Source organism: Eubalaena glacialis, chromosome 10 (genome assembly GCF_028564815.1).
Source record: "Eubalaena glacialis isolate mEubGla1 chromosome 10, mEubGla1.1.hap2.+ XY, whole genome shotgun sequence".
NCBI lineage: Eukaryota > Metazoa > Chordata > Mammalia > Artiodactyla > Balaenidae > Eubalaena > Eubalaena glacialis.
The window spans coordinates 108,932,785-109,041,380 of record NC_083725.1 but is presented as its reverse complement, the minus strand read 5'-3'; the positions used below and the strand labels follow the sequence as shown (position 1 = coordinate 109,041,380).

At 41.0% G+C, this 108,596-nt stretch overlaps 1 protein-coding gene and 2 pseudogenes across 1 annotated transcript; 1 reads left to right on the top strand and 2 right to left on the bottom strand.

Moving 5' to 3' along the window:
• Nucleotides 1–38,428: 38,428 nt before the first annotated feature.
• On the bottom strand, nt 38,429–40,630 carry LOC133099929 (glutathione peroxidase 1-like; annotated as a pseudogene).
• A 16,979-nt stretch (nt 40,631–57,609) lies between these two features.
• Nucleotides 57,610–108,323, top strand: NUP160 (nucleoporin 160). Its single transcript, XM_061203326.1, has 36 exons — nt 57,610–57,731; nt 58,002–58,113; nt 61,489–61,699; nt 62,323–62,545; nt 63,868–63,946; nt 64,817–64,931; nt 65,435–65,593; nt 70,741–70,818; nt 71,103–71,200; nt 73,142–73,226; nt 74,806–74,874; nt 77,287–77,370; nt 77,634–77,804; nt 78,568–78,667; nt 78,944–79,109; nt 79,912–80,039; nt 80,127–80,287; nt 82,431–82,564; nt 83,226–83,296; nt 83,964–84,123; nt 85,449–85,518; nt 86,103–86,201; nt 87,263–87,382; nt 96,763–96,858; nt 96,958–97,052; nt 97,150–97,246; nt 97,336–97,441; nt 100,966–101,126; nt 102,209–102,269; nt 103,040–103,150; nt 103,327–103,450; nt 104,450–104,551; nt 105,171–105,312; nt 106,498–106,623; nt 107,056–107,160; nt 107,624–108,323. The coding sequence occupies exons 1-36, from the start codon at nt 57,632–57,634 to the stop codon at nt 107,711–107,713; spliced, it is 4,209 nt and encodes a 1,402-aa protein (XP_061059309.1). The 5' UTR covers nt 57,610–57,631; the 3' UTR covers nt 107,714–108,323.
• Nucleotides 71,530–71,863, bottom strand: LOC133099578 (large ribosomal subunit protein eL30-like; annotated as a pseudogene).
• Nucleotides 108,324–108,596: the final 273 nt, after the last annotated feature.

The window sequence follows — 108,596 nt, the reverse complement described above, 5'->3', positions numbered from 1 at the left end:
TCACAGTGACTGAAAAATGAGATCAGGAGGGTGAATCTATTTTCCTTAAAGGAACCAAGAGAATCTCGGCACCTCAATCATCAAAATAGTTCATTACACCACTGTTTAGAATAACAAAAGACTGGAAGAACCTAAATGTCTACTTGGTTATACAATAAGGATACCACGCATACCTATGAAAGAACAAGGACGCTCTTTGTGAACTAATATAGAAAGATTTCCTAAATCTAATTTTTTTTTTTAATTATAGTTTGATTTACAATGTTGTGATAGTTTCAGGTGTACAGCAAAGTGATTCAGACATACATACATATATTCTTTTTCAGATTCTTTTCCATTATACGTTATTACAGGATATTGAATATCATTCCCCGTGCAATACAGTAGGTTCTTGTTGTTTATCTATTTTATATATAGTAGTGTGTATCTGTTAATCCCAAACTTCTAATTTATCCTTCCCCCTCCTTTACCCTTTGGTAACCATAAGTTGTTTTCTATGTCTGTGAGTCTATTTCTGTTTTGTAAATAAGTTCATTTGTATCTTTTTTTTTGTAGATTCCACATATACGCAATATCATATGAGATTTGTCTTTCTCTGTCTGATTTACTTTACTTAGTATGATAATCTCTAGGTCCATCCATGTTGCTGCAAATGGCATTGTTTCATTCCTCTTTATGGCTGAGTAATATTCAATTGTAAATATATACCACATCTTCTTTATCCATTCATCTCTCGATGGACATTTAGGTTGCTTCCACGTCTTGGCTATTGCAAATAGTGCTGCTATGAACATTGGGGTACATGTATCTTTTCGAATTAGAGTTTTCATCTTTTCCTGGATCTACTCTTTTTTTTTTTTTTTAATTATTTTTTATTTATTTATTTATTTATTTATAGCTGTGTTGGTTCTTCGTTTCTGTGCGAGGGCTTTCTCTAGTTGCGGCGAGCGGGGGCCACTCTTCATCGCGGTGCGCGGGCTTCTCACTATCACGGCCTCTCTTGTTGCGGAGCGCAGGCTTAGTAGTTGTGGCTCACGGGCCCAGTTGCTCCGCCCTGGGAAGATGTGGGATCTTCCCAGACCAGGGCTCGAACCCGTGTCCCCTGCATTGGTAGGCAGATTCTCAACCACTGCGCCACCAGGGAAGCCCCCTGGATCTACTCTTAAGTGAAAAAGCAAAGTACAGGGCAGTGTTAAAGTATGCTGTTAATGGTGGGAAAAAAAAAAAAAAAAGAGAGGCAATGTATTTGTATTTGCTTGTTTATACAAACAATATTTCTACCAGTTATCAAAAAACTATTCAATAGTTATAAGGACAATCTACAGGGAGGGGAACTGGATTACTTGGGAGCAGGGAAGTTTTTGTAACTTTTGAGTTTTGAACCATAAGAATGTGTTACCTTTTCAAAAATAAAATCCATTAAATCCACAACTATATTTATTTAAAATATATATTGATTGAATAAATTGATGAATGTAGTTCAGTTTCTCTTGGTGGCTTTCAGGAAATGTAAGCCAGTGTCCCTCCCATTTTCATTCACAGACACAACCCTGGGCCTACCCTCACTCTTCCCCTCCCTACCTCTCCCCTCCACTAAAATAAAGCCAAATTCCTGAAGGCTGGGCCCCTGCAGGAGCTGTCTCACTTGCTCACTCCAGGTGTGTGAAGGACAGGTAAACAGTGGCATGTGGTGACAACCGAAATTCCCTCCATACCAGTGTGTTCGTGTAAACAGAATAAAAGGATGTCATCATGTTTACCTTCTAGGGAGTTTTACAAAAACAACTTTCCTGCTTCCTTAAACTACTAGATAAGAGCAAATAAACGTGGCTCTGCTCTGAGTCAACTGGCTTAGTTGAAACCATGGAGTCTGGGGGAAATTTGGGGTAGAGAAGTGGCAGCAGCCTCTTGTATACCTGGTGTATCCTGCCTGCTGAGAGAGAGAGTCCTGTCTGGACTCAGTATCATTCTTGAGCTGATGGAAAAAGGGTCTCTTAGAAGCCACAGTATCCGGAAAGATCAGGGCCAGATCAGAGAATCCAAACTAATCTCCTGGCCTGCCTCTGAAGGCAGCAAGCAAGGCCAACTTCGTGGGTGTTCAGCCCACACTTAGAAGGAGCCCTGCACTTGGTTTAATGTTCTGCTGTCATCATCTTGAAATTCTTAATAATTTTTTAACAAGCAGCCCACCTTTTCATTTTGTACTGGACCCCCCAAATTATTTAGTCAGTCCTGCAGGAAGTGTCACAAAAATCCTTGTCATCTCAGGTGTTCTAGTTTATTGTTTGTTGTGAAATATATAGTGTCTGTTCTCATTTGCCAGTGTACCTGGGTTTATCAGATCCTTTCCTGAAAGCCATTTTAGGAGAGCTTGAGGGTCCAGGTACTTGCAAAGGTGGACATGCAGGAGGGGAAGGGCATGGTCAAGATCAGGGGACAGGGTAGGCCACTCCAACAACTTGAGTACAGCCAGACACTGCCAGGATTTCTTTTTATTCCTGGCTCTCACAGGGTACCTAGAATTACTGGTTCACAGTGTAGCTCATCTGAAGAAAATCTTCTGAAGAAGACACAGGGGCAAGGCCTCTAATTTTTGCATTTGTCCTTTCATTCCAGAAATATTTATTGAGCAAATAGGTGCTAGGCATACAATAGGAAGGCATTTTCCCTGCCCTCATGAGCTTACAGTGTAGTGGAGCTAGGCAATAAGCAACTAAATGAACACAGTGATAAATATGAATTGCAGTAAGTGCTACAGAGGAAACATAATGCCAAGAGAGAATAACTGGTGGGAAATGAGGAGGGGTAAAGGGACTAGGATAGGGTCATTAGAAGAGGCCTCTCTGAAAATGTGACCCTTTGGCTGAGACCTGAAGGATGAACAGAAGCAGCTATGTGTGAAGAAAGGAGAAATGGCAGACCAGGCAGGGGAACAGCCTGGGAAAGGACATTGGGATATTGGCACGTGCGGGAACCTGGCCTGTTCATGAACTGGACAAAGGCCAGAGAACAAGGGGGAGAGTTCAGCAAGAGGGGGCTGGGGCTGGAGAGGTGGGCACAGGTCTGTTCCTGCAGGACTTGATAGAATCCACTGGGGATCTTGGCTTTCATTCCAAATGCAACAGGTAGGCTTTGAAGACTTGTAAGAGAGATAGTAATGCCATCAGATTTGCATTTTGGCAAGTTTACTCTGGCCTGATATATGTCCCCCTTCACTGGAATGAGTGTCTCAGGAGTGTTAGTGGTGAGAATGGGGGGAAAATCAGTGTAAATGAAGTATACTTTAAAGGGGGAATAGACGAGATTTGATGATGGATTTGGGGAGGGGTGTAAAAGAGAAAGAGCGATGTCAAGGATCCTGACCCATAGGTATCTTGCATGGGAGACTCAATAGCTGCATGTGACATTTACAGAATTAGGAGAAAACAGATTTTGGAGGTGAGGACCAAGATTAAGAAACCGATTCTGAACATATGAGTTTGAGATGACTGTGAGATATCAGAGTGGAAATGGCTAACCCCTCCCCACTAGACACGTGGGAGGGAGGCTTCTGTCCAAAGGCCCGCTCAGAGGGACAGGAAGGTCAGACGAGAAGGGCGGAGCCGGGCTTCCTACTCCCTGTGAGCCACTGGGTCCTGGTCCCCACACTGAAACTCCAGGACAGACTCTCCCTGCAAGATTTGGAATCATCAGTGGCCTCTCCCTCCTACCCCCACTCCACCCTCCCAGTTGCCTCAGTTTACCACCTGATAATGGCACTCATGCGCAAAATAACAAGGTTTAGGACAAATGCTCTGTAAGCAGCAGACGTGTGCCTTGTGGAAGGGCTCATGCTCATTGAATGTGGGCACTAACTTTTTCTCAGAGCAGAGTCCCTGAATCACACTGGCCTGGGAGGCAGGAGCCCTGGGTGGGTAGGCCCTCCAACTACACAAGGTTTGAGGGCTTACAAAGCACTTTCACATCCACTGTCTTATTCTCTCAACAACCTTTGAGACCAGGTGGGGATTATCATTAACACCACCTTATATTAGGAGGTTCAGAGAGGTTAATCTAATTTGCCTAGGTCACACAGGTAATTGAGAAGTCAGTCTGTCTGATGCCAAGATTGAGGCTCTCTCTAGCAAGCTGTGTCATTTCATGGCAGGGACTGCCCATGTTTAGAGAAAGCTGCCTTCATTTCTGACATACTGAAAGGCACTGGGAGGGCCCCACTGCCTAAGACACTGCCCAGAACCACAGCCTATTAGAGTTGCAAGCACCCATAGGGATCCTATCCAGTCTCCTCATTTTACAGCTGACAGGAAAAGAGACTCAACAGAGGGAAGGAAGTTCGTGGCAGAAGAGGACTAAAACCCAAATCTCTAGCCTAGATCTCTTTCCACTTCACTCAAGGCTTCCAGGGTTTGGCACCCTTCCATCCACGGAAGAGTCAGCCCTTGTGCTAGGAGAACTTTGTGGGAAAGAAGAGTAACCAGAACTAAAAGGTAAAAGGTTGCTTGGCAACTAGAAATGTGGGCATGTGTGACACCTGGCATCCATTTACCCTTCTTTCTTGTGTCCTCATCCCCAGGCTTCCTCCAGGGGGACCACTCCCAACCCCTCTTCAGGTTCTGCACCTGGGTGGAATTCATTTCCAGGAGTCCATTTCACTTCCTGCTTTAGGAGTAGGCATGTGACTCAGGTCTGGCCAATCAGAGCATCACATTTCTCTGTCCACAGTGATTGGCTCAGGAATGAACATGTGGCCTAAGCTCAGCCACTCACACTCTCTCCCTCAGGACCCTCAGTCTTAAGAAGACTGCCTCATGGACAGAAGAAATGCCTGGAGTTATTTGTTTTTGCTGCTGCAGCCTGTGCTTTCTAACCTAAATCTTATTTTTTTTAATAAATAAATAAATTTATTTATTTATTTAATATTTGGCTGCGTTGGGTCTTCGTTGCTGCGCGTGGGCTTTCTCTAGTTGAGGCGAGCAGGGACTACTCTTCATTGCAGTGCGCGGGCTTCCCATTGCAGTGGCTTCTCGTTGCGGAGCACGGGCTCTAGGCACGCGGGCTTCAGTAGTTGTGGCGCACAGGCTCAGTAGTTGTGGCTTGCGGGCTCTAGAGTGCAGGCTCAGTAGTTGTGGCGCACGGGCTTAGTTGCTCTGTGGCATGTGGGATCTTCCCGGACCAGGGCTCAATCCTGTGTCCCCTGCACTGGCAGGCGGATTCTTAACCACTGCGCCACCAGGGAAGTCCCTAATCTAAATCTTTAACCTTCCTGACAATTCATCCCAACTGAAGACCTCTCAGCAACCCTTTTAAGAGGGTAGTTAGGAAATCAAGTGATAATATAATTTCTTGTATCTCCTGACAAGAATGCTTTACTGAGATGTAGCAGCTTTGTTCCTATTTACTTGGAAAATGAGACTTAGTGCAAGAAAATTCAGCTAACACAAAACCTTTTAATGATTCCTTTAAGTCAGTGACTCTCTATACGTGGTCCCCAGATCATCATCATCAGCGTCACCTGGAAACTTGCTAGAAATGCTGAGCCACAGGTCACACCCAGATTTACTAGATTAGGAACTCTGGGAGAGAGGGCAGCAGTCTGGGTTTTCAGAGGTTCTCTCTGATGCCCACTAGAGCTTGAGAACTACTGCTTTAAACCATTGAGCTCAGTCCCATATGGGTTTACTAAAACATTCAGGTATGAAGAAAAAAGATGCTTTAAAGTTGTGTCTCATTTCAGACCAAACCTTACAGGATCATTTTATGTTAATCTAAGGAGTTGGAGACATCAGACTTAAGTTCTAATCCTCTCTGAGCTATTTGCTGGTTGTGTGAATTTGGGCAAATGATGTCACCCCTGAAGCCTCAGTTTTCTCATCTGAAAAACTTGGAATAATAACATCTCCTTTATAGGTTACTGTGGACATTAAATAAGATAATGACTATAAAACTGCTAGCATATAACAAGCTCTGGATAAATTTCAGCTCATTGTTATCATGTTTATGGAATTAAGGCTACTAATTACTTATTTAATAGCACTGACTCCCTGAGAACACATTTCCCATGTGTCTGAAACTGATGTCTAGCACACAGAATGGAACCAGAAGACCTATGCCTTAGGCCTGGCACTGCCAGTAATTTACCATATGACGTGCAGTGAGCCAGCTTCTATCTCTGAACCTCAGTTTCCCCATGTGTTAAATAAGTTGGTTGGGACCGGATGGGCTGTAAGGTCCTTCTGGGCTCAGGCACTCTGAAATTCTAAGTCTCAAGCCTGGAACAGAGTTGTTTTATTTGGTCATAGGAAACATAATCTTCAGAGCCAAAATGCATCTGGAAGCAGCTATTTCTTAGGATATGTGAAAAGAGAACCACCCCCTAAAAGTGGGCATTAGAGGGAGGCAAATCTTCCCACACAGCAAACGTCTCTATAGATTTACCCACTTGTCTTGGGGACCACCCCATGCCCTGGGCTGTACCACCAAGGAGCTACCTCCTCACTCAGCCAGGAGAAAGAGTTTCCCTTTCTCTGTCTACTGGTGATTGCTTCATTGCTTGGCTTGAGTTGAGTACTCAGAAACTCTGGCCAAAGGCCCTCCCAAAACAGAAAACACAGTGACCACTAGCCCTTAAACCTGCCAACAAGAACAAGAAGTTCAATCTCTGCTGGGTTTTAAGCCAGGCTCCGGTACATCTCACAAAGTCTCTGCTCTGCTTAAGCCAAAACGGCAGGGCATCAAATCACCCCCATTTCATTTTCCTCTTTTTGCTTATCTACATTTTCTATGTTTGTCCCCCTAAGCTGGATGTTTATCATTTCTGTTTCATCCTCAAAGCAGTAACTTCAAATGGAGACTCTCATCAAGCCCAGTAATGGTTTTCCTTGGTGATAACAGTACAGTGCAAGGGGGGGGACCCCATTCTAATACCAGGGCAGTGGATGTCCTGGGAAAGTCACTTAGCATCCCAGGGTCTGCTTTTCACTGTTGTAAAAGTAAGGGGAAGTTGGACCAGTTCTTCACCTACACTACTTCCCAAGACTGTAACAAGCACCACTCAAGGTTTGGTAGCTGATGAAAATACCATGCAAAGTCCTGAGTCTGATTCTGCCCCCTCCACACCACAGGCCATTGCCTGGTTTGGGGCAGCTGTTTATGGATGTGAGTAAATAGGGAAAATGTGGATTGACTGATGCAAATCCATTAACAGTACAACCCTGATGTCCTGCTAAGGGATGGGGCGTGAATGGGGAGGTCTTGGAAGGCTTCACATACTTCCCCAGACTCCCAACTCATAAAGGACAAATTGGGAAGACAGTGGCAGAGCCCTGGATTCACCCATCTCCTCTATATTTCAGATAAGGAAACTGAGGTCCAAACTGGAGAAGCGAGCCCTTAAGGCCACACAGAGAGTAGGTGACCAAATACTGAGCCAGCAACAGCCTCTGACTCTGCTTTTATGTTATGAAAGCTAGTGGGTCCAGGGAAATTTTTTTACTACTAAATTGGTAGATTAGATGCACCCTTCAGCACTGCAGATTGGGATGCTCGTCAAAGCTGAAGAACACCCTCTGGCACCCCTACCCCCTCACAAGTAACAATAGAGGCCGTCCTGACCACGGCTGCATTTTTCCCAGGCTGTCTCAGACAAAGGGCTGGCCTGGCCTGGCCTTGTTATCTCTTGGTCTTAATCAGCTCCACTCCATTTTCTGTCATGGTTTATCCACAAAAGACTCTTTGGCTGCCCAACAGGAAAGCCAAGCCAAGGTCCCAGAGTTAGTATGAAGGCCAAGCTGGGACTGGTTTGATGAGAGAAAAATACAATGAGTGTGCTAGGCCTGCAGCCTGCAGAAACTTCAGAAATCCACATCTCTGCACAAAGAGGCAGCGTGGGGTCGTGACAAGAGCCGGCGGACGGGCCTGGGTTCAGATTCCAGCTACTTCCCAGCAGCATGACTTTGAATAAGATATTCAGCCTTCTGAGCCTCACTTTCCCCATCTGTAAAATAAGGATGATACCACTGGCCCCACAAGTTGTTGGACTGTGTATGTAACATCTCTAGCTCCGGGCCTGGAAGAAGGGGCTCTGAGTATGTTTGCTTTCCTGATGCTCAAATTATAGAGTTGTGCTAGTGAAGAATTAGAGGTTCAGCCCTGACCTGTGGGCAGGCATGGCGTGACTGGCAGAGCCCGTGCATTGGGTTTGAGGATCTCTGATGTTCACCAGCTGCGGCGAATCCCTCCTCTTCTCTAAGATTCAATTTCCTAGTCTCTAAGTGGGAAGCTTAATGCCTTTCCTGCACCCAAGCTTATGGTTATGAATGTGCTTCATATACTATAAAAAAGCCAGTGTTATCTCTTCTCATTAGCACATACCGGTATGTAATCAAATCCTCCTGAGACCTTGGGCAAGTCATTAAACCTCTCTGGGTATATCAGTCAGGGTCCCAGCAGGCAACAGATGGCACGTCCAAACTGGGTAATTTTATTAGAGCATAATAACGGGGCTATTTACAAAGACATGTGCACAAATGGATAGTGGGTATCTCAGGGCTAGTGACCTCAAGGAGCCCTTACTACCGCTAGGCCATGAAGGAGCAAAGGAGAAGCAGTCACTAGGACCAGAGAGGGCAGCTGTATTGAGAGGCCACCTGTTAGGATGCTGTGGCCATCAGAGGAGGGATGCAGCCCATCCAGAGTGTCCTAGCAGGGGAGGGAGTTAAGGAAATAATACCCTTACCTTGATCTCCTCCTGCCGTCCGATCTCCTGTGTGTACTTCCCTTTGGTCTAATCAAACTAGAGGCCAGAGAATAAGGGAACCCAGTGATACAGTACATCCAGGGTAGCCTCCCAGGATATAGCACAGAGTGGAAAAGGGTGAAGAGAAGGGCTGGAAGGGCATTTGGCAGGTATCCAGCACATTGGGCATCAATGTCTTTCACAGTTTTTTATTTTTATTTATTCATTTATTTTGGGCCACGCCGCGCAGCTTGTGGGATCTTAGTTCCCTGACCAGGGATCAAACCCGGGCCCTCATCAGTGAGAGCACAGAGCCCTAACCACTGGACTGCCAGGGAATTCCCTTCTTCCACAGTTAAAGGAAGGTATTGAAGGAGATGACCTCTCCTTCTATCTCACCCTCTGATAGACTCTCAGCACTTTTTCTAAGCTTCAGATCCAGATCTAGAAGGGTTAGACCCTAGGAGGGAATCCGAGCTCTCTCCTAGGGAGATCTTTAGTCTTCCCAATTAATCAAGAGCAACGACATCCTTTTCTGGCAGCCCCAAATTTAAATTATCGCCTTTGAGGCCCATACTCAAAGTAGAGGGCAAGCCAGCCACAGAGGGAGTCATTCTTTGGATTACTATGTTTTAATATTTATTTTTCTCTTTTAACCAAAGTGAGCCAGGTGCATGTCTCAAATACTAAACAGATGCCCTCTGCTTTCATTCATTGGAAAAAATATAATGCAGTAAGGTGTCTTTAGGCCTTATCTTTAGAAATAATAAATTGCATACAAGTGAACACACTGGAGCAATCTAATTTTTTTCCAGCACCTTCTAGCTGACAGTCAGTGTGGCTCCCAGGGGAGAAATCAAAGAGCTGAGTAATCTTGAAGCGACAACAGTTCCCAAATCCCCTTTCACTCCATCCCATTCCAGATGGGTGATATAAATCATGTGCCTATAAAAGAAAAGATAAGAGAGATCTTCCCAGGGAATCTCAGCACAAGCAATCTGGGGCAATAGTTAAACCCCTGGGCTCTAGAATCCTTAAAGCTCAGGTTCAAGTCCTTGCTCTGTCACTTACTACTTGTCTTTGTGACCTTGGACAAGTGACCTAAGCTTCAGTCTCCTCATCAGTCCATTTGACAGATTATGCTCATCTAGAACAATAATAATGCTTTATCTACCTCATAGGGTTATTTCAAGAATTGAACGAAATAATACAAACACTTAGCACACAGTAAGCATTCAATAAATAGTGGTGGAGGGGAAATGGGGAGCTGCTGACAGACCTATGACGCTGGATCCATAATAGTGGCTCTCCCCGGGCCATGGGACTTTGGCTATGCTTCTGCTATGGCCCTAATCACTTTCCCTTGCATTTTAGCCATCCATATTATCCCCCTGCTCTAGAGGTGTCAACCACAGTGCTTGCCACACCCATAGCCCCTTGCCATGGAGCGCCACGCTTCCCCCACTATTGTAAATCAGAGATAGTTTTTAGCTCCTTAAGCAAATCATCATAATAAAATACTGTATTTTATTTAGTCCACTGTTATAGAATACAGGGCAAAGAAAGGCCATCCCAATTCTGTAATGCAGATGGTACTAGAATCTACTGATTTAACCATAAAAGCTATAGGAAACCTATCAAACAAGCTGTGACAACACAAATAGTACCTGTGGAAGGGCAGCCTGTAAACGCAAAGCATACCTAGAACAAAAGAAAAGGAGGGAGCATTGAAACATATTTACCTTTTATTTGTTATTTTTAATAGTTTTATTTATTTTACCTTTTATTTGTTAGGAACTGGCAAGGAGTTTTCCTATGAGATCGTGAGGTAGGACTACCACCCCAGGAAGCAGCTTTACCCTTCTTTTTTTTTTTTTTTTTTTTTTTTTTTACAGTTAAGTAAACCTCGGACAGGGTGATTTACCAGGGTCACACAGCTAGTTAGAGAAAAATTTCAAATCTCAACAAACTGATTTGTATGTTTTATGCCACCCCTTTCAAAAATATTTTGCTAGCACTGTTTATAAATATCTCCTGAAGTATGCTGGTGACCCAACTCCACAATGCATTTTTCAATGTTGTAAAATTTTATCATGATCCATTTGCATTGTGACAAAAATCATACCTAAGAAGACCCTTGATCTAATCTGTTGTCTAATCTTTTACATCCATCTTTTATGGTGATAAACTACTGCCCTGGAGGAGCCATCCAAAAAGTTTAGGAATGGCGCTCTTCCAGCCTTGGCTTGTGTGTAGGCGCCCTCCTTCGCTCATGCAGCCTTTAGAAAGTGGCAAGATCTCACGCTGAACACTGGAATCTGTGTTCCTATTTTTCTGCACCTTTCTCCTCTTTCCAGCCCCACTGCACCTGCTCTAGTTCAACTCTTTAGATTATTACAATAAACTCTCAATGGTCTCCCCACCTGCAGCTCCTCTCCATTTCAATCTATTTTGCACACATTGCTGACTAATTTATCCACAACCCCACTCATATCACAGTAGCTTCCTATTGCCTATAGAAAAAAAGAAAAGCCTCTTATTCCCCATTCAAGACCTCAGTGATCTCTTTCCAATCTTAACATCCCTGCTCCAGCGCTCCCAGTGAATTGCATTTTTCACTATTGCCCTCTACTCTCCTTATGTTCCCAAAATGATGTGTCCAAGACCCAGTTCCTCTCTCTGTCTGTCTCTGTCTCTGTCTCTTTCTCACTCTCTCTCTTTCTATTTATCTATCTCTATCTCCCAGCTCTACTTCCTCAGTGAGTGTTCTGTTCTCAGAAGTCTCTCCCCTTGTTCCTGTAAGATAACTGCCAGTGGATTCGAAGACCGCGTGCTTCCACGTCAAATTCAGTGGAGAAGAGGAATGCCTGTTTCCTGGTAGATCTCATTGTCTGTGACTGGCCTGACCTTTGTCATACCCCCATCCTTTAATCAATGCTTGTGGCCAGACGGTGGGATAAGTTCATTGTAGGAACTCCCTGAAGTTCCTAGTCATGAGGTTTGGGTAGGACTGACCCCTGCCTTCAAGTCCAGGGATGAGCCCTGACTGACTTGGTTGTGGATAAATTAATCAGTAATGTGCGCAAAATAGATTGAATTGGAGAGGGGCTGCAGGTGGGGAGACCATTGAGAGTTTATTGTAATAATCTAAAAAGTTGAACTAGATGCTCTGGAGGTCTTTTCTTCCATGGAGCCTTTCCCCTACTCCTCTAGCTAGAAAGAAGCTTCCTTCTCCTCTGAACTTGCAAAGCTCTTTATCCGCATTTCTTTTATTGCAGTTACCACTGTCTACCTTGCATTCAAGCTCTCTGGCTTATCTCTGGGTCCTGGGCATCAATCACGGTGCATATCACACCCACAGTCTCCTATGAGGAATGGCCCTGTCTACAGTCCCTGGCTAAGCAGCCAGCCCTGAGTTACTTTATGTGACCATGTCCACCCTGTCTCCCTGTTGGCCATGCTGATTGGACCTGGGGTGGGCAACTGACCGACAGGCAGGCAACCATAGGCTAGCCAGCAGCTTCTGAGGGTCTGAAGTGAGCAGTTCTACCCAGACCTCAGTAATTAGCCTTACAGCCCTGAATGAACTACAGTGATGTGTGGGCAGAATCTCTGTGTAAGCAGAAGCCAGAAAGCAGGGAAAAAACACAGCGAGTAGAGAATGAAGACTATAATCCTCAGGAATAAGGAAGTGGAGACTCAGAGAAGCTAACTAATCTGCCCAGCAATTAGTCTAGTTCTAAAGCCTTCTCTCCCAACCAGTACACCACCCTCTCAAATTGCTACCCAAAGCAACTGCATCATATTCGATGCAGACAAACCCTTATTATACAAGCTAACAGATGGAAACGTTAAAAGGAAAAGAACAAAAGGGTCATTCGTGGTGGCTCTTTGCTCTGGGATGGTCACCCAGGGCCTCTTCCTGCGCGTTAGTCTTTTGGTCACTTCTTTTAAGATTGTCCAGGAACCTTTCCCCCACATCATACCCTGATCAGGAACGTTTTTCATCTTCATTGACCCTACCTATCATGGGCAGAAGGCAAAGCCCTGGAAGAAGTTCATTGTCATAGCTCCCTTCGGAGGAGGCTACCCAGCCGGCAAGAACCCCCAGTTCTCAGAATGTTTCTCCACTCCCACCCAAGACTGGATCCCAGCAGCACTGCATCAGGTACTTTTATTTACAATGATCCGTCTTATTCTCACAATAACCTTGAGATGTAAAACTGAGATTAAGTAAACCATTCAAGGCCACGAATCTCGAACATGCTATCATCGTGATCTTAACGCAAGTCTGGCGGGCTCCAAAGCTCGTGCTCTTTCCACTGTTCGCTGCTGCCTCCAAAATGGAAAGACAGTGGGGCTAGGATACAACCGTGACATACGAGCATAAGGTTTTCACTTCATTTTCTTTTTTTTTTTTTAAATACTAGAATCATTGGTTCATTTATGGATTCACTCAGCACATTTATGTGAGTGCCAGGTGTGTTAAGTTTTTATCCCTGGAAATACAAAGGTTTATCTCTTGATTTAAGACATTCACTAGGCACATATGTGAACATGTTAAAAGCAAACTGTGTCACATTTTCCTCAGGTTTACAATAGGAAGGAAAAACACACACGAACAAAATTGTTTCAACAGTTAAATTATGATCCTGATTCTTCCTATAAACCGGCTTTAGAAAGAACACTCTAATTCACTTGAAGTTGTTCACATTTCCCCTAACTTGATGAAACAGCTTTTCTCTTTAGTGTGATTATCTACAGCTGTAATGAATGAAGCCTCTCAATTTGACTGCTTGGTGGAAAAAGCAATGAAGGAAACATTGTTCATTTTCTTTTTATTGGCATCAGTAGTATTCATAACAGATTGTTATCTTGAGCCTTTATTTTGGCAATGACATATCTGTAAAACACCAAACAGACCCCTGACTTACTTAACAAGCTGGTATCATGAGTCTGAGGAGTTTGTGCACATGGTCATGTCCAGCCACGGGATACAAGTGTTGAAACTAGTGGCTGTCCCAGGGGTACTCAGTCGGGATTCTCTTATGATGAGGATATTACTGATGAGAAATTTTTAAAGGCCTGAGGGAAAACCATCCCTTGATTATGGAACACTTCCAATATATCTGAGTGCAGTTGGAAATGTGTATGTAATATCCTGATGGGAGCTCTTCTCTACGTGTCCAAAGTTGTTTAGGCAAGTTCGTCCAGAAATACTCCCCAAGTGTAGCTCAACTTCAAATTTTAAATGGCTCATGTCCTAGTTTCAAATTATTTCACTGTGGGCCTCTATTTGTCCAGTCTATTCAAATAATACCACACTGATTTGAAAGAAGGAAATATTTTATCTGTTTCATTTATAAAGTCAATAAATTTATTCTGAGTGCCAATATGTGGCAGGTACCAAAGATTCGATGATGGGTGAAAAAACACCACCTCCTCCACGAAGGAGCTTTAGTCTTTAAAGCAACAGGTGTTTCTGCAATTCTATACTAGTACTAATAAGAGCTTCTTTCCGCTGATTCATTACAGTCTGTTTGAGCATCCCAATAATCCTGGGGTAGGTGAAGCTGGTTTTACACTCTCCGTCTGACAAATGAGAAACGTGAAGATGAGAGAAGTTATGTGATTTTTCCCAAAGTCCCACAACTTATAAATAATAGATCTGAGATTCAAGCTCACTTAGTCTAGGGCTCCCTTTTATAGAGTCAAAAGTGCTCTTTGGTCATATTTTAGACTTGATATTTCTTGAAGACACACAATTTTCTGCTTGCGGTAGTCCAGAGTAAGGGTTAGCAAACTATGGTCCGTGGGCCAAAACTACCGCCACCTGTTTTCGGAAATAAAATTTCATTGGAACACAGCCACGCACATTCACTTGCTTTCATGCTACAACAGCAGAGCTGAGTAGTTGCAACAGAGGTTGTATAGCACAGGGGTCCCCAACGCCCGGGCCACGGACCAGTACAGAAGGAGGTGAGCGGCGGGCGAGCAAGCGAAGCTTCACCTGCCACTCCCCATCGCTCCCCACTGCTCGCATTACCGCCTGAACCATTGCTCGCATTACCGCCTGAACCATTGCTCGCATTACCGCCTGAACCATCCTCACCACCATCCTCCCGTCCGTGAAAAAATTGTCTTCCATGAAACCAGTCCCTGGTGCCAAAAAGTTTGGGGACCACTGGTATAGCACACAAAGACTAACATACTATTTCTGGTCTTTTATAGAAGAAGTTTGCTGACCCCTGTCTGCAATATTAACTTAACTTCTCTTCCCTTGATTTTTTAAAATTAATTAACTAACTAATTAATTTTTTAATTAATTAATTAATTAATTGTTCTTGGCCGCTCCACGCAGGCATGCGGGATCTTAATTCCCTGACCAAGGACTGAACCCTTGCCCCCTGCAGTGGAAGTGCGGAATCCTAACCACTGGACCGCCAGGGAAGTCCCCCTTCATGTTTATCTTTGGCCAGGGTCATGGGTCATTCTGACACCAGGATCAGGGTTCAGCCTAGGGCTATCCAAGATGACAGTTCCACAAATTCTACCATTCATAAGGGTTTTCTCCATCTACTTGTCCTCAAATTTTGCCTCGTGTCCCTACCTCTTCTGGTAGATTTAGGGCCCCAGAAGAGCATATGACTTCATATCCAAAGGAGGAAATATTGTGCATAAACAAGGATTTGATTTGCTGAAAAACTGCCCTCATTAACTCTATCCTATAGCCATGGCAGATCCTTTCTCTGTATGTAACGTCTAACTTGAGAAGAGGCTACCCAAGAATGCAGTTGGGTGCACTGGACTTGGTCCAAAAGTCACAATGACTCTCTAAGACCAATCCTGTGCTTTCCCAACTGTGCCTGAATTTGAAACAAGTTCTCCTTATTTTGCAGTTCCAGTGGAAGACCAAGCAAATGTGCGTAATTACTGGTCAGGGTTTCCATTCACACTGCCCATGCTTCTCCGCCCAATGCACCCTTTTTGATGCCCTCACAGCAATTTGAATCCATCAGTGAGAGTCTCTATGCCTGGCACCTTCAGTGCCCATTAATTCAATAAACAGGTCCTATAGTATGCCTTAAGCTCTCTCTTTGACACTAGGCAAGTTGGGGAAAGACATGAGAGCCAATTAATCCAGCTCCCTACACTGACAAAAACCTCAGATTCACTTTTGGCATCATCTGCAAAAGAACTTACACTTAGAGTCACTGTGCTACACCAGTGGAATTACACTTGATTCTGGACTATGGCACTTAGAGTCTACTTTGAATTAATATTGCTTTATATTTCTGCAATAACTTGTGAATAACATTATAAAATTACATTTTTTGTGGTAAAAATATTAATTTGTTAAATGTAAACATTTTAAATATACCGCAATATGTATCACACTGCTTTTTTTTAAATGAATTTATTTGTTTAAAAAATTTTTTTTATTTTTGGCTGTGTTGGGTCTTCATTGCTGCATACAGGCTTTCTCTAGTTGTGGTGAACGGGTGCTACTCTTCGTTGCAGTGCGCGGGCTTCTCATTGTGGTAGCTTCCCTTGTTGCGGAGCACGGGCTCTAGGCATGTGGGCTTCAGGAGTTGTGGCACGTGGGCTTCAGTAGTTGTGGCATGTGGTCTCAGTAGTTGTGGCTCGTGAGCTCTAGAGTGCAGGCTCAGTAGTTGTGGCACACGAGCTTAGATGCTCTGCAGCATGTGGGATCTTACCGGACCAAGGATCTAACCTGTGTCCCCTGCATTGGCAAGCGGATTCTTAACCACGGCGCCACCAGGGAAGTCCTGTATCACACTGCTTTAGACCTTCTTCATATTTTCATTTATCAGGAGCTACAAAAAATGGAAGAATCCTGAGCTTCCTTTGACTTCCAGAGGCCCATATGCCTCAGGTTAATCTAATAAATAAAGGTGTGCCGAAAGTAGACACTGAGCTTTCCTAACAACATCCCCGAGTTTGGCCATAATTGGGTATGTTTCACTTCCTACTATCATGTTCCACATTATTTGTACATCTCAGGATCCATGTAGATCAATGAGGAGGAACTCATGCAATTATGGAAGTCACCCCCCCTCTTCTGCACCTCCCTCCTGGAAAAAGGGAGAAAGATTAGCCCAGGGCAGGGCTTATTTTTAAATCTTGGACATGGGGCAACTCCAGAACTGTCTACTGCATCAATGAAACCAAAATGCAGACTTCCTGACACACAGCTATAACCTGATACATACACTCAAATATCATTAGAGCATGAGCAACCAGCAGAATTGTCTGCCAATCACCTCTTTAACTTGGCCCAGTGTTGCCCACAAAGCTGATGTTAATATACATGTGTATGTACACACATATACATTCATATATATAATATATATACATAGTCACACATATATATAATGAGATGAATTAACACTAATTTCTGAAATTTTGCTCCCAATTTCAGGTGATAGGGATGAAAGCTACTGTATCTTTACATGATGCAGTGAAACTCAGAGTCTAAAGGGCCACTTGGGGGTGGGGTTATTATTCATTCAATAAACCTTCATTATGATGTCCAGACACCCAGGATCTAGGAGCTGAACAAGGTAGCCCATGCCTATGAGGGGCTCACTGGGCGGTGGGATACACCAACTCCAATGTATGACCACAGAAAGTGCTGTTCTAGAGATATAAACCAGGTGCTGTTGTGTCTCCAAGGAGGAATGAATTGGGGCAATGAACTGAGGCTGGAGGAAGACTTCACCTAGAAGTGATATTCAGCAGGGCCTTGCAGAATGAGAAGATTATGAGAGCCAGACATGAGGAAGAAGATTTTAATTCAATTTAACAAACACGACTTAATCACCTACTCTCTACCCAAAATACTAAACTCTGTGCCTTTCTTGGAATAGATGCTCAGTAAACACTAGCTTTTGTGTTGCTAGGTGCAGACAGGGCCAGTAATAGCCAATAGAGCACCTTTATTCAATTAGAAAAGGCATCCCTCCTCTAGACATTCAGAGGTCAAAATTAGGGCTCATGCCTTGGTGAGTCAGGCTAGATTTCAGAACCACTTACAGCTCCGCTTACCCCTCACACTAAGCTCTTGTGCAGAGTGAACAACCTTCTCAACTATAAGTGGCAACCCTGGGAACAGGAAACACAAAGATGAATAAGGCATGATCTCTGCCTTGAGGAGCTCATCTGGTAAAGGGAAAAAAAAAAAAACACATATGATATCATATAAGTGACATAATAAAGGTATGTGCAAATATGGGAAGGAGCAGAGAAAGGGAGATGTGATCAAAGACTTTAAAACAGGAAACATGGGACCAAGGCTGAATGCTCTTAGGCAGGTAGATTTATTTCTCTACCCCAGTGGTTCTCTAGCCTAGAAGATCACCAGAATCACTTGAGGAACACTTAAGAAATGACAAACTCCTGCCCAGGGTAGGTCTCGGGTGGAGCCAGGAACCTTCATCGTCACAAGTTCCCCCAGGTGAGTGCTGGGTTAGGAACCACAGGTGTGAACCAAGCCCCCACTCAGCCTCTACTCTCCTAGCACCCAATTTCTCTTGGTGAAATAATAGTGTTCAGAACTTTCTCCCTATGATAAAAAGGAAATGAAAGTTCTGTGGTTGCTCAAGCTGACTGCCCAGGTGAAATTTCAGTTCTGCTTTAGAAAGAGAAAGGCCACCTGAGAAGTAAGATAACTGACACATCCAAGGGGTGGGCTATACAGGGTTGTATGAGCACTTTCGATCCACTAATACAGCTGCTACGAGGATGCAGGGAGAGGGAAGGGGCAGCCTGACCCCAGGAGAGTGACCCATGGGCAGGAGTCCTGATGATGAACCCTCAGAGGAAACTGTTCTGGTGTCTCTGAACCTGACTATGATGCCCACTCCCCCACTGTCAAGTCTTCCTTCCTGACGTCCTTGATTATGACCTTGAGCTGTGTACTTGGGGAATTCAGTGCTTGGGTTACCGAGTTGGAGGATGAAGCATGCTCCTGGGATACCAGCAAGGCAGGCTCACACACAAACACACATACACACACACGAAAAAAAAAAAAGAATTTGACATATTTTTTTAAAAAGCTCTGATGCCATCATAAGAAAAAATAATATTTCCCCTCAGGTTTATTATATGTTTTTTTGTGGGGTATTTTTTTGGCTGTGTTGGGTCTTTGTTGCTGTGCGCAGGCTTTCTCTAGTTTCGGTGAGCGGGGGCTACTCTTCCTTGCAGTGCGCGGGCTTCTCATTGCAGTGGCTTCTCTTGTTGCAGAGCACGGGCTCTAGGCGCGTGGGCTTCAGTAGTTGTGGCTCACGGACTCTAGAGCACAGGCTCAGTAGTTGTGGTGCACGGACTTAGTTGCTCCGCGGCATGTGGGATCTTCCCAGACCAGGGATCGAACCTGTGTCCCCTGCATTGGCAGGTGGATTCTTTTTGTTTTTGTTTTAATTAATTTATTTATTTATGGCTGTGTTGGGTCTTCATTTCTGTGCGAGGGCTTTCTCTAGTTGTGGCAAGTGGGGGCCACTCTTCATCGCGGTGCGCGGGCCTCTCACTATCGCGGCCTCTCTTGTTGCAGAGCACAGGCTCCAGACGCGCAGGCTCAGTAATTGTGGCTCACGGGCCCAGTTGCTCCGCGGCATGTGGGATCTTCCCAGGCCAAGGCTCGAACCCGTGTCCCCTGCATTGACAGGCAGATTCTCAACCACTGCACCACCAGGGAAGCCTGGCAGGTGGATTCTTAATCACTGCACCATCAGGGAAGCCCAGGTTTGTTTATTATATGTTGTTCTTAGCTCAAATTACTTGTAGGAGTGGAGGTGGACCACGATTCTTTTTTGCTTTTTTTTTAATTAATAAACTTTACTTTTTAGAGCAGTTTTAGATTCACAATTCAGTGGAAAGTACAGAGTTCCCATATGCCCCCTTGTCCTCATACAAACACAACCTCCCCACAATCAATATCCCCACCAGAGGGACTTCCCTGGTGGCGCAGTGGTTAAGAATCCGCCTGCCAATGCAGCGGACACGATCCCTGGTCTGGGAAGATCCCACATGTCGCGGAGCAACTAAGTCCGTGCACCACAACTACTGAGGCTGCGCTCTAGAGCCCGTGAGCTGCGACAACTGAAGCCCATGTGCCTAGAGCCCGTGCTCCGCAACAAGAGAAACCACCGCAGTGAGAAGCCCGCGCACCGCAACAAAGAGTAGCCCCCGGTCGCCGCAACTAGAGAGAAGCCTGCGTACGGCAACGGAGACCCAATGCAGCCATAAATAAATAATAAACATTTTTAAAACGTTAAAAAAAAAAAATATCCCCACCAGAGTGGTACATTTGTTACAATCAATGAACTTACATTGAATCAATGAACTTATATTGACACACCATTATCAAAGTCCATAGTTTACATTAGGGTTCACTCTTGATGTTGTATATTCTATGGGTTTGGACACACACATAATGACATGTATCCACCACTGCAGTATTGTACAGAATAGTTTCACTCCCTTAAAAATCCTCTGTGCTCTGCCTATTCACCCCTTTTCCTTCCCCCAACCCCTGGCAACCATTAATCCTTTTACTGTCTCCATAGTTTTGCCTTTTTCAGAATGTCATATAGTTGGAATCATAGTATGTAGCCTTTTCAGATTGGCTTCTTTCACTTAGTAATATGAATTTAAGGTTCCTCCATGTCTTTTCATGGTTTGATAGCTCATTTCTTTTTAGAGCTGAATAATATTCCATTGTCTAGATGTACCACAATATATCCATTCACATTCTGAAGGGTATCTTGGTTGCTTTCATGTTCTGACAATTATTTGAAAAGCTCCAAAGCTCTATTTACAATAGCCAGGACATGGAAGCAACTTGTGTCCATTGACAGATGAATGGATAAAGAAGATGTGGCACATATATACAATGGAATATTACTCAGCCATAAAAAGAAACGAAATTGAGTTATTTGTAGTGAGGTGGATGGACCCAGTCTGTCATACAGAGTGAAGTAAGTAAGAAAGAGAAAAACAAATACCGTATGCTAACACATATATATGGAATCTAAAAAAAAAAAAAAAAAAAAATGGTTCTGAAGAATCTAGGGGCAGGACAGGAATAAAGACGCAGACATAGAGAATGGACTTGAGGACACGGGGAGGGGGAAGGGTAAGCTGGGATGAAGTGAGAGAGTGGCATGGACTTATATATACTACCAAATGTAAAATAGATAGCTAGTGGGAATCAACCGCATAGTACAGGGATATCAGCTCGGTGCTTTGTGACCACCTAGAGGGGTGGGATAGGGAGGGTGGGAGGGAGATGCAAGAGGGAGGAGATATGGGGATACATGTATATGTATAGCTGATTCACTTTGTTATAAAGCAGAATCTAACACACCATTGTAAAGCAATTATACTCCAATAAAGATGTTTTTAAAAAAAAAGCTGCTATAAACATTCATGTGCAGTTTTTGTGTGGACATAAGTTTTCAATTCATTTGGGTAAATACTAAGGAGTATGACTGATGGATCATATATTAAGAGAATGTTTAGCTTTGTAAGAAAATGCCAAACTGTCTTTCAAAATGACTGTACCATGTTTCATTCCCACTAGCAACGAATGAGAGTTCCTGTTGCTCCACATCCTCGCCAGCATTTTTGTTGTCAGTGTTTTGAATTTTGGCCATTCTACTAGGTGTGTAGTTGTATCTCATTGTTGTCTTAATTTGCAATTTCCTTATAGCATATGTTACTGAACATCTTTTCATATGTTTACTTACTTACCATCTGTATATCTTCTTTGGTGAAGTGTCTATTCTGGTCTTTTGACCATTTTTTAATTGGGTTGTTGAGTTTTAAGAGTTCCTTGTATGTTTTGGAATAAAACCCTTTATAATATGTGTCTTTTGCAAATATTTTCTCCCAGGTTGTGGCTTGTTTTCTCATTCTCTTGACAGTGTCTTTCTCAGAGCAGAAGTTTTTAATTTAAATGAAGTTCAGCTGATAAATTATTTCTTTAATAAAGCATGTCTTCAGTGTTATATCTAAAAAGTCATTGCCATACCCGAGGTCACCTAGGTTTTCTCCTGTGTTATCTTCTAGGAGTTTTATAGTGTTGCATTTTACATTTAGTTCTATAATCCATTTTTTTGTCTTCTTATTTTCCTTCTGATGAATTTCTAGTTTTTTAAATTAAAATACTGAACTGAGGGAAAACTCCACATCCCAGACAGACTGACTCCTAACATATACAAAAAAATAATGCTCTTAAGTGTTACACGTCTGGCTATGGTGACGTTTTTATATTTCTTTTCTTTATGACCCATTTTGAGTTACTTTTTGTGAAGGGTGTAAGGTCTGTGTCTAGATTAATTTTATTGCCTGTGGGTGTCCAGTTGTTCCAGAACCAGTTTTTGAAAAGACTATCTTTGCTCCATTGTATTGAATTTGCTCATTTGTCAAAGATCAATTGACCATATTTATGTGGGTCTATATCTGGGCTCTCTCTTCTGTTCCACTGATCTATTTGTCTATTCTTTCACCAATACCACACTGTATTGATTACTGTAGCTTTATAGTAAGTCTTGAAATTGGGCAGTGTCAGTTCTCCAATTTTGTTCTTCTTCAATATCAAGTTAGCTGTTCTGGGTCTTTTGCCTTTCCATATAAACTTTGGGATCAGTTTGTCTTTATCCACAAATAACTCACTGGAATTTTGATTGGGCTTACATTGAATTGAGCTGGGAAGAACTGACATCTTGACAATATTGAGTCTTCCTATTCTTCCATGGAATATCTCTCCATTTATTTAGTTCCTCTGTGATCTCTTTCATCAGAGTTTCATTGTTTTCCTCATATAAATTTTGTACGTATTTTGCTAGGTTTATGCCTAAGTATTTCAGTTTGGGGGTGCTCTATAAGTGATATTATCTTTTTAATTTCAAATTCTATGTGTTTATTGCTGGTATAGAGGAAAGCAATTGACTTCTTTATATTTACCTAATGTCTTGCAATAATCAAGATATTCACTTACTATAATCACTAACTAGTTCCATGAGTTTTTTTGGTCAGTTCTTTTAGATTTTCTACATAGACAGTCATGTCATCTGCTTAAAAAGACAGTTTTATTTCTTCCTTCCCAATCTGTATACCTTTTATTTCACTTTTTTTTTTTTTTTTGGTCTTACTGCATTAACTCGGACTTCAGTATGATGTTGAAAAACAGTGGTGAGAGGGGACATCCCCGTCTTATTCCTGATCTTAGTGGAAATGCTTGTAGTTTCTAGCCATTAAGTATACTAGATGTAGGTTTTTGTAGATTTTCTTTATCAAGTTGAGGACATTCCCCTCTGTTCCTAGTTGCCAAGAGTTTTTATCATGAATGAATGTTGGATTTTGTCAAATGCTTTTTCTGCATCTATTCATATAATAATGTGATTTTTTCTTCTTTATTCTGTTGATGTAATGGATTACATTAGTTGATTTTCAAGCGTTGAACCAGCCTTGCATGCCTGGAATAAATCCCACTTGGTCATGGACTGTGAACTTCACCAGTGCTTTTAAAAGCCACCCGTCTGCCGTCTTAGTTGGGCCAGGATGACTGGAGGAGCTGGAGTTACGTATTTCCCTTTTCCCACACAGAAGGCTAGAGGGGGCTAGAGTTAGGTATTTCCCTTCCCCAAGGTAAATTAGGCTCTGATAAAACCCCAGTAGGTTAAGCTCTGGGGAAATAGTTTCTCCTGAGGGCAGGCCTTGTTAAGGACAGAATGCTCTAGCATATTCAAAGTGGTTCCTTTTTCCCCTCCACCTGCTGAACATATGAGTACTTTGCTTCCAATATTCACTGTGAGGAACACTGGTACAAAAGTGTGGGGGAGGACCCTTATGACTAGATCCCCCTGGAGTTTTTAACTCTCAGATTTGTCCACACTGTGCCTCCAGCAATTTGTCAATTACAGGTTTTCCCACTGTTGGTTCCCCTGGTGGTTTCTGCTCCCTTAAGTTGTGAATCTGGGTACCTACTGATCTGTCTAGTGGTTTGCCCTGTGACCTCATTTCTTTGACAGATCTAAGAAAAGTTGATTTTTTTTTCAGTTTGTTCAGCTTTTTACTTGTTGTTAGGACCAAGCAGCAATTTCTGAGCTCCTTACATGCCAGACAGGAAACTCGAAGTCCTCCACCATAATTTTTTCAATACTGAGGGGTCTCTAAAAGGTCTTACTCTGCCCTAGGAGAACTGAATTTCAGTTAACATTTGTCAAGCACCATCAATGAGCCAGATGTCTGGTAAATACTTTCACACTTGTTATCTCACTAAGTCCTCAGAACAGCCCTGAGAGGTAGTTATTATAATTATCCCCATTTTACAGATGAGGAAGCTGATACTCGAGAAATGTAAATGGCTTGGCAAGATCACATGAACAGAAAGTGATAGAGCTAAGATTAAAACCAGGTCTTCTTTTAACTCCAAGGCCGAGGAGACTTAACTTTAGGAAATTAAAAGTCTTGAGTGATAATTTTAGAAAATTAAAAATCTTGAGTGATTTCCTCTTCCCTTCCTCCTCTGGGACCTTCACTCGTGTTTGGGTTAGCAGGGAGGTGGGGACATTGGGGAAGCTGAGGTCCACCCACTGAATCAATGTTGTAGCAGAGGCTTGAGCAACTATATGGCCAATATAATTCAGGTTTATTCTGACTTCCCAAAATGTACTGCCAGAATTAGCAGGCAACTGTCACAGTTCAATTTCAAAAAGCAGTTCTTCCATTTTTTTTCTTGACTGTATAGACCAGAAGTTCATAACCAGGGTCTAAGATTCCTCAAGGGTCCTCAGGGGCATCAAGAGGTTTGTGAACCTCTTGAAACTGTGTTGCATTGTGTAGGTGTGAGAAAATGAATTTTTCTGAGGAGAGGGTTTATCTTTTTCATCAAATTTTCAAAGAGTTCTCCAATGCAAACAAGGTTAAAAAATAATTAATATAGGCTTTGTCCAACAAGAGTTTGTTTTTAAATTTTCTAACTCCCGCCTAGGGAGAGAACCAGATACTAGTAAAGAATGCAGCAGTTCATATCAGGAAATAATAATCACACTAATACTTCAGTAATTACTTTTTTCCTCTGTGCTGATGGAGACATAGATCTGGCTTTGGTGAAACCAGAAAAAAAAAAAAAAAGAAACCCCAGTGATTTGTGTGGAGACCAAGAGGATGCATCTGTTTCCTGAATCAACCAGATCAAATGAGCACTGAATCAAACGCTGCCTGTGCTGAGACTTTATTTTCTTGCAAAGAAAGATGAAGCAGTTGCACTCAAACAGGGGAAAGAAAAAGAAAAAAAAAAAGGAGAAGAAAGAAAGAGTAAGCCTAGGCAAAATAAGAATTATAATCTCTACTTGGGGGTAATGCCAATGGATTTCTTGATATGGTACCTTCTCCAAACTAAAGTTCACACCTAACAGGTATTATTTCTATAGTACCTGTAAAGTAACTCTAGTCTCTGAAATTTTTTTTTTTTTTTTTGACCACGATGCAGCAGCTTGTGGGATCTTAGTTCCCTGACCAGGGATTGAACCCAGCCCTGTCAGTGAGAGCACGGAGTCCTAACCGCTGGACCACCAGGGAATTCTCTGAAAGCTTTATACAATGGAGACTTTGGCTCAGTCTGCCTAGATTTATTTCAGCAAGTGCTTCATTGTGTCTTGGCTCCAACTCCTGCATCTTTCCCAGTCTTCCAGATACTTGTCACGATACAGTCATGCTTAATTCTTTGACATCCTCTCGGTTGCCTCTGCACTTTGTATTTGCTTTTCCCTCTGCATTTGCTGTTCCCTCTGCTTGAAACACCCTTCACTCCCTCATCCCCCTCACTATCTCCTCCTCAGCCCTCAGGACATCTCTTCTAGGGAGCTTTCTTCAAGCCCTTAGGAGGAATTTTCTGTCCTTGATATCTCGTAGGATCCTGTGTGGACCCTTATCCCATCACCCAGTGCACCATTCCACTCTAAGCTCCTTGAGGGCAGGAGCCATGTCTTTCACCTGAGATCTCTAAGTGTGTCTGACACATAACAAGCTTTTACCAAATATGTGTAAAATGAATGAGTGGTTAATTTCCCATCTGTACCTAATAAGGGGCATTAAGTAATAGACCCTTGTGCAAATATTCTGCAGTTGAAAGTAATCAAAATATTCTCTGTTCCCTTTTTTCCCCCTCTTGGAACCTGGGGATTTTAGAAATACTAACCTCTCAACATCAAAAAGCTCAATTTAACACCCCCATGCATATCAAAGGAGCTCTAAGAAAAAAAGATAATCTGATTTATTATACAGATTATGAAATACATTAAAACAAAAGAAAAGTTTTAAATTTTAGTCTCAAAAATAGGGTTCATTTTTCTGCAGACATTACCATGATGTTCAGGGTAAATGGCCATCATTGACCATTTTTTGAAATCTGCCGCATGTGACATATAAATTCCTTTAACTATCTGTTTTTCCAAGGGGCTGAATCAGAGCTGCTTATTTAGTCATAATGATACTCAACTCTAAGTTTGAGAAAGGCTGTTATAAAACAGAGAGACTATGTAAAGCTTTTAACTTCCTTCCTCTAAGAAAGGTAATATGTGGAGAGGAAAAAGGAAGACAGAGCAAAGATCAGTGACTTCAGTAATTACATCTGATTGGGAAGATCTGAGCCTGGTCTCTGACTGCTTAATGTACTTAAGGCAAATGAAATTAATTGAATCATATACAAGAAGAAATACTGATACTTTAATCCCAGAAATGGGACTTGAAATAAATCCAAATTCTTTTTTTTTTTTTTTAATTTATTTATTTTTGGCTGTGTTGGGTCTTCGTTGCTGCGTGCAGGCTTTCTCTAGTTGCAGCGAGCGGGAGCTACTCTTCGTTGTGGCGCACGGGCTTCTCATTGCGGTGGCTTCTCTTGTTGCGGAGCACCAGCTCTAGGCTCGTGGGCTCAGTAGCTGTCACTTGCGGGCTCAGCAGTTGTGGCGCACGGGCTCAGTTGCTCTGCGGCATGTGGGATCTTCCCAGACCAGGGCTCGAACCCGTGTCCCCTGCATTGGCAGGTGGATTCTTAACCACTGCGCCACCAGGGAAGCCCAAGATAAATCCACATTCTTAAAGAATAGAAGAGCTTCTCTCTTTCATGAAAGCAGGTAGCTGCATAAAATGACGAGCTGATGCTAGAATTCTCATTCTTTTTTTTTTTAACATACTTATTGGAGTATAATTGCTTTACAATGTTGTGTTAGTTTCTGCTGTATAACAAAGTGAATCAGCTATACGTATACATATATCCCCATATCCCCTCCCTCTTGTGTCTCCCTCCCACCCTCCCTATCCCACCCCTCTAGGTGGTCACAAAGCACCGAGCTGATCTCCCTGTGCTATGCAGCTGCTTCCCACTAGCTATCTATTTTACATTTGGTGGTGTATATATAAGTCAATGCTACTCTTTCACTCCGTCCCAGCTTACCCTTTAGAATTCTCATTCTTTTTTCATGTTGAAATGGTAGGTCATACGCTTTTAGATTTAAGAGGAACTTTGAAGATCAGTTACTACAAGCTCTCACTCTCACCCATCCTGATTTGACTCATATCTCCCTGTCATTATATTCCTGGGGAGCACAGGTGGAATCCAACCTAAAATAGGTTTTCTCAGAAGGATTTGGTCCTCTGAATATTTGCCCCAAGGATCATCTGGTCTAAACACCTTCATTTCTCTCACAAGGAAGGCGATGTCTAAATATAGGCTCCCGACAGATGTGCCCAGTGCCTTATGATATACAAAGCATGTTCTCATCACAGTATCTAATTCAATAAAGAATGATTCAGAGGCTCTCCAGGGTCACCCAGCTTGTTAATGGTGGAAACTGGACCAGGAGTCCTGGTGTAAATACCCATTCTCCTTCACCGTGGTACTTACTGAAAATTATTCCAAAGTGCTATTTGTATGGTTCTGAGCAGGAGGGTTTGGCCATATCCAGGGATAGTATGCAGTTAAAGATTCTGAGGTTTTATAGTGAAATTAACAAATCCCTTCATGAGGTGGGCACACCGCACACAGCCCTTGAGGAAATGTGAAAGAGACATCTCAAAGCTGAGGAGAAACTGGTGACCCCAAACCCAGGGGTGTTTTGCCTCATTTTAAAGCATTTCACAGGATTATAGGGGAGGATGTGTTGTTAGCAGTGCTCTCAAACGTTAATGTATATAGAGGCATCTCAGGATCGTGGCAAACACAGATTCTGATTCACAGAATCTTGGGTGGGGCCTGAGATAATGCATTTCTAACATTCTTCCCGGGTTTACCAATGCTGCTGGTCCCAGGAGCACACTGTGAGTAGCTAGTTGTAAGGAAGAACATCAGTCTAGGAACCAGAAGAATGGGATCCAAGTCTCAGCTGTACATTTTTGAACCACGTGAACTTGGGCAGGTCTCACTCTGTCTGTTTCCTCACCTGAAAAGTAGTGGTTATAATCACATCTCTAGGGACTTCCCTGGTGGTCCAGTGGTAAAGAATCTGCATTACAATGCAGTGGACGCCGGTTCGATCCCTGATCAGGGAACTAAGATCCCACGTGCCTCAGGGCAACTGAGCCTGTGCGCCACAGCTCCTAAGCTCGTGTACCTCAGCTAGAGCCTGCATGCCGCAACAAAGACTCGACGCAGCCAAAAATAAATTAATTAAATAAATAAATGATAAATAAATCTTTTAAAAAAAAATCACATCTCTGTATGCAACAAGAGCCTTGAGAATGACTGTTGTCTGCCATCCCTTTTCTGGGACTCTATCCTAAGCATGTGTGCATATGTGTGGGAGAATATTTTTCACCATCAGAGATGTTTCTCACAATACTTTTTATAATAGTGAAAAACAAGAAGAAACCTAAATAGCCAAAATTAGGGAAACATTTTAGACTAAGCTAGGAGAGATCCATTGAATTGAATATTAAGCAGCCATCTAAAATCATGTTTAGGGAGAAAATATAAGAATATGGGGGAAAAAAGTTCATGTAATAATGTAAAGTTTTTAATACAAAATACAAAATTGTATATACGGACTAAACTCTACACTATATAAAATCTCTGCCCTGTATGACTCACAGGGACACCGAGACTAAAATGAGACAGCAATTGATAACTCAGTATATAGCTATGAGGTATTATTATAATTATTTTCTAATGGCATTGAGAAAATCCAGGTCAGGGCTTATTCCCTGCTTTGGCAGCCTGCCCTAATTCTGCAACATAATGTTTCCTAGAAGGGCCAGCTTCTATCTGAACACTCCCTCTTAACAGGAAGAATTCATTCTGACTGTGATTGAAAATATGAACCCAAGAAGCAAAGAATGTGTATTTCCTGTTTCTGTTGTTACCCTTCAGAAAGAGGAAGAAGAGGACAATTTTTTAAAATGTTTCTGGGGCAAACTATTTTAAAGGTGAGGTTTAAAAGATAGAAGGTTATTTTAACATCAAACTTGAGTTTGAATCCCAGATTTGTCATGTATCGGTGGGGGACCTTGAACAAGTCAAAACCAATTTCGCTTAACTTCAATTTCCAAATATGTAAAACAGCTTTCATAGTATTCATCTCATAAGATAATTTGAGGATTAAATGAAATAATTAAGGAAAAGTGCCTGGTATAGTTCCTGGTACACAGCAGACTCGCAATTAGTCACATAGCTAATTGTGGAGGACATGCCCTGGGTGTAGGTGGGAACTTTGACTTGCTTGTAACCAAGAGAATGTGACAAATGTGATTAGAGTTACAATGATATACATAAGGTTCCGCCCTGCTAGCACACACTAGAGAGATTCACTCTCCGGTACTGGCTTGGAAAAAGGAAGCTGCCATGTTGTGAGAGGGTGGCTTGCGGGACCTTAGTTCCCGGACCAGAGATCGAACCCAGGCCCCGGCAGTGAAAACGCCAAGTCCTAACCACTGGACCACCAGGAATTCCCTGTGAGAGAGCTTATGCAGAAGGCCACATGGCAAGGAATTGAGCGCAGCCTCTAGTAAACAGTAGCCCCAGCTTACAGCCAACAAGAAAACAGAAACCTCAGTCACACAATCATAAGAAAATGAATTCTACCAACCACTTGAATGATCTTGGAAATTAATTCTTCCCTGGTGGAGCCTAGAGGTTAGACTATGGAGCCCAGCTTCCACCTTGATTACTGCTTGATGAGATCCTGAGTAGATGACCCAGCTAAGCCATGCCAGACTCCTGACACATAGGACTGTGAGATAATAAATGTATTGTTTTAAACCTCTACATTTGTGGCAATTCATTACACAGCAATACAAAGCCAATACATAATATAAAGTAGATAACTAACCCTCGTCTTTTGCCCATTGCTTGCAATGAACAAGCTCACCGTCATTTCACCAATGTTTATTGAGCACCCACTATTCTTTTGGGGCCAAATCAAAGAATAGGAGACAGAGCCTGCCTTTGAGGAGCTAAAGGTCAGTGGAGGAGACAGAGAGGAAAACAAAAAATTACAATAAAAAGCAATAAGTGCTATGATCGAGATAGTAGAGCTTCACATTTCAGCTAGATCATGAAGAATCTGGCTAGATTAGACATTAGCCAGACAGAGGAGAAGGAAAGGTATTCCAGGCTGATGCACTGGCACATGCAAAAGCATGGGGACGAGGGGGTACAAACTGTACCTCAGGAAACCCAAGTGGTTGACATAGGAAATTTTCTCTGGACAGAAGTATTCTAAGGGGATTTGAATATGACATCAGCAGGGTCAGTGAGTGTTTCTCTCAGAGACTGATGTATGAACAATGGAAGAAAGAGAATCTCTTTTGGATGGCATTAGGAAGCTGGAATGTTATAAGCCTGGAGCTTCCATCAGCCATCTTCCCATGGACACACAGAGGAAGACAGTTTGAGAGAGAATGAACTCTAAATATATCAAAAGGGAGCAGAGTCGAATTATGGAAACAGAGAGGGAGATGGAGAGAACATCATTTGATCTTTTTTTTTTTTAATTTATTTATTTTATTTTTGGCTGCGTTGGGTCTTCATTGCTGCCCACAGGCTTTCTCTAGTTGCGTCGAGCAGGGGCTACTCTTCGTTGTTGTGCGCAGGCTTCTCGTTGCAGTGGCTTCTCTTGTTGTGGACCACGGGCTCTAGGCAGGCGAGCTTCAGTAGTTGTGGCACGCGGGCTCAGTAGTTGTGGCTCGCAGGCTCTAGAGCGCAGGCTCAGTAGTTGTGGCGCACGGGCTTAGTTGCTCCGTGGCATGTGGGATCTTCCCTGACCAGGGCTCGAACCCATGTCCCCTGCATTGGCAGTGGCTTCTTAACCACTGTGCCACCAGGGAAGCCCCGCATCATTTGATCTTGATCAGTGCTGTTCAATAGAACTATAATGTAAGCCATAAGTGCAAGCTGCCATATGCAATTTAAGTTTCCAGTGTCCATGTTAGGAAAAGTAAAAGGAAGCAAATGAAATGAATTTTCATGCTATACTGTATTTAATCCAATATTTCCAAAATATTATTTCAACATGTAATCAACATAAAAGATCATTAATGAGATAGTTTTCTCTTTTTTATGCTACGTCTTTGAAAGCCAGCATGTATTTCACATCACATTTCAATTTGGCTAACCACATTAAAGTATTCAACAGTCACATGTGGCTAGTGTCTGCTTTGTATACAACACAGCTCTACATCCATTCCTGCTGAAGCCACTTCTTGTTCTGTGTTTGTTTAGATTCTGTATTTGTCTATTTGGCATCCATTAGTCACAGGGACAAATTAACAGCTGAAGTTGTTTACATCTCCTCTGAGATCCAGAGCTCATGCTCTGAAATCACCTCCTTTATCTAACTCTTACACATCAAGCCATTATTTCCCCTGCCTCAAATCAACCCAGGGCCAGATATCAGACAGCTAGGAACAGCTGCTATGCCCCAAAGCCCAGCAGAATTATTCAAACTAGCCAGTCCTAAGCTGTTTACCCTACCCTGCCTTGCTTTTCCTGTAGAAACCCCAATAAAGGCTGTGGTCTACACCTTCCCCTGGCTCTTTTCTGCCTTCTGGCCAAAACTGGTGCTTCCCTAGGTGACCCTGCATGGCATGACACACCCCTTGCTCTCTGGAAATGTAATAAATTCTTCTTTCAATGATATTGACCTCTCCATGTCATCACTCAATCGAAGTCCCCCATATATAATTGAGATAGTTTTATCCCCTGAATTTCCTAGGAAATAACGGATTCCTTTTTTGACCTAAGCCAGTTTGAAATGACTTTCTGTCGCTTACAATCTAAAGAATTCAAACTAACATATACAGATTCCCAGGTCCTATCCCAAACTCTAGAAACTACATCTTAAAATACGGCTATTCTTTTATAGCCAACCATGCACAGACCCATGCATAGGCTGGAGTTTGGGAACGCTTGCTGTGGGCCAAAAGGCCATGGCAAGTTCTTAAGTAGATGGAATGATCAGATTTCGGTTTTAGGACAATCACTATGACGGTTGGTTTGGAAGATGGACCAGAAGGGCGAGAGATGAGAGTAAGGCCACTTCCAGGCCTAAAGGGGCTACACACAGATTTGTGGTGTGGATTCCCCAAGCTCTTGTGCCATTCCCAGGCCACTGGGTGTAAAAGGAAAAGGAAGGGATGTGGGCATTTGCTGACGCTGAGAGCTGGGTCCGCTGCCTTTGTGCTGCTCACTCAGGAGGGCGTATTTTTGGGAAGGGGTGTGTTCTGAAAGTAGGGAGGAAGTCGCCACCCCATTGGAAAGAATCTGCCACCCTGCCTTCCAGCTGAAATATCAGATAGAGTCTGTTCTTCTCCATGGGCAGCGGGGAATGGAATGGCCAAAGGTTTTTTTTTTTTTTTAGGGATTGTATGAAAGAACATGATGTCTTAGGCTCACAAAGGGAAAAAAGATAAGGGAAAAGTGGCAAGTTAGAAAGTCCATTGTGCATGTTATCTCTGTTATTTTAGATTAAGAAAAAGTAAATATGGCAGACCAGGCTCACAGTTTATGCCAGTCTGGTCCAAAATCATTGCTTTTATTTTTTTCCTTGATTTTGCATTTTGGCAGTGGGTTTTCCCTGGGAGTTTTCTGGCGCTCAGCACCACATTACCTTGCTAAGGAAGAGAATAGGAGGCCCACCGAGTCAAGCAAGGGAGACGGGGGGGCGCGGGAAGGGGAAGATCTCCCCAAACTCTTGAAGCAGAAACCTTTGGTGTGTAGGCACCACTGTGCTTAAAAACACATTCTTTTCTGGTGGGAATATAAAAAGCAGGGGTGGCCCTAGAACGCAGGAATTTCAAATGGAGAAATAATGGAGAGGTTGGGGGTATCCAGAGAGGGCAGCAAGCTGGCTCCCAAGAAGCCTTATTCCTCCGGTGCACATACCCCAGGCCAAGGCTGTCCTCAGCCTTGTTGTTCAGAATCCAGAACTTGTCAGCTTCAGCTTTAGCTCTTAGGATCAGACACACATTAGCTAAGCTTGTAACACTGAGGGGTAAAACTAGAATGCCAATTTATTAAACAATAGACTTTAAACAGGAGCTTCAGGTAGCTGAGCTGGGGCTCAGACACTTAATGTAACCAAACTCTCCAGTACATAATCATACTAGTAAAAGTAATAAAAGCTAACGTTTACCGAACACCTACTACATGCTAGTCACTATGCAAAGTACTTTATCTAAATTTTTTCCCTTAATCTGAAATAGGTACTTTTTTTTTTTTTTTTTTGGCTGCACCGCGAGGCTTATGGGATCTCCGTTCCCTGACCAGGGATTGAATCTGGGCCACCGCAGTGAAAGCGCCAAGTCCTAACCACTAGACTGCCAGGGAATTCACTGAAATAGGTACTTTTATTATCTTCATATTGCAGATGAGGAAATTTAGGCACGAGGAGGTTAAGTAATTTGCCCAAGGTCATATGTCTACTTCCCATCTGGCCCTTGAACTGGAATTGAACAGGACAGAAAGTAGACAGAAAACTTGAATGAGAGACTTTATGAGCACGAGTATTGCTGTTTTGGGGTATGGGTAGAGCACATTGCACTTCAGTACCTCCACCCAGACCTAGCCCTGCTCCTCACCTGGAAGACAGGTGGTGTTAGAAGCCTGGGGAGAAGGCACTGGCACATACGTGGGTATTCTCACACTGAGACCCTCTAACCTCGGCCACAATGAGGCTCCATCAACTAGTCTCATGGGTAGGGGATTTGGACAAATAGAAGCCAGAGTCAAAGATGAAGAAGAGGGGGACGACAGGCTAGTTTGAGAGTGTGGGTGAAGTACTTCTCTGGCGTTATTTGGGACTACTTTATTGGGGGAGGCTAAGTTCCTCCTTGAGCATGTGGCCAGTATAATTTGAGCCCACATAAATGACTTCCATTTGCATATGCTGGTTCTAGAAGCCAGGTGATGGAAGTGACACACAACGATAAGGGATTCCATGGGGACCCAAATGCCCATGTCAGCAGGACCAGGGCATTCTCTCCCTGAAGATGGACCCACAGGGGATATCAAATTGTAATCCATTTCAGCATCATTTCCTCAGAAATGCCTCCTCCCTTCCCTTCCTCAGGTGCCATATTTATTGTAATATGCACACAGCACCCTCCACTTATGTTTTTAGCACTTATCAAATTGAAGTTGAATAAATTTGTTGACTGTCTCTCCTCTCTGCTGGACTGTCAGCCCCCTGAGGATAGAAACCACATCTGTTGGCTCTTCTGTTCCAACTTTGGCATCTTATATGATGTCAGAGCATAGTGAGCATTCAATAAATAATATTTCTCCACTCTTGAGCATAGCCAAGCTTCTCAAGTCATCTTTCTTCTTCACCACCCATTCACTCTTCTGCCTGCTCCCATCTGGTGACCCTAAATCATTCTGCTGGTGCTTCTGTGACCTCCACATTGCCAAATCCAATAGACACTCTCAGTCTTGATTTACTAGATCTTGGAGCACCTCTTGACATAGTTGACCACTCCCTTAGTCTTCAGATGCTTTCCTCTAATCACAATGCGATACCACTTCACACCCATTAGGATGGCTATTATGTTTAAAAAAATTTTTTTTGAACAGAAAATAATGTGTTGGTGAGGGTATGGAAAAATTGGAACCCTTGTGCATTGGTGCAACTTCTGTGGAAAACAACATGGTGGCTCCTCAAGCAATTAATCATAGAATTACCATATAATCCAGCAATTCCACTTCTGGGTATATACCCCCCAAATTTCAAAGCAGGGTCTCAAAGAGAGATTTGTACACCCATGTTCATAGTAGCAGCATTCACGATAATCAAAAGGTAGAAGTGACCCAAAGCGTCTGTTGACAGGTGAATGGATAAACAAAATGTGGTATATACATACAATAGAATATTCTTCAGTTTTAAAAAGGAAGGAAATTCTGGAAAATGCTATAACGTGGATGAACCTTGAGGACATTATGCTAAGTGAAATAAGCCAGTCACAAAAGGAAAAATGCTGTATAATTTTACTTATATGAGGTACCTAGGGTAGTCAAGGTCATAGAGAAAGAAAGTAGAATGGTGGTTGCCAGGAGCTGGGGGGAGAGGAGGGAATAAGGAGTTAGTTACTGTTTAGCGTGTACAGGGTTTCAGCTCTGATGAAAAAAGTTCTGAAGACGGATGGCGGTAATGATTGCGGAACAATAAGAATGTACTTAATTCTGTTAAGGTACTTAACGGAACTGTACACTTAAAAATGGTTAAAATGGTCAATTTTATGTTATGTATTTTTACCACAATTTTTTAAAATGCTTTCTCTCTAAGCTTCTAGTATACTTCCTGCTTCTGGTTTCTCTTTTCCTACCTCCATGGCCACGTCTCAGTCTCCTAGTCAATTCCTTCTCTACCTAAATGAGAAATGTTGGAGGCCTTCTTTTCTTGCTTCCTTCCTTCAGAAAATATTTGAGTTTCTACTCTGTGTTGGGAATCAACAGCGACAAAAGACACAAAGTTTCTCCTTATGGAGCATCTAATGGATAGAAGATGATCCAATGAACAAATAAACAAGTAAATATGTAGTACGTTAGATCAGGGTTCCCCAACCCCTGGGCCATGGACCAGTGGTCCGTGGCCTGTTAGGAACCGGGCCACACAGCAGGAGGTAAGCGGTGGGTGAGCGAGCGAAGCTTCATCTGTATTCACAGCCACTCCCCATCACTCGCGTCACAGCCTGAGCTCTGCCTCCTGTCAGATCAGCAGTGGCATTAGATTCTCATAGAAGCACGAACCCTACTGTGAACTGTGCATGCAAGGGATCTAGGTTACACGCTCCTTATGAGAATCTAATGCCTGATGACCTGAGGTGGAGCTGAGGCGGTGATGCTAGCGCTGGGGAGCGGCTGCAAATACAGATTATCATTAGCAGAGAGGTTTGACTGCACAGAGACCAAAATAAATCAACTGCTTGCAGACTCATATCAAAACCCTATCGGTGAGCGGCAAGTGAAAACAAGCTCAGGGCTCCCACTGACTCTGCATTATGGTGAGTTGTATAATTATTTCATTATATATTACAATGTAATAATAATAGACATAAAGTGCACAAAAAATGTAATGCACTTGAGTCATCCCGAAACCATTCCCCACCCTCCCCAGCCCTCGTCCCTAGAAAAATTGTCTTCCACGAAACCGGTTCCTGGTGCCAGAAAGGTTGGGGACCACTGCGTTAGATGGTCATAAGAGCTACAGAAAAAAATAAAGCAGGTCAAGGGAGATTGGAAGAGCCAAGGTGTGGTGGAGGGCTGCTGTTTTTTTAGGGCTGGTCTGATAAGGTTACATCTGAGCAGTGAACTGAAGGTAGTGGAAGAGAAAGCAATGCTATTATATGGAAGAGTTTTCTAAACAGATCACAAGGCCCTGAGGCAGAAGAGAGTCTACTGTGTTTGAAGAATAGCAATGAGGTCATGGCGACTGGAGCAGAATGAGATGGGGCAGCGTATATACTCTGAGAGGCAGTGAGGTGGAGATACAGGTCATAAAGAGCCTGGCAGACAGTTTTGTCGAGTGAGATGGGAAGCGAATAGAGTGGGGCAGAGGAGTGGCATAATGTGACCAATGCTGTAACAGGACCACCCTGGCTGCTGTGCTGAGAACAGACTGTAGGAGAGAAGAGTGGAAGTGGGAGGCTACTATCTAGGTGAGAGAAGAAGGCGGCTCAGACCAGAGAGGCAGTTGTGGACATAATAAAAAGTGGAAAATTGTCAGTATCTCCTGATGGGAGGGTCTGTCGACAGATTGGGTATGGGAGGTGAGAAAAAGGAGTGACCAGATGATTCAAAGTTTAGGGCCTGAGTGTCAAGAAAAATGGAATTGTCATTTATAGAGTTGGAAAAGACTGTTATGAGGAAATTTGAGGGTGAAAATCAGGGTTGGGTTTTGAACATTTGGTTTTAGATATCCAAGTGGAGATGTTGAATAGGCAATTGGAACATGCATCTGGAGTTCAGCATAGACACAGAATTTCAAGGTCAAGTCCTGGGTTTTCCTTCCTCATCCTTTTAAGTCTCTAAGTAATCTTATCCGTTTCCTTGGCTTTCAACACCCCCTATAGGCTTCATCAATTTTAACCTGTACGATCACACAGAACCCCATGTTACAGTTCCCTGAGCTTGGTTTTATGCTCTGCTGTCACCATCTTGAAATTCTTAATAATTTTTGGACAAAGGGACCTGCATTTTCACTTTGCACTAGGTTCTGCAGATTAAGGAACCTGTCCTGCTCCCAAATGTGTAACTTTATTTTGGATTTCTCTTTTGAGCACTTTGTCTCATATGCCCAACTGTCTACTTGACATCTCCACTTGGATAATGTAAAGAGACCTCAAAACTAACATATCCAAAACTAACCTTCTCTAATCTGCACTCATTCGTTCTTCCTCACCATTCCAATCAGAAACCAGAGAACCATACTTTCCTTTCTCTCCCCCATTCTCCCTCTCCCATTCTCCCTCCCCCATCCAACCCAAGTCATAAGGATTGTACTTCAAAAATATGTTTCAAATTAATCCACTTTTTTCCACTTCCACTGCTCCTAGCCTGGTCCAAGCAATGATCATTTATTATCTGGACTACTGTAGAAACTCCTGGCTGGTGTCTCTACCTCACAAGTTTTGCCCCTTCTCCAACATGAAAAAATGGTTTATTTTTCACATAGCAGCCTAAGGGGTCTTTTAAAATAAACCACAGTGTGATTACACCATGCCCCTGCTTCAACCTTCCAATGGCTCCCGTTGCGTTAGAACAAAACCCAAATCCTACAAGCCGCTGCGTGAACTGAGCTCTCACCCCCTCATCATCTCTCCTTTGCCCCATTCACCCCTCCCTCACCCCAGAAAATGGCACAGTGGCATTTCAGTTCCCAATGCTCTGACCTCGCCTCTGCCTTAGGATGTATGTTTTGTCTGCCTAGAAACCAACGACCCCCAACTCCCTCCAGCTTTTGCAGTGGGGTGGGGGGAGGGGGGGTTGTTTGTTTTGTGCTTGTTTGTTTGCCTTTGCCTAACTCTTTTTTTTTTTTTTTTCTGCTGATACTCATCGCTTTATTAGTGCAGAACTGTGGTCTGGGAAAGGGGAGCCTGGGATGAACAGGACCAGCACGCGTCTCGGGGGATTTTCCTGGACATCAGGGGTTCCTCCATGCACGTTTAGAGGTAACACCTTCATAGATGAAATCCCCAGAGGGCAGCGCTGTGACTGCCAAGCAGCAGGGGTAGGAGGGGTGCCCTGGGCACAGCTGGGCCCTGGGACAGCAGGGCTTCGATGTCAGGCTCCATGTGGATGGTCAGAATGCAGCGGCTATACCTGCGCCCAGGCACACGGCCCAGGCCACTTCTTTGCCACACACCAGAGACCAGGTGATGAACTTGGGGTCGGTCCTGAGGGCAGTGGCGGCGACACTGGGTGTGGGCAGAGCTCGCGAAGGAAGGCGAAGAGCGGGTACGCCTGCGAGCCATTCACCTCGCGCTTCTCCACTTCTCGAAGAGCATGAAGTTGGGCTCGAACCTGTTGCCTGGTCTGACGTACTTGAGGCAATTCAGGATCTCGTTTGGGGCATTTTCCTGATGCCCAAACCGGTTGCACGCGAAGCTGAGCACGACCAGGCCTCGGGGCCCGAGGCGCCGCCTCAGCTCCTTCACCTGGGTGTCGGTCGTCCTGGACCGCTGTGCCTCCGAGCGATGCCAAGTCCTCAATGAGCAGGGCCCTGCCCCGCAGGGCAGGTCCACGCGGCGTGGGTGTCGGAGAGGAGAGGAGAGGGGAGAGCTGCGAACTAGAAGCGCCTGTTTTTGCATCTTACTCATCTGACAGGTCTCAGCTCAAATATCACATTTTTAAAGAAGCTTCCGTGTTCGGCTAGGTTCCCCAGAAAATGAACCCCAAGGGCAAAAAGCTGCTGGGCTATTCTTTTAATAGGGAAAACAATCCCAGGGAGCAGGAAGGAAGAATTGGGAGAGAAGCAGGGAAGGAGGAAGAGCCAGTGTGTGGATATGCTGGCCATCTCCAAATGCAGCTGATCTCTTAATCTGCAGGACCACACCCCCAAGAAGTCTTGGGACCATCCTTCAGAGGCAGGCAAAGGGGAGATATTATCCTCTGGCTCCTACCTCCCAGCGCTCAAAGGTTCAGCCCTGGGATGTTAACTCCCCTGTATTTCTAGGCTGCATGTGGGCATGGGTGCTGAGAAGCCTCCTGGTGGTTCCAACAGGGTGACACCAGAGCGGGAGCAGTATGCTGTCAGGTCACACCTATGTGAAGTCGTCAGCACCACGCAGAGCTACAACAAGAGACAAGTGAGGACTTCCCTGGTGGCGCAGTGGTTAAGAATCCGCCTGCCAATGCAGGAGACACGGATTCGAGCCCTGGTCTGGGAAGATCCCACATGCCACGGAGCAACTAAGCCCATGCGCCACAACTACTGAGCCTGTGCTCTAGAGCCCGCGAGCCACAACTACTGAAGCCCGCGTGCCTAGAGCCCGTGCTCCGCAACAAGAGAAGCCACTGCAATGAGAAGCCTGCGCACCGCAACGAAGAGTAGCCCCCACTCGCCACAACTAGAGAAAGCCCGCACGCAGCAACAAAGACCCAACGCAGCCAAAATAAATAAATAAATAAAAAATAAATTTAAAAAAAGAGACAAGTGAAGCTGAGAAGATTCAAAGTGGAGGAAAAAAACTGAGACCTTTGCCCTGATCTACTCCAACCCCATCCAGGTCATCCTGTGCATTCATTCATTGGACAAATGATTTTCAAACACCTCCTAAGAGCCAAGAGTATGCTAGTGACAGTGACGCAAAGAAGTATAAATAGACACCACTGCTGCCTTGGAGGTGCTCACATTCTAACGAGGTTGATGGTTAAAAAAGAAGTATAGGAGAAAAAAAAAAGATAAAAATCACTGTAATTATAAACTGTGACAAGTGGAGATAAGAAACAAACAAGGGGGAGAGAGAGAGAGAGAGAGAAAACAGGACCAGTGGGCTGGAACTCACGGGATGAGGGGACAATGGCATGAGATGATACAGGAGAGGTTGACAGGAGTCAAATCATGTAGGTCTTGCTAGTTTCTTCAAAGAAGCCTGTTTTTTGTTTTCCTTCAGAGTATTTATTTGAGTCTTTAATTGCTTTCTGTCTGTCTACCTGACTAGACTAGAAGCCCCATGAAGTCAAGGACCAGACGCCCTTCTTGTTCTCCATGGTATACCTAGTGCCTAATCACAGTGCCTGAAGCCTGGCAGCCTTCAGTAAATAATAATTGTTGAGTAAATCTGTTGAATACAGGAATGAATGGATAGGAAAGCACTTGCTGTGGAGAGCAAGGACTTACAGCTCAATGGCGTCAGGCTCTCATAATCAGATTCATGCATCTCCACAACAAGGGACCAGAAATCCTACAAGGATGTTGACCTGAGTCTTCCTGGGCTGTGCTTGGGCGAGCAGGAAATGCTCCATTTTCTTATCTGATCAAGTCTTAATTTAATTAACACATCTTTATTTCTATTTAAAACTTTCAATCAGCTTACACTGAAGCCCTAGGAGCCATATTATTGTCTTAAGAGCGGCTCCATAGCCTGCCCCTGATCCATTACGTTTCACTAGTGTGATGTAAATTAGTATTATTATTATGCGCTGCCTTGACAGCTGGTAAAATGGGGAAGTCCTCAAATGGCCGAACCACATGGTCCCCTCACCACTCTGCCCCCCAAGCCAAATAGCCCTCCTTATCAAATGAACCAGGTGCAATTCATTTTTTATAAATTTATTTATTTATTTTTGGCTGCGTTGGGTCTTCATTGCTACGCGCGGGCTTTCTCTAGTTGCGGAGAGCGGGTCCTCTTCATTGCAGTGTGCCGCCTTCTCATTGCGGTGGCTTCTCTTGTTGCGGAGCACGGGCTCAAGGCCCGTGGGCTTCAGTAGTTGTGGTGCATGGGCTCAATAGTTGTGGCTCGAGGGCTCTAGAGAGCAGGCTCAGTAGTTGTGGCCCACAGCTTAGTTGCTCTGCAGCATGTGGGATCTTCCCGGACCAGGGCTGGGACCTGTGTCCCCTGCATTGGCAGTCACATTCTTAACCACTGCGCCACCTGCAATGCTTGCTTACTCCTGAGTAGCAGATTTCAATTCCCTGACAGCCCATGGAATTATTCAAACACGCCAATCACATCCTCCCTAAGGAACCAAGGGGCACCTCACTCTCTTGATACTACAAAACTTGCCTCCTGCAGCCCCCAGGGAATTCACTCTTTTCCCGAATGCAGCCCCCATGTGGTACTGCATGGAGCAGTGTCCCCTTCCTCCAGACTGCGAGCGTACGGACTAATAAACGGCTGTCCGTCTCATCCGTCCAGTGTCAGGTGTCATGTGTTTGGCTATCCCCATAACCCCAGGGCATCCCTCCTTCCTCCACAGGGAGGGACTTAAATGTAAAATATGCTGGGACTTAAATGTAAAATCTGACAATGTGACATTGACATTGAATAGGAGATGATCAAAATAAGCAGTTTAATCTTTAGAGGGTATATTAGTTTGGTCCATCTGCAGGTATCAGAGACCAAACAGCGTGGGGTTTTTTTTGTTGGTTTTGTTTTGTTTTGTTTTTATTGGAGTATAATTGCTTTACAATGTTGTGTTAGTTTCTGCTGTACAATGAAGTGAATCAGCTATATGTATACCTATATCCCCTCCCTCTTGGACCTGCCTCCCACCCCCCCCAAACAGCATGGTTTAAACAAGAGTTTCTTTCCCCACCCCAGTGTAGCAGCTCTCTTCCTCAAAGTCATCAGAGGCCCAGACCCTTCTATCTTGGGGCTTCTCCACCCCTAGGGCATGGCCCTCATCTGTATGTTTCTTATGGTGGAATCAGTGCATTTTCTTGTTAGGATGTTCCACAAAAATAGCTGCAGATGCCCCCAACTCCATGACTTAGGACCAGTCAGCTGAAAATCTGGAGGCTCCAACACACCTTAAACTTTTAAACCTGAAAGCAGTTGGGATACCCACCCCCTCAAATGGAGTCTAGCAGAGGGACAATACAGAATCTTGGTTAAGAACTAAAATTCTAAAGCGTAACAATTCTGGGATCAAATTCCAACTTTACCACTTGCTGGCTGTGTAATCTTCAGCAAGGCACTGACCGTACTTTTACCTTTCTGAATTCGTTCCTGCAAATGTAAAATGGAGTTAATAACAGAAAGCACCTCAAAGGGTTGTTTTAGGGATTCCATGATATAACATACGCCTAGCAAAGCGCAGGCACAGGGTAGGGATTCAATGAATCGGCCATCTGGTACGTCCTTACCCCACTTGCCCAAGGAATGAGCTCATAAATATTCAGGCTCAGAGGAAATTTTGACCTAGTGTATGGCAATGAGACGTACATACACACTTAGACATTCTGAACATGGGAAAGCTTATATAGGGCTATCTTACATGACTATCTTAAAGGGAAGTGTTATGAGGATTAAATTAAATGAGTTAATATGTATTAAATGCTTAGCACAGGGTCTAGTACATAGTAAGCACCATGTCGGTATGAGCTATTATAATTATTATGATCATCATATCTATAAGAGGTCGGTATTACTTATTTGTCCTTGTAAAAGGCTATGGGCACGTAAATGTAAAATATTACAATGTGACATTGTCTCCCTTCCCTGAGAGACTTTCTGTGTATGAGGTAACTAGCAGTTTCACTACCCCCATTTGTGCAGTTTTAGTGAAATTGGCAATTGCTAACATAGTAAAGGGGACATGTGCTACCACACAGCTGTACAAGGAAACAGAATCACATTTTTTGAGGGTTCCTGACGGCGCAGCACTTTTTTCAAAAGTTCTCTGTACAATTTTCAGTACAAAAATAGGTGTGAACTGTGTGCCCTTTGGAAGGGAATGAGTTGGCCACTGCAGCGCTAAGATTGGTATTGTTCAGAGAATGAAATTCCTGTTCACTGATGTTGTTTTGGGTTGGGCTGACCTTATGAACTGGATTTCTTTTCAGATGGGTGTATTTTTCCTTATTGCAAATTTCCTTCAATTCATCAGCAGAAATTCTAGCCACTTTGCTGGGAGCTTGTGACCCTGGTTTGGACGGCTTATGTACTCGCCTTTCGACAAATGTGGATTTATTTATTTTATTTTATTTTTTTGCAGTTCCTGCTTGGCACTTCCCGCTTTCCCTCTGGGACGCCATCTTTAGCCTTCTGTCACCACTCTCTGGTTTCATCCCCTATGAATCACTTCCTTTGGGTCACTTGAGTTTTTCTCCTGTAGGAGAGTCTAATCTTTTTCAACAACTAAGTTAAAAAAGAATTTCCGTTCCTAGACTCCTGCTTTACCATTCATTCACTGATTCCTGAGCTTCATGGCTTAGTTGCAATTCATACATCCATTGACATATTTATCCATACCATAGGTGTGGCCACGTTACTCAAAGGGGCATTGGCTTTTCTAACACAATCCATGCCATACTGTGGCAGTCCTAAGTCCTATCAAGGTTTGTTGCCTGAGAGAACTCATTTTCTCTGAATTTTCCTACCCACAAATGTTTATTTTACTTATTTATCTACAACTTATCTTCTTGCCAGAAGAATTTAAGGCTGCTTATAAAAATGCAAACACTAGAGGAAGATCAAATAAACTGGAAATAAGAAACATGAGGGAAAGCAAAGGTATAGAAGTAAGATGCAAGTTGTGGAGCCCTTGCGACAGATGGGACAAAAGTTGGCTCAGAGCCTACCGGTAATCAACGCAAGAGAGAAAAATGATGGATTACAAAATGCACAGGGTCCCTGAAGGATAAACACACCAGTTGCATAGGCAGAGCATAATTGTTCTAAATCGACAGTGTCTCCCATGGACCCTTCCAAAGAAGTTCAGTGAACAGTATCCTAGTAACATCTTTCTCAAAACACAGTGAAGGATTGCCTGGGCCCTCCTTAACAATACCAAAGCCCAAGATAGCAGAAGTATTTCTACCTGAGGCTACAAAACTGGGCTAACCTCCTCTGACAATACCCAGAGATGAAGGCTGGATGGAATGACCTCCAGGAGGGCCCCAGAGAAGAAAAATGAAAAAAGTGCCTGGTGACCACCCTCGGACTTCTGGGGCACTGTAAAATGCCAAAGACCACTCAGGAGCTAAGGATTTGATCAAATCTATTGTTTGGGGCTGTGATGACCACAGAACCTGTTTGTTTCATTAAACCCAGTGATCTGAATTCCACCGCCAACCCTTACCCCCGTCCTTGGCTTTGTTGGGCCCTTTTGTCCCCCGAGAAGAAAAACGGAAAAGGAGGAGGTCAGAGTCTTGAGAAAGGCTGGGGGGCAGCCCCGGGCAGGGATGCAAAAGAGGGCCTCGCCCACATAGGGCCAGAAGAACTTCAGTGGGTTCTTTGGCCCCACACTGACTTTCTTTATTGACTTTTAGTTTATATGAAATTCAGTTGAATCCACTGTGCATGCTGACACTGCCTAGCAAAGATGGCAGTATCAGCCATGAAATTTGCTTTATGTGCTATCAGAGTTTGCATAATATCTTTTTCACTAAAAATGAGGTAGCTCTTTCCTATCAGGGCCCTTCAGTTTAACTCTCATGATATAACCCAGGAGATGGACAAATTATTTCCAACTAGAGAAAAAAAATTTTGAATTTATGTCAATAAAACTCAGCTTTTGTGGTCATTTCTTCATTGTTGTTAGTGTGAAATTATAAAGTGTCTTCACTCTGAACCTCAAAGAAATCAGCATGTAATTTTCACATGAATTTTCATAATTGTCCTGTGGAGTGTACAAGGGGGATCCACATTAATCCAAGAAAGCAACGCCCATATGTTTCTGTACATTAGGAGAGGATGGAGAAGGGGAGAGGGTAGGGGTAAGAATGAAAACTTAGAAATAGTGACAAATAATCATCAAAATTGAAAATCCCTCAAAATGAAGGATAATAATAGCTTTCTCTGAATCACCATTCAATCTGCACAGAATATTATCACCAACAGTAATCCTGCATTTACCAAAAAAAGTAAAGAGAAAGTATTTTTTTCTAACTTCTTTTTTATAGATTAATGGCTAACTTAACCTCCAGTATGGTAATTCAACATAATCTAGAGTTGATACAAATGCTCCTGTATAGGCTAAGGTTCACTAGTAAATTTAATTTCTTTTTTTTTTTGATGAAAAGATTTTTTAAAGTGTTACCAAATTTAGAAATTGAAAATAAAATTTTAAGACTTTCAAAACTATATGTTACTAAAAATAACATTGACCCTTGATATTTGTCTGAGGAGTCTCTGGAGAGAACAAGATTTCATCCCTTGAAGATAAATGGAGCCAACTCATCTGCAGTCTTTGGTTTAATTAGCTAAACCCTTCCAGATGGAGAACATTCAAAGCAAAGGAGTATTTCTGAGCCCCCTGGAATTGTTAATAAGCATAACAATATGTTACATGTAAAAGAAAATATGTGTCTTTTATCTTTGCCTTTAAAAGGCAAACGAGGAAGTACTTGGTGGCATTATGATTTTCAATTTGATTATTGAAAACGAAATGTTCTAATTTTATTCAATGTTGAAGAAACAAACATTGTTTGCTTTTCTCCTGTGCTAAGCACTGGGGAGGGAGAAATAAGACAAGACTCCTGTCATTATGGAATCTATAATTTAACTAGAGGTTGCATTCTCAGTGCCCGGCACATAGTAGGGGCTGGATAACTCTTTGTTAAGTAAATGAGTGACTGATACGACACTTGAATAAGGAATTGCATTAATAAAAGTCTGAACAAATTACTGTGGTCGGAAGGGAGCATAGGGGCCTCAAGTTGTCAGAGAGGCTTCACAAAGAAATTTGTCAGGTAGGAGCACAAAAGACTTCCAGGCACAGAAAACAGCATGCGTAAAGGCATGCAGAAAAGACAGAGTAACGGGTACTTAGGCAACAGCCAGTGATTTGGTGTGCCTGGAGTGTAACGTGTATATAGAATGTGCCTGGAAGACAGTGAGACCAGTGAGATGGGTTGGGCCTCATTTGAAGAGGACTCTGAAAGCCTAAGTTTGGACTTGATCCTTTAGTATGTGTTGGCATTTTAGAAAGATGGCGAGAGACACAGTACAGAGCGTTCATGGAAGGGGAAAAGGAAGTAATAGATAACGAACGGTTAAGTGCCCTGTTTGCGACTAGCACTAGGATAGATCCTCTACATATTTACATTAAATCTCATCCAATCCTTGCAACACTCCCAGTGGGTATATAATACTGTCCTCCAGTATCCAAGGGGGGAAACTCAGAGAGGTTAAGCGACTTTCCCCAAATCACACAGCTAATAAAAGATGGGACTAGAATTTGAAACCAGGGTCCTAAAAATCTTGTTAGAGAATAAAAATACCATTGGACTCAAATTGGAAAAAATATACAGTGGAAGTTTGGAGAAAGTTAGTGAATATGAAGAAAGACACACATGCAAGATACAAGAAAAGCATGACTATACAAAAGGATATTTACAGTAAGGCAGATACAACACAGGAAGTGGGAAGATAATCATAGAAAAACCACAACATGTGTTTTTAAAATGCAAAGCCCCAGGGGGGAGAAAGCGAACGATACAATAATGCCATTCACTCTGGCATCCTGTGCATTTGGTTTTGCTCTTTACTTTTTTTTTTTTAACTTTAAACAATTTGTTATGAGAGTAACAAAGATACAGCTCATGATCTTGTAACTCTAATGCCCTAAATCAGAAACAGATGGTGCCTAGTGTACCCTGTTTCCTAGAAACTGCAGAATTTTGAGGACAACACCCTCTATGCACTGCACCACTGATTTCAGTTCCTTCACAGATACTAATACATGGCTAAATAATGTGGTTGCTGGGCATTGTATTGGAACATCTGTTTTCCTTGCTCCAGAATCTTTTTGAAGGTTAAAACTTCTCTCCATATTTATTGTATTTTTCTTTCTGATTTCCAAAGTAATTCATTTTTATTGTTAAAAGTTTTGAAAATATTGAACAAGGAAGAAAATTTAAATCCCCCGTCCTTCCACCCAGCAATAACCAATGACCCCTGTTAAAATTCTGACGATAGCTTTCTAGTCTTTTTCCTACACATGCACACACACACACTTTATAGAAAATAGGATGTATAGAAAATGTTTTTTAATATGTTTTGTGCACTGAATTTATCATTAGCATTTTTCCATATCACCAAATATTTATGATGACTGCTAGTATTCTATCATATTGCATACATTTATATAAATTGATCTCTTTTTCATTCAACAAATTCAATTCATTGAACACCTACTATGTGTCAGAACTGTTCTTGGCACTAGGTACATTGTGGTGAGTGAAACAGGCAAAGTCCCTGCCCTCATGCAGTCTACAGTCCTATTATTGACATCTAGCTTGAAAAGTTTTATTGTTAAAAAATAGCATGGTGAGGGAATTCCCTGGCAGTCCAGTGGTTAGGATTCCGTGCTTTCACTGCCGAGGGCCCGGGTTCAATCCCTGGTCGGAGAACTAAGATCCCGCAAGCCACGAGGGGTGGCCAAAAAAAAAAAATAGCATGATGAAACCCGGCAAACACTACCTCCGCTATGTGATTAACATCATTGGTGAAAATTATGTAGACAGCTGGTATCCCTGATATGATGTAATAAGAATGGCACCTTAACTCTGTGGTCTTCCTCCCAGGAACCAATAACAACAGTCTATTCATGATTTTTTAAAAAATCAAACCAACCCAAATCAAGAGACATTCTTCAAAACACCTGACCAGTGCTCCTCAAAACTATCAAGGTCATCAGAAATAAGGAAAATCTGAGAATCTCTCACCAGCTTAAAGAACCTAGGGAGACATGACAACTAAATGTAATGTGGTGTTCTGGATAGAATCCTGGAACAGAAAAAAGACATTAGGTAGAAGTAGGGAAATATGATTAAAGTATGGATTTTAGTTAATAATAATGTATCAATACCAGTTCATTAGTTATGATAAACGTATCCTACTAATATAAGTTGTTAAGAGTAAAGGAAATGGGGAGGGAGGGTAGATGGAGTATATGGGAACTCTTTGCACTATCTTTGGAACTTCTCTGTAAGTCTGAAACTATCCTAAAATTAATATTTAAAAAAAAAAAAAAACTTTGTGACAGTCATTCTTGTATCTTGAAGCACATCTCTGATTGTTTCCTTAGGATAAAGCCCTCAAAGTGAAATTGCCAAGTCAAAATGTATAGATATTTTTATTTACCAGAGATTATTCTTTTAAAATTATTCTTTTTATATGTAGATGTTTTGCTGACTTCTTGAACATGTTTTAGCCTTATGTCTTTATTTCAGCTTTTTCCTACGTGCAGACTTCTGAAGCTGGAAGAAAACCAAAGGGATCATCAAACCCAACTGCCCTGTTTTACAGATGAGTAAACTGAAGCCCAGAGAACTGATGTGAGTTGCCCAAGGTCAAGTGGCTAGTTAACAGTGGGAAGTAGAGGGACTTCCCTGGTGGTCCAGTGGTTAAGACTCCGCCCTTCCAATGCAGGGGGTGTGGATTCCATCCCTGGTTGGAGAACTAAGATCCCACATGCTGCACGGTGCAGCCAAAAAATGAGAGAAAAAAAAAACAACAGTGGGAAGTAGAACCCATATCCCTGTGGACTCTAATCTGTGCTAGGCTGTCCCTGGGTGTGTCTAAATGAAATAAAATTTTCTGACTCATGGTGGAATTAGCAATCAACACTCAGACCTGTGTCTATTTTCTGTAAGTAAATGTAAGTGTTTGCTTCCTTTGTCTTGGACGTGGTTGCTAGCAGCTAAAAGGAGTTTTAAATAAATTTAAAGAATGGATTCAGACACAACTAATAGAACTGCTTGACTAAATTCTTGGGTATATCAGTTTTCCTTTCTGAGCTATTGCTTCCCTATCAGAAAAATTAGAATTCCAACACCTACTTCTTAGCCTCTGACAGGGACCTTGTAGAAATTATGTAGCTAAACGCGGATATATCTGCAGAAGCCTTAGAAATGTCATTTAAGGAAAAGGCAGTTGAATGAGAACAAAGGGCACATTTTCTGTTAAGTGGTCTGTCATATCCCAAGAAAGTTCACTTCCTTGCCTGTATAGTCTCTAGACAAGGAAAAATCCCAGACTTGGCATTGGTAAGGAAGAAGAGGGCGATGGAAAGGAAGGGAGAGAATTGTTAGACTTCTTGGCTGGAGTTCAGAAACAAATAGTTCCCGAGCCTGGCATTGTCAGGGGCCAGCGTCAGGACCAGCCCAAGAAGGCAGACAAGGAACATTACTGTTCCTGACTTGGCTCTGCACACCGTTACTCAACAGAACTGATGCGTAAGCAGGATCCTAGAGGATGCAAGAGGAGTATAAACAATCACTGGGTGCGGACCTGTGGTTGCCTATAGAAGCTTTGCCAGGCCCAAGATTATAGTCGTACATTCTTATTTAATTTCCAGACATTTTTGCAGGATTTGGGCGATGACAAAAGCAAGCTAAAACAAAACTAAAGTCTGGGATTTAGAAAAGCATTGGCCTCTGACCTCAAATTGGAGCCTCTAATCAAAGTCCTAACACTTGCTCAAGTCAGTGAGCATCCTTGCTTTGCGATATGGAAATGACCTATTTGCCTATAAACATCTGTCAGCACCTGCACCAAATTGAAACTTGGCAGACAAAATGAGGAAGGGGTAATACTTCTTAAAACTCTATTTTTATGCTTTGAAGCTTTTTACTCTTTGAAGGAATAGAACAAGAGAAAGAGTTAGAGAACTCACAGGAGGAGATGAAAGGAGAAAAGAATTAAACAGATGGCAAAATCTCCCAATTGTTATTAATTGCCATCATTGTTTTGCTGAGGAAGATGCACAGACATTACCCATGACGAAAGAAGTGACAGCCCTGAGGTTTTAAGAAAGGACAGAATGAGAATGGAGCATTTGAAGTGGGTGTGACGTCACAAGAATCTAGATTCAAATGAGAATCTATACTTAAAAACCAGAATCGCTAGATTCTTAATTGTATTGTGTACTTTTACATGAAAAAGCAGCTCTGGGTTTTGTGTACATGCAAGTAAAACTGTTTACTGGATCAGCTTTGATCTTGGTCTTTAAGCTCAATATTAATTATATTTTATTGAGATGACTTAACTGTCCCTGTTAAGCCTGCCTACATGTCTGGTTCCTTGTTGATACCTCCAATTCCACCATTAGAGTTCCACTTCTTTGAATTAGATGGTAAATTGATTACTTATCACATGTTAATTCCAGTCAACTGATAGCAGCTGTCTGAATCACTGTGTTGAAAGGATATTGAGGTAGGAAAGGACTCCCACAACTGATTAGCAAGATGAGCAAGGGAGGAAAGAGTGACAATGCTCTGTGGGTTAAGGGAATGTGTGTTGCAGTACCCATACCTCTGGGAAGGGCAATTTATTAAGCTTTTCTATCACTGGCATCTCAGCGTGAATTCATCTCAGATCATTTCCAGTGCTGGTTGCAATAGGTATAGCACATATAGAAGCAAAATTCAGGATATATGGTTCAAGCAAGGACTTTCTTTTCTGATTTTGTGAATTAAGTACATGCAACCTCTTACAAAGACATAAAAATAACATTTACGTAAGCATGTAATGAATCACAACATATTGAAATTTATGGGAAATATTATAGGAAAGGTGAAAAAAATCCAAGGCATATGGTCCCCACGGATGAGTCCAAAGCACAGGAAAATCAGGTCTGGGTGGGAACCCTGGGCTTTCAGGGGCCATCAGAGGACCCTGCTTTCTGAAGTCATGGTGGTTTTCTAAGCCGGTAGAAAGAATCATGAAAAGGGAAGTGAAATGTCACCGACACACTTTGCTTATTCCACAATTTTGCTTTTTAAAGAAACTTCTCCTGATGGGCTCTGCTCTGGGGGTTTCCTGGGGAGAATTTCAAAATTCTAGACAGAATGTTGGGGCAATTATTAAGAACCTACAATGTCATCCTGGCTTCCCCATGAGTTACCAACCCTAAAGTGATGTCTTCTCTGTTTCAACAAGGCCCACGCATATTAAGGTTCTCTATACTGGGGTCGGATCAACCTTTCAAAAAAATTTTTTTAACTATTTACAAAGTTTGGTTTGAGATCCAATAAAATTCTTATAGCAAATCTACAACAAGAATGTCTAATAGAGTACTTTAAGCACTGAGTTGTAAGGAAAGACATTTAAGTAAATCTAAACTCTTCAGTAAGAAAGGGAAAGCTCTCGCAAAAGGTCCCCAGCCTTCTCAAAACCACTCCTCACCCCAGTTCTCTCCATGCTTCTAAGACTTTTTGCCTGGAATGCTCTTTCTCCTTTTGGTACATATCTCTTTTATATTAATTAACATATTTTACTGTTATCTGTATTTCTCCTTTGTCTCTCTGTTAAACTGGCAGAGTCCCAAAAGCAGAGAGTGTGAAAGTCTTATTCTGTCCACAAATACTACTTCATGAACACTGAGGAAGTGCTGGTCACAATGCTAGGCACCAGTGATACAACAGAAAACGAGGCAGATAAGACCCCTGACTGTACAGAGCCTATATCCTGAGGGATCTTTCTAACCCCAGTGACTAGCACGTGGTAGGCGTGCAATCAAGACTGCAAGAATAAATGAAGCTCCTGCCAGGAATCTGAATTTAATCGCTATGATTAATACAGCAACACATAGGCGAATGGCAATTAAAAAAAAAAAAAAAAGAACAGAAATAGAAAATCTCAAGTCATTTGCATTGTGGTTATATCCCAAGTCATTTCTGCTATCACTAACAGCTATTATTGAAAGTAACTGTCCAAACAGCAGGAAACCACATTCCTAGAACCCAAGTAGATTTCGTAAAAAATATTCAATGTGAAATAATGCTAATTTCAATTAAAGAAATTATTACCTAAAAATTAACTAAGATCCTTATAAATGTAAGGCATGACTATGACTTCTTACAATACTCCTTGAATTCACCATGTCTAGAACATGGACATGAAGGTCAAAGAAGGCTTTGTAGTCAGGAAAACACTAAGCAGTAATCGTTTTTTTTCAATTTTAGAATCTTTTATTAATAAAATGTAGTAAATTAATCTTAGTGAATTTTCCCATACCTTAGTAAACCCAAACATGCTTCTGTACAAACACGAAATCCCCATACTCGCCAAAACAAAATGAAAAATCTGGGTATTTTTAACATACGGGGAAAATGACAACAAAGCAGTGTTTCCCCAATTTTTTCCCATAGAACAATGGTCCAATGAGTTGTTCCTTGAAAAGAGCATAGAGTCTGGGAAACACATCACACATAAGGCCCAACTGGAGCTTTACAAAGCACACTATCATATTAATGTCTCTGAAAAGTTCTGCAGGAAAGAAATATGTTGAATTTCATTTATCATCATTTCCCATGCTTATTTCAACCACTGATTTCTTCTTTTAAGGAATAGCTATTCAGTTAGTTTAGGAAAATCTGCTTTAAAGTTCAATTTACAATACCCTTCACTTATACTTAGTGGTGATCTAGCAAACCAAGACACTCTCAAGGCAAACCAAGACAACAGTGTCAAGCAATAAAAATATTTTTCCTATGAAAGTATCTGTAAATAAAACTTGCTGCACAAACAATAATCTTGGTAACATTCTGCATTATGTTTCTAAATGAAGTCACCCCCTAACCACTAGATGGCAATATAATTCCACTTATGTTACAACCATACCATGCCAGTATATTAATAGTTCAAAGGGTAATTGAGTGTTCTAAGAATGTATATGCGCATTTATTCATCTTTAGTCACTCTTTCAAACACTTATTAGGAACTTTTAAGTTCTGAGAGCTCTGATGGATGTTGAAAATAAGAGAATGAGACAGCTAACTGTCAAAAACTGTAATTCCTGGATTCCTGGGAAACGAAGATGACCCATCAATTTACCAACCACTTTTTTTGTGGGCCCCTCCAATGTGCTGCAGCCTTTAAATCGGCAAAACTGCTCTGGGGTAATTTGCACGGGGAAGGGAAAGGAATGCTGGCTCTCTCCTTTTCGTGCACACTCCGTGAGAGCAGTTTCAGTGCAGCACTTGGGGGCCCTCAATGTTTCATAGAATTTGTAATGAACTTGGTCTCTTTTTCATTATAGTCCCTCATTCTGCCTCCACAGGCCTCAGAGTTAAGTCCAGTGGGAGTGGGGAGGAAGATAAATCATACTGTACTCAGAATGATCCCTCCACTACAGCTAAGTCCTATGGCATCAGACTGTAACAGGTTCCTTCTCCCCTAAAGCAAAATTGTTTCCCAAGACTCTTTTCAGTCCTCTTGCAAATAGGCTTGAAGACCAAGAAGTGAGAGAGCAAGAAGTGAAAAGGTGATAGGAACCGTGGATTGTAGGTGGAATGGAGGGATTGCATTGCGAGAGTTGGTGTCCTAGAAGGAGTGAGCTGGAAAAACAGTGGAGAGCAGTCAGAATACAGGAATGCAACAGAGAATGACAGTGAAGGGTTGTGGTCACCGGTAATAACAAGAAATAATAACAGAAGTGCTTAACAAATGTTGACTAGTAAGGAAAAAAACACCTTTCCCCCGGAAAATTACAATTTTCTCCCCAAATCGATCATCTACTCTGCCCTAAACACGGGTAAAGCCGCAATATCTTCCAAACATCCAGATCATAAATAGAAGAAAAGGCAAATGCCTTTCACATATGCAAGTGAGCAGCATTTAGGTAATGCCAGCAGGTAGCAGCATCAATGTTTAATTGAATACATTATGATTCATTATACAAGAATACATGAATCAGTAGATGCAGAAAACGCTTTTGACAAAATTCAACACCCATTTATGATAAAAACTCCCCCAGAAAATGGGCAGAGAAGGAACCTACCTCAACATAATAAAGGCCATATATGACAAATCCACAGGAAGCATCATACTCAATGGTAAAAAACTGAAAGCATTTCCACTAAGATCAGGAACAAGACAAGGATGCCCACTCTTGCCACTCTTATTCAACATAGTTTTAGAAGTCTGAGCCACGTCAATCAGAGAAGAAAAGGAAATAAAAGGAATACACATTAGAAAAGAAGAAGTAAAGCTGTCACTGTTTGCAGATGACATGATACTATACATAGAAAATCGTAAAGATGCCACCAGAAAACTACTAGAGGGCTTCCCTGGAGGCTCAGTGGTTGGGAATCCGCCTGCCAATGCAGGGGACACGGGTTCGAGCCCCGGTCCGGGGGGATCCCACATGCCACGGAGCAACTAAGCCTGTGCGCCACAACTACTGAAGTCCGCGTGCCTAGAGCCTGTGCTCCGCAACAAGAGAAGCCACCTAAGTGAGAAGCCACCTCAGTGAGAAGCCCGTGCACCACAGTGAAGACCCAACGCAGCCAAAAATAAACAAATTAAATAAATTAAAAAAAAAAAAGAAAACTACTAGAACTAACCAATGAATTTGGTACAGTTGCAGGATACAAAATTAATACACAGAAATCTCTTGCATTCCTATACACTAACAACGAAAGATCAGAAAGAGAAATTAAGGAAACACTCCCATTTACCATTGCAACAGAAAGAATAAAATACCCGGGAATAAACCTGCCTAAGGACAAAAAAGACTTGTACTCAGAAAACTATAAAACACTGATGAAAGAAATCAAAGATAACATAAACAGATGGAAAAATATACCATGTTCTTGGACTGGAAGAATCAATATTGTGAAAATGACTATACTACCCAAAGCAATCTACAGATTCAATACAATCCCTATCAAACTACCAATGGCATTCTTCACAGAATTAGAACAAAAAATTTTACAATTCATAAGGAAACACGAAAGACCCCAAATAGTCAAAGCAATCTTGAGAAAGAAAAACAGAGTTGGAGGAATCAGGCTCCCTGACTTCAGACTATACTACAAAGCTACAGTAATCAAGACAGTATGGTACTGGCACAAATACAGAAATAGAGATCAATGGTACAGGATAGAATGCCCAGAGATAAACTCACGCACATATGGTCACCTTATCTTTGACAAAGGAGGCAAGAATATACAATGGAGAAAAGACAGCCTCTTCAATAAGTGGTGATGGGAAAACTAGACAGCTACATGTAAAAGTATGAAATTAGAACACTCCCTAACACCATACACAAAAATAAACTCAAATGGATTAAAGATCTAAATGTAAGGTCAGACACTATAAAACTCTTAGAGGAAAACATGGAAAAACATCTTAGACATAAACCACAGCAAGATCTTTTTTGACCCACCTCCTAGAGTAATGGTAATAAAAACAAAAATAAACAAGTTGGACCTAATTAAACTTAAAAGTTTTTGCACAGCAAAGGAAACCATAAACAAGACAAAAAGACAACCCTCAGAATGGGAGAAAATATTTGCAAATGAAACAACAGACAAAGGATTAATCTCCAAAATACACAAACAGCTCATGGAGCTCAATATCAAAAAAAAACAAACAGTCAAATTAAAAAATGGGCGTAAGACCTAAACAGACATTTCACCAAGAAAGACATACAGATGGCCAAGAGGCACATGAAAAGATGCTCAACATCACTAATTATTAGAGAAATGCAAATCAAAACTACAATCAGGTTTCACCTCACACCAGTCAGACTGGCCATCATCAAAAAATCTAGAAACAATAAATGCTGGAAAGGGTGTGGTGAAAAGGGAACCCTCTTGCACTGTTGGTGGGAATGTAAATTGATACAACCACTATGGAAAACAGTATGGAAGGGACTTCCCTGCTTGGCGCAGTGGTTAAGAATCCGCCTGCCAATGCAGGGGACACGGGTTCGAGCCCTGCTCCGGGAAGATCCCACATGCCGCAGAGCAACTAAGCCCGTGTGCCACAACTACTGAGCCTGCACTCTAGAGCCTGCGTGCCGCAACTACTGAAGCCCGCGCACCTAGAGCCCGTGCTCTGCAACAAGAGAAGCCACTGCAATGAGAAGCCTGCGCACCACAACAAAGAGTAGACCCTGCTCGCCGCAACTAGAGAAAGCCCGCGCACAGCAACAAAGACCCAACGCAGCCAAAAATAAATTAAAAAAAAAAAATCAGTATGGAGTTTCCTTAAAAAACTAAAAATAGAACTACCACATGACCCAGCAATCCCACTACTGGGCATATACCCTGAGAAAACCATAATTCAAAAAAAGTCATGTACCACAATGTTCATTGCAGCACTATTTACAACAGCCAGGACATGGAAGCAACCTAAGTGTCCATCAACAGATGAATGGATAAAGAATATGTGGCACATATATACAATGGAATATTACTCAGCCATAAAAAGAAACGAAATGGAGTTATTTGTAGTGAGGTGGATGGACCTAGAGTCTGTCATACAGAGTGAAGTAAGTCAGAAAGAGAAAAACAAATACTGTATGCTAACGCACATATATGGAATCTAAAAAAAAAAAAAATGAACCTAGTTGCAGGGCAGGACTAAAGAAGTAGACATAGAGAATGGACTTGAGGACACCAGGTGTGAGGGGGAAGCTGGGGCAAAGTGAGAGTAGCATCAACATATATACAGTACCGAATGTAAAATAGTTGGCTAGTGGGAAGCAGCAGCATAGCACAGGGAGATCAGCTTGGTGCTTTGTGACCACCTAGAGGGGTGGGATAGGGAGGGTGGGAGGGAAGGGAGACGCAAGAGGCAGGGGATATGGGGACACATGTATGCATATGGCTGATTCACTTTGGTGTACAACAGAAACACAGTATTGTGAAGCAATTATACTCCAATAAAAATCTATTTAAAAAAACACGAATACAGTCTCTTGAAAAAATTCCAACACAAAAGGTCCCTCTGCCCTTCACTCCCTCTCCCCACCATCCCTACGGTCGCTGAAGAGTGAAGACAAGGAGACAGGGTGGAGATTCACTGACTGACACAGCGACGCAGGGAGAGGTGACCGCAAGCTAGGAATCCAGTAGAGGGCGCCCATCTGGCTGGGCCTCCCCGGACCTCGACCCTGGCGGGAGACTGCGCGCCGCTGCCCGGGCAGGCGTTTTTAAAATGGAAACAAACCCGGCCCCGCCCCCTGCCCTGAGGCCGCCGGGAAAATGGCGCCGCGCCTTGGGGCTTCCTAGCAGGCCACGCAAAGGTTCCCGCAGGTAGAGTCTGCAGGCTTCCCCTACCCGCTTCTCATCTGACTTCCTCCCTGCCCACCCTGTCTCCAACTAACTCGGTGGGAGCCTCACAACGCACGGTCGGACCCGCGCTTGACCTCTGCCGGCTTCCTCATCTGTCCGCATCTCCGCCCGCTCCGCCCCCGGAAGTGACGACGTCCGCCGCGTCCTGCTGGTGTCCCGTCGGGCCTCGCGGTGGCGCGGGAAGATGGCGGCGGCGGGAGCCATGGAACGGAGCTTCGTGGAGCTCAGCGGAGCTGAGCGCGAAAGGCCGAGGCACTTTCGGGAGTTCACAGTTTGCGGCATTGGTACGGCAGAATCCCAGAAGGGCGCGATCCGATCCTTCGCCTCTGGCTTCTCCCCTGGATCCCTAAATCTCTGACCCCCCCGTTCATCCTTCTGAGCCCACATGCCTATAGCCCCGGAATCAGAGCTTCTTTAGTGTCCTACTTCTTCGTCTTTTCTTCCCCTTCTTTTTGTATGGATTGTCAGTCCGTCACCCTCTGCTTTCTCAGCACCCTCAGTGCGTGTCATTCCCAGAAAATCACCTGTGCAGGCTGACCACTTTCATTTTGCAGGAACTGCAAATGCCGTGGCCGGAGCCGTGAAATACGGTGAGAGCGCGGGAGGCTTCTATTATGTGGAAAGTGGCAAGTTGTTCTCCGTCACCAGAAACAGGTTCATTCATTGGTAAGTGCTGTGTTTGTCAAACCCCCTGGAAGGTCGGGTTGTTCGGCGGCTGCATTTTCGCGGCTGTTCTCAAGGTGTCATTCATTCTCCGAAGTGGTTATCGACAGGAAAAGAGAAAGACTGTTTTCTATTCATATGTGAGTCAGTGGAAAATTAAGGAGACCCAGAGTTCTAGAAGAGGTACCCTCCCAGGCAGCACTAAAAGCAGAAGAAATGTAACTTAGGGGTTAAAGCCCAAAAGACCAGTTTTAAACATGACCCCATTATGTTTTTATAGTGCTTTACAGCTTCCTTCATTCTACAAATATGTTTGAGCCTTTATATGTCAGGCACTGCTAGGTGTGCTGGGGGTGAAGTGAGGAACAAAAACAATCACCATTTTCATCATGCAAGACGTAGCAGTGTAAGAATAGATGTGGACCCACCTTTCATGGGGCAGTTTTGAGAAGGGGGAAGACATTATGTAGCCAATGAACACATTTATAAATACAAATTTTTCATACTTGCCTCGGAGGAAAAGTATAAGGGCTTTGAGGGGCTAATGGGAGTACCAAATATTATTGGTGGTGCTGGGAAGCCCTAAAGCAAGTCACATTTAACCTGAGATCTGAAGGATGAAAGGTTAGCTAGGCACGGGGTTGAGGGAGAGAGCAGTTCAGCAAGTGGGATCACCGTGCACAAAATCCATGAGGTTGAAAGAACTTGACAGGTTTGAGGAACTGACTAAAGGTCTGTGTGTCTTAGGTGCAAATGGGCAAAATGGAAAATGATGTGAGAGATGCTAAGACTAGGGAGGTAGGCAGGACTCAGATCAGGAAGGACCCTTAGGTCCTTTTTAAGGATTTTGGATTTTATCCTGAGTACGTTGAGCAATCATTGATGGGTTTTAAAGGATTACTGAAATGATCAAAATCACATTTTAAAATAATCAGTCTACTTTGTGGAAAGTAGATTTAGGTTGGATGGGTACAATACAAAAGAACAACTTGCTTATATGATGGACCAAGTAAGATGTTAGTGACTCAGTTGTGGGAGTGGCTAGGAAAAGAGAAATACATGGATTCAAGATACACTTAGAAGTTAGCTTCATTTGGACCTGGAGATAGATTAAATTTGGGGTGAGGGGTGGTAAGGGAAAAGGAGGGAGCAAGGACAAGTCCCTGTTTTCTAGTGTGACTAACCAAATATTGGGTGGAGGGGTTGCCATCTAACGAGATACAGAAGATGGGTTTTGGAGAGGAGTAAATCATTCTTTTAGGGGTACTATTGAAGTATCTGTGCAGTAGCTCTTTGGCAATGTCAAGTAGGCGTTGAAATTTATAGGCTCAGAATGAAGACCTGTGTTAAAGATGCATATCTCATTTATAGAAGAAATATTTATGAGGGAGTTCCCTGGCGGTCCAGTGGCTAGGACTCGGCACTTTCACTGCCGTGGGCCCAGGTTCAATCCCTGGTCAGGGAACTAAGATCCCACAAGCTGCTCAGTGTGGCCAAAAAAAAAAGAAATATTTTTGAGTGCCTAATATGTTCCAGTCAACGTTTAGGGACTGAGGACATAGCAGGGAGAAAAGCAGGCAGTCCCTGCTCTTCTGGAGGGAGCAGATCAGCAACGATAACGAAAAATACCAAGTAAATATAATTCGTCAGGTAATAATTGGAAGAGAGAACAGGGAAGAGGGAAGGGGAATTATTATTTTTAATATTTCACACAAGGTAGTCCAGCAAGACCCAGTGATAAGTTGACACTTGAGCAGAGGAAGTAAGGATATCTGGGGGATGAGATTTCAGGTAGAGCCTTCCAAGAAAAAGGAACAAAAAGTGCAAAAACCCTGAGTCAGGAGCTTGTGTGTTGTTTTCAAAGAATGGCAAAGGGCTAGGAGTCTGCAGCTGAGTGAACAAAGGATAGAGGAATAAGGTAGCCAAGAGCCAGATTAAGGCTTTGTCGGTTATTTTAAGGCTTTGACTTTTACTCTGAGTGAGATCAGAGGTTTTTAAGTGAAGAAATGGCATGGTCTAAGTTGTGTTTTTAAAAGGTTGCTTGGCTGCTGTGTTGAGAACAGAGTGTAGTAGGAAAGGGTGGGAGCAGGGAGACCAGTTAGAGGTTGGTGCCACAATCCAGACAAAAAATGGTGGTGGCTTAGACTGGGGTTGGTATTGTTAGAGACAGTGAGAAATGTTCTGATTGTGGACATGTTTTTTTTTGGTGGGGGGTGTGCTGCGTTGGGTCTTCGTTGCTGTGCGCGGGCTTTCTCTAGTTGTAGCAAGCAGGGGCTACTCTTCGTTGCAGTGTGCGGGCTTCTCGTTGCGGTGGTTTCTCTTGTTGCAGAGCACGGGCTCTAGGCGTGCGGGCTTAGTTGCTCCGCGGCATGTGGGATCTTCCCAGACCAGGGCTCGAACCGATGTCCCCTGCGTTGGCAGGCAGATTCTTAACCACTGTGCCACCAGGGAGGTCCCTGTGGATATGTTTTAAAAGTGATTTTATTAGAATTTACTATTAGATCAGATGTAGGGTATTTAGAAAGAGGAGGTTCAAGGGTGACCCCCAGATTTTTGGCTTGAACTACTAGAAGTTATAGAGATGTCATTAATGAGTTGGAAAAGAGTGCAGGTGAAGCAGGTGTTTTTGTTTCTTTGTCTTTCAGGTTTGCTGTGTCCTGGAATTCTGTTTTGGACAGGTTTAGTTTGAGATCCCTGTTAGATATACAAGTAGAAGTGTTGAGGCAGTAGTCAGGAGGTCAGTGGAGAGTTTGGGCTGAATAAGATACAGATTTAGGAATTGTAGGCATTCAATGGCATTTAAAGCTGTTATATCAAAGGAGATCATCTAGAGAATGGATTCGGGTAGTGTGGTAGATGAGGTGATGGCAAGTTAGGGCATTCCCAGAATAGTGCTTTCTATGGTTCCAAAGCTACCACATGGCAGAGTTGTGCCTCAAGAAGAGTCTTCCCTGCATCCTAGGAGGAGGAAGCTATAGAAGGGGAAATACCCACATTTATAAGGTCACTGTAGTTTGACTCTGTAGTAACATATGTAGAGGCCACATTGCACTATAAGTAATGAGGGTGTGTGGTGTGAATTTTCATTATAGTGGAGTTTAATTGCTTTGAATATTGTTTTTAAAAAATGGACTATGAAGTTTGGAAATGCCTCCATTTAACAGAGAATCATATAATAAGATTTGCATCGTATATAGTGCTGTGTTTTGTAGACTATATAATGTGGTGGTTTGGAATGTCAAAATTGGTCTGAATTTGTTTATCCAAAATTTTCAAATTGGGAGAGTTCACCTGGAAATTATTGCCATACATTTCAATGCAACAATCAGAAAGAAAAGCATAAACTTTTTTTTAACAAATGTCTCTTCACTTTAATAGGAAGACCTCTGGAGATACATTGGAGCTGGTGGAAGAGTCACTGGACATAAATCTGTTAAATAATGCAGTTCGCCTCAAATTCCAAAATTGCATCCTCTTACCCGGAGGGGTTCATGTCTCTGAGACTCAGAATCATGTGATAATCTTGATATTAACCAATCAAACAGTGCACAGGTTACTTTTACCACACCCTTCCCGGATGTATAGGAGTGTAAGTTGGTTAAGTATAATATCCTTTAATTCCCAAGTTACTCTGACTGTCACAAATTTAGTAATAGAGCAATGTCCTTTGGAATTGAAGAATATTTGGATTCTTTGCTGGCCCTAACCAAGCATACTATCATAGTTACTATTTAAAATGATCACACACATTTTAAGCTGCAAAAATAGTTTCATTAAAAAGACTAGCTTTGGGGACTTCCCTGGCAGTCCAGTGGTTAAGATTCCATGCTTCCACTTCAGGGGGCACGGGTTCCATCCCTGGTCTGGGAACTAAGATCCTGCATGCCATGTGGTGTGGCCAAAAAAAAAAAAAAGAATAGCTTTCTGGGAATTCCCTGGTGGTCCAGTGGTTAGGACTCCACACTTTCATTGCCGAGGGTGCAGGTTCGATCCCTGCTCGGGGAACTAAGATCCTGCAAGCCCTGCGGCCCAGCCAAAAATAAAAATTAAAAAAAATAATAAAGTGGAGAGCCATGATTTAAAAAAAGAAAAAATAGCTTTCTTTTTAAGCTCAACAATTTTTTACTTTAAAAACTGATAGCGATTGGGAGGAACTGAGCAAAATCCAGTTTATTTTGGTTTAACAGATTTTTCTTTTTAATTACTCCACAGGAGTTGGTAATTGAAAGTCAGATGCAGTCAGTATTCACTGACATTGGAAAAGTTGACTTCAGGGATCCTTGCAACTATCAGTTAATTCCAACAGTACCTGGACTCTCCCCTAATTCTACCACCTCGGCAGCCTGGCTTAGCAATGATGGGGAGGCTCTGTTTGCTCTACCATCTCCCTCTGGGGGAATCTTTGTTCTTAAACTACCTCCTCATGACGTACCTGGTAAGAACGGGAACTGAGCATGGATTTAATTTTAAACAGAGGAATACTGGCATTAAAACAGATGTTAGAAGTCCAAGGCCATCATCCAATGCAGGAATTGCTTCTTTACTACCCTAAAATGGTCATTCATTATTGCTTGCATTATGACTCCCTAATGCTTTACTGTTTTTTTCCTAAGAGGGCGGGATTTTATATAGTGGATGCGGAACTGTCCAGCTTACTGGAGTATGGGAAAACAGATAACTGTAAGGTGACCTATTCTAAGGCCTTTAGTAGACATTAGTTGACTGGTTTTCTACCTTCACTTTGTGGTAATGTAACTGAAACAAGGAAGCTCCGTGCTCATACTCTGCTCCAAGTCACCACTCCTCTTACCTGGATCATTGCAGTTGCTTCCTAAATAGCTCCCCAGATCTGTCCTTACCCCTCTGCAGAAACTTCTCAGGCAGACCGATAACATTTTAAAACCCAAGGTGAGTCATATCATTCCACTGCTCAAAGCCCTCGGATCGGGGCTGTTCTTCATCTCACTCTGAATAAACCCAAAGTCCTTACTGTGACACCCCGCTGCCTCTCTAACCTCATCGTCTCATTCTTTCCCCCCTCCTCTGAACTGGCCACATGCCTTCTTGCAATTCCTTGAACATACCAGGTACACCTACCTCAGGGCTTTGGCGGGGCTAGTCTCCCCAGCTACCAGTGTGGCTCATTCCCTCAACTCCTTTAGGTTCTTACTCAGTGTCACCTCAGTGGGTGACCTGACAACCTTTTTAAAATTGTAACACAATTTTAACAATAACACAATTGTACACACGCACCCCATCCCCATTCACTATACCCTTTCTATGTTTTATTTTTCTCCACTCTTTACATTCTACTTAATTTGTTAACTGTCTCTGCTTCTCCCTTCCTGCCAATGGAATTTAAGTTCCATGAGGACAGGAGTGTTTTAATTTGTTTTATTTACTGCTGTATCTCTAACACCTAGAACTGTGCCTAGCACATGAAAGGTACTCAGTGTTGCTTTTGGAAAGAATGAAGTGCTGCTTCCGAGCAGCAATATGGGTTACTGTTTGTAAATGGCAAAAATTTCCCCTAGGAATATAAAAATGCTGTTGTTATTGATCCCATAATGATTCAAAATATTTTAGGTATGGTATATGTGGAAAGGTACAGCCTAAGACTTCCTTAGTATAGAAATGTAGAAGCCTGTCACCTATTATAACTTCCTTGTTCGTGGTTGCATCCTTCTTGCCTTTGGGCTTCACTAAGTACGATCAAGAGGTGCCTTGGATATCATTGGTCTATTTTCAATCTTGTAGGGATGGTATCAGTTGTGGAGCTGAAACAGAGTTCAGTAATGCAACGATTGCTTATAGGCTGGATGCCGACAGTTATCAGGTGAGTGGTCTCTGGTCGGTAAATCATGGGGCCCAAGGACTTAATCTTTTGCCCTGGTCAACACCTGTTAGTGCTTCCAGTTTGACTCCAAGGCAAATAAACATTATACTGGAAAGGAGAATGGTCTACACAATGTTACATTCCATCTGAGAAGAGCTGCACTCCAGAGCCCACTTCATTTGGGACTTGACACTTTGACAACAGAAACTGGCTTACTATACTTCTCACAATATCCAGTTCAGTGCTCTGCCCTGACTTAACCAAATCCAATTTTGTGTAATATTAGAAGTAGAAAGTTTGATGGTTACAACAGTATTCCATTGATATCTAGAGCTTTTTAAAATTTATCAGAATAATTGGATATAAATCAAATAGAAAATGTAGTTATCTTTTTTTTTTTTAATTAATTTGTTTATTTTTGGCTGCGTTGGGTCTTCGTTGCCGCACGCGGGCTTTCTCTAGCTGCGGCGAGCGGGGGCTACTCTTCGTTGCAGTGCACGAGCTTCTCATTGCAGTGGCTTCTCTTGTTGCAGAGCACAGCTCTAGGCACGTGGGCTTCAGTAGTTGTGGCACGCAGGCTCTAGAGAGCAGGCTCAGTAGTTGTGGCGCACGGGCTTAGTTGCTCCGCGGCATGTGGGATCTTCTGGGACCAGGGCTCGAACCCATGTCCCCTGCATTGGCAGGCGGATTCTTAACCACTGCACCACCCGGGAAGCCCAGAAAATGTAGTCATCTTATACCAGCCTGTAAACTCTTTTCCTTCTGTTAAGAGTGTGCATTTATAATTTTATTTTATCTCTTAAATTGCAAATTCTAATGATCAGGTAATTTGCAACAATAAAACTCTAAAACTTGGCCTTATGTTTTCAGAGGTGATCAGGGGCCTTCAGATCGTCCCCTGAATCTTGCTGTTTATTGTGTCAAGCACGATGCCTTCATCTTTGCTCTATGTCAAGATCATAAACTACGAATGTGGTCTTATAAGGTAAATGCTACATTTATAGTTACTACAAGTTAAAATAGGATTGCAAATTGTAGGGGAATTGAAATAAATCTTGCTTCTCATAATATGATCAGATCTCTTAGTTTGGAAATTATGGGGCATTTCCAGATTCAGACAGTTTCATTTAGCTTATTTTTCATACATTTCTCCCCTAACCTTTTGTATTTTTGTTTTGAAAATTATGAGTCCTACAGAAACATTGAAGTGGTACAGAGTATACTCTTCACTTCGGAACAAATGTATTTTTAAAATGCAAGTTGGTAAAATAGTTTTCAACATTCGTAAACAAAACAGCTGATGATTTTATCTATCAGACTAAAGAGAGATTTTCATCTCAGCCCTTTAAAAAAAAACCCTTAGGGCCCTTCAGATAAATTAGATAGAGTGCTAGATATAATGGATGTGCATTCTTTAAAAAGGGAAGGAGTTTGTATTTCTATCCTGAATATTCTTTAATACTACTTACTAAATGTTTTCTTGGGCAGGACCAAATGTGCCTGATGGTAGCTGACATGCTAGAGTATGTCCCTGTGAATAAAGATCTTCGGCTCACTGCTGGAACTGGACACAAATTACGACTTGCCTATTCCCCTTCCATGGGACTCTACCTAGGGATATACATGCATGCACCAAAGCGAGGACAGGTATGAAACAAATAAGAGATGTATCAAGTTATTCTGTATATACTGATATGGGGAAGTAGCTATAGACTCATTGAGTCTATTTAAGCTCTTCACACCAACCTAGATGTATCTTGCATTGTTTCTGCGGAGATGGTAGGTTTTGTGCTAATATGTGAATTAAAAGATCTTGAAGGAAAAGTCAGGATGAAATGGAGTAGAGAGTTTAAAGGAATATGGAAGGAAAAGTTAACCAAAACTGAGCAAGAAAGAGCCAATTTGAAAGTCTGGGTGAAAAAATGGAGTTGTGAAAGGGATGTAGATGTTATTAAGAGGTACAGGGGAAGTTAATTTTTAGAAATAATTTTGCTCATCATCTAAACACTAGCTATTGTATGTCAGTGAGGTATTTAGGATACAATACAATGGTATAATCATATAATAAACAGCCACGGGAATTCCCTGGCATTCCAGTGGTTAGGACTCTGAGCGTCCAATGCCAGGGGCCTGGGTTCAAGTGGGAACTAAGGTCCCGCAAGCTGCGTGGCCAAATAAATAAATAAACAGCCGCTTGTTGGGTATTGTGTGTTTGGCATGTTGCCAGGCCCTTTATGTACATTAATAGCAAGCGCTTGGGCTGTGCTTATTACTCACACACTACACATATCATCCGTTTAATCCTAATAACATTCCAGTGAGGTAGGGTTTGTCCCCCTCACTCTGCCGGAGCCCTGATTCCCCATGCTGGGTGCTGCTCTGCTTGGTGCCCTCCTCACTCCTGTTGGGCTCTGATATCCCACTCCAAGTTGCCCTTCCACATGGATGCCCTCCTCACCCTACTTGGGCCCTGACACTCTGTACTAGTCCCCCCCCCCCCCCATGCAGTGGACACCCTTCTCACCTACTTGGGCTCTAGTCCCCAGTGCAGGCTGCCACTCTCTGTGGACACTCTCCTCACGCTGCTTGAGTTCTCACCCTGCCCCAGACCTTCCATATATGTGGACACCCTCTCACCCTGCTCATGCACCTCACCGTAAGCCAGGCTACTCCCAAATATGAAGACTCTCCTACATTCTTGGGTTCTTGATTCATTCTGCAGTCCCCTCCTTGGGCTCATAATTTGTTAGAATGGCCCACATAACTCAGGGAAACACTCACTTACATTTAGTAGTTTATTGTGTGGTAAATGATGAAGAGGTATGTAGGGCAAGGTCCAGAAGGGTCTCATGGTGTTGAGGTGCACCACCCTCCCAACACACGGATGTGTTCACCAACCTGGAAGCTCTCCAAATCCCATACCTTAAGAATTTTTAAGGAGGCTTCATCACATAGGCATGATGGGTTACTAATTCAATTTCTAGCCTTTCTTCACTTTCCAGAGGATGGGAGTTAGGGCTGAAAGTTTCAAGCTTTTAATTAGACTTGGTCTTTCTGGTGACTAGCCCCCATCCTGAAGCTATCCAGGAGTCACCTCATTAGAACAAAAAGTGTTCCCATAACCCAGGATATTCAAAGGAATTTAGGAGCTTTGTGTCGGGAACCAGGGTCAAAGATCAAATATTAGAACAAAAGATGCTCCTAGCACCTCTATCACTCAGGAGATTGCAGGAGTTTTAGGAGCTCAGTGTCAGGAGCCAGAACCAGAGACCAATATATATATTTATTATTACTTCACAGATTCTGATAGAGGTTTGTTGACTCTGTAGATCATATTGGAAAGAATTGCCATCTTAGCAATATTAAGGCTTTTGGTTCATGAACATGGGATGCTTTTCCATTTATTTAGATTGTATTTAACTTTTTTAGCGATGTTTTATAATTTTCATAGTATAAATTTTGCAGGGTTTCTTTAATCAGTTTATTTGTGTATATTTTATTCCTTTTGATACTATTGTAAATGAAATTATCTTCTTAATTTCATTTCCGATTGCTCATTGCAGGTTTATAGAAATACAATTCATTTTTTTATATCGATCTTGTATCCTATAACCCTACAGAACTCTTACTAGTTTTAGTAGTGTTATAGTGGAATTCTTGGGACTTTCTATTTACAGGACAATATCATCTGCAAATAAAGATAGTTTTACCGCTTCCTTTCCGATCTGGGTGCCTTTTTTTTTTTTCCCCCTTAAGTTGCCTTGGATAGATCCTCCAGTACAATGTTGAATAGAAGTGACAAGAGTTGTCTTATTCCTGATTTAAGAGAGAAAGTTTTTAGTCTTTCACCATTGAGTGTGATGTTACCTGAATTTCTCATAATGCCCTTTATCGTGTTGAGGAAGTTACTTTCTATTCCTAGCTTGTTGAGTGTTTTATTAATGAAAGAGTATTCAGTTTGGCACCACTGCCTTGACTCACATTGACACCAATAATTTTACCTACCGTTGCTTTTGCATTATCAGTGCAAATATTAACACAGTGAAAAGGGCAAATGATGCAGTATTATTATGAGAAGTGTTTTGACCTCACTAATCCCCTGAAACAGTCTTAGGGACCTCTAGGAATCTATGGCCCATATTTTGAGAACCACTGCTCTAAACATTAGACTGAGATTGAATATGCTATTCTAGGAGTGGTATCAAACTGAGCTGAGCTATTACCTCCTTTGGTTTGAGCATTATGGTTCTATTAATGAAGCCTAAAATCAGATACACTTTTAGCAACCATGTAACACTGTTGTGCCTATTCAGAGTATAATGAAGTTGAGGTCTTTCTTTTTTTCCTTCTTTTTTTGAACAAAAACTGCTCTTCAGCATGTTTTTTTCGCCCTAATCTGCACATTTGAAGGTTTTTATTTTTAATCTCTATAATATTTTACACCCATTCCAATTTTTTTTTAATAAATTTATTTATTTATTTTTGGCTGTGTTGGGTCTTCGTTGCTGTGCGCAGGCTTTCTCTAGTTGTGGTGAGCGGGGCTACTCTTCGTTGTGGTATGTGGGCTTCTCATTGTGGTGACTTGTCTTGTTGTGGAGCACGGGCTCTAGGTTCGCGGGCTTCAGTAGTTGTGGCTCGCGGGCTCTAGAGCGTAGGCTCAGTAGTTGTGGCGCACGGGCTTAGTTGCTCCGTGGTATGTGGGATCTTCCGGGACCAGGGCTTGTACCCGTGTCCCTTGCATTGGCAGGTGGATTCTTAACCACTGCGCCACCAGGCAAGCCCTACACCCATTCCTGTTAATTTCATTCGTTTCTTCTTGGTTTTCTTTTCGTTCTTTGGGTTCTAATTCTGCTAATAAGTGAATTAATTTAATCATTTCCAGCAGCATGTCCTCAGTGTTATAAATATGCCGTCTGTATTTCCATCTAGGACACTAATAAAAATCTCAAACAGAAGTCCTGTAGACCTATGGTGTGGTCTGTGGAATGGTCCTGGGCCACAGATTATTTGTTACTGGATTGTAGTGAGATAGATAAATACAGAAAGTGAGAGAATGAATTAGAAGCTTTTATAGTGATGTTGCCACAGACATTCAAGGTTTCTGTATTTCATAAAAGTATCAGTCTGGAACAGATTAGAAATTAAAAGAAAAAAAAAAAACACTGTTCCTTTCCACAGGTAGTTTGAGGAGCACTGCACTGGACCAGCATTTTTCCAACTTTTTGGCTAGAATCTACAATATTTTGCATTGTTACCTAGTATATACATATGTGGTGATGGGCATATAACTGAAAATAGTTTTCATGAAACGTGTTTACCTTTACCATGAGTGATGAACTGATAAACTCTGATACTTTGTTTCTTTTTCTTTTTTCTTTTTTTTTTTTAATGCTGGTTGAGACCTCCTAAATTTGATTCATGTCCCACTGATGGGTTGAGATATGCAGCTTGTAAATACAGCTCTAGGCTAGAATGAATATGAGCATTACATATATTTCTCATATTTCATACACTCCTATTTTTCTCTCAAAAGGACTCTCACTGTATATTTTTCTTTTAGTACTTCCTTGTGAACAGTTGCTTGTGTTATAAGGATAGAATCTTAATTACTCTTATCAGTTTATAATACACTTTTTTTATCAAAAAATTATTTAAAATATTGTCCATCAAATATTATTTTTTGAGTTTGGCATTTTTTGTTTTGGCAGTGGAGTTAAATACTAAACATGAATTATTTTATAAGGTTTTATTTTTAGTGAAGATTGACCAGAGTTGATTTGTATTGTGTGTATGTTTTAAATTATTTTTGGTACTTTGGTAAAAATATAAACTTAAAAATAGGTTTCTCACCATAGTGAGATACCACCTCATACCCAAAAGGATAGCTACTATGGGGGGAAAAAACAGAAATACCAAGTGTTGGAGAGGATGTGGAAACATTGGAACCCTTGTGCATTACTGGTGGGAATATAAAATGCTGCAGCCACTATGGGAAACAGCATGGCAGTTCCCCAAAAAATTAGTCATAGAATTTCCATAGGGTCGAGCAATTCCACTTCTGGGTATATACCCAAAAGAATTAAAGTAGGGTCTTTAAGAGATGTTTGTACACCCATGTTCATAGCAACAATATTCCCAATAGCCAAAAAAGTGGAAGCAACCTAAGTCTTCATTGATGAAAGAGTGGATAAACAAGATGTGGTATATACATAAAATGGAATATTATTCAACTTTAAAAAGGAAGGAAATTCTGGGACTTCCCTGGTGGTCCAGTGGTTAAGACACTGCACTTCCAATGCAGGAGGCGTAGGTTCAATCCCTGGTCGGGGAACTAAGATCCCACATCCCACATGCCATGTGGCCGAAAAAAGAAAGGAAGGAAGGAAATTCTGACACGTGCTGCAACATGGATGAGCCTTGAGGATGTTATACTAAGTAAAAATACAGTCCCAAAAAGACAAATACTGTTAAGATTCCATTATGTAGCAGTCAAGGTCATAGTAGAATGCTGGTTGCCAGGGGCTGGGGGGAGGGGGAATGGGGAGTTATTTAATGAGTACAGGGTTTCTGTTCTGAAAAAATGAAAAAAAGTTTTGGAGTTCAGTTGCACAACAATGTGAATATACTTAATACTACTAATCTGTACACTTAAAAATAGTTAAGATGGTAAATGCTACATGTATTTTACCATGCTTTTTTTTTTTTAATTAGCTTCTGAATGCTAGTAAGTCTTGCATAGAAAAATAGCATGTTGGTTATTTCAAGTACTGAATTATCAACTTGTGTTTTAACAGTTCTGCATTTTCCAGTTGGTGAGCACTGAGAATAACCGCTATAGCCTAGATCACATTTCCTCACTATTCACATCTCAGGTAGGTTGAGTCGTCCTTTGAATATCATAGAAGTACAGGAAAGAAACATTGGCTAACTTAACTATGTTGTAATGGGATTGAAATCTTAAAATGGAATATTTAATGAAACTTCATGCAAAAAATTTTCATTTGGATTTTACCAAGTTCACGTGGTACTGTCTTTTGTTTTCATGCTTTTACCTCTCCTACTAATACAAGTTTAAGTCACCATAACTTAGTACCTTTTCTTTCTTGTTTTAACAAGAGGTTTTGTTTATTTGTTTTCCCCCTACATTTCCTTCTAGGAGACACTGATTGACTTTGCCTTAACCTCTACGGATATCTGGGCCTTGTGGCATGATGCTGAGAACCAAACAGTTGTGAAATATATCAACTTTGAACAGTACGGGTCCCTCACCTCTGTCATCCTACCTTACCCCGAGCAAATTCATACTTAGAAAAGAAGGAGAGCTTTTTATGTAGAACAAAAGTCAAATGTTCACAGTTAAAGGATTCAGACCCGGGTTTGCCTATTTTCTGACATACCTTCTTTTTCATTTTTTGTTATTTCTTACCTATGATTTTAGGACAAAATAAGGATTCTTAGAGTTGGAATGAGGTGAAGAAAATACCATCTTTTTTGGGAGAGATAGCACATAACCAGAATACTTCTTCTTTTTTTTTTTTTAAACAAGCTTTGGCTGGTTTTATTAAAGAAAAGTTGTGCATGATTTACTTTTCACCAGTCTGTTCTGGCATGCTTCTAATCATATCAGAATCGCCTGCATCAGTGATAGCCAGTGTGCATACACTATAGTATTTTCCACACGCTGTGCCCAGTTCAATATTATTGCCACTGTAGTGATGGATACATGGCATAATACTCTATTTCAGATTTCCCCAAGGCTGGGCAGTTGTTGGCAAGGATGACCAGTTTCACTTTGCCTTGTCTGATCGTTTTCAAAGTCTTCTTGTATCCAAGCACATACTTTCCACTTTTCATAACAAGTTGGAGCCTAGAGTTGATCGACTCCAGCGGCTTTTTTGTCTTCCTTGCGGGCACCATGTTCCTGCCTGAGGTGCAGGACACCCCCAACCGAGAACAGCTGCCAAGATGGCCAGGGAGTGAGAAAGGCCCCAAATGCTTCTAATCTGTGCATTTTCTTTGTTTCTATGCAAAGACTATTTCTGATACCCACAACTTCCAAAAGACACTGCAGCCCCTTTGGAGTCTCAGTTTCCTCATGAGATGAGAAGTAGATTGGACAAATACAGTGCCTCTCAAACTTTTTTTTAAAGCAGGAATCCCTTTTTTTCCAAAAGATAATGAACTCCAATATATAACAAAACCAGTATTTTATGAATATGAAATTATAACACAATTTCACATGCTGATAACTCTAATATTAGATATATTTGGAATATCTGATATTTTTAATGTACTTGATATTCATTTTAACATTTTTAATAGTTACAAAATACATTTAAAAACAAATTTTGAATCAAACACTTGTGTAGTCCCTGAAACACCTGTGGAGGATTCCCTGGGACATAGCTTGACGTCCCTGGAACTGCAGTTGACCCTCAAACAACATGGATTTGAACTGTGGGGGGTCCACTTAATACACGGATTGTTTTCAGTAGTAAATACTGCAGTACTGTTTGATCTGCAGTTGCTTGATTAAGTTATACATGGATTTTTGACTGCACAGAGGGTCGACACCTGTAACCCCCCCATGTCGTTCAAGAGTCAACTGTAAACTAATTGAGCTCAAGGGGGTCTCTCATGACCCTATATTCTAGAATAGAATTCTAGGAGTGGTTTCCCCCAGATTGACCCTGAACCACACCTCAGAAGATAGAGAGTACTCCTTATAGATGGCATTCAAGCAAAGAATCTGCGGTCAGGTGAGAGTTTGAATCCTGGTTGTACAACTTACTAGCTGTGAGATACCCTAAACCTCACTTTTGACATCTTAAAAATGAGGGCAATGTATCCTTCAAAGAGTTATCGTAAGGTATACATGAATAGTATCTAGAATTGCACCTAGTATAATGTGTAGCATATGGTAAATGCAGAATGAAAGTTAGCTATTATTTGTAGATTTGTATTTAGAGTTTTAATTTCGGGAAGGTGCCTATTAGAACAAGTAAGAGCGCTTCTATAGTCCAGACTCTGCTATGAATATGTTTCTTTTTTTGGAAACTTTTTTAATAGAATTGATCAAGCAGTAGTTGCAGAGGTTCAGTGATGGGACCCTCCCTGCTCAAATACTGCCAACAACATAAGCTTCATTTTTATTCATCATCTTTATGTAGACTGATGTACTTTTTCTCTCTGTAGTAATGTTGCAGGTCAGTGGAATCCAGTTTTTATGCAGCCTCTGCCAGAGGAAGAAATCATTATCAGAGATGATCAAGACCCCAGAGTAAGCAATGCTAAAATCTTATGTAAGGAGATGATTTACCCTGATCATTAGTTTGAGAAGAACCAGTTGTATTAGCAGAACTCTTTCAGCTACAGATGAAAGAAACCCACCTCAAACTGACTTAAGCTGAATGTATTGGCTTGTGCTGCTGGGAAGTTCAGAGTTACCTGGTTTCAGCCATGGCTGGAACAATGCCTTCAGGGCTTGATCTCTCCTTTGTCTCAATTCTGCTTTCCTCCTTGTTGGGTTTATTGTCCGGCAGGCTTTCTGAGCAAGCTTGCCTTCTGTGAACTTAGCAACCCCAGGGGAAAGAGAGCACTTCTGTTCCAGGTCCTGGAGTTGACACTGGCCTGGCTTTAGTCATGTGCTAATTCCTGGCATAGTCACTCTGATCAGAAGGAATAGAATATTCTGGCTTGGCATGAGAAGCATGTCCAGCGCGGGCCTTGCTATTGTGGAGGGTGAAGTCAGTTGGGTATGGGTACGGGAGGAATGGTTCTTCAGAGAAAGGTAAGGGATTTGTTAGTAAAAGAAGGAGAAATGGATTCTAGGCAGGCACAGACAGTAGGTGTCCACTATACTAACCATGTGAATATATGCATGAAAACTAGACATAGAGGTATAAGCTATGAGGAACATAACTTTAAAAGGTAATGCAATAGCAAAACAGGCCAATTTCCCTGTTTTTCAAGGACATCCTCAAGATAAATGGAAGAAAAACTTTCAGTTGATGCATTAATATTAAAACGAGATAAAGATTATGGGCTCTGGGTCTGAAACAATGACTCTTTGTAGGATTGGAAAACCCATTTTGAATATCTGAAATTGAATATTGTGAAATTTTTAATCCCAAGAGTTTATTGGCACTTAACTTTTGTCTAAAAGCCGAAATCACATGCTAATTATTAAAATTCTTGTTTTTCTCCATTTTGGTCATTTTATAAATATCTCCCAGAACCTCAGTAGAAGGAAGGAAACTTGAATGAAGGTCATCCACGTTTGCTACTTATTGGCAAATCTGGTTTATAAAATTTGGTCAAAATGAGACCATAGGCAGTATGAGACTTTCCATTTTGTTCTCTCTACTTCATGTCCCCACTTGTGAGAGCTTATTGCAGTTTTTTTGGTTTGTTTTTTACATATAATACCTATTATTATCAATTCCTTTTCTTTTATATATAAACCATAAAATGAGTTCTTTTGTGGATGGTGTAGAAACCAGCTTAGTTTAATTATTCTCTTACCAGTGTTTATCACTAATAAACTAGATACAACTCTTGCATTTAAGATTGGCATTTGACAAGCTGTGTTTTCCAGTGGAACCCATTGAAGTGCACCATGAGGAACACGGCATTCTCAGCGTACATCTAGTTGACTCAAAGACACTGCAGGCTTCACAGTGTGAAAATATATGACTGCTCTGCCACTTGTTACTGCTCAAATGCTGAAAGGCAGAATTTCCACATTCATGTAATAGGAATGCAGCCTTTGGTTTTAATGTATTGAATTGTTCATTCAAATTTTTCCAAATTTTATCTTTTTTAGAATGATACTAATTCTCGTTTCAATGTTCTAACAGGAGATGTATTTGCAGAGTCTTTTTACACCAGGGCGATTCATTAATGCAGCTTTATGTAAAGCTTTACAGGTCAGTGAGAAAACATTTAGTGTTCATTTAAGACTCTCTTATTTTATTACTATTATTATATAATTAATGATTACTATTAATTTTTGTTGTTTTGCATATACTAACACCAAACATAGTTTTGCAATTTTATATACATGTGTTTATAAATGCTATTGTAATTTTTTTAAATGTCCTTTCCATAAAAATAGCAAGAGTCCAGGCGGGGAGATAGGATTAAGGGCACTTTCCCAATGACTAATGAAGCATGCCAGTAGTAGAAAGAGAAACTTGTACCTACACTATTGTAAAAAGATATACCATACTACACTGCATATAATCTCTATACTTGAAAGAAGTTTTCTTGGGTAGGTTTGATGGTACTGTTTTTACCCTTTTGTTAGTACAGTGAAGGTCTGACTTGGTTCAGGTTCAAGAAAATAATCTAAGCTTCAAAGTTACATGGTTTAAGAGATGCTTAACATTTTCCAAAAGAATTGTTTACTTTAAAGTCACTTAGGCTTCCTTAAATTGCTACTTAGCTTCATGAATTTAAAATAGAATAATGACTCATAGAATTGAAAAGTTCCTTAGAATCTCCTGATCTGACCTCCCACACAAAGCAGAAATACCTTCTGAGGCTTCTCTGACAGACAACTATTCAGCTTCTAGTTGTGTCTGCCTCCAGTGACAAGTCTCTCACCAGCTCTTTTGTGACTTACTGTTCAAAACTGTGCCACTTAAAAATTCAACCCTGGGAATTCCCTGGCAGTCCTGTGGTTAGGACGTGGCACTTTCACTGCCCGGGCCCAAGTTCAGTCCCTGGTCAGGGAACTAAGATCCCACAAACCTTGCGGTACGACCAAAAAAAAAAAAAAGGTTCATCCCAGTGTTGGATCAAATTTAACCCCCCATCTTTTAGGTGGCATCTTTCTTTGGGAGCTTCATAGAACATGTCTCTTCTATAAAGCAACCCTTCAAATATTTTAAGAATCCTTCCATGTTATCTTTCTGCAGGCTAAAAATATACCCAGTTCCTTAACTTTCTCTCAGGTGATATGGTTTCCAGATCCTTGACTTTTCTTCTAGGTACATTCTTAAATATCTGGCTATTCTATGTTTTCTGTTTTCTCTCTAATAAAACTCCAGGATGACATGGTCATTTTCTTCTAAGGTATTATTTCTTTCATCTCATCAGCCCTTCTTTTTTTTTTTTTTTTTTTTTTAATTTATTTATTTTTTATTTTCATTTTTGGCTGTGTTGGGTCTCCGTTGCTGTGCGCAGGCTTTCTCTAGTTGTGGTGAGCAGGGGCTACTCTTCATTGCGGTGTGCGGGCTTCTCATTGCGGTGGCTTCTCTCGTTGCGGAGCAGGGGCTCTAGGCACGCGGGCTCAGTAGTTGTGGCACGCTGGCTCAGTAGTTGTGGCTCACGGGCTCTAGAGCGCAGGCTCAGTAGTTGTGGCGCACGGGCTTAGTTGCTCCACGGCATATGGGATCTTCCCGGGCCAGGGCTTGAACCCGTGTCCCCTGCACTGGCAGGCGGATTCTTAACCACTGCGCCACCAGGGAAGCCCCAGCCCTTCTTATTAACAGTAATCACATGTATGATTTCTCATGGTATCTCTTGCACACGGAGATATTGAATAATCAGTAAGGCGTTGCTCATAAGCTTTGCCTTAGGAGAATCATTCCCATTAGAGTGACCTACCCCACCACTACTCTAGCTCACCTTTGTGCCAGTCAGGATGTATATATTTGGCATCATCTTATATCTTCCTCCAGCTAAGCAATAGCCATTATGTTTCCTTTTGCTTTTTGTAATGATCCAGATGTACCCAATTATAATTCTTACAGATTCATGAGCTTCTATAGTTTATTCTGGACTATAGAAACTATTTCAAAGTTGCTATGATTTCACAATTAGAAGTTATTTGCACAGGACTTCCCTGGTGGCGCAGTGGGTAAGAATCCACCTGCCAATGCAGGGGACACAGGTTCAAGCCCTGGTCCGGGAAGATCCCACATGCTGCGGAGCAACTAAGCCCGTGCGCTACAACCACTGAGCCTGTGCTCTAGAGCCCGCAAGCCACAACTACTGAAGCCCATGTGCTTAGAGCCCGTGCTCTACAACAGGAGAAGCTACCACAATGAGAAGCCCGAGCACCCCAAAAAAGAGTAGCCCCACTCACCACAACCAGAGAAAGCCCACGGGCAGCAACAAAGACCCAACGCAGCCAATCAATCAATCAATCAATCAATCAATTTATAAAAAGAAATTATTTGCACAATGTTAAGAGTAAATGTGTGTTTCAGGCATGTCCAGTCTCTATTGTATAGTATATTACCTCAGTGTCTTCTGACCTGGAGTATTTTTCATTCAGTTTTTAGTATTATGTGATACTCTAAAGTGTCTCTTTGTGTCTGTTTTATTTTTAGATTTTCTGTCGAGGAACTGATAGGAATTTAGATCTCTGCTGGAATGAACTAAAGAAAGAAGTTACTTTAGCTGTTGAAAGTGAGGTAAGGTTTGGGTAAAGAAAGAATGATAATTTCTTTCATCTCCCTATGGAGCAGATTGGTACTGAGAAATTGTTCAAATTGTTCATTGGACCTTGTTAGTAAGAAATATAAATGTCTAAACCTTTTAATTAGTCTATGGCATGTAATGCATAAGGGATATTCATTTGCCTATAGCTTAGTAAAATGATATTAAACAATTATGTTTTGGGGGGAGAAAGATCCCAACTGGTATCAAGAGTTTCTTTTTTTTTTTTCGTTGCCAGCTCCAAGGAAGTGTAACAGAGTATGAATTTTCCCAGGAAGAGTTCCGAAATTTACAACAGGAGTTCTGGTGCAAGTTCTATGCCTGTTGTCTTCAGTATCAAGAAGCCCTTTCTCATCCTCTTGCCCTACATTTGAATCCACACACAAACATGGTGTGCCTGCTGAAAAAAGTAAGAGAGCAGAAACATAACAGAAGAACTCCTGTAGACTGTTCAGTGGGTCTTTCAGAATGTAGTGTCCATTGTATATTGTAGTTAGCTTTTAGGATTTTGGTGGGTTTTTTGTTGGGCGGGGGTCCTAAAATTATAGTCCATTTTTGTTTAAATATTCTTCTGCATTATTTATACTTTTTTGCATCTTGTTTTGTATTGAAGTGATTTCTAATTTAAAAGTTACAAGAGTAATGCAGAGAACTTCTGTATACTCTTCAACCAGATTCACTGTTCATTAACTTCCATTGCTTTTTTTCTTTCTATAGATATGTTTTTTTCTTCCTGAGCCACTTGAGAGTTAGTTGTAAACATCATTCCCCTTAATCCTTACACATTTTAGCATGTATCTAAGCACAAGGGTATTCTTATATAACCACAGCACAATTTAAAGATCAGGCAGTTTGATATTGATATATTGTACAGTTTATGTTCAGATTTTACCAGTTGTGCTTACAATTTTTATTCTTGATCTGGGATCCAATCCAAGATCTTGCACATATTTAGTTGTCAGGTTTCTTTAGCTTAATCTCCAGCTGTTGTCAGCCTTTCTTTGTCTTTCATGACATTGACATTTTTTTGAAGACTACGCCTGTTGTTTGGTAGAGTGTCCCTTAATTTGGATTTGTCTGGGGTTAGCTCATGATAAGATTCAGGTCTCAACTATTTTTTATCTTTAAACATTCACTGAAAAAAAATGTAACTGGAAGATTTGTATTTCCAGGGGTACCTGTCTTTCCTTGTGCCTTCCTCCTTAGTGGATCATTTATATCTCCTACCTGATGAGAATCTTTTGACAGAGGATGAGACAACCATATCTGATGGTAATAGTAATTGTTATGTCCGTATTTAAGCCCTTTCCGCCATGAACCCTATGCTTTCTTTCAAATGAATGCAGAAAACATTGATTTCCACTGTGGTCTTTCCTGGCCAGCTTACCACATTGTAGATATTTTAGGGGAAACTGAAGAGGCCTAAACATCTTTAAGACCTCAGATAGATACCCGGCATTTAATTATTAATACTTTAATTTAATATAATATTAGCTAGCAGCTCTTCATTGGCTTGAGACATGAATGTCAACTTTCTCTTGCTTATAGATGTGGATGTTGCTCGGGATGTCGTATGTCTCATAAAATGCCTTCGGCTGATTGGAGAGTCAGTAACTATGGATATGTCAGTAATGATGGAAATGAGTTGTTACAACCTACAGTCTCCAGAAAAGGCTGCGGAACAGATTCTGGAAGATTTGATCACTATTGATGTGTAAGGAGAATTTAGGGTAAAGTCCATTTCCTAATGGAAATTTAGCAGTTCTTAGTGCCAAAATCAGGGGGTTTTTTTGTTTCGTTTTTTTTTTAAACAATTTTATTTATTTATTTATTTATTTATTTATTTATTTATTTATTTATTTATTTATTTATTTATTGGCTGCATTAGGTCTTCGTTGCGGTGCGCGGGCTTCTCATTGTGGTGGCTTGTTGCGGAGCACAGGGTCTAGAGCACGCAGGCTTCAGTAGATGCGGCACGTGGGCTCAGTAGTTGTGGCTCATGGGCTTAGTTGCTCTGTGGCATGTGGGATCTTCCCGGACCAGGGCTCGAACCCGTGTCCCCTGCATTGGCAGGCGAATTCTTAACCACTGCGCCACCAGGGAAGCCCCCAAAATCAGGTTTTTAATGTACACTCAAGTGTGTACAAAGTAGAGGCTTAAAGTTAAAGTGAGTTGCCATGATTCTAAGTAGGTATTTCAGCTTTGAAACAGAAAATCTAATACATGAATTCAGGTTTGGAAACAGATTCATGAATTATGGTCTGGCTATTAATTGAGCTATAAATTCTAAAATGTAAAAGTATTTTTCTCACATTCATTTTGTCTGTCATTTTCAAAAAAAAATGAGGGAAAATTTGCTACATGGAGTAAAAGTATCTTGTACACCAGAGTGATTATCTCTACTCCTTTATTATATGGCTGGTTTTCCTGTTTCATAGAGCATTTAGCTTATATGGCATATAGAGTCTGTCTTATATATTCTCGGTAGTAATAGGAGTTTTCTAATTTCCTTATAGAGACAATGTGATGGAGGATATTTGCAGTAAACTACAAGAGATTAGGAACCCAACCCATGCCATTGGACTTCTTATACGGGAAATGGATTATGAAACAGAAGTGGAAATGGAAAAGGGATTCAGTCCAGGTAAATGACAAAACAACAAATGTACCTCTCTGATTTAGAGAAAACAGTGATACACTTAACTGTTTTGTTTTTTTTTTTTAATTACAGCTCAGCCTTTGAATATTCGAATGAATCTTTCCCAGCTCTATGGTAGTAGCACAGCAGGGCGTATTGTGTGCAGAAGTGTGTGTAAAATTGCCAGTACTCGCTTCCTCATCTGCCGAGACCTCTTGATCTTACAGCAGCTACTAATGAGGCTAGGAGATGCAGTAAGTACTACTTGAGGGAAAGCTTGTAACATCTGAAACCTCTTCTTGACCTACAGGCACATAGCAGAATGTCAGCTCTGAGAGCACGGAGACTTCTGTCTTTGTTCACTGCTCTATCCCCCATGCTTGGCCCTTAGTAGGTACTCTATAAATACATGTTGAATTAAGAATGAGTAAACATGATAACCTAAAATTACAGATTAAGAACATATATGAAGCAGGTTGTTTTACTCTTAACCTTTGTATATATAATGGTGGGATAATTTCCTAGGGTGGCTCTCCCAAAATGTAGTATTATTAGTACAACTTTGGATGTGATAGCAGGGTACCATTTAGTGTGGAGGAGAGAGGAAGAAGAAGAAAAAGAACTTCTCTTTTTCTGCAGTACAGGATTTACCCTAAGCAGTTTTAAGATTATAGAGTTTGTTTTGGGGGTCCTCCTAACTCCATTCTCTGCATCCTTTTCCATTGTATTCTCCTTAGGCCACCAGACTCTTATTGCCATACTACTGCCCTCTTCTCCCCCCACTACTGAATGTTTTATGTTCAAAAATTACCTTTCTGCCCACCGTCAGAAGTCCCATTTATCTCACTCATCTGAACCTGTCAAGGAAGCAATCTAATTAAACTAATTCATGTTAATGTATAAATAACTGAAAGGCCTTTGGGGCTCCCAGGGATATTTATACTTTTTAAATCAGAATTTATTAACTCAAATACGTTGCTAATGGCAGAATTTCAGGTAAAAATAAGGAAAAAACATTTAGGAAGATGATTTGTTTAGGACCACCAAGGAGAAACAGGAACCTTTCCTGAGAGTCTGTCACTTAGGGCAGCCCTTACTAACTAAGTTCTTTTTAATCTTTGTAGATTCTTCCATTTCTTCAGGTTTTGGGGGGTATTTTTGTTTGTTTGTTTGTTTGCCACATGGCTTGCAGTATCTTAGTTCCCCAACCAGGGATTGAACCCAGACTCTGGCAGTGAAAGCCTGAGTTCTAACCACTGGACCACCAGGGAATTCATCTGTAATTTTCTACCCAATGATAACCACTATTACATTTTTTTAAAATATTTATTTATTTATTTATTTTGCTGCGCTGGGTCTTCGTTGAGGCATGCGGGATCTTTTAGTTGCGGCATGCGGACTCTTAGTTGCAGCATGCCTCTGGGATCTAGTTCCCCAACCAGGGATCAAAGCCGGGCCCCCTACATTGGAAGCGTGGGGTCTTACCCACTGGACCAGGGAAGTCCCGCTATTTACATTTTGTTATACACCCATTTTTTTTCTCTGCAAATAGTTTTTAAATTTTATTAGAAAATTAGTATATGCTATATATTATTTTTTGGAATCTGGTTGTTTTTATTCTTCCACTTTACAAATCTCACCATCATGTTCACATGTTACTAAGTATTTTTATACAACATTATTTTTAATAGTTACCTACTATAATTTTAATTTATTCAGCCAATCCTGTGGCCATCCAGGTTGTTGCCAGTTTTCCCCTTATAGATAGAACTTTCTGTACCCCTTTGACTATATCTCCAGGATGAATTCTAAGAACTAGAATTGATTGGTCATAAGTTAACGCACATTTTTTTTTTCTTTTCGGCCACGCCGCGTGGCATACGGATCTTAGTTCCCCGACCAGGGATTGATGAACCTGTGCACCCCACAGTGGAAGCGCGGAGTCTTAACCACTGGACCGCCAGAGAAGTCCCAAAGTTATGCACATTTTTAAAACTTTTGGTATTCTTGTAAAATTTTCCTCTAATGGTCATACCTATTTTTACCCAAGACCAGAAGCTTAAGAAAGGACTTAGATTTCCCTGTTACTCTTCTTGAGTCCTGAACCTACAGATTTAATGAAAGTTAAGCTGTTTTTTGTTGTTTTCTTTTTCACCATCAGCTCCCATGACATGGTGAGCTATTTTTTATTATTTTGTACTGTTAAATGGATAGATATTTTTGCTGCCTGCTACCCCAAAATGTAATAGGTGTGTTGCTTTTATGTATGTGTGTGTGTTGCTTTTATGTATGCCCTTTGTAACTGTGTTTGTTATTTTATTTTACCTCCACCTGAACCTAAGAGTTATCATTACTAATTGCTATTTACTGTCTCACCCACCCACCCACCCTGTATAGGTGATTTTGGGAGCTGGTCAGCTCTTTCAAGCTCAGCAAGACCTACTACATCGAACAGCTCCCCTACTCTTATCTTATTACCTCATTAAGTGGGGAAGTCAGTGCTTGGCAACTGATGTTCCAGTTGACACACTGTGAGTTTCATTCTTCTAATTATTTTAAAAATAAATTGTGAGCTTAATTATTTTTTCCATTTTCTGAAAGAAAAAAAATTTTAATATTATGCTATAGCAGTGATATGCCTTTAAAATTCAGAACTTTCAGATACTCCATTTTATAAAGGTTAAAGGCAACTTCTAAGAATGAAAATAATAAATATATATTTATTATTATATATGTGTATGTATAATGCAAAGACAAATCCTGTTGAAGGCAAAATAATAAGATGAGGTCATGGGGAAGGTTAGACCACACATAAAAATGTGCTAGGTATTAAGGGTAGGCTGAGATTCTTTATAGCCAAAAGAAGAAAGAAAATTCAATATGTACCTACAAGACTCACATTTCAATTAGATAAGCCATTTTGTTTTTTCTGGCAAGGGAAAGATTTTCATGGCATGGAGGTCTTCAGAAATTTCTGCTCTGGCTTCTCATTGAAGGATCACTGAATGATACGATGGGCAACAATCTAAACCATGGCTCATTTTCCAGATTTTTTTGTGCTTTCAATGGAGCTTTCATGTGTAATTTGTTAATAAATTTGACAGTGTTCTTGATAGGCTAACTTGTTGAAGTAATGTTTAGCATAGGAAAATTTATTGAGCTGTTGTTTTTTTGTTTTCCTTTTCCTCACAGGGAGTCTAATCTTCAACATTTATCAGTACTGGAACTAACTGACTCTGGTGCTTTAATGGCAAATAAGTTTGGTAAGCATTTGATTTCAAGTTTGGCATTTATTGCATATTCATTAAAGTGGTCTTTTGCCACCTTTGGTTTGGAAAGGTCGGTTAGGCTGTGCTTTCACTTTGAGAGGGTGCAAGCAAGCTGTGTCCTGAGACCTCTGGTTGTGACAAGAGGTTTGTGCAGGTGTAACCCTAGATCAGACATAAATGAAGGGTACTGCATGTGTTTATATGCACTGCTGCTTTTCCATTGTATATTGACACTCCAGTGATTAATTCAACAAAATCTTTTTTTTAATTTGCGAAGTTCATATAGCTTTTGTAATCTTGTCTTCATCAGCAAATATTCAAAAGGAGCCCTCTCTCATGCTTGAGAACCATTCTGGAGAATTTATTTTCTATTGTTTTGGTATAAAACTTAGAATCTTAGGACTGTACTTACTGGAAACACTTTCTAGAGAAAAGGAATGACTATAATGTTAAGTGGTTTTTTTATTGCATTTATATAGTACTTCATAGTTTACAGATTGCTTTTATTTATATTGGCATTGATTACACCAGTGATGCATTTTATATTTTGAAATAAAAAATGTTCTTTGTTACAGGCATAAAATGAATCGATAGACTGTCTTAATTGAAAATTGATACTACTATCACAAGTTGGTGACTGTTAAAACTTTTTATTTTTAAGTATCTAGCCCTCAGACAATTGTGGAGTTATTCTTCCAAGAAGTTGCAAGAAAACACATTATATCTCATCTGTTCTCTCAACCAAAGGCACCTCTAAGCCAGACTGGGTTGAACTGGCCTGAGATGATTACTGCAATTACCAATTATTTATTGCAGCTTTTGTATCCTTTCATTTAAAAGCCAGTTGAATGGTTTCTTTTATCCAAATAGTCTAAGATTCAGTAATATTCTGCCTGTGTAATGAAGATTTTTTAATTAGGTTGGGTGCTTATCCCCCCAACAAGAGATGATATTTATTTTCAGATATCCCAATTTTTATTTTCTTTTAATTTGTTTTTTTGCTCAGGAGTTGAGCCAGATTTTATTGGTGCACACACATTTGATAGCTAGATCTCTTTTTTTTTTTTTTAATAATTTATTTATTATTTTATTTTTTAATTTTTGGCTGCATTGGGTCTTCGTTGCTGAACGCGGGCTTTCTCTCGTTGTGGTAAGCGGGGGCTACTCTTCGTTGCGGTGCGTGGACTTCTCATCGCAGTGGCTTCTCCTGTTGTGGAGCACGGGCTCTAGGGTGTGCAGGCTTCAGTAGTTGTGGCTCACGGGCTCCAGAGTGCAGGCTCGGTAGTCGTGGCACACGGGCTTAGTTGCTCCGCGGCATGTGGGATCTTCTGGGACCAGGGCTTGAACCTGTGTCACCTGCATTGGCAGGCAGATTCTTAACCACTGCGCCACCAGGGAAGCCCTAGATCTCTTTTAAAACATACATTCATCAAATATTTATTGAATGGCTCTGTATGCCAGGCGCTGTGTTAGGTACTGGGTATCCACTGGCATAGTATACTTGTGCAATATACTAGCTAGAATTAGAAGTGACCATCCAGGGATGAAATACATGCTTTAGTCCATTGTTAATTGAGCTCTAATCTAGGTGACTAGGCTCCTAGTATCTAACCTTTCCACTATGCTTGTCTAACATTAAAGTTACATAATTACGTAGAAAGGACGTGTGCCATGCCACCTTCCCTTTACCTTTTTTTTAACAAATTAATTAATTTTTAAAAAATTTTTATTTCTGGTTGCAGTGGGTCTTCCTTGCTGTGCGCGGGCTTTCTGTAGTTGCGGCGAGCGGGGGCTACTCTTCGTTGCGGTGCGCGGGCTTCTTATTGCGGTGGCTTCTCTTGTTGCAGAGCACGGGCTCTAGGCGTGCAGGCTTTAGTAGTTGTGGCTCGCGGGCTCTAGAGCGCAGGCTCAGTAGTTGTGGCGCAGGGGCTTAGTTGCTCCGTGGTATGTGGGATCTTCCCAGAACAGGGCTCGAACCCGTGTCCCCTGCGCTGGCAGGCGGATTCTTAACCACTGCGCCACCAGGGAAGCCCCTCTTTACCTTATTTTTTTAAATTAAGCCATTTCATGGAGTTTGATGCCTAACATGTACTGATATATTTAAGTTTTGCCAAAACAGTAAATAATCTCCTTAACCAATGACTAGATGGCCTAGCAATCCTGGTTGCCTCTTTCTAGAATGTTTGATGGGAAATTGTCAGTATGTACAATTGCAGGTGAGTACTGTTGAACATTTCAGGACAGTCATTCTTGTAAAGAATGGGATTTCTGGGACTTTCTTCTTTGTAAATGTTTCCTGCATTTTAATTGGGCTGATAGGAAGAACCACAATAATGTATACTCATTTACACTGAAACATACCCCAGAGAGATTTTCTTTACTTCCCTCTTGGCAGTATCATTCCTAACAATTTTTTATAGAGTATTTTTTTGTTAGTTCTCTTTATTGGGTTCTCTTTATAGTAAGAAAGCATACCATTGTCTTCATATAAATCCTTCACTGGAATCTAGTCAGTTGAACCGGTAAATACCAAAAGTTGGAAAATTGCTAAGATGGAAAGTGCATGTTTGTTTACATGTGTTAGTGTTACTGCAGTCCTGTTTGCTTTCTTACAGTGTCTAATAACCTAGTATAAGAATGGATTAACAGGATTCGGTTTTAATCTCCAGATGATTTCTGGAAATACGACTTTTTTGTTGATTGACCACTATCTTCTCTCCCTCTGTGAAGAACTTGGAAATGAGTATCTCCTTAAGGAATATTTATTCTCTAATCAGAAAACATCTTTTATGCCTTTAAGGATTATATTCAACTGCTACATCCCTGGTGTCAAGTCAACGTTGGTTCCTGTCGATTTATGCTGGGACGGTGCTACCTGGTTACAGGAGAGGGACAGAAGGTAAACTGCATTTGAAAGATGAGCAAACCTTGGTGCAAGGAGAGCACTTAGCTTCCATCTAAGTGAGGGAATGGGAGGCACAGAATCCTCCAGATAAAGATACAGAAGACTAATAGTGCCAACAAGGGGCATGATATACCTGTGGGGACCGTTTAGCTTCACGTACTTTGCAGATTACTTAGGACACAGGATAATATGAAGAAGAAAACATTAAAACCCTCCTGCCCCTGTGCAGGTATTTTTAGGGATGCATTTTTGCAAATAAAATTTATTTCTCAATTACACTGTTTTTATTATATCTTTTTTTTTTTTTAATTTATTTTTGGCTGTGTTTGGTCTTCGTTGCTGCGTGGGCTTTCTCTAGTTGTGGCGAGCGGGGGCTGCTCTTCGTTGTGGTGCATGGGCTTCTCATTGCAGTGGCTTCTCCTGTTGCAGAGCAAGGGCTCTAAGCGCACAGGCTCAGTAGTTGTGGCTCGCAGGCTCTAGAGCGCAGGCTCAGTAGTTGTGGTGCACGGGCTTAGTTGCTCTGCGGCATGTGGGATCTTCCCGGACCAGGGCTCGAACCCGTGTCCCCCGCATTGGCAGGCGGATTCTTAACCACTGCACCACCTGGGAAGTCCTATATCTTTTTTTTATGCTGGTTTTCTTCCCATTATGGTAGTCTACATTTCTAATTTTTTCTTGACATCCTGTTATGGAGCTTTTCATACATAAAGAAAAGTTCAAAGACTTTCATACTAAACAATCATATACCCCCCACTCAAATTCTACAGTTGTTAACATGTTGCTACAGTTGGTGTATCACATTTATCCATCAATTTTCTTATTAAAGTTTACTTTTTAACTAACAGCATTTAAGTTAAAAAGTTAGATAAATTAAAGGAAATATTAAATAATGCATCAGAGAGAATTTAGATATGTCAGAAACTGCAAATGCAGTCAATGGTCTTAAATAATTTTATTTCTTTTTTGGTTTTCCTTGGTACAAGAACCCTTGAATTATAGCACCTAGAAGTGGAACAGTCTATCATAAGTCATTTTGTATTCTTCTATTTTTCCAGGCTCTGGAATGTTTCTGCCAGGCAGCATCTGAAGTGGGCAAAGAGGAATTCTTAGATCGCTTGATCCGTTCAGAGGATGGGGAGATTGTGTCCACCCCCAGGCTGCAGTATTATGATAAGGTATATTCTGTCATGGTTTGGTCCTTCTTACACCACCCTGTGTAAAAATGTAACGGGGCAGGGGTGGCAGATAAATTAGGAGTTTGGTATTAACATATACACACTACTATATATAAAATAGATAAACAACAAGGACCTACTGTATAGCACAAGGAACTATACTCAATATCTTGTAATAACCTATAATGGAAAAGAATCTGAGAAAGAATATGAATATATAGATATAGATAAATATGTATAACTGAATCACTTTGCTATACACTTGAAACTAATACAACATTGTAAATTAACTATACTTCAGTTTTAAAAAATGTATCTGAAATACAGTAGTTTGGTATTTGGGGAGAAAAATAACATAAAAATTTAATCACTCCCTGAATCTCCAAGTGAAGAGAAAAATGAATTGGCTAGAGAAATTGAAGAAACATATATTTTTCAATTTGATATATGTTTTTTTTGTTTTTTCTTTTTTTTTATTTGGTTGCACTGGGTCTTAGTTGCAGCAGGAGGGCTCCTTACTTGCGGCATGCATGTGGGATCTAGTTCCCTGACCAGGGATTGAACCCTGGCCCCCTGCATTGGGAGCACAGAGTCTTAACCACTGCGCCACCAAGGAAGTCCCTGATAAATGTTTTTAACTTAAATGAAATTCCCATCATGATATCATTTTGTTAGCTCTGTCATCATTAGAACTTTATTACTTAGTATTCATCTTGCTGATATCTCAAAGAATTAACTTGTAATGCTGTATTTAGCCTTAGTTTGCGATTTAGCCCTGGGTACCCCTCCTGACCTTTTTTTCCTTCTACTCTTTCCTCTGGTCACTCACTCAGCTATAACAGTAGTGGCCTTCTTACTGTCTCATAGAAGCCAACCACATACTCTATTCCCTTCAGGACCTTTCTCCCTACTGTTCCTCATCCTGGAATGCTCTTCCTCCAGGTACTCAGGTTTCTAATGCCCTCATTTCATTCAGGTCTCTGCTCCTGTGTCACCTCCTGAGAGTTCCTCCCTGCCTTGCCTACGAAGAAGCAGAGTAGCTGTCGTGCGCGTGCTCTCCTGCACACCTGCTCCTTCTCTCCCTTAGTGCAGAGTGAGGCACTGTGGGCAGTCTCTCTCCTTGCCCCGCTTTATTTTTCTTTCTGACATTTAGCCATGCTTGATGTTATATTTTAGATTCTATGTTTTTTTTTTTTCACATCTTTATTGGAATATAAATGCTTTACAATGTTGTGCTAGTTTCTGCTGTACAAAGTAAATCAACTGTATGTATACATATATCCCCATATCCCCTCCCTCTTGAGCCTCCCTCCCACCCTCCCTATCCCGTCCCTCTAGGTCATCACAAAGCACTGAGCTGATCTCCCTGTGCTGTGCAGTTTCCCAAGAGCCATCCATTTTACATTTGGTACTGTATATACATCAATGCTACTCTCTCACTTCATCCCACCTTCCCCCCCCTCCACCGGTGCGCTCAAGTATGTTCTCTACGTCTGCGTCTTTATTCCTGCCCTGCTGCTAGGTTCATCAGTACCGCTTTTTAAAATTCTGTATATATGCATTAGCATACGGTATTTGTTTTTCTCTTTCTGAGTTACTTCACTCTGTATGACAGATTCTTGGTCCATCCACCTCACTACAAATAACTCAATTTCGTTCCTTTTTATGGCTGAGTAATATTCCATTGTATACATGTGCCACATCTTCTTTATGCAGTCATCCGTTGATGGACATTTAGGTTGTTTCCATATCCTGGCTATTGTAAATAGTGCTGCAATGAACGTTGTGGTATGTGTCTCTTTTTGAATTATGGTTTTCTCAGGGTATATGCCCAGTAGTGGGATTGCTGGGTCATATGGTAGTTCTATTTTTAGTTTTTTAAGGAACCTCCATACTGTTCTCCATAGTGGTTGTATCAATTTACATTCCCACCAACAGTGGAGGAGGGTTCCCTTTTCTCCACACCCTCTCGAGCGTTTATTGTTTGTAGATTTTTTGATGATGGCCATTCTGACCGGTGTGAGGTGATACCTCATTGTAGTTTTGATTTGCATTTCTCTAATGATTAGTGATGTTGAGCATCTCTTCATGTGTTTGTTGGCCATCTGTATGTCTTCTTTGGAGAAATGTCTATTTAGGTCTTCTGCCCATTTTTGGACTGGGTTGTTTGTTTTTTTCATATTGAGCTGCATGAGCTGCTTGTATATCTTGGAGATTAATCCTTTGTCCGTTGCTTCGTTTGCAAATAATTTCTCCCATTCTGAGGGTTGTCTTTTTGTCTTGTTTATGGTTTCCTTTGCTGTGCAAAAGCTTTTATGTTTCATTAGGTCCCATTTGTTTATTTTTGTTTTTATTTCCATTACTCTAGGAGGTGGGTCAAAAAGGATCTTGCTGTGATTTACGTCATAGAGTGTTCTTCCTATGTTTTCCTCTAAGAGTTTTATAGTGTCTGACCTTACATTTAGGTCTTTAATCCATTTTGAGTTTATTTTTGTGTATGGTGTTAGGGAGTGTTCTTTTTTTTTTTTTTTTTTTTTTTGGCTGCATTGGGTCTTCGTTGCTGCACGCAGGCTTTCTCTAGTTGCGGTGAGCGGAGGCTACTCTTCCTTGTGGTGTGAGGGCTTCTCATTACGGTGGTTTCTCTTGCAGAGCACGGGCTCTAGGCGCACGGGCTTCAGTAGTTGTGGCACATGGGCTCAGTAGTTGTGGCTCGTGGGCTCTAGAGCACAGGCTCAGTAGTTGTGGCGCACGGGCTTAGTTGCTCCATGGCATGTGGGATCTTCCCAGACCAGGGATTGAACCCATGTCCCCTGCACTGGCAGGCGGATTCTTAACCACTGCGCCACCAGGGAAGTCCAGGAGTGTTCTAATTTCATTCTTTTACATGTAGCTGTCCAGTTTTCCCAGCACCACTTACTGAAGAGGCTGTCTTTTTCTCCATTTTCTATTCTTGCCTCCTTTATCAAAGATAAGGTGACCATATGTGTGTGGGCTTTCTGTCTTGTTGCATTGATCTATATTTCTGTATTTGTGCCAGTACCATACTGTCTTGATTACTGTAGCTTTGTAGTATAGTCTGAAGTCAGGGAGCCTGATTCCTCCAGCTCTGTTTTTCTTTCTCAAAGATTGCTTTGGCTATTTAGGATCTTTTGTGTTTCCATACAAATTGTAAAATTTCTTGTTCTAGTTCTGTGAAAAATGCCATTGGTAATTTGATAGGGATTGCATTGAACCTGTAGATTGCTTTGAGTAGTATAGTCATTTTCACAATGTTGATTCTTCCAATCCAGGAGCATGGTATATCTCTCCATCTGTTTATGTTATCTTTGATTTCTTTCATCAGTGTTTTATAGTTTTCTGAGTACAGGTCCTTTGCCTCCTTAGGTAGGTTTATTCCTAGGTATTTTATTCTTTTTGTTGTGATGGTAAATGGGATTGTTTCCTTAATTTCTCTTTCTGATCTTTCGTTGTTAGTGTACAGGAATGCAAGAGATTTCTGGCCATTAATTTTGTATCCTGCAGCCTTACCAAATTCATTGATTAGTTCTAGTAGTTTTCTGGTGGCATTTTTAGGATTCTCTATATATAGTATCATGTCATCTGCAAACAGTGACAGTTTTACTTCTTCTTTTCCAATTTGTATTCCTTTTATTTCTTTTTCCTCTCTGATTGCTGTGGCTATGACGTCCAATACTATGTTGAATAATAGTGGCGAGAGTGGACATCCTTGTCTTGTTCCTGATCTTAGAGGAAATGCTTTCAGTTTTTCACCATTGAGAATGATGTTTGCTGTGGGTTTGTCGTATGTGGCTTTTATTATGTTGAGATAGGTTCCCTCTGTGCCCACTTTCTGGAGAGTTTTCATCATAAATGGGTGTTGAATTTTGTCAAAAGCTTTTTCTGCATCTATTAAGATGATCATATGGTTTTTATTCTTCAGTTTGTTAATATGGTATATCACATTGATTGTTTTACATATATTGAAGAATCCTTGCATCCCTGGGAAAAAGCCCACTTGATCATGGTGTATGATCCTTTTAATCTGTTGCTGGATTCTGTTTGCTAGTATTTTGTTGAGGATTTTTGCGTCTGTGTTCATCAGTGATATTGGTCTATAATTTTCTTTTTTTGTGATATCTTTGTCCGGTTTTGGTATCAGGGTGATGGTGGCCTCGTAGAATAAGTTTGGGAGTGTTCCTCCCTCCACAATTTTTTGGAAGAGTTTGAGAAGGATAGGTGTTAATTCCTCTCTGAATGTTTGATAGAATTCACCTATGAAGCCATCTGTCCTGGACTTTTGTTTGTTAGAAGATTTTTAATCACAGTTTCAATTTCACTACCTGTGATTGGTCTGTTTATATTTTCTAGTTCTTCCTGGTTCTATCTTGGAAGGTTGTACTCTTCCAGGAATTTGTCCATTTCTTTCAGGTTATCCATTTTATTGGCTTATAGTTGCTTGTAGTAGTCTCTTATGATCTTTTGTATTTCTATGGTATCAGTTCTAACCTCTCCTTTTTCATTTCTAATTTTATTGATTTGCGTCCTCTCCCTTTTTTTCTTGATGAGTCTGGCTAAAGGTTTATCAATTTTGTTTATCTTCTCAAAGAACCAGCTTTTAGTTTTATTGATCTCTGCTATTGTTTTCTTTGTTTCTATTTCATTTATTTCTGCTCTGATCTTTATGATTTCTTTCCTTCTACTAATTTTGGGATTTCTTTGTTCTTCTTTTTCTGGTTGCTTTAGGTGTAAGGTTAGATGTTTATTTGAGATTTTTCTTGTTTCCTGAGGTGAGCTTGAATTGCTATGAACTTCCCTCTTAGAACTGCTTTTGCTGTGTCCCATAGGTTTTGGATTGTTGTGTTTTCGTTGTCATTTGTTTCTAGGTATTTTTTGATTTCCTCTTTTATTTCTTCAGTGGTCTCTTGGTTATTTAGCAGCGCACTGTTTAGCCTCCATGTGTTTGTGTTTTTTACTGTTTTTTCCTGTAATTGATTTCTAATCTCATAGCGTTGTGGTCAGAAAAGATGCTTGATACAATTTCAGTTTTCTTAAATTTTCCAAGGTTTGATTTGTGACCCAAAATGTGATCCATCCTGGAGAACGTTCCGTGTGCACTTGATAAGAAAGTGTATTCTTCTGCTTTCAGGTGGAATGTCCTAAAAATATCAATTAAGTCTATCTTGTCTGTTGTGTCACTTAAAGCTTGTGTTTCCTTATTTATTTTCTGTCTGGATGATCTTTCTATTGGTGTAAGTGGGGTGTTAAAGTCCCCCACTTATTATTGTGTTACTATCGATTTCTCCTTTTATGGCTGTTAGCATTTGCCTTATGTACTGAGGTGCTCCTATGTTGGGTGCATAAATATTTATAATTGTTATGTTTTCTTCTTGGATCAATCCCTTGATAATTATGTAGTGTCCCTCCTTATCTCTTATAACAGTCTTTATTTTAAAGTCTATTTTATCTGATGTGAGTATTGCTACTCCAGCTTTCTTTTGATTTCATTTGCATGGAATATCTTTTTCCATCCCCTCACTTTCAGTCTGTACGTGTCCCTAGGTCTGAAGTGTGTCTCTTGTAGACAGCATATATAAGCGTCTTGTTTTTGTATCCATTCAGCCAGTCTGTGTCTTTTGGTTGGAGCATTTAATCCATTTACATTCAAGGTGATTATCGGTATGTATGTTCCTATTACCATTTTCTTAATTGATTTGGGTTTGTTTTTGTGCGTCTTTTTCTTCTCTTGTGTTTCCCGCTTAGAAAAGTTCCTTTAGCATTCGTTGTAAAGCTGGTTTGGTGTTGCTGAATCATCTTAGCTTTTGCTTGTCTGTAAAGCTTTTGATTTCTCCATCAAATCTGAATGAGATCCTTGCTGGGTAGAGTAATCTTGTAGGTTTTTCCCTTTCATCACTTTAAATATGTCCTGCCACTCCCTTCTGGCTTGCAGAGTTTCTGCTGAAAGATCAGCTGTTAACCTTATGGGGATTCCCTTGTATGTTATTTGTTGCTTTTCCCTTGCTGCTTTTAACATTTTTCTTTGTAATTAATTTTTGATAGTTTGATTAATATGTGTCTCGGAGTGTTTCTCTTTGGGTTTATCCTGTATCAGACTCTCTGCGCTTCCTGGTGTTGATTGACTATTTCCTTTCCCATGTTAGGGAAGTTTTCAACTATAATCTCTTCAAATATTTTCTCAGACCCTTTCTTTTCCTATTCTTCTTCTGGGACCCCTATAATTCGAATGGTGGTGTGTTTAATGTTGTCCCAGAGGTCTCCGAGACTGTCCTTAGTTCCTTTCATTCTTTTTTCTTCTGCTCCCTGGCAGTTATTTCCACCATTTTATCTTCCAGCTCACTTATCTGTTCTTCTGCCTCAGTTATTCTGCTATTGATTCCTTCTAGAGTATTTTTAATTTCAGTTATTGTGTTGTTCATCCTGGTTTGTTTGCTCTTTAGTTCTTCTACATCCTTGTTGAATGTTTCTTGTATTTTCTCCATTCTGTTTCTGAGATTTTGGATCATCTTTACTATCATTACTCTGAATTCTTTTTCAGGTAGGTTGCCTATTTCGTCTTCATTTATTTGGTCTTGTAGGTTTTTACCTTGCTTCTTTGTCTGTAACATTTTTTTTTTTTTTTTTCTTTTTTTGATGGGTGGGGCTGTATTCCTGTCTTACTGGTTGTTTGGCCTGAGGCGTCCAGCACTGGAGTTTGCAGGCAGTTGGGTGGAGCCAGGTCTTGGTGCCTAGATGAGACCTCCGGGAGGTCTCTAATGAGAAAATTGGTGCCTAGATGAGACCTCCGGGAGGTCTCTAATGAGAAAATTATTTTGAATTTTAAGTAAAGATTTTTAATCTGAGGCCAGATAGGTTTGAGCTATCAATACATCCCCTGAAAATACGTGCAAAGCGTTTTGTATTTTTTTCTGTGGAGGCGCTCCATAGTTTTCATCACTGAAAAAAAAAAAACATAAAAAAATCACTGCTCCAGTGGACTCACTCACAGAAGAAATAAATTAAGATGTGCTAATTAATGTTTACTATCAGGATTGACTCTGGTGCCCTTATTTGGTCCGTTCACCAGGTGATCATTTGTCACTTAGTCTTGAGGTAGGCATCTGAGGGAAGAGTGAGTCACAGCGAGGGGCGGGGTTGCAGAGTGGCACTCTCGCTCATCCACTTGATTTCAGTATGTTTGCCTGGTTAAGCTGATTTACACATTATATTGCTTAATTGTAATGAAAATGACCAAAAAAAAAAAAAAGAATGTGTATATATGTATAACTGAATCACTTTGCTGTACGGCAGTAATTAACACATTGTAAATCAACTATACTTCAATTAAATAAATAAATAAATAAAATTTTAAAATAATGAAAATCACCGTCACAGTATGGACTTGGCTTTTAAAAATTCCTGTGAAGGGACATCCCTGGTGGTCCAGTGGTTATGACTCCATGCTGCCAATGCAGGGGGCGTGGGTTCGATCCCTGGTTGGGGAACTAAGATCCCACATCCCATGCGTGGTGTGGCCAAAAAAAAAAATTCCTGTGAAGCAGCCAGATTGAATATAATATTAACAAAGTACATACGAACAAATGAGGATAAGATAGGGCTGGCACTTCTATGTTTGATATAGGCTCTTCATCAACCACATTGCAAGGTAAAAACAGTGACGGTCTATAATCAGGTCTGAGAATCAGCCAGAAACAATTGAACTTTTCAAGAATGCCACTTTAAAATCTAACTAAGTGTACCTTGAATTAAAATGTCAATTCAAGATAGTAGGAAGCCATGCAAATAATCAAGGCATCCTGATCACCTATGGTGGAGTATAAATTGGTTACAGCCACTTTGGAAAACTTTTTACCTACTGGCTCCAATCTTTGACATGCCCTCTGACCCAGTAATTCCAATTCTAAATATATACGGAAAGATATACATGTTTACCAAAAGAGATATGTATGTATGTTCCAAGCAGCATGTCATAAAAGTCAGGTACTAGAAACAATCCAAGTGTCCATTAACAGAATGGATCAATGGATTATGGTATATTCTTTCAGTGGACTACAACACAGCAATGAAATGAATTGCTGAATGACATAACATAGATCAGTCTTACAAACATGTTAAGCAAAAGCAGGCAGACAGGGCTTCCCTGGTGGCACAGTGGTTAAGAATCCATCTGCCAATGCAGGGGACATGGGTTCAAGCCCTGGTCTGGGAAGATCCCACGTGCCGTGGAGCAACTAAGCCCTGCACCACAACTACTGAAGCCCGCACGCCCTAGTGCCCCTGCTCTGCAACAAGAAAAGCCACCGCAGTGAGAAGCCCGTGCACCGCAACGAAGAGTAGCCCCTGCTCCGCAAGTAGAGAAAGCCCACGTGCAGTAGCGAAGACCCAACGCAGCCAAAAATAAATCAATAAATAAATTTATTTAAAAAAAAAAAAAGGCAGACACACACAAAAGAATACTATAGATCCTGTTTCCATGAAATTAAAAACAAAATTAATAAAAGTCAGTAGTGGCTGGAAGGAGTCACGCGGGGGCTTCGGAGTATTGGTATATTATAATTCTTAACTTGGCTGCTGGGAACATGGGTATGTTTACTTTGTGAACATTCAACCAGCTATGTACTTAGGATTTGTGTACATTTCTAACTATGTTATACTTCATTAAGAAGTATAATCTTTAAAAAAAAAAACAAAAAACTGTAAACATCCAGAAGAAAAAGATGTTTTTATACTGCTAATAAGGCCGAAAAACCAAATAATCAGTAAGTACTAATAAATAAAAATAATAATTTTTAAACTACCTTTATCTTCATCCTTAAGAAATTTATATTTTGAAAGTGTTATTATACATATTTTTTAGAAATGTGTGTATATAGTATAAGTAAATGTCTGGGGAGTGTACTCAGACATTCTTAATAGGGTGGACAATCAAAAAAGTTTAAAGAGCACTATCCTATGTTGTATTAGAAATGGGTTATGTCAAACATTAATGTGTTCCCTTTAGGGTTTTTATAAGGCTATGGTGCTAATTTACTAGGCTTTAAATTCATCTATGACTTAAACAGTTAGTAGGAAAAGTTAGTAGTGAAATTATATTTGTTCATTCAACAAACATTTACTGAGAACCTATTATGTGCACAGAAAAGACCAATAAAGGGTTTTACAACAGGTGTCTATTTTAACAGTAGAATCTAAAGGGAAATCTTAAATATTAACCAAATAATCTTGTCCATCTTGTTGTCAGCACCTTTGATTTAATCTTTATCTTACCTACTTATCTTTCTAATTGATTTTAAATCGTATTGCAATTTGAAGTGCACTATACCATGTTACTATTAATGGAAATTTCTTCTTCTATTTCCCCTTAGGTTTTGCGTCTGCTCGATGTCGTTGGTTTGCCTGAACTGGTTATTCAGTTGGCTACATCAGCAATAACTGAAGCAGGTGATGACTGGAAAAGTCAGGTAAGGACTAACTGTAATCTAGTTACTGCCCTTGAGGTTTATCATGGATGTGGTGTTTTAATTTCTATTGTTCTTTTTTCCCCTATGTTTGATACTTAGGCTACTTTAAGGACATGCATTTTCAAACATCATTTGGATTTAGGTCACAATAGCCAAGCATATGAAGCCTTAACCCAAATTCCTGATTCCAGCAGGTAATCAATCTCACAGTCTTATTTAGAGGAGGCAATTTACCAGCCCTGTGTAATCCACTAAGAAAATTTACCCTCCTATCCCTTTCTTTCCTTCTAGACAGTTAGATTGTTTACGGCAGCTGGTGGTGGTTCTTTGTGAACGCTCACAGCTACAGGATCTTGTGGAGTTTCCCTATGTGAATCTGCATAATGAGGTAATTTTATTTAATCCACTGATGACTGGACACAGCTGTGGTGGTTGTCATGCTTGCTACTAACTTTGATATCTGATTGCCTCCTTTAGGTTGTGGGAATAATTGAATCACGTGCAAGAGCTGTGGACCTTATGACTCACAATTACTATGAGCTTCTGTACGCCTTTCACATCTATCGTCACAATTACCGGAAGGGTAAGCAGTTGAAGCATACAGTCTTTGTGGAGGCAACCTTATCAGTTGTATCGTGTTTTACAAAAAATATTATCTGTTTGACTTACGTAATTTTTACCTTATTTTTACCATTGGACAAGTGTTCTCTACAGGCATTTGGGGAACTTATGTTTAAGTTCAAGATTAGCTTCACCTTTTTGTGGATTACCTGTTAGCCCTAAAGATAGGCACTTCTCGTGAATTCCCTGGTGGTCCACTGGTTAGAACTCCCCACTTTCACTGCCGAGGGCGCAGTTTCAATCCCTGGTCAGGGAACTAAGATCCCTATAAGCCACTCAGCGTGGCCAAAAAAAAAAAGGCGCTTCTCCCATTCTAGAACATTCCTGAGGCATTTCTAGTTAGATGGCATTCTGTGTGTATCTTCCATCTAATTTTATTTTTTATTATTTTTTTTTATATATTTTTTTTTTTGGCTGCATTGGGTCTTCATTGCTGCACACGGGCTTTCTCTAGTTGTGGCGAGCAGGGGCTACTTTTCATTGTGGTGTGCGGGCTTCTCATTGCGGTGGCTTCTCTTGTTGCAGAGCATGGGCTCTAAGCGTGCAGGCTTCAGTAGTTGTGGCGCACGGGCTCAGTAGTTGTGGCTCGAAGGCTCTAGAGTGCAGACTCAGTAGTTGTGGCGCACTGGCTTAGTTGCTCTGTGGCATGTGGGATCTTCCCGGACCAGGGCTCGAACCCGTGTCCCCTGCATTGGCAGGCGGATTCTTAACCACTGGGCCACCAGGGAAGTCCATTCCATCTAATTTTAAAAGAAATGTTATTTCACTAAAGGCACCTTGAATTCTTGTGGCTGGTTTTAAGTTCCTGTACCATTTTGCTATTGGCCTTTCTTTTCTCTTATTTTTGCTGATCCTTTTGAGAGTAAGTTGTGGACATCATGTCTCAGTACATAAATACTTGCATCTCAAGGACATTTCCTTATATAACCTCAATACAATTATCAAATTGAGAACATGTAACTAATTTTGTGAATTAAATGTAAATGTGGTGCTCTTATCTGATGTGCTATTCATATTTAAATATTGCCAAACATAATGGTTTTTTTTTAAATTTATTTATTTTTGGCTGCATTGGGTCCTCGTTGCTGTGTGCGGGCTTTCTTTAGTTGTGACGAGCAGGAGCTACTCTTTGTTGCCGAGCACGGGCCTCTCATTGTGGTGGCTTGTCTTGATGCAGAGCACGGACTCTAGGCGTGCGGGGCTCAGTAGTTGTGGCTCACAGGCTTCAGAGTGCAGGCTCAGTAGTTGTGGTGCATGGGCTTAGTTGCTCCACGGCATATGGGACCTTCCCGGGGCAGGGCCCAACCCCGTATCCCCTGCATTGGCAGGCGGATTCTTAACCACTGCACCACCAGGGAAGACCAATGATTTTTTTTAATAGTACATTTCTCCCATACTGTCCTCACCCCCTGATCTAGGATCACATCTTGCATTTAATTGTCCTGTTTAGTCTCCTTTAATCTGGAGCATTCTTTTAGCCTTTGCCTTTGATGACATTGATATATTTGAAGAAGAAAGGCCAGTCATTTTTGTAGAATGTTTCTAAATTTGGATTTGTATGATGACAATGAAGTCGTTATCAGGTCAGCTAAAATAAAGGGATTACATATCTGTTTTAAGATCATATTTTACAAGATGACCATTGTGGTTACCCTTTGGAACCTCTAACATTTTTATACCATTTTCACTCAGAATTTTTTATTAGGTTTCTTACTCATTTTCATTGGAAAGAATGGATGGAAGTAATTCATAGGCATGTTCTTAATATTCCTAATGGTAAAATAAATTTGCATATTCTTTTTCTTTTTTTTTTTTACATAAATTTATTTATTTATTTATTTATTTATTTTTGGCTGCGTTGGGTCTTCATTGCTACGCAGGCTTTCTCTAGTTGTGGCGAGCAGGGACTACTCTTCATTGCAGTGCGTGGGCTTCTCATTGCAGTGGCTTCTCTTATTGTGGAGCACGGGCTCTAGGCACATGGGCTTCAGTAGTTGTGGCTCATGGAATATGTTGCTCTGTGGCATGTGGATCTTCCTGGACCAGGGCTCAAACACGTGTCCCCTGCATTGGCAGGCAGATTCTTAACCACTGCGCCACCAGGGAAGTCCTGCATATTCTTTGAATAATACAAGAAAGGAAAAATAGATGATTCAAGATCTATTACTGCTTTCACAATGACAACATCCATTGCATCAACCTGATTAAGACCAGTTTAGCTAGATTAACGTTCAGGTCTTTCTGGAGCAAGGCTGTTTTTCTGACAAAATGTCTTACATATTGCAGGCACTCAAAAATATTTGTTGGGATGAAAAATAGTTTGATTTGATTTGGAAACTAAAAGGGAATTTTAAAATCTGTTTAGTTTCTGGAGTCCCATGCTGTCTCAGAACAATGTTTTTTCAATATTTCATTCAACCTATGTAACTAAAGCATTATAAAAATAAGAGTCTATGATCTTGGGGGACTTCCCTGGTGGCCCAGTGGTTAAGACTCCACACTTCCAATGCAGTGGGTGCAGGTTCAGTCCCCGGTCAGAGAATTAAGATTCCACATGCCACATGGCGCAGCCAAAAAAAAAAAAAAAGAGTTTATGATTTGGACAGAGCACCCAAATCCTAGGTGGGGAATAGATGACAATATGGCTGAGACTAGTTCTCTGTACTGTCTGGGAATGTAGTATCTAAACATCAAAAGTAACATTTTAGATGTTTGGGGTGTTTTTTGTTTTTTTTTTTTGGTGGTGGTGGTGAAGTACATATACATAAACTTTACTATCTTAACCATTTTTATGTATTTAGTAGTGCTAAGTACCTTCACATTACTGCGTAACCAACCTCCAGAACTCTTTTCATCTTGCAAAATGGAAACTATACTCCTTAAACAACAGCTTCCCATTCCCTCCTCCCCCATCCCCTGACAACCACCATTCTATTCTCTGTCTATAAATTTGGCTACCAGAATCATATAGTATTTGACTTTTGTGACAGACTTATTTCACTTAGCATAAAGTCTTTAAGGTTCATCCATGTTGTAGCAAGTGTCAGAATTTATAATATTCCATTGTATGGATATATCACATTTTTCTGGAAACTTGGATGTTTCCATCTTTTGCCTGTTGTGAATAATACTGCTAGGAACAAGGATGTACAAATAATTCTTCAAGACTCTGCTTTCATTTTTTTTTTGGGGGGGGGGTGGGTATATACCCAAAAGTGGAATTGATGAATTATAAGGTAATTCTATTTTTACTTTTTTGAAGAACTGCCGTACTGTTTTCCACAGTGGCTATACCAGTTTACATTCCCTGCAGCACTACACAAGGGTTCCAATTTTTCCACATTCTCACCAGCACATGATTTTTTGTGGTTTTAAGTTAAACTCAATTTTGTTTTAAATTTTAATGTTTGATAAGTGTAACAAACTCTCTGTGTATCTCTAAAGAGATATATTTTTGAAATTGTAATATCTATTATTGCCTCATAGCTGGCACAGTGATGTTTGAGTACGGAATGCGTCTTGGCAGAGAGGTTCGAACTCTCCGGGGACTTGAGAAGCAAGGCAACTGTTATCTGGCTGCTATTAATTGTTTACGCCTTATTCGCCCAGAATACGCATGGATTGTTCAGCCAGTATCTGGTGCAGTGGTATGAAAACTTTCCATCCTGGAATTTGGGGATCATTTATTTGGTTTGGTCCTTTGAAAACTATTACCTCATTTTGCTTCATTTCATTTAAAATTTCCACTGGGATATTTGTGGACTTAATATATTTTTGTAGCAATTCATTTGTTATATGTTACTACCCCTTTAGTTTCCAAGTTCAGAATTATTGTAGGAATAAGTGTAACAGAGTGGTTTTGGAGTTAGACAACCTAACTTCAGGCAAATTACTTAATCTTTTACTGTCCAGTTAGCCTCTTGCATAAAATAGGGATGATGATAATAATAATGTCTACCTTATAGGATTGTTTGGGTATTAAATGAGATAATTCATGTAGAGTGCTTAGAACAGTGACCGTGCCTGGCCTGCAGAAAGTGCTCAGTAAATGGCAGCTGCTTTTATTTCATTCATTTTTGTTAATTTAATCTATTGTTACTATTTTAGGGGAGGCGAACCATGAGTTGTTTTTTTTTTGGCATGCTGATGGGGTCATATATTCCCAGCTACTTGTATTGTATAGTTCCTGAATGTACTATGCTTTTTCCGAGGGTTATGGGTAGAGAATGTAAGTCTGAAACCAAGGAAAGTCAAGTGGTTTACATGGAGATCAAATCTGTGTCCTTGGACTCAGTAACATATTTTAGCTAAGTAAGCCAAGTTGGCAAACAACTCCATTTCTTTGTCTAGTAGTTACAGTACTTTTGTGAGAAGAGCTGTGCTAGTTGAAATAAACATAATTTACGTTGAGAGAATTTGAGCCTGAAAGCTCTGGATCATAGTTAATGGGGAAAAAAAGGGTATATATTAAAAATGAAAAAAATAAAATAGAAAAAAATATAAAAGTTCCCACACACACACAAAAATGATATGAAAATAAAATACTGATTTTTCAGGGACTTCCCCAGCGGTCCAGTGGTTAAGACTCTGTGCTTCTACCACAGGGGCACGAGTTCAATCCCTGGTCAGGGACTATGATCCCACATGCCACACCATGCAGCCAAAAAATAAAATTAATTTTTAAAAAAACCCTAATTTTTCAGTTATATCTCTTGTTTTGTCTTTTCAGTATGATCGCCCTGGAGCATCCCCTAAGAGGAATCATGATGGAGAATGCACAGCTGCCCCAAGTAAGTCAAGGATCTCATGCAGATTCTTTGCTGAAGAGCAATTATATTGTTATATTATAGTAGTATTATTTATATTTATTTTTTGTATAGTAGTTGTAATACTATGTATAATTATATTGTAGTATATTGTATATGTATGGTAGTTATATTATTAAAATATTGTAAAGTTCCTTCTTGGTAGTTTATTTTCAGTATTCTGCTAAAGGTTGTCTGGTAGCTCTTTGAAAACTTTGTATGCCTGTATGGGAAATGAAAATGCTTAAAAAAGAGTGTGTGTGTGTGTGTGTGTGTGTGCATTTGTTGTTTGTTGTGTTTAAATCAGCTTAGTACCAAACGTTTTTTTATCAGGCTCCTTTGGTATCACCATGGAGGCATGATTTCCTTCCTTAAAGAGCCTGGGCTCTAGAGTCAGGCACAGCTGGTTTTAATTCTGCCTCTCACTTTGGGCACGCTCCTTTCTTACTGATGAAGATAGCAGTGTTCCACAGTTGTAAGAGTTAATTGAAATTATTTGTGAAAGGCCTTGCAAGCACCTCCTCTTCTGCAGCTGTTGTCATTAGAGTCCTTTGATTTGACTCAGCTGTAGTGTGAGACCGGGATGTTGCTTTATTTTTCAAGTTAGCTTTTATTGAACCCCTTGTTTTCTCCCCACCTTCATGAAATTACACCTGAATGGTACTTAATTTTTAGTGGAAATTGACAGGTTGAGTTAGTCTCATAGGCACTTCTTTGTACTTTGGGAATTGAAAATGTTTTTCTTTGGCTTATAGCAAATAGACAAATTGAAATCCTGGAACTAGAAGATCTGGAGAAAGAGTGTTCCTTGGCTCGCATTCGCCTCACTCTAGCCCAGCATGATCCCTCAGCAGTCGCGGTTGCAGGTAGGCATGCAGCACCAACAGCACATTTTAGGGCCGGGCAGTGGACATAGTATACTAGATGGGTATTAAAGCGTGTCATTGTTATTCTGAGGTATTCATCAAGGAAGCAGTCTTTGGGTTCAGTTCATTTCCATATGCCATTGGGTGCACTAAATAGCTCTTTTCCATTTCCGCAGGAAGTTCGTCAGCAGAGGAGATGGTCACTCTCTTGGTTCAGGCTGGCCTCTTCGACACTGCCATATCACTCTGCCAGACTTTTAAGCTTCCCTTAATGCCAGTCTTTGAGGGACTTGCTTTCAAGTATGTATGAAATTGTCTTTCTGTAATCTTAATTTTCTAATGCGAAAATACTCCACTGTTGCTTAGTGTGAAGCAGTAGTCACACGAGCCGGTACCCTACAGGCCTGCTTTAAAGAACAGTTTCTGTGTAATCCGCACAATGATTTTTTTTTTTTTTTTTTTTTTTTGAATCTTGATTTATAGCTTCTTTTGAGAAATCAGATCTGGCATTCCTGAGCCCACATGGCCACATGACAGTAGATAACCTGGGTTAAATAGTGGTGTCCGTTTAGATAAGGCATATGTTCTCTTCAATCCTTTAGGACATCTAGTGGCCCCTGCAAACATTGTTAAAAAGTACTTCTTATTGAAGTTACATTATACCTAAATATTAGTCAAGTTGTTTGTGAGTTAGAAATAAACCATCAGATTTTTTTTTTTTTTTTTTTAATTTATTTTTGGCTGCGTTGGGTTTTCTTTGCTGCACGCGGGCTTTCTCTAGTTGCAGCGAGCGGGAGCTACTCTTCGTTGCAGTGAGCAGGCTTCTCATTGCGGTAGCTTCTCTTGTTGCAGAGCATGGGCTCTAGGCGCATGGGCTTCAGTAGTTGTGGCACGTGGGCTCAATAGTTGTGGCTTCCAGGCTCTAGAGCGCAGGCTCAGTAGTTGTGGCGCACGGGCTTAGTTGCGCCACGACATGTGGGATCTTCCCTGACCAGGGCTTGAACCCATGTCCCCTGCATTGGCAGGCAGATTCTTAACCACTGCGCCACCAGGGAAGCCCACCATCAGAATTTTTCATCATCAATTTTCTCTTGTAAGTAAATAATCTCAACACTTATTGATGGCCTTGTGGGTCATCCAGTTGTGTGGCTGTGAGGAGAGGGAAGAGCCAGTACCCCAGGGTGAATTTAGTAATAGACTAGAGCTAAAGTTGTCATCTCGTCTCCAATTTCAGTAGCAAAATAATGTGGTGCTTTTCAGCAAATTAATTTACTCTTTGTGGAACCATTTTCATTGCAGATGCATCAAATTGCAGTTTGGAGGAGAGGCAGCCCAAGCAGAAGCCTGGGCCTGGCTAGCAGCCAATCAGCTCTCATCAGTCATCACCACTAAGGAGTCTAGGTACAGCCCTAGTCTTCATCCAACCCTGCAAGGGCTTACCCTCCATATCCTTCCCCAGTGTCTACCTGAGTGTACCTCAGTGTCTTCAGAATCCTTCTCTAACAACCCTAACCCTCAGTAAACTTCCCTTTCCTGAATTGCATTTATAATTTGTATTATGCAGCTTAGCACTTTAGAATTATAGCATTTTACAGTCTTGAAGTCCTCTGACATTATTTTTCTAACCCTAAATTAACACCAGAATTACTATCAAAATACAGATTACAAGATATCACCCTAATCTTCTAAATCAGAACTACTGCATGATTCTAATGCTTGATCAGGTTTGGAAATAGTGGTCTGAGCCAATTTCCTTGTTTTAGAAATCTGGAACAAACAAGTAAAGTGAATTGTTTAGTTGAGTTAATATGCGGTTATTGGGAAATACAAGAATCCAAGTCATCTAGTTTCTAGTACCACCCCTAAGTCACATTGGCCCTAATAATGTTAGTTGTCATTTAGCTGTATTATCAATTCTGTTGTGAGTGTCTAAAGATTTTTTCCTTGTAAATACATGTTTTGAATGGTACTATAATTATTAAGAATCTGGAACTCATAAGTCCTTTCTCCTTTTATCAAGTGCTACAGATGAAGCATGGAGGCTATTATCAACTTACCTGGAAAAGTACAAAATCCAGAATAACTTATATCACCACTGTGTAATCAACAAGCTCTTGTCTCATGGAGTGCCTCTGCCTAACTGGCTTATAAACAGTTATAAGGTAAGTGGTATCTTAACTTGTAGAGAGTAAGAACCTGGTCTTTATCGTCCTGAATACCTTCATGAGATGATTAAAAAGGAAAAGATAGAGTGACAATTTATGGAAATATACCGACTTATATACTTACAGCTTCTCAGTCTTAGCTAAAAACATTAAGAACAGTTTACTTCAGTCCTGTGAAGTACTGGGTGTTTAGATTTAAAGTTCTCCGTGTTGGTGATTAAGTTAATGCATGCTTGTGTGCTCACTGAACAATGAGTATGTATTTAGAACAATGAGTATATATGGGACACAGCGTTCACTATTCATTACTCAAAAAATTCACAGGAGTGAGTGGAATTCTTTTCAAATTCTGCAACAGTGTTTCTTTCAGTTTCTGTCAAAATTGGGTCCTTGGGCCACCTGCATTAAATTATTTTGATGGTGGGCTTCTTCAAAATATAGATTCCTGGGCTCCATCCCAGACTTACAGAATCAAATTACCTTGGAGTTGGGATCCAGGATCTATATTTTAACAAGGTCATGATTTGATTTGATGCATGCTAAGTTTGAGAACTACTGTACCTGAAATACATTGGGCACAATAGGAAAAGAGAATATAAAGCTTAAGATCAAGAAAGTTAACCTGTTTTTTTTAAGTTAGAAAGTAGAGAAGGCAGCTAAGATGGTAAAAGTTAAGATTGTGATCAAATCAGAATATAGAAAGCATAACTGACATAATTAGGAGAGCCCTTCCAAACTGAGGCTGTATCACTTTTCTCTCACCCTGAGTTAAATACAAATGTAATTCAAGCATTTAAAGTTGGTGATTCTTTTAACTTCTTTCTCATTTGTCATTCATATGTTTCTGAGAATTAATGTGACTATGTTATCTCTGGTACTCACCATTTCTGAGAAGGTTTGTTGACTTTTACTACTGTGGAAATGAAGTAGGAAAGAATTCAAAGGTGTCTTAGATCACAGAAAAGGTGAGGAAGGCCACTTAACAGAAAGGGCCTCACAAGGTGCCCAGAGGTAACTGGGCTCTTGGGAATCCGACCCTCATCCCAAGATAAGTAAACCAAGGTGTTCGTTTATTTATAATGAAAAGTATAAATGCCAGGGAATCAGACACTCAACATCCTTTTGTCCATGCCCAGGTAAGATGGATGTTGGTAAATGTTCTTAATTACTAACTTTTTACAGAAGGTTGATGCTGCTGAGTTGCTCCGTCTCTACTTAAACTATGACCTTTTAGAAGAAGCTGTGGATTTGGTTTCAGAATATGTGGATGCTGTATTGGGAAAAGGACATCAGTACTTTGGAATTGAGGTAGGCTTGTATCCACATTTCCTTTTAATTATGTATTATCACACTTTCCTTTTCCAAAGTTTTTTCAGATAATTTACATCTAAATTTCAGACTGGAAATAGTATCGTTCATTGACAATTTAGAGAAGAGTTTTGTTCAATGTGTTTATCCTTAATCAGCCTTAGCCCTACTTTAAGATAAAAGATGATATGAATTTAAAAATACATTTGATTTAACTAAGAAAAGGACCAGTTCCCCAGTTGAAAAGAGATGGGGGGTTCCAGTCATGTACCGTGTGCACACGTGTATGTGCGCACATGCATGCATACACACACAATTTCTTGTTAAAAAAAGTAAAGCATTTCATGTTACCAAATCCTGTGGAAGTAGCTACCCAGAAGAAATGGTCCACTTTTCAGATTTTCTTCAAATAATAGATATTTTTCTTTTCAGTTTCCACTGTCTGCAACAGCTCCAATGGTGTGGCTCCCATACTCTTCCATTGATCAGCTTCTCCAGGCTCTGGGAGAGAACAGTGCCAACAGTCACAACATTGCAGTGAGTAAATCCTCTCCTGAGGCATTTTGTATAAGCCCTTGCACTAGCAGTTACACCTTAAAGCTTGCTTTTCTGGTTCTCAAAGATTAAGGAGAGGGCAGAAGCCATTTATTGCCCTTCACATGCTGCCCAATCCCTTTATGAGATGATTAGTTAAATCAGATATAACCTCTCTGGTTCTGGGAAGAGAGCTAATAAAGCTTTTATTAAAAATACTGGTGTGATTTGCATATTTAGAAATTGGTTAGGAAAACAGGGTTGGAGTATTGTATATAGCAGAAAAGTCCAGTTATATCAGTGGAGTCACAGAGCAGACTCCTATACTGAATGGTGGTTAAATGAAGCACAATGGCTAACAACTTTATTAGGGGAAATCTGGTTGCTGAAGTCAAAGTGATTGATAACTTTAGGCTTTTTCAGTCCTTGACCTATTCTCCAATGATTCCCTTCTTTTCTCCTACAGCTGTCCCAGAAAATACTTGACAAATTGGAGGACTACCACCAAAAAGTTGATAAGGCAACACGGGATTTATTATATCGTCGGAACTTGTGATCTGGATGGTTGCCCAGCCTTTGTAACTGCTTGGTGCCTCTTAGGGCTTAAGACTTTACCCAACAGGAAACCTGTACTCCAGGCCGGTTTTTATACCTGTAAATGATGTGTACAACAGCCAAGTCTGCATTCTGCACAAGAAAGAAGGGCAGATGAGTCACAGGACCTGTGCTTGCTGGTGGTGCTAACACACAGTTTCTGGTTTTCAACCTTGGTCTCAGACAGCTGCTTTTGTATATGATTCACAAGCTTTTTTAGAGTTTATATTTTTTTAAACTACCGAAGACATTCTTTATCTGCAAATTAAAACCCACCTACACTTTCCAAAACAGCTGATGATTGTTGGTTCGTTGTAGCTGACCACCAAAAGCAGTCACTGCAAATCCTTTCATTCTTCCCTATCACTTTTTGTATTTCAATGGAATTATTTTGGTCCAGAACTGACATGTATTTTCTGTATTGCAGACAGAGGCTAATGATTTTGCATACCCTTTTCATTATTTATTGTGGAGTTTTTTTATGATCTTCAATAAAGTATTAAGTAATTTGCCTAGATTAAGCCTAACGTGATGACCAGCTGTTAAGGAAGATATCTTTTTTTTTTTTTTTTTAAAGGAAGATATCTTGAATCTGGTTCTGAGGCTAAAGTGGAATAAACTCTTAGCTAAGAAAAAATTGAAAATTTATCATCTGTAAAAGTAATAGATTTTCAAAGTAAATTCCATTAACCTCTATGATTTATGATAATCAAGCCGGACTTGATCATACAGGCAGTCTAATAATGTATTGGACCAAAATATAAACTTTCCTGGTCAGATTCAGAGGCATTCATGGCTACAAATTTGGGGGGGACATGAAAAAATAAACTCTTGAATTTTATTCT

Bases quoted from the DNA above. Each gene is read 5' to 3' on its own strand.
- NUP160 (XM_061203326.1), top strand. From the start codon at position 57,632: ATGGCGGCGGCGGGAGCCATGGAACGGAGCTTCGTGGAGCTCAGCGGA. The intron at 79,110-79,911 runs GTAAGGAGAATT...ATTTCCTTATAG, and splicing joins GATTTGATCACTATTGATGT to AGACAATGTGATGGAGGATA. The intron at 84,124-85,448 runs GTATCCTTTCAT...ACCAATGACTAG, and splicing joins AATTATTTATTGCAGCTTTT to ATGGCCTAGCAATCCTGGTT.